Source organism: Poecilia reticulata, chromosome 10 (assembly GCF_904066995.2).
Source record: "Poecilia reticulata chromosome 10, P_reticulata-male-v2, whole genome shotgun sequence".
NCBI lineage: Eukaryota > Metazoa > Chordata > Actinopteri > Cyprinodontiformes > Poeciliidae > Poecilia > Poecilia reticulata.
In genome coordinates this window covers 11,811,152-11,955,330 of record NC_088839.1, presented here as the reverse complement: position 1 = coordinate 11,955,330, position 144,179 = coordinate 11,811,152, and the positions used below count along the sequence as shown (strand labels likewise).

The following is a 144,179-nucleotide window of genomic DNA, read 5'->3' as shown; positions in this document are numbered from 1 at the left end:
CAAATGTAATTCGCCAGAAACCACAAGATGTAATAAAAACTGGACTGCTGGTGAGGAGCCTGACATTTCTCTATAATGCAGAATGATTATGGTGGTTATTCCCTCAGGTTTCAGGGCACAGATTTACAATCGCTTGCGTTACCCTTTACAATAATAAAATAAAAAGAAGCTATTTCATGAGGACAGGACGGAGTGATATAGGAGACCATGCTTGCAGCACATGAATCTTATTTAACATCTTATCTTAGCTCCTCCTGTTCCAGCTTTATATGGTTTACAAGACGCATCAGAAATTGTGACGTTGCTGGAAAGTTAATTGATTTCTTAAAATAATTTCCTAAGGTAAAACTCTTTTATTGGATTGAGTCATTGCACAGTAGGAGATAAGCTTAACGCATTTATTTTCCGCAGTTTTAATGAACATGGCTTACTCTGATAATTTGACTATTACATGAGACAATTAAAAATAAATATCCTGTTCTGCTGCTGTCAAGCCCTGGACACTCGTGTAAATGAGATTTTTTTATCTCAGTAAGACTTATTTGTTTTTTTTAATGCATGTTAAATAAAGATTAAATTTAAAAAAAGAGGTGTTTTAACACAGAATTGCAACCCAACTGAGAAACAGAACCAGTTACTATTCAGCACATTCACTCAATAGTTGACAGGAGCTTTTTTTTTTCCTTTTTTTATGAATTACTGCATCAATATTAGGTCAGTTGTTGAGTAAAATGTCTCTCATCCTTCTCACAATAATCCATCGATTCTCAATGAGGATTAGGTCAAGTGAGTTTGCTGACCCGGCCAGCACAGTGATCCAATGTTCAATAAAACAGGTACTGATACTTTCAACGACGTCCTGCTGTTAAAAACCCCCCAAAACAAAACAGATCAGTGTCTCCATAAAGCTTGTCAGCAGACGGAAGCACAAAGTCCTCCAAAATATTTTGGTGGATGACTTTGAAGATGTTGGACCAACAGCAGCAGATCATCACTGATTGTGGGAATGTCTCACTGAACCTGACGTTTATTTCTTCCGTTTTACTTTCAGACACTTCATGTACAGACAGGGATTGAAAAACAACCTTGGAGTTTATTTCGCTGCAGTTGCCTGTGGCAACATGTAAATGTTGCTGGTGTTTCTATCACTGGCTTGGCATAAAATATTGGTTCTTGATTATTGTATAATTGAGCTTGATGTATCTGTCAGTGTGCTGCCATTGCACTGAAATGTATTTCTATTCGATTCTATATTAATGTATTACAATCTTTTTTATTTGCTTGATGTCATTTTCGGAGAACTGTAGTTTGGGTTTCTGTTTGCTTTAGAAATCTATAAACTTTGATTCTCCCCCCCCACCCCGTAATTATACAACAAAAAGATTGCCAACAAATTTGCAGTTTTAAAACTGAGTAAAGATTGAATCTGTAGTGTGTCATTTGGCAACTAGTTGAAGAGAAATACAGAAAGATTGACATATATCTGATATAAATATGTCAAAAATATAAAATGTGAGGATTTTACCAAAACCATTCCACATAACCTTTACACTCCCCTCTTATTTCTGTTCACTGTTCTTTCACCTTAAACTACTTCAGCATATCATGATGTTTTTTGAAGTGAATGTCTGAGAGCCTCATGTCAAAAATGTAATTTTCTTCTGAGAGGGTTCTGATACTACTGATGCATGTTTGAAGAACAGGAGTCAAGCTGTCGCAGTGTGAAATACAGACAGGTTGAGACGGCGAATGAATGTGAACTATTTAATGGAAAAAATGAAAATAATTTACCAAAAAATTATAATAAAAAAAAAAACATTACAGGACATTACAGGGACCCAGATCAGAGCAACAAACAGAGACCATGTACATGCAAGTAAAACAGGGTACAACAGGAGAATCGAGCAAGTGAAAGAAAAGTGGCTTCATACTGGGAGTTTGGATGCTGGAACAATGGACAGAGAGAGAAATAAATAAAAATGGCACAAAAGAGCGCGGAGGAGTAAACATAAGCAGGGTTTCTGGCGAATCACATCTAACCAAGACAAAAACCTACTAAGCACAAGAAATATGTCAAAACACATAATAGGAATGAAAAAACTAAGACTGGAGCGAACTAAGATAACACAGAAACAAGGCTGATCTAATCAAAACTCAACGACTCAAGATCCCGACATCAGTTCTGCTGCAGAGCTTTTCTGGCTCGGTTCTGCCTGCACACCTGGGCTTAATCACCCAGGAGACTAGGGAACATAAGGAGCTGCAGGATCTTCGTTCCTTGATGGATTATTAACCGTTCTTGTAGTCTCTAGCCCTCCTGCAACTTGTTCTGATGATGTAGTCTTCTCTAGTGACGTCATGAACATCTTTGACTCTCAACTAGATTTATTTTCCAGTGATCTCGGCTTCTCTCCTCCTCCAGGCCTCTTAAGATCCACTTTTGGACAAGATAACCTGCCCAGCTGTCTCCTCCTGGTCCGATTCCCTCTGCTCCTTACCTGCCTGCCCCGATCTCCACCATCAGACTCACATTCTCTTTGAATCCTCAGACTCTCCGGTGTTCCCCGAACTAAACCTCTTGAGTATCTCCTTGGTCCTTGCAACACTAGAGCCTGACTAACTCCTCCCACGCCTGCCTTCAGTCTCAAGCCACAGGAATCTGCCAATCGCCCCATTTTACCTTCTCTATGTGTGAACTCCAAATCATTTCCCTCTCTCCCCTTCAGATGAACGCGGACAAGTCTAGAACTGCTCCAGCCTTGCACATTCTCTCGTTAGCTGTACATATGTGATTCTTAATAAGGGTAAGGCAACGTCCACCCAACCGGAATGCATTTCAAAATATTCTTTGCACGTACAAAATAAAAACACGTGAGCTCGTTTTCCTGCTTCGTTCTCAGGTCAAAAGGCAACAATCTCTCTCCTCTGAATTTAAAAGCAGAAAACTAAAAGTCCGACAGATTTCTGCCTGTAAGACACAGTTGCAGTCTGATGAGGTGATTAAATTAATTGAGCTTCGCGGATAAAAATAGCTGAACATCAGCAAAACAATAAACCTCATGTATAGCTGCCTGATCGACTGGAGATGCTGAGAGGAGCACGACCAGAATGAAAATTGAAGAGAGCATACCTACAGCATCTTTTGACATGGTCAAGACTAAAAGTTTTTTTGAAAATTTAACTGCAGTGCGTTCGTGTGGGTGAGTGGACTGCACATTAACAGGTAAGTAGAAAATTTGCTTCGTATTTGAAAGGATAGTTGGCGTTTTACCCTTGGCTTCCACCTCCAATCTTACAATTTCCAGTGAAAGACCCATTTTCCTTGACCAATTACAAGAGAACACGACATCCCCCTCTATTGTTCAGCTAATTCACACTGGGTTTTTTTTAGCTGCAGGTGAGAACAGGTTTAATAAAATTAAATAACAGAGTGCACTTTGCAGAATTGCATAGCAAGGTTACGTTTGAATTGCAAACATACTTTTAACGACATGAACTAGCTTTTCCAAGACCTGAGATGTCTGAGCAGAGAAATCACGGCAAACGACGATAAGCATCTCTGCCACGGAGGAAGTTATTGGATTGCCCGAAGACACGCAATGTTTGATTTCACCCACAGCAGACAGGAACCCTTTCCAGTGCACAATCTGTCCAGGCTGTCAGGTTCACCGTCAGCAAAAGCTCAGATGCCGTAAGAAATGCGGCGCATGGCAGTGAAGGTGAACAAGGAAAGCATTCAGAAGTCAGTCCTTTTCATCAACAAGTGCAGATAGAAAAATAACCGATTTATTTAACTGCATCAGTGAGTTTATAAATTATTGAGAGCTTGGTAAGTTGGAGACTCACCTAATGCAACATTTAAATTACCCAAATGTTTTCTCTTTCGTGTGACTCAGAAAGAAAACAACTAGGATTCGTCATGTGCGCTACCCAACCCACAGTCGCCTTAGTTAGTCTGACTGTGGACTCGGTTTAGGATGTCAGTCGTAGTCGTTGCATAAACCAGGTTGTAATCTCTCCCTAAATCTGGTGTTTGTGATCAGTTTGTAATCTTGGGGAAATGATTTGTAACGCAGAGTGAGATGAAATCCGTCCTGTCTACTGTATCCCCTTCATTACTGATTTTTGTAGCAAAGGTCTTCACTAAATTTCTAATAGTCAGTGTTTTTTTTAATGACTTAAGCCATTATTTTTGAGAAGGTGATGATATCACACCAGTTCTTAAATCATTGCAATGAATTCAGATTAGTCAAATAACAGATTTTTTTAATTATGTGATAGGCCTATGGAGCATTTCACAGAGTTTAGTCGAGACACATTTCTAAGGCCTCCAGAGATTCTGGGTTCCTGGGATCTGAATTAAAGGAGAGCCAGAATTAAAATGTCATGTTCTTCAGCGCTGGGGGAAAAAAAACCTCCCTGAAAAGCTGAAATGTTCAGAAATATTTGGTTTATTTAATTTAGGACTGAATACATTTTTGCTTATGGCAACTTTTGATCAAAGGATCAGACTAATGATCTATTTGGTTGTCTTTCATTGATGCTTTTAATGTCTGCATTTTTGCATTTGTTTGTTCTATAAAATGCTTTCATGCTGTTTGTTACTTTTTGCTTTTCCTTTGAGGTCTTGTAAAGAACTGGGTCATTTTCAGTATGACTGTTCCTATATAAATACATTTATTTTGCATTTGACATTTTTCTATTAAAATGCCTTTATCAAAACCTTTTGTTTCCCAAGACACTTTCCAGAAAACACATCAGCATCACCAAGGTAGTACCATCTCCATATAGTAGACTTTACACAAAGGGCTCTTATTGTTACGTAAACTTGTTAAAAAACTTCTTGTCCACTTAAATAAAAAAATTATATTCGTTTAGGTTTTATACTTTAACATTTTTTGGAACCTAAAATATCTTGACATCCTGTGCCATTTAAACTTACTTTAAGAAATGTTTACAGTGGTCACAGTGTGGTTTAGCAAAGCCTAAAGGATTGTACACGTGGAATCCAGCATGAACTGCTCTGGACTGATGTTGCCCTAAGCAGGAATACTTTTTTTGTTTTTTTTTTTGTTTATACAGTTCTGCAAAGCCAAGCCGATGCGCCCACTGATGTGAGAAGAGGTGAGAAGAGGTTAGAGGGTCTTAGCTCCCATTTGCACAGTGGCCAGCAGCGGCGGTCAGTGTTTGCCACCCAGTTAACCTTTTGGGTGTGAGAGTGTGTATCTGTGTGAATGTCTGGAAGCGCTCCACCGGAAAGGAGCATTGATGCTACATAACGCAGCTGTCATGACATAAATAATCACCTTAAAACTGGTTAATGACTGTTTGTTTAATTGGCTTTGATTTCATAGAGGTTAAATAGGATGAGTCAGTCTTGATCATAAATGTTAAAATATGCTAATGCAGATTTTTTTTCATGGCAACAGAGTAAACATCTTTTATTATTGCTTCTTAATCCTGTTTCGTTTCAGTACTATTGTTATTTTTTGTGGTTTTCTGAGTAATTAGTTATTCAGAAATGCATTTCCTCAACCATAAAGCAGCAAAGTGATGAATCACCCCAAATTAGTCAACAGCATATAAAAGCAAGTTTTACATACTCCCTTAAAGAAGAGCATTTATAGCAGACAGGTGGTATCAAGTGTCATTCTTTTGCACCGCTACGTTAATGACGCCACTTCTTCTAGAATCTCAGAAATATGATGTGTCACTTTAAGAGTGAGAAGACAAACATAAAGCTGCTATTTGTATAAACACGCGTGCAAAATTTGGGGGCTGTTATACGCCCACAATCGATCATGTGCTGTCAGTGTTCCGTGGTTCCAGTTCCCAAACGTCTCCTTGTGCTTGCATGAATCCTCATTGCAGGCAATTGAAAGTATGACCACATCTCTTAGGAGATCAAGACAAAAAAACCACAAACATTGGCTATGCAAAATCTAATCTGTAGTGGCACATCAAGCAGCTGTCAGTTAGCATTTAGGACTTGTTTCCCCTAACATTTCCTTTTACCAGCATTTCTTTCATGGGCTAGAGTAAGCTTATGTGTTTTTTATTAACAACCTCTTCCCTTTTTTGAGATGTTTTTCTTTGAGAGCTTTGTGAAAGTCTACGAGAAGTGAAAAACTGTACTTTTCTTCCTGAAATTAAATACACGAAGTTCATGTCCTTCTCTAAAACCAAAACACTTAGCTCAGTGTTTATTCTCACGTCCGCTTATTTCTCTTTTAGCATGATTAATGTACCTCTGGGTAGTTCAGGTACAGTGAATTAATGCAATATTTCTAAAGTTCTGTGGCACCGAGTTTAAGAAAATGTTTTGAAAATGTTGCCATGTTTCTTTTTCTTGATTGAAGATAATTGCTTTTAGCCCCATCAACAGTTCTCTACCAACAACAAAAAAACAACCTCATCAACTCGCTGAAACAAGCCGTTCCAACAAAAGGAAAATAAATAATCATAGAACAACATGCTCAGCTGGAGACTGGCAAGTCGGGCTCCTGGCAGGAGGGAAGCGCCCACACCTCCAAATTGCACATGTAGATGGAAGGAAGGTTGAAGTGGTGGGATCTCCAGATTGCAGCTCATTATGCAAAATGTGCCATGCTGACAAAGAGAAGCTCAAATCCAATTGAGTGATAAAAAAAAGTCGTCTCTTTTCATCATCAAATTAGATTAAAAGGCTTCTCAAGGCAGAATAAGTTTTGGCATTGGCAGTGAATCATAGGTTTTATAATCTAATTTTACATTTGTTTCTCAGTGCGATTCATAAAAAACAGTTTCAGTTCAGAACATTGTAGTAATTAGCTGGTGATCAGTAAAAAACAAATTAGCTAATTCTTAATATTTTGTGCATGATTCTTTTTGATTGCACAGGCCAAGATGCTTTCCCCCAGGGTCAAACTAGTTCTCAAAGCTGTATGCTCATCAGTGTATTGCATATGTGCAGAAAACCTTAATAAATGTAAGTTTATTTAAACTTAAATACAATTTTTTTTTTTTTATTATTAAAGTTTTTATTAATGTTTCAGAGCATGTTCACAACCTTTCCCAACCCCCGCCCCCAACACACCCTCATGAAATAAATACACAAACAAAATAAACCAAGCAAGAGAGAAAAAAAAAAAAAAAAAAAAAAAACAGGTCAGTGCATTACAAATCAATAAAGTTTCACAAAGATTAATATCCTCGTGTTAGCAGAAACAACCACAGTAAACAGAAGTAGTCACTCGCTAGTATTTTCCAAAACAATAGGCCAGTAGTACCCTAACTTGTCCCCATGTTACAGGAGAGGAAACAGTTCCAGGATTTTTTGAAGTTCTCCATGTCATCATTTAGTTTGGCCAACATTTGTTCATATGACACTATTTCCAACATTAATTCCAACCAGTCCTTAATATTTGGAGCGGATGGAGATTTCCATAATCTGAGGATTATTCTGGCAGCCGTGACCGTCCCCACCTGCATTACAGTATTTTGGTGTTTTGACATATTAGGCATCACTGTTTGATCCCCCAACAAGCAGAGTCTTGGTGACATAGGTATCCCTAAACCTATCCACTTTCCAACGTACAGCAATACTGTTTTCCAGAATGGGAAAATTAGTTTACATTCCCAGAACGCATGTATAAAGGTTCCCGGGTCAGTTTTGCATTTCCAACATAGGTTATTGGTGAGCAGACCCATTCTATGGAGCCTGGATGGAGTGAAATAAAATCTATGTACAATCTTATAGTGTGTAAACTTCCCTCTTGATTCTCTAATATATTTCCCGTTATTTGATAATATTTTCAACCATTCTTCATCAGTAAAAGTGCATCCAAGGTCCTGCTGCCAGATAGTCCCAGACTTTACATATATCACTTTGCATACTATTAAACAATTTGTAATATGTGGATGCTTTATATTCAATTCTACTTGAGCCATATATTCTTTTATTGGATTATCTTCATATATGAATTTGTCTTTAATAATACAGTCTCTAATTTGTAGATATTTCCAGAAACTATCCTTCTTTATATTGTATTTCAGCATGACATCTGAAAAGACATAAAACCCTTCTGTATACAATCATCTACAACACGTATTCCCTTCACAGCCATTGTTCCCAATAAAATTTTTTTAAAAAGTAATGTTTGTTTCTCCCCACCAGTAAGACTGAAGCTGACCGCGGAGGTGCAGAAACCTCTCATACTTACAGCAAAAACTTTATAGTAGTCTTAAAGTTATTTTGTAAGGCACACACTTGTATCTTTATCAAAGGTGTCACTAAGTGGCGCATGATGCGTCATGCTGCTGTTTCCTGAGGCGGTGTCGCTGCCCCCTGCTGGTGGCTTGTTGCCAGGAGGATGTCGCTGGAAGTCCCCTTCCCCCAGTGTCCCAGTTCAGAGATGTTTTTAGTCTCCAGTGCCTCCAAAATGCAACAGTGATGTCTGTTGTTTTCCTTGCACATGATACTGGCCCTTCCCCAACACACAATGTGGTTTTTCCGTTCACAGGGGTTTGCTACCGCTGATTTCAAGTTTTCTTGTGATGCCAGTTTTTTTTTTTTTTGGCTGTGTTAGTAAGACGGAAGCCTTCCATCAAAACATGTCCGGCATGTCTTTATAGACCAAAATTGTGTGTCTAATAACAGAAGAATCTAAGGACTACATTGTATATGGGTGCAATGGACTTCATTGGAATAAAAAATGTCATTGATGGACAGCTTTGTGAAATCAAATACAAGTTTTTCTGTCATAGAATGGCCAAGAAAGTACTCAACATTTAGCAGCATCACATTTTCCTTCATATTAACATAAAGTTGTCCGAATTTTCTACAAGCCTAAAAAAAAGTTAAGTTGGTTTGTTCTCTGCCACAAAAAGTCTGAAACTGATAGCAGAGATGCAGAAATCTCTTTTCTTATCGTAAAATTCTGTTTATTGTGAATCCAAGTTCCGTTGTGATTTTCAGCTTTTTTTCCCCCCCCAAAGGTTTTGTGGATTCAGTTCCTTTGCCTTGGGAAAAACCTGGAGACTCAAGTGCAACTTTAACCCAGAGCTCCAGATGATTGTGCTGTGTGACGGTGGAACATGGACTACTGCTGCTGCTTTTCGTGTAGAGCTACTACAGAGTTAGTACTACAGAAAACGATTTCATGTTCACCAAATGCAAGCGCCATTAAGAATGTATTACTCATCAAGAACATCTGCTAGAAAAGAAATCAAAATATGTGAGAATATAAGCGCTTCTGATGAAAAACGGGCCAAATATACATAAATATGACAACATGTCTTCTTAACATTCATTCTAGCGTTCGCCTTAGGCTTGTGTGTGTGTGTGTGTGTGTGTGTGTGTGTGTGTGTGCGTGTATGTGTATGTGTGGGCGGCTGCATATCGGTGCTCTGATGGAGGCGACCTATTCTTAGTGTGTATTTATTTGACTGCTAGCAAAGGTTCCTGTCAGTATGGACAACAAGTGAGCGCTTTCTTTTCTTTGTTATAGTTTTGTATACACTCCGGTTCCCCACATTGTAATTACATCACACTAATCTGTGTACACTTTTGAAATTCAGCTACAGATTTTGAAGCAAAGCTTTCGACGGGCGTGTCATTTTGACTCTTTTTCAAATAAAATATCTAGCAAAAAGAAGACTTAGCACTTTTTTATATGAACGAATGAAATGCTTTAAACACGTAAATTGTTTCCTTTAACACTGCAGAAGTTTTTTTATTCAGCGAACATCTTTTTTTTTTATTCACTTGAGGTCAAAAAGCTAATATTTCCAATCTTTTTTTCCCCCCCCACCCCTCATCAGTCTAGACTGAAGCTCATTACAAAAGGAGAGGATAATTGCCGTCATTAAATTATGCTTAACGGGAGCATCAAGGAGTCTGTGCTAAATTCAAGTAGGATCATCGTTATGTAAGTTAAGAGATAATTAACCTTCTGTTGCTCGGCGCGAGCTGAGAGGCAAAGATGGGCTTGTCTGTGGGGTTCTACAATCTGTTTTTGTTCTGCCGTAGATTACTGGCGTTGCTGTAACACGGTTTGCTCACTGCCCTAGAAGAATCCACGTGTCCTATATGCAAAGTATCTGGCAATAAATCTATGGAGGCAGTGTGCCCTTTTTGTTTTCATTTATTGCCTAAGAATTCCCTCGAAATAATTTATCGTAATCTATAGATTTCTCTGTCAAGGCCTCTTTCTCACATCAGCACACACCGACACAAAAGCGTAAATAAGCAAACCCTACAGACAGAGTGGTACCTGTAAACAATGACAGAACAGAGCAGAGGCTGCAGAGTTCCCTGACTAACTTTTCCAGTAATATCATCACTGCAGCCCATTGCACTTTACCGGACTGTAATTAGATTGTGAAAACAGACAGAAAACTGCAGAGAATTTTTCCTTATTCTCCAGAGGAAGCACAGGCATGGACATTAAAGCAGATATACATCTGATTTCCTGCAGACGCCCCAATGTAGGACAAGCCTGAATTTATGTTTCGATAAAACCAATCTGTCATTTGTTGGCATATCTTTTCCTGCGCCACTTACTTAATCAGACCAACTGGACGATGTTTGTTTATATCGCGGCCCGAGCTGAAATCCAGTGGAACAGAGGTGGTCCTTGTACGGTTCGCAGTTAACAGAAAATCACATGCCTCACGTCATGTGATTTTCTTGCAATGTTAAGATAAACATCTAGATAAAAGCTCTCGGCCTCTGAAAAAGTTATGTTTTTAATGAAGAGATATTTACGGCTTAAACAGGATCACAAAAGTTAATTTGATGGAAAATTAAATTGCAGCAAACAATAACGTTCTCACAGCATTAAGTCAGTGTGTTGGAGCAAAGGTGATATGCGAGTATCACTTCACCTTTATCTCATTTTATCTAATGAAAACATATATCTATATTTATATAAGTTTATTTATTGAAGTTTATTCAGTCATTGCTTAATCCTGCCTTATATGGTAAAAAAAAAAAAAGAAAAATGAAAAATAGTCTCTAAAAACACCGGCAGCTGTGGTGTCCAGGATTTTACCATAAATTGAGGGGTTTTTTTTATAGTATAGACAGAAAACATTTCACCATTCACCTCAAGGCAGAAATTACTCAGGAAAAAGTGGAAAACATGCTAAACAATATTACATAAACATAAACCTGCAATTGTGTCTTAAATCATGAACAATGGGCAGCAGGTTCTTTTCCACTCAGTCATTGTTTGCATGAGAAAAGAACGGATCCCATGTGATCCTGAGGGTTTTAACCGTTTCTTTAAATGAGGATCCACTGAGAGGTTATTCTCAAAAACTGTTCAGGGATCCCGGGAACCTGGGCAGCACAAATAATGAATCTAGAAAACGGCGGTTGCAGCTTCTGGTTAGCCAGTCGAGGTTAATGGTCATTGCTTTTGGGTTCATTCCAGCCCAACTTTCGTTGGACGCATCAGTGCTAACGAAAAAAAAAAAAAAAAAAGATAGGAAGGAGTACACTGCGGAAGGATTAAAAGCATTAAAAATCATGAGCGTGAAGTCATAGTCAGGGTAAATGTTGGTGAACAGGCTCACATTATGCAGACTTTATTTTAGGAAGCTGGCATGGTAAATATCTGCACAGTTTGATATGACTCATTAATCCATTACCTCAAAGACCTCAGATAATGTAGTCTCCAAAGGCTGTAGCTCTTTTGTGAAAGCAGATGAAACGTGCACACGTTGCAGTACTGAGCCGACGCAACGAGTTGTAGCTCTGAACCAAGACGTTTGTTGCTTTTTGTTTCCAAAGGACTATTCTTGTTTCCTCAACACTTTCCACAACGCTGAATATTTGCCGAAAGTGAGCTGTTCTCATGTATTTATTCATTCATGAATTTGCATTCTTACTCCGCCTAAAATGTCTGGCAATAAAAAGTGCAGCCAGATGTTCGAATATATGCTGTAGGAGAACGATAAAGCAAAAAGGTCGGAGAGAGCAAAGCCTCATGTGTCAGCGCGGAGCTTCGATAACGTCCTACGGCCCGTTTCAATGGTAAGCAACACTTGCGCTCGCCTCGTCTTATCTGCAACCCATCACGTTGTAGGTGTTGTGAGAACACTCACCCTCCGGGAATTTGCTGTTCAGACTTTTCTAAGTTTGCGCCTCATTGAATATTCATGAAGGATTTCGCTGGCAACTAATAACAGATAACAATTGCGTGTACTCTGCCGCGTGCTCCAAACACGGATGCAGGAAAAACAACACCAGTTTGGCGTTGTCCTTTGTGTGTGCCTTCCTACGCATTATAATTTATGATTTATTCAGAATGAGCAGTGGGTCACATTAGACTCACTCTCAGCAGGACACTCCTTTCAATAAGAATTGTAAATAGGGCACGGCATGTCAGAAAAACCTTTCATCCAGTCACCTTCGTTACCTATTATGCATGCCGAGGGAAAATCTGATAATTTCGCTTAGAAACAAAAACAAATATGCGGGCTCGACGACAAGTATTTCGAGTCCTGCTGCAGAACTCGTCTCGGCACGTTGTCCTCGGATAGCTTCTGGAGAGCGCAAACCTTGTTGAGGATCTTTGGACGATCATATGATCTCCATCTGCAGCTCCTGCGGGGCATTGAGCAGAAATTCACAGTGAGGCCAAAACATTGTAAAAGAGCTGCACTTTTTTTTCTCTTCTAAACACTGAAAAACACGTCACCCAGAGTCAGATTTTCCAGGAACGACCAGTCATAACAGGATTATATAATCTCAGGCAAATCTTGGCATGCACACAAAACAATAAACGTGTTGTTATTGTGTTATTGATATTATTATTGTTATTATTAGGATTACAGCCCTAAAAGGTCATTTTAGTCACTTGAAGCACATCACAACAGTAACGACTACTTTCATTTTACTGGAAACTTCTTAAAAATAATTTATGTGCCGTTTGATCATCTGTTGGGCGATTAAATTGGAATGACTTTTATTTGCAAAGTGCTTTGCGGTGATATTTGCTGACCCGCTAAATGCTATTCCAAGCGAAGGCTGACCTCTGCTGCGGCGACCTTCCACTTCTGCAGTCGTGGTCACAGAGTTGGATTGTACGAAAAGAATCGGGGCTTTCTGCGCTCGCCGTAAAGAAATCCCCAACGAGCCTCCCGAGGCCGAGCAGTTTTTGACTCTTTTTATCTGTGACGCATCAGAGGATTTATGTTCTTCCATGATTTGTTTTGGGAACTTTATCAGAAGGTTTCATCAGATGGATGTTTGCTCTCCTTGACCACGAGCACCAAAGCATCACATAGTAGGCTTTCTACAGCTCTGGTGTAGGAAGAGCTATTTGAGCCCTGGTTCTATTTATCTCTCTCTCTAAACAGTGTTTTTAGATGTAATTAAGCTACTAATAGAAAATGTCTTGGATTGTGCTCATAACACCCTCGATGGTTATTGTCACCCTGCCAGAAATATGTTAAAAGCCTTTTCTTTGTTAGCTTTTTTTTGTTTTGCTGCAGCTGCATAATATAACTAGCATAATTAGCCGGTGGGGTTGTTCACCAAGGGCAACCAGTTGTTTGGTCAAGTGTAAATGTGAAGCATAGCTAGCATTAGCTAACTAAGTACGTAGCAGGTACAGGGTTAAAAAGTAAGTAATACAAACTGCAGTCTGAAGTCAAAGAAATGGGCCTAGATATTTTTTTTGTCTCTTTCCACAGTGAAGTCACCTGGAAGAACAAGTTTCGCCTTGAGCGGTGCAGAGTCTCCATAATTTCTTTTATTGTATTTTTACCAGCGCTGCCTACATGAGAGGATGTGAGTTACAGGTTATTTGCGTCCTGACTGTGTGGTCACAATTGTGTCTGATTAGTGAAACCCCATCGCTGCAACCAATAATCTACAATAAGCAGGTACATAATAGCCTGATTACTGACTGGGCAGCCTCGGTTTGTCTCCCAAGGAGTCAGAAAGGGATGTTAGTTGATGTAAAAAAAAAATCAGCTTTTTAAATACTCTGAACACAATGATAACATCATTCTGTTGGAAAAACAATATAAAAAAAACAACAACAAAAAAACAGAATAAAATCAATCACATTACAACAGGGCAAAATTCAAGGAGGTCAGGAAGCATCAAATTTCCGCTATTGCTTCTTTGCCAACTTTCTACAATATCTACTCATCAAACGGATCCACTCAAGCCATCATCCCGGACATTGAGCAACCTGATTGCAGAGACATTTTCATCAAAGACCTATCATTCATCAGTAACACAATCAGACATCACAACTGGTTTTAAAAATAAAAAAAACAGCAACCACAACAACTCTGACAGCTTGGTGGAAGATCAATAAGATAAAAAACACTTCTTTCTTTATTTTTGTTCTTTTTACCCACAACTCAAACACGAGTATGGGCCAACTCTGACTTCACTTCTAATAAAGGACCTCTCACTGGTATTATATAGAAAGACAGAAGCATCATACCTTCACCGCATCTCTGACCAGAACAGCTTAACGTTTCAACAGTTCACTGACTGATATTCGGCACTGAGAGGAAACAATCTGCCCAATATAGCCATCACAAGAAAAACAAGTAAAAGAAGAACCATTTCTTCTAGACAGCATTGATTAAATTACGCATTCAAAGAACACACACTCCTGAAACTGTATAAACTTACATCCTCTAACAACAATGCACCAGCAAATAATCAATGTTAGAAAATAAAAATTCCTACAGAAACGTCCACACACTTCACACAGCACAAGACATGAAGCATTCAGCTTCTATGCACCTCAAATGTGGAGCAAACTTCTGGAAAACTGAAAAACGACTGAAACGCCGAGTTGGTTTAAATCAAGGCTGAAACCACACCTGTTTAGAGTTGATTTTGAAACGTAACAAATGGTTTACTTAGCAAACTCAAAAGAAATCCCCGTTGTCCCGCTCTTAGCCTTGACTAAGAAAACAAAGCAGGTCACCAGGAAAAACCTGAAAAAAGATTCGACCTCCTCATCACACGGCACATATCAATGGAGTAACAGTCAGCAATGGATAAAATCAACTTGAATACTTCATTAAAAAATATGTATATATATCACAAGTGTAAATGCTGGTGAGTTAATCCCACAAGAGAAATAAATACGCCCCAGGAGGAGAAATGAAAAGTGAGAACTAAAAAAACAATATCACAAAACGTCCCTTTAGTTATGCTTTTTGATTATTCTGCTCTCACACTAAGTCTCCATTTGTGACTCCCAATTAACTAAAATAAATAATAATAATAATATAAACAAACTAATCAGGGAAAAACTGACAAATACAATTTGCTCAAACATACCATTTTGTTCTGCACTGCTCTTCGTCTTGTTGCGTTTATTTCATTGTGACTTTTTTTCCAGACCACTCTATTGTTCTTTTTGTTGTTGTTTATTTACTTGCTGACTTTGTAGAGCCATATCTCAGTCAGTTTGTTGTGCTTCTTGGTTGTCTGTCTGTAGCTTGTTTTGTAACAGCTACATTTACCAAACCTGATAAGTGCTGAACTCTTAGCCTTCGGCCTGCAGGTAAAACAAAGCCACACATCAACACCTTCAATGACTGACCTTACTTAAGGTACGAAAAGAAAGACGCGTTTCTTCCCAAACAAGTAAATCTGAAGCGGAAGACGTTTATGTGTGCGTGTCAAAAACGTCCATGTCAAGTAAGAAGACTCTTTACATTCTTCTGTAAATTCTCCGTTTTTCCCCCCTGCTGTCATTTCTTTTGTAGCTGTCTGCCTGATTCTCGGTGATTTTCCCACTAATTTTCTTCTGAGCCCATTGTTTCCCATTAACTCTCACGTCTGTGAGACGAACCACGGTGTACCTGCCTCCGCTGTACCGTGTTGCAATTTACCCATCTAATAACTCAGCGAGGAACATTCATAATTAATGAAACGAGAGGAATGATTCATCTCTAACAGCGTATGCAAATGAGAGCTCAGGGCAAAGCTTGAATCAAAACGCGCAGCATCCGAACAGCTGAACAAACATTTTCTTACATGTTAAGTCAGTGGGAGGATTTTTGGTGAACTGGACCAACCAGATGAAATTATTAGCTGAGTAAGGAAAACGCACGTCGCTTTATAATGACTTTTACTGTCTTTGATGTTCCGGTCCAGTTTAACCAGTAAGCACTGGCGTAAAAGTGGAGAATATTCACTTCTAAATGGTGTAGCTTGTTTTATAATATATAGCAGATTCATATTTTAGACACCCATCGTTTACTCAGTTATGTTCAGAAACATTTCTGTTAGATTTTGTGAAAAAGAATTTTTGCAATAATAAAACTTAACACTTCTATGATGTTAAGGAAGAACAGCAAAAATCAGATTTTTATTAAGGTTTGGTCTTTTTTATTGATTAGTTACAGATAAAGAAAAATGTAATAAAATATAATTGCACTGTAAAACATTATTAAATATTATATGAACCTTGGTTCGTTTTTGTTTTGCTTTCTCTTGAAAAAAAAGTGTAAAAAAATAGAAAAAATGTATAAAAAAAACAACAAAATCAATATAATTATAGTATTGTAATGTAATGTGCTTTCACAATAAAAAGGTTAATATAAAAAAACTATACTATACGAACCAGTTTTAAATAAGTAAAGATGTCCTGCTGCAAGTGAATGAAGCAAACATCGATCCACCGGCTATAAGAGCAGAAGTACATTTGATGCAGCTTTTAAGAGTAAACATCACAGCTGATTTCTACTTTTAAAATCTACAGCCAGAGAACATCGGAGGTCGGATGAGACATTATGACGAAAAAAAAAAAGAAAGAAAAAAACAGCTTGTCGGTGTTGCTATGCCAGCATGTTTTCAATCCAGAACAGTTTTTTTTTTGCTTTTTCTTTACTGCCTTTTAGTTAATTATGCAGCATCCAAACTCTGGCTTGAGGAGTAGAGAAAAATACACCATATTGAGAATTTCAACAGCACATTTCCACTAAAACGCAGCGACTGTAAATATCCACACAGAGATAAAGAAAATGTCATAATGCATATTTTATGTCTATTTTTATTTATTAGAAATTAATAGACAACTGATCTCATTGAGTCAAATCATTGCTATTTGGTAAACCTTTGATTAATCACAAATATTTACAAGGCCGCAAATTAATCAATTGGATCTTTTTTTTTTCACTGTTTCACCAATACAATTCATACATGTTGATAATATTACTGATGCAGTTTAACACAATATGGACTGAAATGAACTCGAACTTTATTTTCCGGACATTTACTTACTTCTGTTGTTCTGGTTGTCTGAAGAATAAACATAATTGATATGATAGATGACATTCCAGTGAAGGCGTCTGAATCTAAAACAATCAGCAACATCTGCTTCGCTGTACTAAAATAAGTTTCACCGAGTTTAATAATGGTTGTTTTTACAGAGTGCTTTCTAGGAAGAAAATGGTGGCTTTTTGCTCAAAGCATTATTCAGAATTCTGATTTGCTTTTTAAGTTTAATTAAAAAAATAAAAAATAAAAAAAGCATGACAGTAAACACAGCCCTGTTGTGATGAGTCCTCCAAATTATTACAAATTTTTTTTTTTCCTTTTCAAAAACAATGCCTCTCCAGCGAGACTTGAGCTACGCTTTGTCAACTAAATAAGCATCTGTCCGCTCGCTCTGTAATTCAACAGATTCTTATCACGTGTTTGATCTCAGACGAATTCAGAAGTGTTAACAGTGTTTCGTCTTCAGGCAGAGGGCACTTGTAGAATCATAAAATGGTTTGTTTCATGGACAAATTTTATGTTAGCATACCTTTTGTCACTCAGGCTACATAAGAGTTTATGTTCAGAAACATGAGTTAAACGGTTTCTACAGCGGCGTATTGAGGCCATTGCGGATGGGAAAGGAGAGGGAGTGAATTTCTGCCCCAAAAGGGATTTGAGATTAATCAGAGAAATGTTCAAGGGTTAGGGTAGGGTTCAAGGTTTTTTTTTTTTGTTTGTTTGTTTGTTTTTCTAGGAAATGTCTGCAACTCGTCTTAGATTTTTACATTTTTGGAAGAAAATTTACTATTTTATTTAAACTACAGTTCAACAAGAAAATGTCTGCGTAATCTGAAATTACAGCAACATTGTAATTCCAGATGACACAGTAGTGGAAGGATGATGGTTCCACTGTTTGATACCTGATAGGGATTTCTTGGATTTACCTCGATTCCGAAAATCATTCTTCTCATTACTGTAAAAAAAAAACCCCAAGTCAATCTTTGATTTATCTGACAAAAATGTTACTCCACTTTAGAGCAGTTACTTCTTACAACTTTTTGCCAGCAGTAGCTTTCTTCTTGCTACTTTTTCCATTAGAGTCTAACACTGACTTAACCTTCTCTGCAACTTTTTTCCCTGACCTTTTTGCTGTGCTCTTTGGTCTCCATGCTGTTTGTTCACTAATGTTCTCTGACAAGAACTGTACTTACACTCAGATTAAAACACACACAAATCCACTTTTACTTGCGTGATGACTTGTTTTTGCTGGATCTTATTGAGGGATATGAGAGTACTGCTGCTCTGCCAATAACGAAGTACACTTTCTTATTTCTTTCCTCAGGAAAATGCAAATACAATTTTCTTGCCGCTGCCACTGTATATCAAGAAGCACAAAATGTCAAGAGTCAGGCAGAGCACTGTGATGCTTTCAGCGGCTGCTCTCCTCTGTTGATTTTCATGCACGGAACAAAAACAATAAATTCAGAAAGAAAACAATAGGTCAAGCCGGCATTTATGCCTTGTGAAAACATATCAAATGCGGAAAAGTGTTTCGCAAAGAGGTTTTTCAAAGTGCAGACAGAGTTGAGGGAGGGAGGAATGCCTGATCTGAACTGAGTTGGATGGAGAGGCCTCGAGAGGACTGAGACTTAGACCCTACACCGCCAACAAGGTCGATCACTAGGCTAAGAGCTCCTTGTATCCACCGGCACTCATAATAAGTGAATCACAGACAGGTGTGCTGTCTGCAGCAGCAGGCCAGCCACGGCCTCCAGCAGAGATCCTGCACACTCATACAGCAGGGTCATGACAGTAAAATCATCTTCTGGCACCACCCTGTTATGAGATTTTGCGAGAAGGCATTGATGGAGAGCCTCCAGCTTTTTGTGTTCTGTTTTCAACATTCACCTATTTTGTCAAATTGCTAAAGGTATGTACAATCCATCGCTTGCCACATAAAAAGCGCACAAGCTTTTGTTGACACAATGGTTCAAACGGCAATCAGAATAAATAAAGAGCTATCTCACAGTCTCTGTGTCTGCACACATGTCCGCCGCTTCAGTAGAGTTTGCGCCGAGGTAATTGTGCCCCTCTACAGGCTGCAGACGAAAACTGACAGTTTTTCCTTACAGCTGTCAAGAACTGCTTTCATTCCAGGGAGGATGCGGCGTCTACGCCGTTTATTCCTGACGGAGAGTCTTTTGTTGAGTGCGAGCAGCCCGACGTCTTAGTTCTTCCTGGAGATGTTCAAAAAGAACCACCGTGTTGCACGTGCAGCATTGGGCCCACTGGGCTTTGTGCATTAATGATCACCATTTCCAACTCTCTGTGGGATTTGGGGCATCACACCGTGTCTGGGAGGCTTCGGCACAATCGGTATGCAGCTCACATTTCTGCAAGTCTGCAAATAAGACTGTGGCATGGCCCCCTTACACCATCCCACCCTCTCACTCCACCCCTTTGTTGAGCTATACTTTATTGCTATATTTATGAGTAATACACAGGATCCAGTGCAGTCGTTCCAATCAGTCAGGGGTTGTGCAGACTTTTTCCCTCTCGGCTGTAAAATTTAATGAATAATTTGAATAGGTGCTGATGCAGATGCCTTGTGCGGTCAAGTGTGTTTATTTGATTGGTGTGTAAATACAGCGCACCACAAAACTTCTGATAATATATCTCAACTTTCACTCTTGGACAACAACAATAAGAGAATGTTGTTGGGAACCTGCTTTTTTTTTTTTCCCCTCACCTGTGAGCTTTGAAGATCAAAGATGAACACAGCAGACTCGGCGTAATTCAAAATGACATCTCGCTTTTATAGAAGCAGAAAGTGCCTCGGTACAAAGCGGCTTCTGGCCGCCATAAATCACAGTTCTCAACCGAGTTCAGCGATTTCACCATGGAGATAGACACAAGCACAAAATCTATATAGGGAGCGAATCAATATCAGATATTTTTACACCACAGAGGATAACCATGAAGGATGTGGAACTTCATTTGCACAGGACTGAAGTGTATGTTTTCTTTTGTGTTATTTATTCTTTTGCTTGTCTGCATTGTGATTTTGAAAATTGTGTTTAGTTTTATTCTAGTATGGGAAAAATAATAACTTCGGTGAGCAATATATTTTTCTTATCTCCACCTCATGAATCATGACAGATTTGAGGAGTCGAGTCTGCAACTTGGACTAAAGTTGCACTTGAATAACAAAAACACTTTAAATACCCAGCCTCAGATTCAAAATCTGCGACTCAAGTCTCAAGGACAATATGTGTTTACTGTATTTTTCGAACTGTAAGCCGCTGAGTTGATGAAGCATCATACGAGTTGTTTTCAAACTATTATGATGTTTTCAAACTCGTATGATGCATCTTTTAAGTTGAAGGCTAGAGATCTGGCTTTACAGGAGGGAAATAGTCTCGTCACGTAAACTCGGCGTGAACAAAACCACGGTTTGGCTTTGGAGACGGAGGGCTGTGTCCTTAATAAATCCAGCAAGTTTAATGAAAAACTGAGAACATTGGAGATACCAGCGGCTCATAGCTGTACGTTTCCAATTTTTATTTATTTTTTCCCAAAAACTTTGTAGCTGCGACTTATAGTATAGTGCGCTCTATAGTCCGGAAAATACGGTAATTTGTTTTCGATTGATTTGTCAGGGATGTTTGTGGTCCTTTAGATATGAATTGTTTATACCAATCTTTTTATGTTATATTTAACTTCATAATAATGCTGAAGTTACACACAAATCTTTCTGTTTCTATGTCTTATTCCACCTATTGCAATTATGATGTATTGAATGCTTTTTTAGATGTAAAACTTAATTAAAAATAAATGATCGCAAAAAAATTATGCTGAAATTAATGTCTCTTAAAGCAAACAGTGTGCTAAAGTAAATAAATTTTTATTTTAGTTTGCAGAAAGGCATACGGGATTATTACTAATGGATTACTGAGTCTATTTTTCTCTAATGTGATTTTGCTAAATATGTGTGAAAAATGTATTCCTTTCAATTGTAGTTATATAAGGCTTTTATTATTTTACAGATAGCAACCATACGGTGGAATTGAACTCCGTAACTGGAGTTTGAGACCTAGTCTTTACCGTAGGGCATTACGAATTGGACTTGTTTTAGAAAAATATGATATGTGAACATCTCTGAATCACAATCATTGCACTCTGCTCATCTTTTCTCAAATACCCACCAGGATATACTGCAGCTCTTTTTGTCCTCCAGAAACTATATATTTTTTTTCTGATTTCATTTATAGTAAAAACGTGCAACCCCACAAAAGAATAAAACAAACTCCACAGTCCTCCAGCAGCAAAACATGCAACCTTTGCCCTTGAAACTCATCAGAGACCATAATGTAAAATTGTTGATCGTTCTTATGAAATATACATGTGTCCACCCAAAAATAACGAGCAACAGGAGAAACGTTTTAGTGCAATTTCGTCTCTTCACAGGAACATTGAATTGAAACTAGTAATAGTCAGTTCATGCAGTACAACAAGGTTGTTACTGGTGGTGTTGTCCTAAACTTATAAAGCTCCTCTTGCCGTTGGCACTGCAGTAAAAGGTCTCTGGTTCTGTCTAAGTCACTTAATATGCATGTATTTCCACCTACTGGCAGAAAGATAACACTGCAGAACATCATCCTCCAAGTCATGATAGGGAAGAAAAAAAATAAAAAATTACTGCAGCAAAATTAAGACTCGGGGAGACAATGGGGCATGCATGTAAAATGTTACAATATTTATATAATTCTGATCATTTAGTGGAACATATCAAAGAGTTTATGGAGGTTTTAACATGAGTCAGGCTTCAGGCGTGAATAGAATCGTGTTTCTGTTCTCAGGTGTTCCTGAACATACTTGGATGGAGACATTTCTCTTTTTTTCTCTCTTTCATTCACCCTGCATTTCCTCTCAGACTGGATGACGCAGCATTTGAGCCACTATAACAGTGGCTTTTTAAACCCAGGTTGTCACTTAAACCTTGTCTGATGTAAAGTGTTGGGCCATGAAACAGGTGCTGCTCACTTCCCCCCCCAACACACAATCGCTTTTTGTGCGCTGATGTAACATGACATGTTTCTGAGGTTATAAGGATCCGCTGACTGTATACCCAGTTGCACTGAACATGGAAAAAGCAGCTGAAGCCGTCTGTCAGAGTCTGTCTTTCGAGAAAGAGAGAGAGAGAAAAAATGTTCCGAACATAAAAAGCATTGATGTTTCACCTCAGCAAATTATCATGGACACTCTCCTCCGTGAGAATAATGTAGAGTTATGTTACTGGTTGTGATCGTGCAGACAAGAAAAAAAAAAAAAAAATCAATGGCGGGATGGAAGTGGTTGCCTTATTTCCTTTTGGAGTGCAGTGTATTGCTGATTGAGCGTTCAGACCCATTCAGAACCAAGATTGCCTCTCTTCTTTATAGGCAGCTCCAACTCGGATTGACTCGCAGCCTCTCGATGCTGGTAAAAATAGCTTTATTCTCAACAGGCTAGATTTAATTTAGCAGGCCCGTATCCCCACAGTGGCAGCTGATGGGATGAAGTGCATTCATACAAGACGAGCAGACAGATCGTACATTTTCGAAAGCGGCACATTCTGTATGATTTTCATTTAGCTGCCGCGAGGATCACGAGGCGGAAAACGGCACGCCGTCAAAAACCTGTGACTTTGCTTTTGTGTGTGTGTGTATGAGTGTGTCACAGTTTCTCCTACCTTTCCACGTCGTCGTGTACCAGTTTTCTTTTGACAGTGAAAACAAGTGTTCTGAGCGGCAAATGTTTCCCCATGCGTTTAGAATTTTCTTCTTTAATCTCCTCCGGGGAAGCTCTGGGGCTTGGCTGCAAAGCATGGGTGCTTGTGTGAGTTATGGTATGCCAGCTCCTCCTCAGGATGGTTTAGAATAATGGTTGAAAGAAAAGATTTCACCCCAGAACAGACTAATAGTAGAAAATTTATGACATTGCAGCGCAAGAGAAGTCCTCCCAGATACTTACCTGATTTTACGGGGCTATAATGTAAGGAGAGACAGGTTCATGTACAGATAAAGGAGTAGTCCCCAGAGATAACTGTTAAGGAAAAGCTAAAGTGTGTATTTCATATTCCAGTAGGAGTGTAGTCGTTGATATTTAGGCACACTCTATTTTTTTTAATCTAAGTTTCATGAAAGAAGAATCTTTTTTTATAGTCTTACATGCTTTAATGATAATACATGGTTGTATACGTATGGTAGGCTGAGGAAACAGTGGGTGGATGATGCCTGGAAGACGATTTATTAAAGTCAGTGGAGCCCTTTGATGCAAATGTTTGAGAGACCATTTCAAGCTTATCTATTTACAGGATCTATGCACTTGCTAAGTATTATATTTTATTTCTTTTTTTTTTTGCAAGCTACTTGGGTATCAAGAGTCTCCAGAAAACGTCAACCTTCGCTGTCAGTACCACTAACTGAACTGGCCGTCCGCCAGGGGAAGCTGTGAGGATGAAAATCATCCAAAAGTTGTTTAGCACTCTAAGAATATGACTGTCACTCGTTTCCCTAGTGACACATTCTCCATAATCACTCATGTTTGCTCTATCCAGTTTCCATTTGGTCACTGATTGACTCTGGGCCTCCCTTTGCACCATAATCACCAAATAATTTACCTCTCTGTTATTAAGGGACAGATAATCGAAAGGAAAATAAATCCCAATCTCAGCTCTGTTAAGCTTGAATGCCGCAATCAAATGTTCAAGTTGTTTTGTGAGGCAGCAAGTAAGTAAGTCAACAAGAAGATAACACTCCTCATGTGCCACTTATTTGTGTGTTTACGTCTGTGCCTTCATTGCCTGCTTCCGTATGCATGTTGTTGCAGCGGAACAATGCTCGATAACTGTAGCTGTGTTTTCTAGGGCAGGGCCATATCTACCATAAATCAACAGCTGCAATGTTCATCTAAATCTGCATAAATCATAATCGATGACTGACCATCAAAAAAATATTTGTTTATGCCAGTTAATTTTAACCTGCACCATAAATTCAGACCAGCTTAAAATGAGTTATAGCGAGATCTCATGACACAACAAGACACAGCAGGTGTGTAATGTAACAGTTACACAGTAAAATAATGCAGCACTACAGAACGTAACAGAAAGCTACAGGCATAAAATGAGCAAATTAGAGCATAACATAATGATAAATGTATCTTAACAAGAGCAGACTATACTGCAGCATAAGGATAGCTTAGCACACCATCATATAACACATATAACATGAAACAGGGACACCGTACCACTGACTACCAAAACACAACATGGCTTAATTAAAAATTGTAAACCATTAAGTGATTTAACATTACTTAATCCAGTGGTTTCCAAACTTTTTCTGGGCCCCCCCTTTCCCTGTCCCTGTAGCTGAACATAGACAACAACATTGGTAGCCTACAGGCTACTAGTTAAGCTTAAGATGCTGTATTGATATTAGTTAGCAAGTCATCTTTTAGTTAACATTGCCTGCATCCAGCAACTTTACTCAACTCAGTCAGTTAGTTTGGGGGGAAAACTGTGAAAAGTTTGCTGGTTTGCTGCCATGATTCTAACACACCTGCGTAGCTCTGCACAGAAGCAGCAGGTCTCCTTCACTGCCGTACAGGTGTAAACCCAGTGAGACTGTCATAGCGCTCATGTTGCGTTTAAAGGCGGCTCGGAAAAACAGGTTACCACATGTTAACAACGGATGAAACAGTTTTAACTGCTGATAAAAGTGACAGAGGACACAGATATGGGAAGTGTGGAAGCCCCTACTGCATCAAATTGACATAGGAATAACAGAGAGTTGACCATTCTAAGGTAAAAACCCAGCGCATACAGCATTCATGTTTTTTTGTTGTTGTTTTTATCAAGATGGCTTCCCGCGCCCCCCCTGCAATGGCACGGCGCCCCTCCTAGGGGGTGCACCCCACAGTTTGGGAACCTTTGACTTAATCTAACATAACGTGCAATAACATTTAATAATGTAACAAAAAGCAAATGATTGTTATGTGCTTATCTTGAAATATTTGTAGCATTTAGTTTGAGAAAGTATACAAAAAAACGCTGGTTATCCAGACCAATGGGACAATTTATTTCTTCTCATGTTACTGTTTTTTGTAATGACCCAAGTCCAGAAAAGGAAAAAAAAAAAAAAAGATCACACTAACCATGATCCTCATCTCAATACCTGGCTGGGTCTTCTGCAGAGCCTCACGGCCACTCGTCTCTCCATTGTCTAAACCCAAACCTGCAAACCTTTACAACACAGAGAGGAGCCATTCTTGACTTCACTCTGGATTATAAACTCATCTAGAGCCACAAATGTTACGCTGTCCTGATACATTTCTTCTAGGAAGTTGGTCATGCATAAAAAGAAAACCAAATCATTTGGATACATTTTCTTCTGGACCGTGTCGTTGAAGACGGTGCCCACACCCATATGCGGCTCTGGAGCCGCAGGTTGCTGACCCCTACAGTAGTCCTTGCAGGGTCACAGAGGCTCATGCGTATCTCCACCTGTCATTGGACGAGAGGCAGGGTGTATCCTGGACAGGTCGTCATCCATCACAGAGAGCATAATGCAAAATAAAGTAGCACATTTTTAAGTAACGCAAAATACAGCATCAAAACAGAATGAAATGTAAGCTAAAGTTAAATAACAATGTGATGTATCAGATGTTTAAATAATGCAAATAAAACGATATTTATACTGGAGCACAAAGTTGCACAGCATTACGTGATGCAACATAAGGTGGAGTTACATTTTTCAGCACAATAAAGTGAACGCAAAGTATGAAGTGTCATAGAAAATGGCATAAACTTACACAAGGTGACAAAGTGGCAGTAGGCTAAAAATGTGACAAATAACTTTCAGTAACATTACTGGTGAATCATAAAGTGATGCTACATCAACAGAATGTTACATTATCATGTGTGTTACTGTGTGCTGGGTTACACTCTATGACAATGTGATAATAACACTGTCTTTAACATAATTTACACCACCCAACTAGAATGAATAGGTTTTTCCTTCTTCTTTCATTTTTTGAAAGCATTGCTAAAGTAGATACACTTCTCAGCAGAAAGGTCTGTATTATAGTTCTGGTTCTGTGCTGCTCAGCAATTCTGTCCGGTCTTTCAAAAAATGTGCATTTCAGTTCAGTGCAGAAAGTAAGATCGTAGAAAAAAAAAAAGAATGTAAGCCTGTGGGAAATATTTCTTAAGCTCCAAAGCTTACCACTTTGATTTGTTTCATGCATTTTCTGGTTTCGGTGTGGAACTGGGACATACAATATGCAAAACTCGGAAGTGTGTGTGTCTGATTAACTGGCATAATAGTGAGTGGTTAAGCATAGACCTATAAGTTTGCACATGCTAATATCCCAATCCCTACAAAGTCCCAAATGTTTTTTTGTTTTTTACTTCAGTTTGTTTAATCATTGCTGTGCGCTCTATCAATCATGGCTTGTTTCCTGCCTAACACTGGCCATGCTAATCAAGCCACAGGATGATTAAAGCATGATGAGTGTTTAGTCAACCACACAAAATGAGCAGGTGTATTAAGCGCGATGCCTAACGCGTGTTTACCCCATCAGACACGTGTAGCTCAAATTCTAATCAACAGAAACAAACCAAATACGGGAGAAGAAAAGGCCAGATCAATCCCATTCTGCACCAACCCGACCTAATGCTAACAACAGTGCACCAAGGCACTTGTGCTAACTGAGTAATCCCATCTCTGACCCCATTACAGCGAAAGCAAACAACATTTCCAACTTGCCTGTAAAGTCAATCTCCACAGAAAGGCTCATCCAAAAGAAAAGGAGCGTAAGGAGAGGAAGGTCTGCTATCTGCTGGATTTGACTGATAGCAGTCTGATGCATAAGAGTGTGTTGCTAAAACAAGGTTTTGATTAATATGGTGGTGCATCTCACTTTAGGACGTCCATGTTAGTCTCTGTTATGGATTCGACATGACAAGTTTACACGATGCTGTAAAATCTCCAGGAATGTTCAAATTGTCTCGAAAGCAATTAGAATATGGATTCAATACAGTGTGTAATAAAATAATGTGATTTCACCGGAGAATCACATTGAGCCCAAAGGCAGAGTCCTCAATAAAGTGTAATAGTAAAAAAAAAAAAGACTTGTGTGCAAGCACTGTAGCTTTTTTCCAGCCTCTTTCCCAGTTACTTGGAGGTGACCACATCACTGAGATCTGACAACTTCTGCCACAGCTCCAGGCAAAAATATGAAATCCCTACTCTCTGAGGATATTCGGTTATTTGTTTTACTCTGTAGTTTAATACAGAAGTGACACAAAATGGTTTGTTTAAATGCTAAACATGTTGTCTTTTGACAAACATACCTGAAAATTATTTAGAGATATTCTTATGGGAAGTCTTTTTCAGAAGTGGAAAAAAAAAAAAAGAAATCACCTTGTATTTTCCATTTCCAAATCAAAAAGAAATGCAAATTGAGTACACTGCAGTTAAAGGAGAATGCTTGTTGGCTATGAGTCTGGCATGCATGGGTTACATGCTAACTGGTAAATGGCATGTGCTTGTAAAGTGCTTTATCTAGTCCCCAAAGCACTTTACACTACATTCATCAATTCAGGCAACGATGGTGGTAAGCTACATTGCAGCCATAGCATCACCAGACCCTCTGACCACCACCATCAGGCAAAGCCCAACGACGCAAAGACTGAGACAACAATTAGACAAACTCCTACCTCTCATTGGAAGTGGTATGGGAACGTGGCTGCCACCCGGGTGGTGATTGGGAAGCGGATTAGGGGTACGGGAAAGGTTCTGTTGGGGGTGAAAAACATTTTAGGGTTAGGAGGCTGGTGGGACTTGCGGAGACCTTCTGGTGCCTGCAGTCCTGGATGATCCAATGTGTCTCGCTCTGGGAATAAGTTGGGCTCTAGTTGGAATCCCTCTCTCTTGACCTCACTTTGACTAGCACCCCAGGCAGGATATTAGTGTACTCTCTCTTTCTTGATTCCTTGAAACTGTGAAACTGGCTGGTTAGGAGATCTGGAGGGATATTCCCTGCTTGGTGCTGGGTGAATCTTGCCATTAGGGGCTTCATGAGGTTGGCCTGCAATGTGAGATATGACAGTGGGGCTGAGTTTGAGGGTTTTGGACTCGGGAAAGCCCTGTGTTTCTTTGCCTGGGGAACTGTTGATCCTTTGCTGAGCTGATGACCTACATCTATGTATGGAGTATGGATGCTCTGTCTTATGCCTGTCTACGTGGGCCTGCTGAGGTCCTCAGTGTCAACCTGTCCTTTCCTGCTTCAGCACTTTGAGATTTGCAGACTTTCTATCCTTCTCACCTTTCTGACAACTTTGCACCTCCATGTAATAAATTCTCACTCAACACTCACGCGCAAACACAAACACACATACTTGCTCCCTTTCTCTCTTCACAAGAACATAGCATTGACTTCTATTCATTTTTTTATTAATTTGTATAGCCTAACCCTAACTCTTACCATTAACTTAACTATTACCAGTATATACCTAACCGTAAATCTAACCTAATGTCAATTCATAGTCCTAAATGTAACCCCTAACCTCAAAACAACACTTCTTCTTATAGAGGCCAGGCTTTAGGCCCCACAGGGTTCTCACAAGTATTTGCTACTAAAATGGTCCTTAAAGTATATCAAATACCAGGCCACACACACATACACAGATTATCCAAATGGCTGAAGGTCATTCAGGATGCAGGTTTCTATTACATCAACATAGCGTGTCTGCTTTGATGACAGATGTAGTCTTGATTTAATAAAGTCAATCACAATTAGAATACTACAATCAGCATTCTCCATGGGGTACGCCTGAAGTGCCAAGGCGGGACACACGCAAAAATAAAAAAACACTCAACAAAAGGAGAGTGCATGCAGACCTCAATGAGCTGCTGCTCCTGGCTGATTGACAGGAAACATGGCCCCAACAGGACAGCTGCAATATGAAAAAATAGAAAGGAGTATGATACAGAAGACAAATCCTTTACAGATTTATTTTTTTCCAATTGCTTTAGCACAATTTCAATAATAAGGCTGAGATTTTCATAAAGCTTCCCCCAATTAGCAACAACACCTCACATTATTTGCAAAATGAAACACTTCAGTGAAAGCTAAACAATTTCTTACAAAAACCTTATTTTCTTATCAAAACGTGCAACACATTCATCATATGATTTGATCATGATGGATTCAGTTCGACATCCCTCGTAGCATTTTCAGAGCGAAGGGGTAAAAATACATTCATCTAAACTTCATGACCTCGGTTGCGGAGACCAACGGAGCAATGTATTTCTCTTTATGTGAGTTTTTTTTTTTGTAATTATCCGAGACCAGAAAAGAAAAACGATCTCACTAAACATGATCTGCATCTCTCCGCCTGGCTGGGTCCAGCCGCAGGGCCTCGTCAACATCACAGGCTATGGCGTGGTAGAACAGTAAGTTGAAGTTGTTGAAACCAGACGAGCTTCAGCAAAATGACATTTGACAACTGTCAAATGCTTCCAGTTGTCTTTGTATAGTTTGTTAGCCTGATTGGTGTGCCCCTAGTTATTCACCTTAGTGTGTGTACTCCCGGATGCTTTGTTTATTCGGCTGTGTTGAAGGTGTGTTTGAAAGCCTAACCCTTGATATTGCAAAGAAGCATCATTATTATCAGTTTCAGTGGTAAAGGTAGAGGATTTTGTAAAAAGTGTGACCTTTGTCCCGTGTTGCAGAAAATAATCACTGGACTATTTGCAACTTTGCATACACCTCTGATTTTTTTTTAGTTTAACATTTTAAAAATGTTTTACATCAACCCAAATTCTTGAAGACGGTGCCTGGTTGCATGGAAATGATTCAGAATTATGTAGCAACTATGACGAGAACTGTTCAACCTTCTGTCTAATTTGATGTTGCCCAACCCAAAGCCTGCTAATATCCCTCAAGTTTGGTGCAAATGAAGAAGTACAAAAACTCAAAACAGGCAAATTTTAGCATTTATAGAAATCTCGTCTGTGTTTCACACATTTTTTGTGGTATTTGAAATGTGTCCAGCATCTCCAACTTGTGTTTCGCAGCTGTTTTTATCTGCATGCATGCAAATGAACAAACGTGAAAAATTAATGTGAGTGAACATTTAGAATTGAGTCATTTTCAATGTTTGCTTTTTCACGGTCATGAGGAGGCATACTGCCATTTTCAGAGGTGAGTAATCGTCAAAAAGAAGCACCGACTAAAACAAATAATAATAAATAAACTGCAATTCATGACAGCTTGCCAAATAGTCTCAGACTATGATGAAGGTGTAAAAGATCAATTGTATGATTAGAAGAGTGTATTTAATGCACAGGTGACGTTCAAAACAACATAATATCAAAGCGAGCGCAAAAGCAAATGGGTTGCGAATAATACTTAAAATATGAAATGAGAAGATAACACTTTAGCAAGAATGACATTCTCACCATTTATGTCTTCAGCTGAGATTTAAAGGTGGAAAAAGTTTCAGAGATAAGGTTCAGGAGTTTTAGACACAGAGGGCCGGGTGGCTTAAAGCTATGTCCCTCTGATGACCAGTTTGTAAACAGCAACAGGAAGATGAATGGAAAATAAAGACCTCAGTGTGCGGTTGGTAGTGTCGATGTGCAAGAGATCAGAAAGATACCGAGGAGTGATTTGATTAATGGCCTTAATAGCGAGAAGCAGAGTTTTGCAATCACTACAAAATTTAGCCGATAGGCCGTGAAGCCGTCGAATAACAGAAGTAATATGATTAATGGAGGAGCTCTGCTGATAATATGTTTGGCAGAGTTCTGAACCTACTGAAGTTTATGAATAGGTTTGTGAAGGGGACCAAAAAGAAGAGAATATCATGAAGTTTGGATGCGACATCTCCCAGGCGTAGACCAGAGCAGCGTTATTTGGGCTAAGCGATGAGCAGTGAAGATTGGACATTTTTCACCTGTTCTATGATACTTATATGATTTGAAATTACAGGGTGCTGTCAAGAAAGACAGCCGTCTTCTTAACCACAGGGGAAAGACAAACTATGGTTTGCTGTCAGTGCTAATTGATAAAAACATAAAGTGTTTAAAAGTGTTAATAAAATGTCACATATTTTGTTGCTGTTAAGTTTCAATTAAGTATTGGAGTTTAACTCTTGCTAGAAACAGATGGGAACAAGAATAGAGATATTTTCTGGTCGAAACATTTACCTGTGGAATATCTCACCAACTGGAAGAAGAAAGATGATAAAAACAATATACTGGTGCTCGTGATAGAGCCCTGAAGTACACCAGATGTGACTTGACTTTGAATGGAAGGATCTGATTTGAGTGGAGAGAGAAAAACATGATTTAAACCAGTTTAAGAGTGTTCTGGCAATGCCAGTAGTGGCTGATCAGTCCATAAGGACGTGTGAAATGTAAAGGCCTGCACTCATATTAGGAAAAATTACAATAGACAGAAGTCCACTGTCAGCTACAATGAGACTATCAATATCAATTTCAGTACTGTGGAAACCATCTACTGTATTGTCTGCACTCCCTTGTCTTTGTCGTTTGTTGGGATAGAGGAGCCTTTGTCCAGCGTAGATAAGATATCACCTAGGATATCTTTATAATCTGTCAAAGGGCAGCATATGCTAACAACCTTGATTCATCCCTGTCTCTACTTCTTACCCCCCTACATACTTTGATCAATTTACAAAGACAAATAAAGTTAAAACTCAATTTATTTTACAGAACCACCAAAACACTGGAGGAATGTAAAAACTAAATACAGAAAGACTGTAGGTCTGGATTTTAACTCGACATATTCTTACCTGCAATTGTTTCATTGTAGGCTTAAGATAGAAATGAAGGATATTTTTTGATTAACCCATTACTAACCATGGGAGACAAAATAGAGCTAGTTTATTCAAGTTTCTTGACTCACATTGTAAATAGAAATTAAATTTTAATTTGTTTTAACCCTTGTGTCTACAAATGGGGTCCAACCGACCCCACACACACGTAAAACTTGTATTATTTGCCATAGTCCTCTACGTTTGCCTCAGTCCTCGCACACACAAGGGTTAAATCTTCTACAACATACATCTGATTTATATTGTTTGGTTAGGAATTTTTAGCAAACTGTCCCAAAACTAGCTTCAGACATGTGATGCCAGTTCCCATGATCATCAACATGTGTGAGAACCAACCACACCAACCAGCCTTACACATTAAGGACAATCACATTGTAGGGGACAGAAAGGTCAAGTTCTGCTTTTAAATGTGTGCGTGTGCTAAATTTGAAGAGCTGAAGTAAAACAAATACTAACAATTTAGACAACAAAGATCTAAATTGATTCTGTTAAGTTGACGATTAAGGAAGGAAGGACTCAGAGAGGATGTTGGATTTTTCTCCAAATTAATCTACTTTCATGAACATAAATTGTCCTTTTAATGCAAGAAGATTTGATTCATTTTTCTTAAAGTTTAGAAAGTCAGGAGGAACATTACTGACATAAATGGATGACTCGGGGACTCTCGTCATTAAATGATTAACTCCCCTTCCTCCACAGACTTACAGCTGCTGAGGGTTGCGGCGTATTTTATGAAAAATGTGATGAGTCATATTGCTAGCTCATGCACACCCACGCACACTTGTATTGCTGCTGCCGCCATTAACGCTGGTTATCTTTTTAAATGGGAATTTGAAAAATATTGGCTGTATTATCAATGTGCTTTCTGAAATATAAAACGTGATATGCTACCAACACATTTAAATTGGGAATTTATGCCTCAGTGCCCTTAATAAACAGAATGAGCTGACAGACTTTTAGCAATTCAGTATACTGTTATTATACATGTACATAAAAATACACAAGAACAACACTGATTTGGAGATTCGCATCATGGCCGACTGTGCATCAATATGTCACTCATAGTATCTCACAGACAGAGACTGAAGTGTTTGCCCATTCTTCTTTTTGCAAAAGAACTCAAACTCAATCACATTGAGTCAGGACAATTTGTAGATAGCAGCTTCTACTGATTCCAAATTTCTGTGCTTTGACTGAAAATTATACCACATGAAAGAGTTTTTATCCAAACCATCCAATTTCAGTTCTGCCTGTATGTTTCAAGAAGCCGTTTTTGGCCTTCACAGGATTGCCCTCTACAAGCTGTTCATAATTTAAAATAACTTATTCTGTTGTCATAGTTTGGCCATCTGTAATAAAAAGAAGTGATATTACTTTCTTAGTTGAAAACATAAAACAAACTGATAACTAGGCAAGGCACAGTTCCACTTATTCCCAAAAAGAATAAAGATCCCCTCCTCTGTGAGTCCTGTTTCTCTTAATGAATTAAAAGTGAAATGCTAAGTACCATCAAAGAGGGTCTCTGAGCTCTCCTATTATATTATCAAATAGAATTTGTTCAGGGAAAGCCTCTGTGCTCTAACAAGATTTTTAACATATTAAACGTTCAGAGTCTGCTATACCTGAAGTTGTCACAGCCGTGAGAACAGATTGGGGCTTTGATGAGATGAAATAGGGACATCCTCCTATTGATTTATCTTTATTTCCTGGACCAAATTGTCATATAATACCCCTTGGCAATCATTAGGCGCACACCTAACGAGGTGCCATTTAATTACATTTTTCTGTAATTTGGAACAACAGAGAAATTCCTCCCTTCCCCACTGGGAATGATCAGGTAATGGCTTTTAAGTTTGTACCAACCAAACTTGTTGTCAGAACCAAATGCTGCGACTTGCAAATATGACTTTTATTCAACCACCACATCCCAGCTGCTGGAGAACGTGGTGAGCATTATTTCAACAGCTCCAATGACAACGTGGCATTTTATCCTGTTCCCCCTGTCATGATTTTGAGGTTCTTCTGTCAGTGTTTTGGAGTGTTTGGTTGGTGTAATTGCAATTGGAGTTTTTATTAAAGAAAATGTTTCTATGTTTGTGACTATTACACAGGCTCAGTTGTTTTAGTTTACCACCTCTCACTGCTGTCATTTGCCTATAATCAGTATTTTGCTGATTAAAATGGAATCAGTATATTACTTTACTTTAGTGTATGCTCCTCTGGTTTCTCTCAGTTCATTGTCAGATCTCTTTTTCACTCAATGATATTAATCTTTATGTTCTGGAACCAAGCAGTTGGTCGCTTACTTGGTGTTTTTTGAGGTTGTCTTCTTCAAAACATCTATTTGGAGAGCACATCCTCTCGAGCTCAAGGGAGCATGGCGTCATCAAGTATTTTGGTGTAATGAAGCACGTTTAAAGCCATCATACAGATTGCGATGATGGCTTTAAACCTTGTGGAAAGCTAGCTGTTTATTGGTCAAAATATTAAAACATTTAGTCGCTGTTATTTACTAGTTAGGGGGGTTTTAGTAGTATTTGTTGATCTAACCACAAGTTAAATTATTTCCTAAACTGTGGTTTAATGTTTCTTTTAAGCTTCACACAAAGAAGCCCAGCATGGTGGATTTTGCTGTTGCCTCACAGCTAGGATCTCAGCAGGGGCTTTTTTTGTGTGGAGTTTGCATGGTCTCCCTGGACATTTGTACCTACTATTAATTACCCTTTAAGTTACTCCATGTTCTTTTTGTAAACTGTGAATTTAATCATTTCTGTGTTAATATTTTAACATGTATTTGCATTAAAGATACACAAGTTGTCTGCTACACATCCAAACTATGCATTACTCGGGCCCTTCAGGACAAGGATGGTTTCTCCTGGACTAAGTGTTTAAAGATGAATTAACTCATTATTTTTTGCTTCGATTGTGATATATTGCCAATATGAAATGAAAGAGGTTACATGCAGCGTTACAATCAATTATTGGGGCCTGCCCATAGCAATGCATAGGGACTGCACTGCATGGCAGGCACCTATTAGGTGTAGAATATTTTGTTCTACACCTAATAGAATGTCTCTTTATTTATTTATTTTTCTTATGTCACCGTTAATGCCGCTCGTACCGCTGCGTGCACCCCCACAAATGTGGTATCAGAACGTGTGGTTCGATGCCATTACTGCCATTAGAGCTATTACTTCTGGTGGGATTTGGAGTTACCATGGCAACGTAAATTGCGAATAAAGACCACCCAAAACCCCATTCAAGTCAAAGGAGCGAGGCAACGGAAAATCTGAAAAAAAAAAACTATTTTTGAAGGATTTCTGTGTCGTCGTGATTTGACGTAGAAATTCCATTCAAATTTCAGTTTGTAGATACGTCCGTGATCTCTTCTAAAGTAAAGATGGTACGTCGATACGAATTACGGCTTCTCCACATTTTGTCTCAAAACGAACCAAAGTTTTCAATTTTTCGAAAAGTTAGAGTGCGAGGGCCGCTCCGCTAGAGTGTGGGAGAGAGTGGATTTCTGACCCCCAAATAATTTCTAACTCGTCCTCACACCCACAAATATCGCCAGATTGGCCTCAAAGTTGGTCAGGAGGTAGATATGCATGCCTTCTCCGGTAAAATGTTTTAAAAATTTCCCTAGTGTTTACGTTTTTCTGTCCAGGTGCTTCCGACCGATGTCATGCAACAGGACAAACTCACGCTCAGACCCATGTTTTCCCATATATTTTTGAAAAATGTCAGACCTCAGCACACATCATCTTTCACTCACCGCTGTTAACACTGTGAGCGAGGTTGAGATATGAATCGCGAGAATATCGGAGACGGCAAATAGCCCTCTCATATGCTTCAAACGGTTTTCGAATACGTGTCACGGTTCCTGAATGGGAAGGACCTGTTCGAAGTGCTTTTTTTTGTGAGAAACAGGCTGGTTTAAACAGAGAATTCTCTCACCCTCTGTGCTGCCTACAGGTGCAGGGTATTAATTACCATAGCAACAGAACACAGAGCAGAGGAGCTGCTTAGGAATACAGAGGAGCTCCTTAGGACTACAAACATGCCATCATTGTAGTTCTAACTATGCCTGAACACTCAGTTATTAACAGGGGGTTGAGCAGAATGTCAGAACTACAGCATGGCGGAACTGTCTGTCACTCACAGCTGCACTAGGGGATTAATTACCGTAGCAACATAACACAGACCAGGGCAGAGTAGTTGTTTAGGACTACAAACAAGTCATAACTGTAGTTCTATCTATGGCCAAGACTCAGTTAAAAGAGAGGCCTGCGCAGCATGTAAGAACTACAACATGGCGGAACTGTCTGTTACTAGAGAGGAGGACTTGGCTGGTATTGAGAACTGCTTGTGTTTTGAGCATTATATAACTGATTTAACCCAATTACTATTACACATGGGATTAATGTGTCCATTTCAAATTAAGCTTACTGAAAATTTCAAAATAAAAGCCTTGACAATTTTTCATCATGTAATTGCTCTTTTGGCCATTAGATAACTGGTTTAACAAAACCACTGTTACACCCGGGATTAGTGCTGCAATTTCAAATGAAGCTTAATGAAAATTTAAAAATAAAAGCCTCAATAATCCTCTCAGGTAAGTGATAATATTAGCTTTTATTATCTTTTTCCCTCGAGTTAGTTATAATATTAGATTAGAAGATAATAGAAGATAAAATATTAAAATGTTTTCTAAATTTTGCTAGGGCTTATGGTTTTTTGTCAGGGTCCTTGAGACCGACACTGGGTGTCTCACAAGTATAGAAACTCTGTCTCCAGCATACTGTCTGACAGAGAGCCAGCCCAGGTCCAGATAATTAATTACCATAGCAACGGAATCCTTTGTATGAAAGTTGAAAATTTTTGAGAAATAAACAATTACCGACTGTCTTTATTTTTTTTTATTTCGGACCGTGAGCGAGAACCACATGTGTGAAGCTTCTAGCATTGAGTTCAGTCATTGTACTGTTATAGTGAACTAGATCAGACATAGAAATATGGTGATGGATTTAGCAAGAGCTTCAGTAATTTGACATTGTTAATGAACCATGTAAGGTTTCTAAGTATTGCACATTTCTGCTCGTGAGTCATTTTCAGGTGTAAACTATAGCTAAAATGTTTGGTTTAAACTGCTGGGCATGGTTTGGCAGGCCCTGTAAAATTTCTGCAGGAATTGTCTAGTCTTAAATTAAATGTACTTTCTTAAATCAATTTTACATGGTAAGTGAAACAGACTTAGACACATTGCTGAACTGCTGGGCTTATCCACAGCATAGACATTATAGAGTTTTGCAACAACTTGATGGGGGATAAAAACTAAATAAATAAAGACATCTATCTTCAAGGTTTTGATGAAATGTGTGGTCACCTTTGTGAGAACAGGGCCAACCAAATGGATAATATTGGATCTGGAATACCGAGTGACCACATAACTGAGATTACAGGATTGCATACAAATATTTGAATGTTTTGATCGGTGCTTTATTTTTTTCTCCTGAAATCTTCCATCCTCCTTTTATTCTGCCCCAGCGACTTCATGTTTTTTTCCATCTCAGATTCTGTGAAAGCGCAGCTGGGTCATTCAAAGCATTACACTTGTTATTCTCATCTCTTCATGCTTCATGCTTAATGGCTTCATTATACTTCAGAGATTACACTTTTTTGGACAAGCTTCATTGTATTTCTCCCAGGCATCTTTTTTTTTTCTTTTTCTTTTTCTTTTTTGCCAAGCCTTTTCACTAGATAACCTTGGTATGTTAAATGGAGCAGCTACAACTCCTTCCCAGTACAGTGACAGCATCTTTTATTATCGCTTGTCTTCTGTCTTCAAAGATATCAGAGCAATATTCAAGAGCAGTTTAACCCTGGGATTAGGCTTCGCTGCTATGTACGCCACACTATTAGCATACTGCTGCAGAATGGGAATAAACTCTTAGACAGCTTTGTGTAACCTCATACAGTGTGATGTTTTCCAACAAGTTGTTCTTTCAACAGGACAAGCTATTGCAGGTTTATCACTAACAGGAATTATTGTTTAAGCTGGAGACAAAAGAGCTTCAAAGATGCAAGACATTTGATCAAATTTGGGCTACCAACAAAGGCTGTTTTCAAACTTTATAACTGTGGACTGTCAAATTGTCAGGAGCTAAGCAATCAGATCCATCCATCCATCCATCCATCCATCCATCCATCCATCCATCCATCCATCCATCCATCCATCCATCCATCCATCCATCCATCCATCCATCCATCCATCCATCCATCCATCCATCCATCCATCCATCCATCCATCCATCCATCCATCCATCCATCCATCCATCCATCCATCCATCCATCCATCCTGCAGTGAAAACAATTGAACTTTGTGCCAATAAAGATAATACAACAGCTCTCACTTCAGCGTACAATGATCAAGTAACCCCAAATGTACCCCCTACTTCTGCAACACACTCAATATACTTTGGAAGAATTTTTCATAAGTCTTATAGAGATCAACAAAACTAACCTATGACCCACTGAACAGTTCCAACATTTCCAAGAAGGTAACAATCTGGTCCAGTCCGGAAAGCACAAAAGCCATGCTCCTTCCCCAGAGGCCTATCACTTTTGTTTTTTTTATTTACTTCTGCAACATTTTAGCTCCTTATATGGCTCTGATTCCCAACTTCACCTGTCTGATTGCAGCAATTAAACTTTAAATTCTCCAAATATGACTTGGTTAAATTCTCCCAAAAGGAATTGTATAATTATCATTACTTAAGAAATGTTTAAAGATTTGCTCTGCCTCTCACACAGCCTTCGGAGCGAGAACAACGTCCGAGCCACCTGCTGTGAGACCCGCTGCGGGGTGGAGCTCATTGCTCACCAAGCTACAGTTGAATGATGGCTTTTTATTAATCCAACAGCACACAGACATTTGTGCCCTGCTGACTGCCCTCCTGGGTCCGACTGGGGATGTTTGATTGACACGAAGATGTAGTGTCACTTTTCACACTTTGACTTTCTACACAGCTTCAAAAGCACTTTGATGCTTACACACATATCATCTGAATATCATCTGAGTGTGCTCAGGTGTAGCTAATAGCCCAAATTTAAGACATGTGAAATATCATCCTCATTTATTAGCCTGCTAATGTGCTGGTCTGTGTATCTGCTTGCCAAAGAATGTCAAGGCAAGTGTGAAGTATTGCTTTTATACCTTACTGTTAACACGTTTTTTGTTTTTTTTCATTTTAATAAAATAATCTATAAACTGATTTAGTATTTTAATTAATGTCTTCATTATCAACTTAAAATAGCTTTAACTACAGTTTACATGTACATGGACAAATATTGAAAATGCTGACAATAAAATTGCTTTAAACAACCTGCCATGCTTTTTTTTTGCTACAAAACTAATGAAATGAAATGTAATGTAATAAAAACCACAACCAATATAAAATAAAAATCAATTAAAGATCCCAAATATTAAGCCTGTTCATTGTAATTTGTAACTCCACAAGTTTTTTTTTTGTTTTTTTTAAAAGGGGCATTTATATACCTTTTAAATTTGGTCATTCCAGTCACTGTGGTTCATTTCATTAACATGCATTTTTGTTGGCAAAAATATCCAAAAATCTGTGCCATTGCTCAAGGAGTTTAAAGCAGCTACAAAAAAAGTACAAGGGGACCTCTAAATACAAATATGTCTGAATATGGATTTTCCTAACACAAATTCTTAGGATGCCTCAAAACCACCACTTCCTACAGATAAAAAAAAATCAACAAGTAAGAAAAAATTAAACCCACATTTCAAGGACGTCTGTCATGTCAAACAGGAAACTCGGTTCACTGTTTTTATAATTCAGCGCTTCATCATTATATAATTTACAGTCCCTTATTATAATAACACAGACTGTGATGATATATGGTCAATGACTCTAATTTGCTGAAAATGACGTTGATTTGGATTGCTGTGCATGATGTGGTGGAGTTGGGCGGTTACACAGAAAAAAAGCACTGAAAAAAAATGAGAATAAAAACACATAGAAAAACTAAAAGCATCCTACTTGAGTGCAGTAGTTGTCCATTGCTCCACAACTTTGATACTGCACTGTAACATCTTCTGCGATGTCAGTGAAGTTGGCCGTTGTAATGCTATATCTTATGGCAAGAAATCATCCATCCATCTATTCCTGATTATCGTTGTAGGTTAGCATTTCTTGTTTCATCCTGTTTAAGAAATTTAGGCAAGTACACACAGTTTTTGACCCAATGCTTTGTTAGAACTATCCAACCTCTTGCCAAACAAGCTAAATATAACTTTTATATTTAAAAAAAAAAAAAAAAAAAACTTTTTTTTTTTCATCTGTGTGCAGAGCCTTGCACTGAAGAAAGGAAGGAAAATGTGTTACTCACTCCAGCTGAAAGTGGTAATTATGTTAAGGTTCACCGATGCATAAAGGGCAATTTACTTCAAGGTGTAATTCATCCAGGGCAACATTTTAAGCACAGAACATAGACCAGTAGTCTGCTAGACTAACCACTTACCTCAGGGTCTATACTTTATCATCAGATTATAAATCAAGAAGGATTTTTACATTTATGTCCATATTAATCAGTCTGTCCAGGATGTGAACAAGCAGAGTTCCTCTCCACATGAAATGTCATGATTTTTTATTTTATTTTTTTTTCCAGAACATACACTCAGGATCCCTTGTTATCGGCAATGTTGATGTGTCAAAATAAAAATCCATAAAGCTCTCTTTAAAGCGGACACATCCTTGTGATTGATTAGACGTGCAGCTGACAGATGCCCAGTGATTGTTTATCACGGTGGATCCTGGCGATGACCGGGTTTTTATTGCCGTCTGCACCCGGCAGTTTTTCAACATTGTGTCTCACTCCTCAGAGTCATCAGCAAGCAGATTCCCAGAGTCTGCACCCGTCAAAGTGAGCAGCTGTAGTTTGTGGCATATCATCTCCACTGTGTTTACCTGAGCCGCCTCCTCCTCCTCAGATTGTTTTCACTCGTAGGTACGTTGCAGAGACAGAGAAAGCAAAGATTTTTGTACCGGATGATTTTTTTTGGGGGGGGCGGGGTAATTATTCATTTGCATCCAGATGATCTTCCTCCTCAGTGAATTCCCTATGGGTTTGCAAGAACTCTTGCTGGAATACAAGCTGCCATTTGACATGTCGGGAACTGGCAAGCGCTGTCGAGATAGTGGCTTTGTGTGTGATTTTTGGTCATCATCAGAGTCAGTCGTTATTTTTTTTTTTAACATTGCCTCTGATATCTGGACACTGGACTGAAGATGCTCACCAGCTTTTCCTCCACTGAGATCACAGTGAGGTGTGAGGAGAAAGTGACTGACGACGGCCACGGATCGGACGACCGAACTGAACGGTTTTGCTGGTGACATCCGTCCACAAAGAGCACTCACATCGGAAAGAATCACTGTCACAGCAACCGGGCTTTGCTTTCACTCACTGCATTTCCTGCGACTTGTGAGAAATTGTACGCTTTCAGTGACCCGTGCTTTTTGCAGCGAAGCAAAAGCAAGGCACGGTCAAGCGCACAGAGAGAGCTCTGCCATTTTTTCCCTCTCCCACCCAGTTTATCACCTGGGTGAAGAACATTTCTGTTAATCAGCACAGCTAATTGGCTTTAACATTCCCCCTAAGATAAAGTAATTTCTACCGTACACGTTGTGATATTCTCACAAACCTGGCCAGGAGATAAAATAAAGTCCTTTGGTAGGAAACGGTTCTGCTTGCGTGAGCCGAGGACAAGAAAAAAGAAATACATTTCAACATGACATCAGCTGACTTATTATCAGCTGTGGTAAGTGGTAGGAAGTGTTGGCTGAATGGCACTTCTGCTGTTACATTCACCAAAGAGTGACTCAAACCATGTGAATTTATTAACACGAATGCATGAAAACATGATTTTTTTTTTTTTTTGCTCACACAGGCACATTAGCTGTGTGAATCACATGGACCCGGTGAGCTCCTGATAATGTCGTTTCTCCCCATGTCATTAATATTAAAAGGTCATTTCCACTACTTTTTATAGAGTTTTGTCTGTCGATGTGACAGATTCAATTTTCTCATTCGCCACAGGAAACCTAGGTTATTATTTTACAGGCCAAAGACGTCTTTACAACACAGAAACATGGCATTTCCACCCACTGGACTCACTCACATTTTGCAACTTCCTTTGATAATTTTATTTGATATTCCATCACAAATAGCAGAACTGGAGGGGGCAGAGAGAAAGCCTCTACGTCTTATTTCTGCAACACTAGTGTCAGTTTCTGCAAATTGATAGTTTTTTTTTTTTTTTTTGGCACAATAATGTTAAACTGCATGGCGATAGTAGAACCCATTTTTCAACCAGGTCTCCATGTTTTTGGTTATACTTGAGCTTTTTTTAAAAGATGACGCATGTAATTACATTTTCAAACTGAAACTATAAATTTGAACTAAAGAAAATCATGATTAGCAGAGCTAGTACTCTGCACTTCATAAACTATACTTTGTTGTTCTTTAAGCAATGATGTAGAATTCACTGTATCCAATGCCTTTGCCAGCGTTTTTATTTCATTTATTTTAAAACCTAACGGATGTCTTGCGCTCTATTGCTATGTTTTCCATTTCTCCATTTTTTACATAGTAGTTGCAAATAGATTTCGTTCTTGATGACGTTGTCAATGTCAGATTACATTCTTGGATTGCTATGCTCAAAACGAGCTAAAAAATGTATTTACTTTATTTTCTTTACATTCAAATATACTCATTTATATTTGTAATAAAAAAAGGTTTAAAATAAAACAAGAACATGTAAGAATCCCATGTCTTCCTATTCCCTTTACTTTCCTTGTTTTCCCATCTTTTATCTGTGTTCTAGCAACAGTTGGACCATATATGTTTATGCAAATCAAAAGCATGAAATACACTGAGGCTTTCAGATATGTTTGATTCAGGCACTTTAGAGGGTGCCTGATACTGTGACTCAGTACAGCTTTGAAATGCATTATGTTTCATTATGTGGCTGCCTCCACAGTCTTCACCTTCCCCTTTAGCTTGAATCCCACTTGGAAAGCTAGAAATTAGGGCACAGGCTCCCAAGACATTTTTGGAAGGAAGAAAAAAAAAATGCAAGGTTTCTAGAATAGTGCCATGTATTGTGGATGACAAGTGTTTCACTCTGGTTGGTGGTCTGCTGCTAATTGCATGTCAGTCAGTAAAAAAAAAAAGAAAAAAAGAAAGAAACAAAGAAAAGAAAAAAAAACACTTTTGTCTCCTTGGGGAATGAGAGAACAGACCTGGAAATGGAAGCGAAATGATAAACAGGAAGGAAAGGTCAGATAGAAAGAGTGGACACCATCTTTGTTTCCAGGAAAATTTGTGTGTTTTCTTCAGGAGGGACTTTTTTTAGTGCAACTAATCTGTGACCTCTAGACCACATTGAAACTTAATGCAACTCATATCAACTTGATAAGGAGCTCATCTTCTATAATCAAATCATACACTATTCAAGGTACATTAGTTGTCCAGGCACACTTAAAAGCCTCACTGAATTGATCTTTGTTCTGAAGCCAACAAGATGTTCTGCAAAGACAGGCTTTATCACCGGATCTGGCAGGTGGAACTCAAAGGACTTTCAGGGAGGAATAGAAACATCCTTTATCCCACAGTGAGAAAAGTCAAGGAATACAGGTTCACACAAAGTTAAAGATATAAAAATATATTTAAAAAAAAAACAAAGTTAAGAATAATATGCTATAGAGTAAGGACAAAATTATAGCATAAAATACTGTGAAGTTATCAAAACAAAGCATACTTTAATCTGAAAGGAATGCACAGCTGAGAAGGATTTTTTTTGTAAGGATGTTTTTCTTCAGTAGGAATGATTGATTAAAGCTGCCCAAATACAGGTCAAATTCATTTCCCCTTACACGTGAGTTTCCGTCAAGAAAAATAGATATTTTGCTTTGATTTTTTTTGCTTCTCCCTTTTCTGCTCGCTGTTTTTCCGTTTGCTATATTTCCGTTTGCTGTATTTATTTCTGTATTATTTGCTCATTGTATTTCTGCTGCATCGTTATGTTAATGAGGAGGGCTGCCTTCTATGCCCAACAGGAAAGAGAACGATCAGAGTGCAGATCGATTGTTAATGCCTACCTACTTGGCGCTTTCGGCCTCAGTTCAACAGTCCTCGGGAAACCTGACTGAAAAATTCACGGATACTCATTATCTTAAGGATACAATAAAATGTAAGGTTAATAACAGCATTTAAGTGTTAGATAGATGCTATTACTCATTGTCAATTCACCATTCTCTCACTCTGTATAAAATAAACGGCCTCCGATCGGAGAGTAAACCAGCTAGCAGCAGCTTTAGCCAGTTGGGGAAATATATACACTGCTGTCTGTCAGTGTTGTAACGTTAAAAGGTTCACTTTCTGTATTAACTTTAATAAAACAGTATTTACGTGTTAGCCGTTATTAATCATTGTCAATTTACCATTCTCCAACTGTATTCAAAGGAACCAGCCTCCGATCGGAGAGTAAACCAGCTAGCAGCAGCTTTAGCCACAGTTAGGAAACATACGAGTACACCGCTGCCTTTCAGTGCTGTGTTGTTAAAAGTTTTACTAAAATCACTTACATCTTCCAACATTGTTGTTTAGAAAATAATTTTAAATATTGATTTAAGCACCATCTGCCAAATAATTTACATATTCTGATGTGATTCATAATTTCTCCATTTGTTTTGTTGTCCATCTTTCTCAACTGTAGCCGACCTAACAACCCACCATATCTGGGATGGTCTTGTTCCTCTGTCCATGGCAGGTTCAGTCAATCAGCTGTGGGACATCTGCTGCCTAGTCAAACTATCATGGGCCTCTTGATTTAAAAGGAGACAAACCAGTACAGAGCCTCCCTGCTCCTGCAAGTCACACTTGGATGAACACTGACTACTGCTAGCAGCTGTTAGAAATGAAATCTTTGCATCTATTCTGTAGTAAATATCTATATGTATCTAATAAATGAATTGATGTTGTTAGAGTTCTGTAAAAAACTATTGTTAATAACTTCTCTTGAGTAATTCTACATATGTGCAACTTTTACATTTAAATTGCTTCTTTTTGTAAATTTTACATATCTGGCAACAAAGTATGTGGAGGAGAGGAAATGCTAAAATTAAAGCTGCCATTGTGGACCAAAGACATATTTCAACAGTAAGTACTCAGGGTTTACAACTTAAGAAGACATCCATGTAGGGTCCTTGGCGTGTGCCAGTCTGCAGTGAACTGGTGCCAGTCTGCAGTGAACTGGTGCCAGTCTGCAGTGAACTGGTGCCAGTCTGCAGTGAACTGGTGCCAGTCTGCAGTGAACTGGTGCCAGTCTGCAGTAAACTGGTGGATGACAGAGACAACGGTATACTGTAGTGAGCAGTTTGAAGCAGAAGTCCCACCATGTGATCCACAGAGTTTTCCCACCTGAGCACAAACCTCATGCACTTTGTTTCCACAGGCACCACAGCAGAATCAAGTGTAACCTGTTAAAAGGGATATGAAGTTATTATTCCTTTGTTATCAATTTTCTACTGCCAAGTCTACAACCGCAGGAAGACAAAGTAGAAGAAACGTAACCTTCTAATCATAACCTTTGATAAATATTCAATGGAGAAATGTGAAGTTAATGAGCTAAGATAGATAGATAGATAGATAGATAGATAGATAGATAGATAGATAGATAGATAGATAGATAGATAGATAGATAGATAGATAGATAGATCACATTTCTCCAATGAAACGTTAATATCTATATCTAAGACGGCGTCTTATCCTCATGTCTTGATCGTAGCAGGAGTTTAACTTCTCAGGACGTGGTGGAGCAGCGGGTGTTTGGCATAACTGTTAAGTTTTGGACTTGTGGCTGCAGGTAATGTCGCTACTTAGCGGGTGGTGAAACTAGCGTAAGTGAGGAGGGTTTAATACCATCATGCATTTTACATAACGTGTGGCAACCCCAGTCTATACTATAAAAATATGATTAAGATTAGAGCCTAAATACGATCTATTTCCAAAACAGAACGGCTACGTAATGTTAGCCAGCTAACAAATTACTATTGCTATCCTAGCATAACAACTAACAGCTAGAAAAAACCAAAACACGTACCTTCGTAGTCAAACTGGTATCATTCAGCGACGAATTTGTCCAGTTTAGATTATGTATAGATAGTGGATGTTAAACGGATGTTGTCTGACGTCATGTGAAAAGGGTCTATAAGGCTCTCTCCGAAGCGCAGGCATTCACAATCAATCTGAACGCGGATCGTTCTCTTTCCTGTTTATTGACCAATAGTAGAAGAGCTGGACATAAAAGGCAGCCCACCTCATTAACATAACGATGCAGCAGAAATACAGCGAGCAAATAAAACTGCAAATAATACAGAAATAAATACAGCAAACGGAAAAACAGCGAGCAGAAAAGGGAGAAGCAAAAAAAAAAAATCAAAGCAAAATATATTTTTTTCTTGACGGAAACTCATGTGTAAGGGGAAATGAAAAAGAAAATAAATATTTATTATTTTATTTATATATTTATTGTTTTATTTATTATTATGTAGAATATATATTTATTCTTTTATTTATATATTTCTACTTTTGTTTTTATATTTATTATTTTATTTATTATTATGTTGGATATATATTTATTCTTTTATTGATATGTTCATTCTTTTATTTATATATGTTGGATATATATTTATTATTTTATTTATATATTTATTCTTTTATTTATTATTATGTCAATTTTGGTCCTCCATACAAAATCTAGATTGAAATGTAATTGAGAAATCAGTGGAAAGATGTAAAAATTTGTCTTCACAGAAACTCACCATTCAATCTGAACGAGCTTGAGCCATTTAGTAAAGCAAGGCCAACATTAACATGCTTTTAGTCTATATTTGTATGAGCTTGTAGAAATGCACAACATACATAAAGTCCAAATAATATAAAAAAGTTAGTACTTACATTGTGGCAAAATGTGGAAAAATACTTTTACAAGACACTATAAACAACTTTGACAAGTCCTGCCATGCAACTTTTTTTTGTTCACTGCGATAATGTAGCTTTTCTTTCACCTCTGAAGGGAAGTCAAAGTGAATGGCCCCCATCAAAGGCTGTTATTAGCCTCACAAGGCTGTTACCTTTGGTCTCCCCCACACTGGCGCTGCTGTGGAAGGAAGAGTGATGCCAATATAACTCAGCAGACTCATATCCTGGTCGCAAGGCTGCGAGGTCCTTCTTAGGCAGGGGGAAGCCGGAGACGACATCACGCAGCTCCATGGACAGCTGTCAGGATGAGTCAGGTGAGTGTGGGCAGACTGAAAGTCGCTGTGTTCCTTATGTCAGGGAACGAAATCTTCCTGCACTGATGCAGCTTCCAATCCAGTCAATGTCAAAGTATGAGTAACCGCTTTGACAGGAAACCATAACACACAGTAGCTCCCATCTGTACAAACAATAGATGACAACGCAGTTGTGAAAGATGCTCAACTGTGGTTAATCGCGAGTATTTTTCCCTTATCAGGATGCGACAGTTCCAGGACCACCATTAGATAAGACGCCGTGCAATCGGAATAGAAATGTGAAGCGTATCTATAGCTTACAATTTTTGCTGTCATCGTAAAATGTAATTCTTGTACTTTTCAATCAAATATGCAAATCCAACGAAGCAGATTCAGAGACGACCTATGTTTCTATTTCCAATTTTCTTGTGCCACACACACTAAGATATTTGCATGTACTCAATTATATATTCAGCGTGTGACAAACATGTGCACCCCCTCATAATGAGGGGGAATTATTTATAGCATGCTGTGCTCTTATCATTTGTCGGGCCCAACAGGTACAAAAAAGATGAAGTTCAAGGACTCCCAAACTTGTCCTCCCAGCAAGCTGTTACTTGGGCAAACATTCATCATTCAAGCACACAATTACACGGCACCTAATCCGTCTTCTCTCCAGAGTATTAATTGGATAAACAAATCTTAGTTGCGCCATGTGTAAAGCAGTCTCCTCTGTTCCTTGCAGAAATAAATCCTGCACACTAAACAGTTTTGATGATGTTGCTCCATCTCCCAGTACTTAACATGCTATTTTAATGTATGACCGTTGATTTTCTTTTCATGTTTTAAGCTCTATGGACCAAGTAGTTCCTCTGCAAATTATTATTGCACAGAGAGAAAAGAAAAACATTCAGGAGTAGCTTTTGAGGAAGATAACTATAGTCTGGGCTCTTCATTAAGAGTTTTTTTTTTTACCATACAACCATAAACGTCATTATAATTTACTTGGGTTTTATGTGATGTATCTACAGGGAGTGTAACACAATTGTGAAATGAAAGGTATATAAAATACTGTTTTCAAAATGTTTAATAAAAAAATAAATAAGTACTGCATGGACATGTATTCCACCCTTTTAATCTGATACCACTAAATAAGATCCACTGCAACCAATTTCTTGTGGATAATCTCGTCTTAATATAAATGTAGTAGTTTGGTAAAGGCGACAGAAATTTACTAGGGAGTGTCAGGGAAAAACAGCATCATAAAGACCACTGCAGGCAAAGTTGTGGAGAAATTAACAATATCTCAAACCCTGAACCTACCATGAATTAGCTATCCACCTAAAATGTCAAAAAAAAAAAAAAAACCAAGAACATTAAAAAGACAAGCAACCAAGAGAGAAAAAAATCTGTTCAAAGCTCCTAAAGACTTGAGACTGGGGTGTAGATTTGCTCAGCAGCAGAACAATGGACCTAAACATACAGCTGATATTAAATAGTTCAGATCACGCAGCAGACCTACATCTATTTTTCGAGACTTGACCATTGATTTTCACATGTGCGCTCCAGTCAATCTGAGCATGACATCTTTTGCACAGAATGAACAAAAACGTAATTCTTTACAAAATATTACTTCAAAGAGGCTCAATACAAATGCATGACTATTTTTGAGAGGTTTATTTATAAAAATGATTTTTAAAAGTATGTATCTTTCCCACTAAGTGTGTCTACTCTGGGTTGGTCTATCAAATTCCAATAAAATACATCAAAGTTTGTGGTGGCAGTGTGACACAATGTGAAGGATTCAAGAGGTGTGCATATTTTTGCAAGGCACTGTGCAAACTGTCACAACTGCAAATAAGCTCTTTATCTCTGCAACTTGTACAGCATTCTAAAAGCATAGAAACTATAAATTGAATTAATAAGTCGAGCTTTCTCATTAAAAGCCATCCTGAAGTCGTCTATGTAACAGAGATGCCATCTGACCCCAACAAACTCTAGTTTGAGACAAACTTTATGTTATCTGCTATGTCTTTTTCCCCCCCACCCAGGTCCAAATATTGTGAAACTAATACATTTGTTTCAGCAGTGCACAGTGAAAGGTGCAAGACAAGCAGTGCTGTGTTACTCTCTGCTCCGTTGTAATCTTTATGTACCTTGACAACAATAATCGGCCGATGCCCAGTTGAAACCACAATGTTGGCAAAAATTGCTCTTCAGAGGCATAAGAGGTGAAAAGTCACGGCGCAGAGACAGTGCAGTTTGTCAATGGAAAGTTTGCCAAAAACAGCAAAGCAGAGGTTTATGCTTGGGTGTGTTTGAGAGAGCCGTGAGCCTGTTTAAATGGGGAAAGTGAAGTTTAAAGAGTGGCCTCCGGCCCCTCCAGATAATCTATTTATGTCAGTCACACTTCATTAGGCCCAAACCAAAAATATTTGACTCTTGAATATGTTTATAACATGCCTCAATGTTATCAGTCGGTGCCGGGACAACAAGATAAAAGTGTATCTCTTGCTTTCAGATCATGACTTCAATGGGTTTTCATGACCTTGAAGCTGTGACAACATTATTTTATTAAGCTTTTTTTGTTCCATTGGTGACATTTCTGATCACTTATGTGGGATACTAGAATGTTTCAATAATCCAATAAAATGTGACAGACTGCTGCATTTGCTTTCAACATGTTCACCCTGTGCTGTATCGGTGCAACGGGATCCGTCTCTGGAGGCTGTTGTTGTTGCTTGAAACCGCTAACCCTTGAACCGACTGACTTAAAAGCTCGCGCAAACAAACACACAAAAGGGGATGATTGAAAAATACTTCTGGTAAAATTCTAAGGCCGAGCAAGGTTAACTCAGCCGTGTCAGAGAGACGGTTTCTTGTCAAAGGAACAGTGGGGAGACGTGCGTGAAATATATTTTTAACGATTACTGTCACATATGGTTTGTATTGATTTCAAAGAGAGTTGCTTTACAAAGTGAAAATTTCTTTGTTTACAAATGTCATATTCTTTCATGATATCTAGGCTGTTACCAACATTTCTAAAAATATTATTTTGTTGTAAGTTAGGACACCCAGCCCTGTGTTGGATTGGCGACCTGACCAGGGTGTACCCCACCTCTCGCCCGTTGACCGCTGGAGATAGGCACCGGCACCTCTTGCGACCCCACTATAGGGATAAACATGTAAGATAAGAGATGGATGGGTTGGGGCCTCTATAAAGAGGACATCTCTTCAGAGTAGACTTCATAAATTCCCTGTACTTTATGCTCAAGGGGCTAATGGCAGAGACACAGCTTACAGTTACAGGAAAACTGTTTATCTGCCGCCATGCTGACGAACCTGAGCATTCACAACAGGTTCTGGTAGCTGTAGTGTGGCAGAGAGCAGGGGTGGAAGGGAAGAGAAAGGTGAGCTGCGCCACACAGAGTGTGACTGACAGCTCTTAGACCCGCCTCCTGGCTCTGAGTGGTTGTTTCTAGTTAGCACTGGAAGCACTGGGAGAAGCCAGATCAGCTCAATATGTCACAGATTACCTGTGTCGTACTGTTGACAGTGAGTTTTAACAAATATGTTAAAAAAGTATGTTTATGAAAGTTACGTAGAACAGCTTTAACAAATAGACAATATTTGTTATTGGTTACCAACTTCAATTTTTCTAGACATCTAGAGTCGATCAATTTAAGCCCAGCACCTTGATGGGTGTAAAAACAAGGATTTAAATGATACTGAATGTAGAAGGGTTGTTGGAGCTAAATGCTAGTTTGAGTATTTCAGAAAGTCCTCATCCAATAGGACTTTCATCTAGAATTATCACTTCTAAATGTCTTGTTGATTTCAGACGTCAAAAGCAATAACTGGCTGAAAAGAAACAGTGGCTCAATCAGCTAGTCTTTGAAATCAAGGTATGTGGAATACCATTTTTGGATGCACAGCACATCAAACTTTCAAGGAGAAAGGTGATGGCAGCACAAGATGTTCTCCCTTGTTACTAATGGTTTGGTCTGACAGTGATGTTATAATGGTGTAGGGAATTTTCTGTACTTCTCTTGGCATCAACTGAGCCCTAAAAGCTTTGGCATGAAATTACCAAAACTATGAAAGTATGAAACATTGAAACCTGCTCCAAGTGCTCCAAGTCCATAAATTTGCTGGTCATTGCTGGCCTTGTCAAAAATGACAAATTGAATTTGTCATTTTGTTACACATAAAATAGATAAAGGGAGATACGTTTGCACACACATAAAAAAAACACACAGTTTGCCTGTGTTCTTGGTGAATTTATGGTCTAAATTCAAGTTTCAAGACTCCCTCAGTACAGCTAGATCTTTTTTGTGTAACCATACTCCCGAGAATCAGAAATAAACACTAAGGCTGGTTTTTCCAATCAGTCAGACTTTCTTGTAACCTTTTAAAGTGGATCTTTGGCCCCATTGTTAAAAGAGCACAATTTTCTGTTAAAAATTGATTGGACCATTTACTGAGGCAATTGCCCCCCCAGTAAAAATGGTCTGGGTATGTGTATGGCTTCCCAGATTGAAGTTCTGACTTCAGAGATCACTATTGTTCCTGACTTGTCCACTTCAGTTCGTTCATACAGGGAGTTCTCAAAATTCTTTCCTCTGCACTTCTATTTTGAGAACTTTCTGATAAAACAAAGGTCAGTATGTTGTCATATTTCTAGCTGCTGGTGCGTTTAAACTGTACATGACAGATAATTAGTTTGTGACTTTGACATAAAAAAGTCCTTAATATATCTTTAGTATCTCCAGTGTTAAATGTACCATGAGTGCCATAGTCCTAGAATATTCCGTGTGGTAATAATAATAAGAGATGGAGAAAGTTATTCCAGCTCTCACGGTTCTTAATGTTTTTTTTTTCATTATGGGAATAAGGCATTTCCTAAGAAAGGATTTCACAACACAATCTGATAACATTCCATAGAACACTATGAACATTTTGAGAGCCTAAAAAAACTCACACTTTCTCATCCATTTCAATTCAATAGAAATGTCATTTAATTTGACATTTCAACTCCCTTTTACATTCCCTTGTAAGATATTAAGCTGCTCGACTTAGTCCTCGCTCGGTTTTATGTAAGCACTAATTAAACCATATATGGCTACGGACAGTGAGGACCACGCCCAGAACACCTCCATGTTCCACGGGCTTGCTGTGGCGTGTGGTCGCCCTCCCTTTCTGCCAGGAAGTTCAGGAACTCGGTCACCGCCCCGGCCTTCCCACTCGGCCCCCGTCGATTCGTCTCCTCCATTGTTGGGCAACAGTCTATCTCATCGAAACGGTCTTGACCGAAACTCCCTACGCGCTGAACGGCTTCTAAACTTTTTCAAACGTTTGTTAACATTTTGTCACATTCAGTCGAGAGGAAGAGGCTTTAACTTGTGTCGACAGGCGAGCGCAACTGACGGAAGCCTTTAAGGTGAGGAAAACTTTTGAGGCGAAGAATTCCATACTTCCCATTCCTCCATTTTGAACTTTTAAACTCCAGTTAAATGTAAGCGATTGTTATCCTAGAATTAACAGCATATCAGCTTCTCTCACTGTGAATTATTAAATTATATCTAAGTACACTCGATTCTGTCTATCAGCTTTTAACTTAAAAAGTTTTTTTCTTAGCAGCAAGGCTGAAGAAAAAAGGCTAAGCTCGGGATTTGTTGTTATTAAGCTAGCGTTAGCAGTAGCTGGGGTATGGAATGCTTGGGTGATGTTAGCAGGTAATAGCGTATGTACGTCAAGCTAAGCTGGCTAAAAATGAAGAAGTACTTCCTGAGGTTTGTTTTACTTCCCCATTGACGTGAACCTGAACAACTGTGTTATTTTCATACTGTAAATGGACCTATATTTAAACGGGGAAAAAAATAAAATGGTAATACTTTTGAGTTGCTTGGGGCAACAGGTGTTACCTGAGTAGCTTAAAGGAACAGCACCTATTACGTTAGCAGCTGAGTTTAGTCGACACACATTCATGCGTGTCGACTAAAATAAAAGTTCGGTGTATTTCGGAAACTGTTTTGTCAATCAACATTTCTGAATTTCCCAACTCATGTTTGTTGGTATGGACCCTGTTTTAGTTTCACTTTTTTCACTTGGGAAGAGTTTACCTTACGAGGTTAAATGCCCCACCCAAGTGGATTGGGTAAACACATTTGAAGTTTAGCTCCTCCTGCGTTTTGGAATCACGAGGAGGAAATAGCCCACGTTAAAAAAAATTACAATTGTAGTTTTTGGGAGGGAGACTGTGCATTAGTTTTGGGGTATACAGGCTTACATCAGTGCCTTTATTCTTTGTCTGTTGTGATGGAAATACAAAATTGGAAGTAATTTTTAACATGTGGTATAATATGTATAAGCTAAAACTGATGTTTATTCAAACTTATCAAGGTGAACAGTGTTGCACTTATAACCAGCTGAAGTGCAAATTTGGGTTAATATTTCATATCAGAGCCTAGGAAATACAATCTTATAGATTGCATTAACATAGTTTTTTTTTTTATCCCACAAAAGGATGTCCAGCAAACAAGACCTAGGTTAGTGTTTCTCAATTCTGGTTCTCGGGGACCACTGCCCTTCTGCCACACACCTGGCCTGAATAAATGGCTGATTAACAGGCTTCTGCAACACTTGATTGGATGCAAGAGCTAAAGCTGTTGCTTGAATCAGGTGTGCTGGAACAGAAATGCATCTAAAATATGCAGGGCAGTGGTCCCTGAGTACCAGGATTGGGAAACACTGGCCTAGAGCTACATCCTGTTCTGTTTGATTCTATAAAAGAACTGAGCTGATTCTTCAAAAAGCATAGAGCCATTCCTTTGAATTTCCACTAAGATCACACTCTGACTCTAGTACAAACAATCGATGCTAGGCGCCAGATCGCTGTTGGGTCTGAAGAATGTCCCCCTTTTGACCAAAAGGGGCAAAAGGAGGGCAGGCTTATTACGAACTGCATTCAATCAAAAATGTTGTGAGCACCATGCTTAAAACTTCCAGGTTTTGTTTCTAGAACTGTAAAATATATAAAAGAAAAACCCTTAACAACACTATGAGAATAAAATGTGAGCTCGGCACTAGAATAGCACCAGGTGATCGTTTCTTACCTTCCTGCAGTTTTGTTTTGAAATCATCAGTCGCAGAGTTTAAGTAGGTCAATGTGCTGCTTACAACTGTGCTCACAGCTCATGTTTTTTTTTTCTTCCTCTGAATCCATAAATATTGTTTCCGACTCAGTTCTTCAACACTGTCGGGTCTCTTAATATCACCAGGCGACGTTTTTAAATCGTACTCTAAAGCCGCACTAACGCCTGCTGGAGCTATGGCAGAAATATATCATCAGTGCTCCCCCATCCACCTACCCTAATAATCTTGCATTGCGTTTTTTGTAATATTGGATCTTTTGTTGACAATCTAGGCTATGAGCTGGTGATGACTTTGTTCTCGCATTACAGTTGACCAACTTTTTAGTTTCACTCCTAGCCTTCGGGGGTTGCTGATTACCCTTGCTTGCCCTGTGTTTGATAGTTAATCAATAGAGTTGCAGTGGGTGTCTGAAAAGAAAAATTGAAATTGGGCCACAGTGTTATTGTGTGCATCCGTTAACTGCCCTCCTCTAAGGGAAGGGTGTTGACTCTATAAAGGACCTTTTTAGTATTTTGGACATTTTCAGATAAACTCATTGAGAGTATTATGAAAAGATGTTCACAATAGGAAGCCAGTGTTTAAAAATCTTTATTTTTAACAGCTCAGCACACATCTAAATTCTGTGACAGACAGAATAGGGTTTTTTTTCCCAAGTCAGACTGGTGTTTAAATGATCAGGAAGATCCAATTATGTTTGCATTTATAATCAATCCAGAGTGTTGCTTGTATTTACTTAGCTTATGTACATTGCTTAAAAAATATTCTGGAGGGGAAAAAAAAATCAATCTAGAAAAATAAAGTGAGTTCCACTGAGACATTTAGCCAGTGTCATGTATAGACTGCATTTTTTATTATTATTATTACCTGGTACAAATTTATTTTTCCTGTTGTTTTGGCTAACAGACATAAATTTGCCAATGTTAATTTGGACTTTAGCATTAGCAATTTTGAGTACAAAGTTAATCAACATGCCACTGCTTTTACTTGTATTTATGCACTTGCATTTCACATTAAACATGAATAATAATGGAATGGCATCGATGATTATTCCCATAAACTGTCTTTTACTCTGTAGCTCTGCTAGGATCAGTGTTGATCTGATGTGTGGCCACTTTTCTCATGTAATCCTCCCATATCTGTTTGCATTCTTGCTGCGAGCCGTTGAAGATCACTTATGCAACCTCTCTGTGTTGTGCGACGTGGGAAAGGGGCGGGGGGGAATCAGCATTTCAAACTGAGATTAAATGCTTCTGTTAAAGTTGCAGCAGGAGGCTGATATAGCTTGACTGTGGAAAGGAAATCTAGCATTTCATCATCAGTGGCTTTACAATACAAGGTTGATGTTGGACAAAACAAAACTGTGCTCTATAGCAGACTTGGTCAACATCATGGGTTAAAAAAAGAGAATTGGAGACAGCATTTACCTTCTGAAAATCAAAAAGAAAATGTTTTATAAGTTTTCTTTTGTCTGGCGAAGACGAGTTTGATATATTTTAAATTATTATTTTTTTTAACTAAGTACTGCTGTCATTGTCTATTTCTCTGACCCTGCTCTTAAATCAGTTTTTTTTTTCCCTTTTTTCATAAATTTTTTTTGTCTTTGTTTTTACACCAAAACTTTTTTTTGTAATGTGTTGAATAATTTTTTTCTTTTTCGCTTATAGAACCAGTCAATATGACGAGCATCAACACACCTAACATCAACTTCAAATGGGACCCAAAGAGCCTGGAGATTCGTACTCTGGCAGTGGAGAGGCTACTGGAGCCCCTTGTTACCCAGGTAATGGAAACTCATATTAAATGTTCTTTAAGTTTATGAAACATCCTTGAAATAAATATTCAATATTAGCTTCTTTGTCAATATTTTCCTCAAATGACAAAAAAAGAATATTGAAATGATTGGATTCTGCCTCCTTTTAAATAAATGCAGCATTACCATAGGCAAGATAATGGATCATATATTCTGTCAAATAAATATGTGATATGCATTTGTTTGTGTTTCTGCAAAGGTCACCACTTTAGTCAATTCGAGCAACAAAGGCCCATCTAACAAGAAGAAGGGGCGCTCTAAGAAGGCTCATGTTCTGGCTGCGTCAGTCGAGTCTGCTACCCAGAACTTCCTGGAAAAGGGAGAAAAGATTGCAAAGGAAAGTCAATTCCTTAAGGATGAACTCACTGCTGCAGTGGAGGATGTCCGCAAGCAAGGTACATTTACAAAAAAAACACATTTAAAAGACGCACGCCACAGTATTTGGTATAAAGTGCCTCCCTAGAAAGGATAAGCGATAAATAAATCATAAGTTGTTTGGATATCGCTTTCCTAAGAGAAGACCTTAAAATAATATTTTGCTATGGTTTTTATTTTTGTCATTGGTTTGCAACTGACCCATATAGGCTTCATTAAGCACACATTGTGTCTTGTAATCTTTAGGTTGATAACATAATTGTACTTTATATTGTCTATTAATGTTGCTGATAAAAAAAAGTGAAGACTTTGGCTTTCAAAATAAATGGAAAGCACAAAATAAAACTGTAATTTACCTTATTTATTATCTCTGGGAAAAATGGCTAAAGGGATTTAGATTTAGCTTTTTTTTAATTTTTATTTTTATTTTCAAACATCCTGTACTATCCTTTTAAAAGAAACATTCACTGAAAAGGTGTTTTGTACACAAAAACTACGTTTCTGGGATGACGGCAAGAAAAAAAAAAAAAACGGCCAACAGTCTGTCTGTCTGTCACTGAATTATTGTAAAGAGTAAAAACCCTTTTAGGGAGAGCTAAATTCTGTTGTTCAACATAATGTCTGCGGTCTATAGTAGTTTAGCAAGTCATGCACAGAAAACGGACAGATTTGATCAAACTGGTAGAGCAAATTGTGGCTCTTCTAACTCGCTGAGGGTGCAGCAGACATGCAATCGCTTGCGGTACAATACCAGTTATTTGGAGTCGAGCTTAGTTAAGGACTCACAACTGACTATTAAAAAAATGATTGGTGTTACCATCAAATCTTGGGATTACTAAATGTTTCAGTATGTATCTTAACACATTTTTGCAAACACTGACAATATTTTCAAACATTACTAAGCCCCATTTTACCCATTTCACACCTAGAGTGTGGTTGGGAGCAGAAGTGTGTGTTTTAATTTTGCATGAGATAAAAGATCAGAAATAATATTTTTTTTTACCTGTCAGTTTTAACAAACGGTGACGATTGTCCTGTCAAAATTGTTTATCCTCACACTTGGAGCCGTTTGCTGTCTGGAGGTGGATTGCAGTAAAGATTTGCCTACCCATCTGCTTTAAAAGTTTCTTCTTTGTTGGATTGAGGAAGAGATCTGACGCTGTTCTGTCCACCGCTGTTTTCTGCTTTTTAATTAAAATGCCTCCCTTTTAGCTGTTGCCACAGAGATCAGAGTAGTGCGAGGCATGAAATGATAAAGGAACATGGTTTCCAGCTGCCTCTGACTGTAGATTTATTTAAATGTTTGTATCCTCCTGTGTGGGTAGGAGTCCACCCACTCGGCTTCTACTTCCAATTTAATTTCGCGTCTCCAGACAGCAGTCGACCATCAGCTCGGCAGCCAGTGAAATGAAGATTCTTCTCGTGACGCTACTTTCCGTCATCTTAGAAGCACACAAGCCAGACTCATTTGTGGTTCTGACCGAACAGCTGAGCCTTTTGAACCGGGGAGCCTCGGCTTGAGGGTGGGCTGTTATTACCATGTGACGTGACATCTGTGTCACACCGTCTTTTCCTCCCAGATCTCCTCTGCTCAGGTTCTGCTCTGTGTTGTTGGGCAGTGGACGACATGTCGCTGAAAGCATGTGCAGCACTCGGTGCCCAGGAATGTTAGTGTAGTTTGGGTGAGCTGTCACTGGGCTGGAATTCACTGCCTGTTGTTTGCTGGTGCCTAGGCCTGGCTGTCAGCTATGCCACGCTGCTCAGTGGAGCGTGTTTAGACTGATAATACGGCCATTGACTAGGGTAACACCACCTTGGATTCAGGAAGCACTTTCCTACCCAGCTGTAGCCCAGCAGCTGTTTAAATCTGGATTATGATTGATAATGGGCGATTGGATGACTATTAAATGTTTCAAAATAGGTGTTGGGGCGTGAGTGGTATTCCCTCGAGCAGTTTGATATTTTACACTATTTTCATTTTATCGTTCATGTTACATCTATGTAAAGCATGCGATGTACACATCTCTCACCGTGGAAGACTGTCTTCACTCAGCTGTTTCTCCCTACATGTGTCCTTGCTCTCTCCCTCTTGCCCTTCCCACCTGTCTCTTTGCTGTCCTTCTGCTTGAGAGGCTTATTGTGTGACTTACATTTTAATCATTTCATCATGCACAGAGTGGGCTGCAGATGAGCGTTGGATAGATGGAAGTTTATTAAAGGAGCACAGATCACTATCTCCCTTCCGAAAATGGCCTCATTGATTTTCCTCCGTGGGGGGGAATAACAGCCTAAGGGGGCCGACTCTGCTTGAGGTCTGTGTTGGCGGTCATTTACACAAACTGTTATGAGTTTGAGGTGTCGGAGTAAAGTGGATGATCTGCATGAGCTGGTAGTTGAAATCTGCTTCCTACATGTTTTAGTTTGATAGAACTCTTTGTATACAGCTTAAAACCCAAGGATGATGCAATAAGGGCTGAAACAATCATATATTGAAATAACTAATTTAGCAATTGATAAATCGTTAATTCTAGCATGCAGACTCTAAGACATGACATTCGCTGAAAGAACAACACCCTCAAAGTTTATATTCTGTGTATAATTTTGGCTTAATATTAGCACCTAGATGAAACACTTTCTTTGTCAGTAAATATTTTCAACTCGGAACTCAAGTGGTGGTTTTAGCTTCACCCAGTTCAAATTCTGTGTAAAAGGAAACAAAAATCATATTAAGCTCATATTGCTATCCAATTATTAATCGGTTAATCCAAAATCAGTTGTCAGGAAATTAGTCCTACACTGTATTAATGCTAATAATAATACAGCCGAGCTTTTCACATGTTGTTGGATGTATTTTTTAGCTGCACCCTCTGCCACAGACGTTCAAGCGTACACTTGGTATTGGTTTGAACACCTTCATTAAAAACTGATTCAGACTTGTCATCAATTTTGCAAAAATTAAGTTCAAACGTCATTTTTTTTATTTTTGTGTTTACTTCTGTTTAATCGTCTGTTGCAATTTTTTGTAGTGTAGCATTTGTCCACCTCAACAAAGTGTTTAGTTGAATGACTTTTACTGTTTTTGACTGCTCTAAAGAGTCTAAAGTGTCTTTGACTGTTACTTTTAGTTTAGGTTTTAGTTGGAGATCATTTTATCGGTAGCAACAGAACATCTATGAACACAAATCCCACATCCATAAAGCATGATGAAACGGCTGTCGGGGAAAAGAAAAGACGGAAGCAGCGGAAACTACACCTGGAAAATACAGTGTGAAGCAGTAATAAAAACACTTATATATTGGTGCAGAGGGACGGCGAAGAAGCTAAAGCAACACCGACTGGATATTAGAAAAACCCAATGATCCACAGAGATGAAATGAAAGGCCCTTTTGATTCCATGTGCACTGCATACAAATGTTGCAGCAGTTGTTTAGTTGGAAAGTTTGCAGACTGGTGGAGAGGCTGTTTGAGCTAAAGCCCCCGGCAGAGCTTTTTAGTACGGCAGGCATCTACTGTAAACGGGAATCAGCACAGCAATGGCGGCGGGCGACACAATGGAATAAAAAGCAGGGTCAACTGGATAAGATGGAAATAATGAGATCCATAGAGATTATGGGAACATATCACCACCTTAGTTGGGCTACAAGCACATATCTGTGTCCCCTGCTCAGAATGGATAATATGATGATGCTTTTAGGCTAATTATTACTTTAAAAAAAAAAAAAAAAACTTATACGGAACATGCTTGTTTAGAACCTTCTGTTGATGCTATTTGATAAAACTAATGTTTTAGGTTTTTTTAAAAACTTTTTTTAGTTTAAAAAAAGTTACGGGAACGATGTTTTGGACTCACAATATCCTCATTTACACCCAGTAATTGTACAGCATCAACCTCCTGGCTAGGAAGACAGTAATAGTGTATACTGACAACCTTTTTGCTTTAGAAAGGCTTAAGAATATTAAAATTAAATTGCATCCAATCCAAATGCTCAAATATCCACATGCTCAAATAAATCAGTGAATTTTGAACTTGATGTACTGTTTTTTTGACGTGTGAGCAAACTGTGCCCAAGTGTTGCCAGGTTGTGGTAACAATCCTCTTTGGTGTGAAATTTACTACTTGAGGAAAAGCTCTCAAAGTTTGCTTTTTTTTCCAGGGACAAGGAGGTGCTTGAGAATGAATTTAGAGGAATCACAAAGGTAGTAGACATTTGAAAAGATTTCCACTTTCTAGGACATGCTGAAACATGCAAGTGGTTTATTTATGTTGAAAGAGGCTGAGACGGATGACACAAAATTATAATGACTGAGCATGGTGTAGTTGATCATTTTTAATTTATTTTCCTCTTGAGGTTTCTACCTCAAATATCGTCTTATATGTAAATGACCATAATTGTGTCAAAATGTTTAAATACTTGCGTTACAATATGGGCCCAAGAACTTTTTTTATCCAGCTTTTAAAAGCTAATTTCTGAGGTTTTCTAGAAAAATGTCTCAAAGTAACTTCTCTGGCCTTGGCAACAGAGCTTTACAATTGACAGGCTGAGATGGAACTTCTTCAGCTTTGGTTAAGGGAATTATGAAATGAAATAAATGGTTGACAGATGTTGCAGGTTCAGACTAATCATGGGTTTACTGGTATTCAGTCTGTTTTGGCCTGCAGGTTTCTTTCTGGCTTGGCAACCTGTAAAACTTGTAGAGTAACAGAAGTACGGTAACTAATTTAAACTTTTACACATTTAATTTTCTTATAGATCACTTAATATTTTCTTTTCTCTCTAAATATAAAGAAGAAAAATGTGAACTGTTGATGAGTTTGAAAATTAGATTCTGAAGTCTTATGTAGAGATTTGCTGATCAGGTTTTTTTCCTGCTGATTCCGATTCTGATCACCCATAAGGGCCGATCACGGCCGATCAGATACTGATCACATAATTTTTATTTTTTTTATCAAAAGCACTATCGGTTACATTATGTGGAAAAAGGAACCATGAGTTCACCTTAATTTAAACAAACACTTGTTTTTAATAACTTTTTCCAAGAAAAAAACAAAACGGGCATTGTGCAAATTGTACTGCTATCAATAATACTATCTTTAACAGACTGATAACATATGAAGGCTCTGAAGAGGCTAAATAATCAAAATAAAACCTCTCAACATTGCCAAAAAATTCAAGTATAAAACTTAACATTCAAAGGCAAATACAGGTTCCATTACAATAAAGAATCCTGAGTTACTGAATGAAAACTTCCTGATAGCATGGCGGCTAGCTGATTACTGCTAGTTCTGAGTGGCTGTTTCTGACTGAGCGGAGTAATTATGCAGAACAGGGAGGAGATCGAATTTTTAATTTTTTTTTTTTAGAGTACGTCTCATGTTAGACAGCAAAAGTTTTAATACATATCTAAAATCGTATTTTTTTAAAGTTAGATGCTGCAGCTGCAGAGGTTTGGTGTGAGAGTCACTACCAGGTGGAGCAGAAGCGGCGCTCCGTCTGTGAAATATTACTACCTGTAGCGCGTAACAGCGGTTCAACAGCGAGAGCAGAACCAGCGTCTTACATCGCAGCTCGAAGACTTAAATAATTTTGCGGGTTATTTGTTTAGCTTTCTGACCGTTATGCTAATCCGGGTGAGAGTTTGTAGCTGTGCGCTGCTTTACCTGCTATCTGATCCTCCATATGTCTTTTTTACTGCAGTGAGCCTCGATGTAGCCAAACTCCGTCAAGTATGGCATTGTTTTTATGCCATATTAGATTCCTTGTGTTGATGCATTTTGACCTGCTTCAATTTTCCGCTGCAACACGCAAACTTCCCCATTCACTCAGTGCGTTATAGTTCCACATCGCTTAGGATTTGTTGCTGCGCGCTTGTGCAGTGTGAAGGAAAGAGGAGATCAGCTGTACAGGCAGGCTGAGAAATGAGAAGCATGTGATTGGTTTGTGTGATCGGCAACAAGAGACCGTGATCGGCGATCACCGATCATACACTTTTTCATGGAAATCGTCCGATTATGATTGGTGGCTGATCGATCGGCACACCTCTAGTCTTATGTGAAGGTTCCTGTAGCACAGCAGTTTTTTTTCTAGATTGTTTTAGAGGTTGTTTTTTTTTTTTAACTGAGTTTCTATTAATTGAGAGCCAGTTGCCTGTCTTTAACATGAATCGGACTGACCTCATTGCTTTCTGCTTTGCTCTCAGCTGGTCATGTAATGTCTGAAGGTTTGATTTTTCCCCCTTTGAAGCCATTACATGTTTCACAATACCCAGTGTCCTTCCTTGGTAATCAGCAACAATATAGACATCATTATTATCTGTCACTTTTATTCGCCACTTAAAAGTTTGTTGCCGTAGCTACACCTCTCCTCACATACCCCCCACCTCCTTTCCTAAAAAAAAAAAAAAAAAAAAAGCACTCATAAGGTCTATAGTCTCACCGTTATTCCACTCAATGCTTCCAGTGAAGCTGTCATCCATGTTTTTATGTCTACTGGCTGACTGCCATTCATGATGCTGATGAGTGTCACCCAGAAAAAGATGTACGAGCTGCAGGAGTCCCGATGTGTTGGTTCAAAGAGAGGTCGCATTTTTAAAAATAAGACCCGTGTGTGACTCAGGACACACTTCTAAACTAGAAAATAAATCACTCTTGCATATTAGTTTTTTTCCCCCTCTTTCCACGTGATTGGGTTGCATGCTCTGCAAAGCCGAAAAGAAGAAAAACAAAATAGTGCTGAGTTTCTTTTTGACATTATTCTAATATGCCGAATGACAACTTACTTTTGACTATCAAAAGTTCAGTCTAGGTTTAATTCAACTACGTTGAAATTATGTATTTAGTTTGTGTATAACACTGCAATATTTAAGTTAAAGGGTAGAAAGACTGTTTCTGAGCCAAAAAATCTAAATTTAAAGATGAGATTTAACTTTCATTTAAATTAAGTAAGCTGATTAAGTTAATAGTAGAACAGCCTAAATTATCATGTAGATTTTACATGTAAGTCCTAGAAAATGAATGCGGTGATATTCACTATAACCTTAAGAAGAAATGTAATATTGCTTTAATTTTCTTGTTATAACTTGAGAGTTTTCCTTCTGATTCAGTACACACATTGACCCAGAAGAATAACTTATCAAGACAATAAAAAAAGATAAGCAGAGAGGAAATGTAACAGAACTTTGTATTTGTCTGCCGTCTACAGCACACTACTCGTGCAAGAAAATTATTCATGTTTTATTTTTGCTGCTTTCTCCGGTCCATCCGAGTCTGTTTAGCATTACAGAAAGAAATAAACAAGATAAATACCTGTCTCTTTTGTCTGTGGAAACTGCCGGTGTTGTTGTAAGGCCTTTTCATAGAATAAGTTTGCCTGTCGCTTTCCCTGAAGTAAAGGACAGATTTACTGTCTTGTTCATGATTTGAGGCTACAGAGGCAATTTGTGTGCCAAGTCAACTGTGCAGTCCCATCCAATGTGAGCCAATGAACAATGCTGGAAAAACCAGACAGAGAGCCATTGTTGTGGTTTTGACCTCCATTTTTTTTTGTGTGTGTGTCTGTGAGCATGTCCATCGGGAAGTAGGAACACTGTGTGATACATGCTGACCCCAGCTGAGCAGGAAAGATGCGTCAGACCACTGCTACTCCTGCACATTCCCGTATTGCTAATAATGACTTTTGACGCAGTAAACATGTTGCGGAGAATGGGCTGTGACTGATTTCAAACATGTATCATCCGTAGGTTATCACTGCTACCAATATTGAGGACAATACAAGTTGTTACACTAATTTCTCTCTGCCTTTTTTTGTAGCAAAATGAATGCCTTTTTATATTCTATTCTGGTAGTCGTTTGAGTTTTTACTGGAATTTAAATAAACACTTCACTCTACACAAAAAAAAAGTGTGAAACTGATATTTTTGTGCTCCTTTTTGTTTCACTCAGGTGAAGCGATGCGGCAGGCCTCTGGGGAATTTGCAGAAGACCCCTGCTCTTCTGTGAAGAGGGGCAATATGGTCCGTGCTGCCCGGGCCCTTCTTTCCGCTGTCACACATCTGTTGGTTCTGGCAGACATGTCGGATGTCTACAAACTTCTGGTGCAACTCAAACTGGTAAGATCATTTTAGATATGGTTCTTTTTTTGACTCGAGTAAAATGTTTAAAACTCACCAGTTTTAGCCAGTAAAGAGTGTCAGTTTTTGAAGTTGCTGTTGATAGTTTGGCAAATGCCACTCGCTCTCCAGTGTCTGGATTGCAGCTTGGTATCTTTTCCGCTGTCGAGCTGTATTGCAGGTTTGTATTGTGTGTTTATTGTGAGCCTGGTTTAGAGGCTCATGCAGCAGGTCTCCTCCTGGTGGTGTTGAAGTGTTCTGACCCCCCAGGAGAGCAAAATGAGGATTATGGTCGCTGGCCGGGGTCCGACACGGTGGTGTAGCGCATGCTGCCACAGAAAAGGACCAAAGCGTCATCTGAATACAGAGGATGGGCATCCTGAGAAGTCTGCAGCCCACATGTACCACCACTGCAGTGTTTCTAAATCCTGATCAAAATGAACCGAGTGTGTGTATGTATGTATGTGTGTGTGTGTATATATATATATATATATATATATATATATTTATACACACACCCCTTTTCTAATAGTTATCTGAAACTGTAAAATGAAATTCTTGTAGCATTTATTTTAGGGCTCTGTAAATAAAATCCAGGCTCTGCTGTGGCAATTTCAATTGAAATTGCTGCTTTTCTTAACCAGTGACTCAACTAATGTGAAAAAAAAAATAAATATCACATCGGTTTCTGAAGAAATATGCGCTGACCTTACCTGTGGTTATGCCAATTCATAAGCGCAACTTCATATTGTAAACAAAATTGGCTTTTCTTGGGGCCAGCAGTCAGATAAAACTTTGTTTGGTTTGTGTAAATGCTGTGAAATCTGCCATTATCTCCATTTCACGCCAAGGCCCTGTCTGCAATAACATGTATATGTAAGAAAAACAAACAAAAAAAAACAATTTCTGATGCACTTCAATAAAGTGTATTCCTGAGATAAAATGATAAACAGTCAAAAAATAAATAAGCGGTTTAATTTTTATGACTTTGCACTACTTAGTATTTTGTCTTGAATTGTGACATTGTTGATGCTGATGTTGTTGGCTCCTCTTGGTGTTTTTGGTTGAACCCTCAAGAACCATGAAGATGCAGAAATCTGGAGTGTTGCTCCCCTGGTGTAAAATAAGTTGCCATAACCTAAAAAGCCAATCCAAACTTGACTTTTCTATGGGTTTTCATACTTCATTCACCACTGGTGTTCTATTGCTCTAATAATACATCATAATTAATGCTTCAACACAGAAAAGTACTACTTGGAATTGCAATAATTTTTACACATTTTGGGGACTTGAGTGTTTTCCTGGTTTAGATTGTAATCCCTGTGTTAAAACTAAAAAGTACCTCGTAGTTTCCATTTGAATATTCTCATTGAAATGCACCTTTGAACAATTGTGGTATTTTGACAGTCAGATTTACATTATTTATGTTTAAGATGTCTTCCATAGTTTCAGTACACCCTGTTGCTGTTTGCAATTTCAGTTTTTTTAAATTTTGTCTCAGGTGGAGGACAATCTGCTGAAAGTGCGGAACGCAGGAACAGAGCAGGAGCTGGGGATCCAGTATAAGGCCTTGAAACCAGAGGTGGACAAGTTGAACATGATGGCTGCCAAGAGACAGCAGGTAATGTAAAGTAGCCAAGAGTTGGAATGAACTGAAAAACCTGGATTTCATTTTATTAGCTTGGCATGTACCTTGATGGTACACCAGACTTGTAACTACACAAGGTTGGGAACTCGCCTATTAAATGCTAATTACAACATACACAAGTTGTACCTTATTAAGTGAAAAGAGGGACGTATTCAGTTTTAATCCTGTTCTTATTACCTGTTCCAGGAAAACTAGTGCAATTTAAATTCACCTCATTTGAATTAATATGATACATTGTGTTGAACATGAATTATTCATCCTAAATATTCTTCAATTCCAAATATATGCTTTTGCAAATGTACAATCCATGTATTTCTAAAGTAACTGCATATGGATCAAAGTCGCATTTTGTAAAAAAAATAGATTTTATGTGAACAATTTGTAATGGAAGGGGAGGCTACATGAAGTAATCGAGCTTAGCTGTGGTTGGTAGTTGAGGGGTGATAACCTAAAAGAGTTCATGCTGGTGGCGAGACCCTCATTTTTAATGTTCAGGCTCTTCCTTTGCTCAGTATTAATCAGGTGCCTTCTTTCCCTACGACTGTGGAATCTCACTAAAATCTGAATAGCAATGCACTAAATTGAAAAGGGACTTTATAATGGCCTGATTATGACTATTGTATTACCAGAGGGAGCAGAAATAAATCTGGGTCATTTAAAACAACTCTTGGTGTCTCCATCAGGGCATGACAGGCCCATTTTAAACTGAAAGTCCATCATCCCTGTAAGCATTCCAGCTTTTGCTTTAACCCCTGTTTCATCCCTTTTCATTTCACCCTCCTAGGAGCTAAAGGACGTTCATCACAAGGACCAAATGGCCGCAGCACGGGGGGTGCTGCAAAGGAATGTCCCTATGCTGTACACGGCATCCTGCGCCTGCCTGCAGCATCCTGACGTGGCAGCCTACAAGGCCAACCGTGACCTGATCTACAAGCAGCTGCAGCAGGCCGTTTCTGGAATCTCCAATGCTGCCCAGGCGACTTCCACAGAAGACTCAGCCCTGGCCCAGCCCGGGGGGGCCGGAGAGCTCGCTTACGCCCTCAACAATTTTGATGTAAGTGAAATGAGTGATTTACACGTCGCATCCTGTTTGCCAAGGAAGTGTGCGCGCACCTGTTCATCAAAACACATCATCCCTACCTTTCTAAATCCACATTTTAAAAATGATTAATATATATATATATAAAGATTAAAAGTTTTAGATTTAGCAATTTAAAGCAGAAACTTCACTGAATCACAAAGTGACCAAAAACCCTAAGGGGTTTGAACTTGAGGTGGAAATTAGGACAGGATGAGCAGACAATGTGGGACATGGCTGTGGGGTAAAGTGAGTCTGCTCTTGAGTCACGGCTGCTTCATTTTTTAATTTGCTTCAGTTTCAAATCAATTGGATTTATACTGCCATGAGTTTCATAAATTAAACTATACTTACAAATGACTAAATAACATAACTTGGCATATACATTAATTAATCCCTTCTCTTCCCCCTGCTTATTCAGGATAAAGTATACAATGTGTGTGGATATAAACTCGATTATGGAAACATTTTTTAAAATTCCTTTTCCAAGATATCCTACATATAAAATCACAGAAACAAATTTAATAGGTGTACAAAACACCCGACCCACTACTCATAATATTGACATGAAACAAAACATCAAGGTAACTGATGGCTTAAAAATAGAGCTAATCAACCCAACGCTGCCTAGGGAGATAAATACAAAGATGATTAGATTTTCTATGGCACTAACCTCTCAGACATGCAATGCATAATATTATTTACAGAAGGTGTGTTCAATTAAACTCCAAAGACATTCTGCAGGCCCACAGTAACGCAGCTCTGTAAAAGTGTGCGTTTTCATCATCATCTTTTGTGCCAGTTTCAATAACTGAGCCAGTACTATTCAAATATTTAGTCATTTGACAAGCAGCATTGTCTGTTGTATTCTGTTGGCATTTTGATGTAGTGCTTTCATATCTGTATGCACTTTATTTATTTGTACAATGAAAACGATTTTTTTTTTGGTGCATGAATGAAGGAAAAACTTGCTCCTCTTATTTTGTAATGCAGCAGAAGTGTAATAGATACAATATTAACACCCTTTGAAAAAAATCTATAGAGTGTTAGCAAACAGAACAAGAAAACATGTTGGTTCATCTCTACATTTCATGCTTCTGTCACAGCTTTGTGGTTGACTTGACATGCTGATGGTAATTTTTAGGCAATTTAGATTTTTCTAAAACATCTGTATTGTAAACAAAAAAAATATTGTTTTAAAATATTATGTCATTTCTCTCATCATTGATCAGTAGACAAGGAGCAGAAAAAGAGTTTATCAAACAACTGGTTGCATCTGCGCTTTCTAACTTCATTTCAAACAATTCACTGATAGTGACAACAGTCAACTTGAACTTTTTCACTCGGTAGCTGCTTCTACACTAAAGCAGGGTGTTGCTTGTGCAGCCCGGTAGCCATTTAGGTTTGCTGCGTTCACTAATCAGATTGATCATAATTTTTCATCCAACAGATTCACCAGTCAAAGCCACTAAAGCTGATGATTGTTTTGGTCACCTGCTGATTTCTCTTTGCATCTCTAATTAAATGTGGGAGGAAAGAGAACTTGGTGTGCGGAGAAGTTCTCTTACCAAATAGGTGTGATTTAATTTTGGACAGTTTTTGGAAATTGGTAGGCGGATTAACAGCAAAACTTTGTTCAAATCACAGTTTGTTCTCAAAGTTTTTCTCCTCTTACTTTTCATGTTTGTTTATTTAAGTCTGGATATTTTAACGACATTCTTTAAAATTCTTAATTGTTGTTATAGCAGGTTACTAAAAATAAATGTCAGGTTTGCTGTACCACAGCAGATGAAAACAGAAAGCCTCTCATCCCAAAAAAACTTGCATCTGCTTTTTGTCTGAAAATCACCTCTCTAAAACCTACTTTCAAGTGTTAGTCAAAATTAGTAAATGAGTCAACCTCTGACTCTCTTTCTCTCCCTCTGTTTTCTCCTCCGTGTCTCTCCTTTTGCCTGTTGCCATGGTAATATGACACGCAAGCATAGGAGGTCAGATGAGAATGAATGGAGGGAGCTGGAGGTGCCTGTGACGGAGGGCGATCTGCCTAAACAAACTACAATTATAATAACTAAGCAGTTTAAATATTTTGTAGCAACAGAGCATCTGAAAAGCAGAGTCCAGATATCGAGGCCTTTCTTTCTTTAGTGCCACTAACCTGAAAAACATTAGAACCGCAGCTAGAAGCTGTCTAATGCTTTTGAAATGCATCAACAGCAGAACTACTTGTAGCTGCTAACAGGCTTGCCCTACAAAGTCGAACCTAATTAGAGTTGTCTGGTGTTGCTGAAATAAAAGAAACAAGACAAGGTTATACCGGTGTCTCATTACGCAAATGGAAACATATCTGTGTGAATTCTATTAACTCTTGAGTGTTTTACCGATGCGTATGAACCTACCCATGGGCTGGTATGTGATTTTTAAAGGTGTTGCAACCTTGTACAGAAATGGCATAATATTAATCTGTTATGGCATTAAGAAATCTATTGCATTCTAGGTAAAATTTCACATGTCACAGTTATTTTGTATATCTTCAATATCTTTATTTAAAGCTTCTCTTCTGTTGATGTAGAAATGCTAGCAAAGATGCAGAGAGAGAGAAAACTCTGGCATCAGTGACTTTTAAACACACGCACATGCACACTCGCACAGCAGTCAGCTATTTTATGTGCTCATGACACAGACTTTTAAATCAGTTTCAGCTATTGATATGTTGAAGATCAAGGCTGAAAATTTAATTTATTCTCAAGTAGTCGGATTGAATTTAATGTCCTAGTCGGCTAAAACATCAGTGGACTGGAAGACAATTTTAAGGCCCAAGAGGCACTGATGAAGATATTTTGCTAAAGTGACATTGTCCAAGTTACCTGGGTTGTTCTCTTCAAGTTTCCAAACCACGGGGGTGTTGCTTTTTCTTTTTAAAGACGGGAATATTTTCACTCAACCAAATAGCCATCTTTTAAGCAAGGAGGAAGATCAGTGATCACAGGTGATAAAGTCATACATGGGCTGTAATGATAATGAAATACCTTTATCAGAGAAAGGACAACTAATCTCACTCAGCCTTTATTCACACACTATAGGTCCTTGAACAAAATCCTCATAAGAAATAGACATCCAACTCTAGACTTTTCCTTTTCCTATGAAAGGTTCTTCTTAAGACGCTTGTGAATCTGTAATTACATTCGAATTTCTCTCTGACATTCATTACATGAGTCCTTTTAATGCAAGTGAACATGTTGAGTGAATTTTTTAACGTTGATGACAAAATACATACTAGACAAAACCGTGACCTTTACAAGAGGCCAGGAATATTAAACTGATGTTAGCAGGGGAGAATAATACTAACCCACATACAGATTTATTCTTGTCCTTGCTTTTCATTTTTCAATACTTTTTTCCCCCCTTTAGATTATTAGCTGTGGGCAAAAGTCTGCTTTGTCCTGATTTTGAAGGTTTTTAGACAAGCATGCTCCTCGGTAATTAATAAAAAAACGATCCAGCTCTGCTCTTCGTTTAGTTTCTCTTATTTCTTTTCAACAGAAACAAATCATTTTGGATCCTGTGGGCTTCACCGAGGAACGCTTTCGTCCTTCGCTGGAGGAGCGCCTGGAGAGCATTATCAGTGGAGCTGCTCTCATGGCTGACTCTTCATGCACACGTGATGACCGCAGGGAGCGCATTGTGGCTGAATGCAATTCAGTGCGCCAGGCTCTGCAGGACCTCCTGTCTGAGTACATGGGGAATGTAAGTGTCTTCATTTTCTAAATCGTTGTGAAACTGACAGGTCTTTAGCAGCTTGTTAAACTTTGACATCCAGATACTTTCTGCACTTTAGAACCATCACAAATGCAGAAAAAATAAATCAAAGATCAAAGCAGTAAAATATTACAAAAGCATTTTTTTTTTGAGAATTTTTAAAATACTTTTACATATGGCAGATTAAATTCTCTTATCCTTTTCTTATAACCTTGGGCCTTTGTTTTTCAGTATTTCCAGTTTTTGTTCCTTTTCTTGTTATTTATACTTTGTCATAGTTCTGACAATTCCCTTTTTATACCACTGTTTCACCTGTTATCAATCCACAGCCACATCCACTTTATTTTCAGATCTAATCCAGTTAAACAAAATTAGATGTTTATTTTAAAGCAACTTTTATTTTTTGTTTACATTGAACTCCTACCCACCTCTTCATTAGTCCACTATGACTAGAGAAATGAAGAAATGAATATCATCAACACTGATGGTGAATGGACATGACAGTGATATGACTACTCATTTGGCCAGATGAAGAAAATGGATTGGAAGCATAATATGTTACTGCCTGTCATGTGCATTTAATGGCCTAATTTAGCCTCTGAGATCTATGGCATGTGACATGTGGTTAGCATAGTGAGAGGATGTGACCTGGTGCCTTATAGCAGTGATAGGCTGTTGGATGACTTGACTACGTCTGTCGAGTATTTGAAACATAAACATCGCATGGCTTTATGACCATATGTTTACGTCTTTTATGCTATTCAATTGAATTTGAGCCCTTAAGCAAAGTAAATAAGACTGACAATGGCACCTGACCTGTTAGTGGGTTGGGTATATTGGGCAGAAAGGGAACAATTTGTCCTCCTAGTCAATGGGTTAAAAGAAAAATGGGTAAATGTGATGTTGGGAAGGGTCAAATTGGCCTGAGTGTCGCTCAAAACTGCAGCTCCTGTGGGTTTTATGGGTCTGCAGTGCTCTAAACTCTGAATTTCAACATTGCGCCGCCAATAAACTTTGTTTGCAATAGCTCTTACAGACATAATTTTTAAGTGTTACTTTTAATAAACAAATGCCATTTTTAATTTGTTCAGTTTACAATTGCCGGTGCTACATGTGTAACGCTGATTTTGGGCGCACTTTTACATGTCTCTTGTGATATACATGCATCCACCTCATCTTACTACTTTTGATGTGAGGATTGGCCATATTGACACGTGAAGTCTGCTGTACAAGTCATAAGTGGGCGTAGTCAGCGATGCTCCAAGTTTCCCAGTAGGAAATCTGACTTCGGAGAGCATTCCAGTTGATTTTTCCAATTGAGAAGTGTGAACTGGAACGCAGCATTAGTGTGAAGTGTTCACTTGGCATCCAAGTGGAACATGGATGGAATTGGACTAATGGATTTGCTAACAGGTGCGAGGTGGAGCCTCACAACTTGCAGGACTTAAATGATCTGCTGCTGCTAACATCTTGTGTCAAGACACACCAGACCACCTTCAGGGGGTTAATAAGAGTCCAAACCAGTAGGTTCATGTTGTTTGGCCAAGGTGAACCATATTTTATTTGAATATCTTTAAAATATATTTGTAAAGACACGTGCTATTCACTCAAGCTTTATATTATATAATGAAGAAAAATATCGAATCGGTTGGGCAGTTCAATATTAGGAAAAGTAGTGGTACTTATTGGTTGAATAGAAGTGACAAATGATAAATTGAGGTGTACCAACAACAACAACGGATATAAAGGTTCACACATAAAGTTATTTGTGGTAAAAACATCATATAAAAAAAATTATACACTGTTCAAGACTAGATGAATGTAGTAACTAATTTGGTTGTGATGAGGTCACATGCTTTTCACATTCGGTGCACATTTTGACATTTTTACCTCACTCAGCTTTAATTGAATCAGAAAAGGCTGTAGGAGTTTGTTCCAATATACCTACCAACACTTGGCTTCAGAAGTGTATTATAGGGAAATGCATTTTCTTTTTAATTGTGCATAATCTGGCTTCTCATCGATTCTTTAAAAAAGGTAAGTTAAACAATGTTAATAATGTCTCTTTAACTTGAAATTAGAAATTTCTTTCATGGATTTAAGCTACATATTGCCAGTAGAAAAAAAGTAAATGGGCCACATATGGAAATGGTATTATTGGTGTTCCAGCTGGGTTTTTGAAGACACCACTGACTCAAAAACACAAATAGAACATTGCCTCCTTTTTTTGGCCCTTTCTGTGTATAAAAATCTAATTCTGCGAGGGTTTCAGACTTGCAAAGGGAAAAATATTAAATTTCTTCTGCTCCAAGTAGAGAAATCCTGTCTCATCTTTATTTCCTTTTAACCTTAACTTCAAGCAGCATTCATGCTGCTTTCAGTGTACCTTAGCAGAGGGAAGGAAGTTTTCTTTTTTTTTTTTTTTTTTGTTCCTGTGACTTTGCTTCATGGGTTGCATTGGACTGCAAATTACCACCAGAAGTGTGAAATAATTTCTCATTAAGCTGTTTTTTTCTGACACGCAAACAGGGGAATCTGACTTTTTTCAACACTAATGAATCAATTCTGATTACTCAGAAAGTAAATGATTAACAGAATAAAAACGACTTTATTTTCTTAAAATAGCCTATAAAATGCTGTGCATGCACGCGCGCGCACACACACGCACACACACTCCCACAATTAGCACCCATGTTTTAGTTGCTAGTGAACCAAACGGATATCAAAAGAACTGGCAAATTTTTACAACCTAAATTGTGCCAGTAAACTTTACTTTCTCTAAAAGGTTACATAGATATAACCGTTTGAGAACCTCTGCTACAGTATCACCTCGGTGTGAGTCTTGTCTCGTGAATTTGTCTGTATTATATATTTGTATTCCTTGATGTATCAAAAAAAATAATGTTTTGGCAAATATACATTTTATATATCCTGCAGAACGTAACATACTTCAGCTTGATGTACCAAGCGAAAACTTAATATCGTTGGCTGTAGAACGGTGATCTTCCATCAATCAGGATATTACTAGTTTTATCTTTTTTTTCTTTATTTCAAGTTGATGTACTGGCCAACTGATTAAATTTGACGTTGGCCCTCAGTTTGTTTCTCGCCTCTAAATATCTTTGGGCAGAAGTGTCTGCTAAATAAGTGTGATGCTTTGGTGATGTAAACCTAATTAGCCATGCACAAATTGGCTTTCTGTGGCAGCCGATGTAAACAGAAATTGGAGCTGAATTACAGCGCTAGTCTTATTCATTACTAGAGTTTGGATTGGGACGTCCCTATTGAAATTGTTTTGTTGAATTATTTGGATTAGGCAAGCATTTTTTTTTCTTATTTGTGTGGGAAAAACAATATTATGTTAATGATGATCGCTTAAAAGATTGTAGTCCATCTCCTCAGCCAGTGAAGTGGAAAGGTGGATAAGTGGTTATGTTGCTCTTGCTCTCCCACATTGTGAAACCTCAATTATTCCATATAGCCATGAAGGTTTTACATCGCACATGCAAAGTGTAACAGTTTCTGACATTTTGTATTATTCAAGCATCCCTTGTTACTAGCATGTGTCAAGGGTTGTCTCACGTTGCAAAATAATGCTTCATTGCTCTGACATACACAGTAACTGACAGTCCCTGCAAGTTCATTAGCATTTTCACCTGTTTGAAAATGACATGCAGTACCTGGCAACTGCAGTGGGATCCCACATCCCTTTCCTCTTCATTTATATTTAGCTTAAAGCAGTATTAGCACTTGGCACTCCTTAACATTTCTTGTACAGATTGAACATCTGGTTTAATCCCATTTCCTCCTTTGCAGTCTTCTTCCTGTTTGTTCCTTTCTCCTCTGATGGCTTACTCTCCCCCCAACTCTTACTTTTTGCCTTGGGCACCTTAAGTAAGTGGAAGAATTTTAGTTCAATCCAATTTTCTCTCTGCCTGCACAGATGCATCTCATTAAAAATATATATTTTGGCGGACTACTTAAGGTTTACAGTGTGTAACTATCTAGTTGCTTTTTCTGACCATTGTTGGGGCATGAACTGAATGTCTTATAACCTGAACCTGAAGGATTTCTGCTGTATACACATTGAATACTTTAAATAATTAAAACTTTGTAAAATACAATGTGCGACACTAGGAGGAGAATAGAAACACCGTGTTTGAGTGAACAATCCAGTGAGTCCACTGCTAGGACTGTCTAAAACTGGGAAAGTAATCCATCATTTTCACTTTTCAGATTTTGAGGACAAATTTGAAATTTGTCCTCGGTTTTGAGGGCAGATTTCATGTGGACTCTCCAATCATACACCGAAATATTCTACGCTGAGTACACTTTCTTCAAAATGCTGAACATTTAGGCCAAAACACAAACGAATGATGAGGAATTTTTGGTTGTCCCCCACAATGGGAATTACCTTACCATTTTGTGAACCCATTCTCCTGTTTGAAGTAGTTACACTTTCACACCGTTACCTATCTCATCTAACACTGACTCTAGCTGACTTCAGTGCTCCGAATACAAAGCAAATGATATGCATCAAATTTAATACATACATTTTATATTTCATGGAGAACTTTTTAAAGAAACTAAAACTGTCTCATAGCTGAGAAATTGATCTTTTTTTATTATCTTATCTGAATCCATAATTAAAACAAATTACACACTGCACACTGTAACACAGAAAGGATCTAGTATCCTGAAGGCTTTACTTATATTTATGGCCTCCATAAAACATTAGTCTGTCAGTCGACGCTTGTCAGGCAACATTTCTTCGATGTGTCCCTTTGATCTCAGGTTGGTGGATTCTGGGTCTTCGGATCGGCTTTACTGTCGCGTAGATGGGTTGAACCGTTTTTCTCAGCAGTGAGGAAGAATAATGCAGTGAACTCACAATAAGAAGCTCTGTGATTTGGCAACTTGACTCGTCTCTCTTTTCACAGTTGTTCAGCCTTGTTTTCATTATCTCCTGTTGTGCAGGACAGCTGAACCATTAACAGCCAAATCAATTAACAAAAAGACCATTTGGGGAGTAGAAACAAATTCCTTCAGTCGTAAAAGTAAAACTTAATGCAGCAATTGTGCATGTTCAAAAGTTTTGAACGTTTGTTTTGCATGTAGAGTCCACTTATGCTTCGAGAACCTGTTAGATGTAATCTGCTTTAAAACCAGAGCTTGTTTTCACCTCTGTGTTGCCACATTGAAGTAACATGCATATTAATCCACATCATAATGAATGCTATCTTAAATTGAGAACTGATAAACTCATGGTCCATAACTTGACCTGGAGGATATTTTTTTTTATTTACTGAAATATTTTAAATGTATTTATTGTTGTTAACCTTGTTCATTTTAAATCAATGATGCATGACAAAATATATGCTTTAACTTTTTAGACACTTTATTTTTCCCAACTTAAAAAATATGTTGAAATCTACTTGAGAGTCTCATGCTTACTGTTGAGGTTTTATTTGTGCAATTTTAATTTGACAAAAAATACCTGAATATTGTATTTTTTTTAATCCCCTTAAAGTTTAAAAAAACTGATGCGAATAAGTCTGAATACTTGTATTTTCGTCCAGGATATTCTAACTTGAACATTTTATAGCCCAAAATAAATAGTTTGAATACGTTTTAAGTGAAGGCAAAAGGCTTATAAATGGAATAAGTTCTCACTCGTATACCTGCAAGAGTCTTTACTGTTTTAGAGCACCTCTGTTTTCATCACATAACTCTTAATCTGCCTTTCTGTGAACTTTCATGTTGAGGAAGTCTTTGATATTAAATGAGTGGTCTTTGCAAAAGAGTATTTGATTTGCCCATTGAATTAAGCAGACTTAAACTCAAAAGTATGTGGATCCCTCATGCTTTTTTTTTTTTTTTTTTTTAGGATGGTGCAATAGTTACATTTGCTTTATTTTTTTGTTCAGGGGTTTATATAAAGAAACGGCACAAAAAAAAAACATTGCTCTGTGTAGACAGCTCACCTCTTTATCAGAAAGCATTTGCACACAGACACAATTTTACACCCACACTAAGACCTGCTGGCTGTAGTTGTTTCCAGTTCACCTGGGAACAACTTCATGTCTGGGAGCTCTAGTTGAGCCGCAGCTCAAACGTACTGCGAAGAATAATTGGATCACAGATGGAGAAGAACTGTATATCTTTGGGAAACAAAAGTGGGCTGCTTAATTTATAATAAGATGATTGGTGAATGTAAGATTCACCAAAACATTAGACGCATTCAAACGTGGTTACGATGGAGCATACTCTTAAAGGATTGCAAACTAATTTCTATAGGAATAAATTGACTTTTGTCCTAATTTGCACCCCAAAATTTAAATGAAGTTTAAGGATGGAAAATTAGGGTTTTGTAATAAGATAGGGCATACTTATTAAAGGGGAAAAAGTCTTTCTTGTGTAACTGAAGTTATTCAAATTAATTTGTAGCGCAAATCTTTTAGCTTTTTGCATGGAATAGACAGTTTCACCACGACATTATGAGGCTCTCCTAAACATGCACATGTCACCTTCACTGAACCCCCATAACTAGTTTGCTTCACATTGATTTGAGCTGTTGCTGGTATTTTCTACAGCTTTTGTAAGTCAATGTTTAAAATAACAGCAATATTGCACGATACAATATGAATCTACATAAATATACTCCTCAATATATGAAGACAAATTCATTTGATGTGTTTAAAATGTCCTTTGTAATATCACTGATAAATGTATGCTATTTGAGTAATTTTAAGAGGATAATTACATCCTTGTTGGCCATCAGTCAGCATCCAGTTATTTAAAAACTCTTAGCCAACATTTAACTAAAGCAGTAGTTCAAATAACTTGTGGGTACCTTCTGGCCATATATATATATATATATATATATATATATATAATTTTTTTTTCATGCAACCATGAGCTACTTCAACTTGATGAAATCAATATGATATATTGGGTATCATAAGGTTAATATGTAGATGGATGGCTGGACACAGAGACATAAAGATTGATAGATAATCACTGTAATTGGTCATTAGTGCAATATTAATATCTATATCGGCCCAACTTTTATTACTGGTGCAGCCAAAGATATAACAATGTACATTAATTCTTAAATTGTGTAATGGATTGACTTGAAAGAAAGACCAAACCAAGATGTCAGCGTACATCAGTTTGCAAACGATTTGCAAACAATTATAACCATTTTATTTAAAAAATATATGTTTTGAAGGGACAATGGTTTTTTTTTCTTTTCTTTTTTTCCAGTTTGGCACATCTTATCCACTATACAGATATGAAATTGTACATATTACAATACAAAAGGAAAATGGGAAGATAAAAGCATTCAGTTTTGCACAAAGAGTTTGGAAATGAGTAGGGATTCTTTAAGTTTTTCTTTTTTTTTTTTTTTTTTTTCCATTTCAGCGATTTTCAGCAGGGAGAGAAGATCTAGAGGATGACGAGAGGAAACAAAACGGTTTACAAAGAGCCAAAGTGCAAAGGGATGCATAATTCTACAAATTTTGTGGATTTTCAGTCACTTGATACAATTGTAGTCTTAAACAGTAAAATGTAAATGTCATGATTGCCATAACTCATAGAATTTAATTTACTTTTGTATCCATCAGAAAATGGGGTCTCGTAACGTTTACTGAATGAAACTGAGAAGTGTTTTACTGAAAGTTGGACTTTTGAGCATGCAAGGTCAGAAGGGCAGCAGTAAAAGCAGTGCGAAGCTAGAGGGTAAACTTGAAATTAGAAAGGGAATTACTTGGCTTTGGGAAAAAAATGGTTTTAACTAAAAGTGTAAAAAGTTTTTGGTTTACTTACACAATTTGTGTTTGATGGCATGAACATTTTTAGAGACGCACTTATACAAATGTGTTTTATGTAAAAACCTGAAGCCAAATTTTCATAACCTAGGAGACAAACCCACAAATAATACCTTCTGCCTCGGCCCAAATAGAGAAATCCTCTCATTCTTGTCATATGGTACATTTTTCTTAACGGTGCTGTGGAATTGGAGCAATGCCTCATTGTGGAGTGATGTGAAATCAAAAGCTGCTCTGTTGTGCGTTTAAAGCACAAGCAATTATAATAAATCCCATTTTATTATTAAGTTGTTTTAAACTTAAGTTATCTACCAATTTGTGCCCTCTTTTCATCCCGTCAATTCATCTCAATCCCACTTACTTTCACCCTGCCCCCACTCTTGAATCGAACATGAAGTGCGAAGCTGCAGCAGCAGCTTCAGACTGATGCTAATGCACATCTTCTCTCTGCTGCATACAAATGTGTCCTCACCAAAGCCTGCTGTTTGCTTATCACTGGATCTCAATTTGCCTAGAGTATTGAGCACAGTTTAGCTCAACACTTGTTAGTCCAAACAGGAGAACAGATATATTTGTTGAATGTGAATCCATTTTTCAGACTGCAAGTTACAATTTTATTGATGCTGTTGTATAAAATAAGTTTAGGGGAGTTGTTGGTGTTATCTCACAAATGATGACAAACAACTACATTTTACTGATGGAAGAGCTAGATGTTGCTGGTTCACTGGTGTGGGACACAGAATATTAAGATTCTTTTTGCCTTGCCTTAATTGGCTCAATCTTGAACCCGTCAGTCCTGATTAGAGTGTAAGCGTAAGAGGGTGGGCTTCTGGGAGAGGTTTTTATTTTCAGCATAAAATGTTCTGGCATTTACTCTGTTCATTCCCCTTTCACTTGCTACTCGCATATCACGTAAATCTAGAAATTGATCCTGTTATGGCAGATCAGCATATTGTACTTAATTAAATTAAGCCCCAAAAATATTATGGTCACAGTTTGTATGGCCTTTACAAAATGTGTAATCCATATACAAATAATTGTACATTAAAGGTTTGTAGTTTTTTTTTTTTGTTTAGTTTTTTTTTTTTGTCTGTCAAATGTGAAGTTGACATCCAAGATGGTTTTTGCTTCCTTTAAAGAAGGGTAAATTGGATATTAACCATAGTTGAACACATTGTGATGTGTCCCAAAGGTTAAGGGTATATTTCCAATAGCTGAATGTGATAGACAAAAGCCCAAATGCAGAATGCCTTCTGTTTGCTGCAAATCAGGATTTTTGAGCATATGTCTGACAAAAAAGAAAATCATCCAATTAATATAATTGAACATTTTTAATTCTTTGTGTAGAGTTGCAGCTGCAATTTATGGAAAAAAAAACAGCTTATCTGGTTTAAGGTTGTTTGTTAAATTGATATCACTGATTTGGAGAATGTAATGTTTTTTTCAGGTTTCTACTCTCAATTGAGTATTATTAGTAAGAACCTTCTTAATTTCAGTGCCTCTGATGAATTTGGGAAACAACATTTTAAATGTGTATTTTTTTTTCTTTTTTCTTTTTTTTTTTTTTTTTACCTTTTGGAAAACAAAAAAACTAAACATTACAAAATCGCATCCCTTCACTTTAGGTACTTTGTTAGCAAAGGGCTGTATCAACCTTTTAATTAAGCTGTGCTGCAAAATATAGACAACGTAGAGACAAATCTCACAGTTTACAATTTTCTTATTTAAAATGATTGCCCCTGGCTGATATGAACAACCTTTCTTTCATAGAAAAATAAAATTGACTATCTCCACATAGTTTCTTTACTGTCCAGTCTCTGTCTTTGTAGCATTCGTTATTGATCATGTTTTCAAATGTCACTTGTAGAAATTAGGCTTTTTACAGAAACCAGAAACAAATTAAAGAAGCAAACCCTGTTTGTTCTGAAGTGGTCAAATGACGAACCTTATGGTCTAGGAATAAATAGGAGTTCATACTTCACACTCTTTGTAAGGCAGTTGCTGACATTTGCACTGCCCATAGCCATTGATGATGACGAGAGCCCCTTCTTCATGGCTGGGCTCGTACTCATTATAGGGTACCTGTGTGGCTAGGTCTGCCATTGGCTGTCGCTGCTGGGTCCTCATCTGTCTGCGGTTCTGAATAGCAGAACAGTGGCGTATCCTCCGCAGGGTGGGGGGGCAGCACTTTCGTGAGATATACACAACAAAAATTATGAAAAAGAAAGAAAAGAGAAGAGCCATAGTTCCAATGATGACCCTATGAGTCATGACAGTGTTGTCCATAGCTAAGAAATCATCTGTTACAGCTGCCTCTTCCAGCAAAGCAGTAGTTGCTTCAGCAGTGCTTGGTGTTTGTGTTGTGGTTGTGGTGGTTGTGAGTGTGGTAAAGCTCCCAAAATCCTCTGCATAGTCCTGTGTGGGGGTTGGCTGCATAATTCCAAACAAGGAGCTTGTGATCTCGGCAGCCGTAGTAGTGTCTGTGGTTGTACTGATGGTCTGAATGACTGGTGCTGAAAAATTCTGGCAAAGCTGGAATCCATAGACGGCGTCAAGTATCTCCTCCCCCTGGGCGTATTCTGGACTATGGCAGACAATGGAATGTTCCCACCTTCCCTTGAAGGCGCTCAACCACGTGGCCAAAGAGCAAATCCTTTTGGTACATTCCCAAAGGTTGCTGGACAGTCCAATTGTACTCAAAGACTGCCACATATCCAAGACTTGGGGCTCCAAGCTGCTTAGTTTGTTGTTATCCAGTAGCAAAATTTTTAAATTTGGCAGCGTTTGAAACACGTCAGGTGTCAGGACACGGATTTCGTTTCCTGTGAGGTCCAGCTTCTCTAAAGTGGTCCAGGTCCACTCCATGCCACACGTGACATTGTTGATCTTATTCCACTGGAGATAGAGAAACTGGAGGGCAACGAGACGAGGGAAATGGGCCAAGTTAATCTTGGTCAGCTGATTGTGCTCCAAGTGGAGCTCTTTGAGTTTAATGAGCCCAGCAAATCCATTCCGGGCAAGGCTCCGTAGACGGTTGCTGCTCAGGCCCAGATATTCCAGGTTGCGACAGTCCCAAAACGCTCGCACAGGTGTAGTGCGAAGTAAATTTGAGCGGAGGTGAAGTATCTGGAGCTTCCTAAGTCCATGAAACAGTTCTGGCTCCAATGATGTCATCTGATTGAATGAAAGGTCCAGGATCTGAAGGTTGATGAGGTGGATGAAGGTTGTGTTGGGCAACTTGGTGATACGATTGGAGCTCAGGTTGAGGTCCTTCAGTTTATAGAGCCCTTGAAAGGCATCCTCTTGTACTGTGGTGATCTGGTTGTGGTCTAGATGTAGCCAGGTGAGCTGGCTGAAACCGTAGAACTGATCTGGGGAGAGCTCAGTGATGCTGTTGTGGCGTAGCGACAACCCCAGGGCGCCCTTGTCCACACCATCTGGTGGTGCCTTAAGCTCCTGGGTGTCGCAGTAGAACTGCAGGTCCTCACAGCGGCATTTTTGAGGGCAGGTTGTGCATGATGCAGGAGACAGCAGACACGCTAGGAGCATACTGATCACACTCACAGCCACTGGTGCAGGTCCCACCAATGGCCACCTTGAATGGAAACCTGGGTCGGTTCAAAGAAAGCAAAATAAACTTTTGGGGCAGGAAAGCTAATCTCTGCAGAGCACCTATTATTAATTCAGATGAGAAAGGGTGCCAATTTTCTCCATCTTTTCTTTCCGGACCTTTAGCAGGCAAGACATTTTACATTTGCAACTTTACTAAATGCACACGAGCATGTTGCCCTCAATCATAGCTTTAAAAAGGACATAATATGATGAGGAATATACTTATCAATTACACGTGACCTGCTGTTGGTTTTCTTGCTTCTAAAATTAGGCTACCCTGCTCTTTTTTTCTCTTCTTTTTTTTGTGCTGTAATATTAAATGCAAATTTACCATTAAGAATCAAAAAACATTTCCCCAGATTTCTACAGAAATATTTGAGAACAACAAATTTTATTTTCTAAGACGCATCTTCCTAACTTATGTCAGTGAAGAGCAGAAAATTGGAGGGTGGTGGGGTGGTATTGCAGTACATAAATGAAGCAGAAGAGCTTTTAGTTCTCAACCTCTCGCTCTTTACTTGTATTTCCTATTCATGACCAGAGCTGCCATATAAAAGACTAACTTACCCATTCTTTTGTGTACATCGGAGGCTGCATTCAACTGTCCTTTTCCAAAGACTCTTGGAGCAACGGGATGGAAGAAAAATCCAAAGGGAAAAAGCCCTTTTGAGTAAACACAAAAGGAATCGGCTTCTTTTGAAATAAAGCAATTCTGAGCCCACCCGATTGAAACAAAATGTAAAATTCCATGTCCTAAGATGTTTATTCCTTGTGTTTTTGCCAGAGTCCCCTAAAATCCAAACACAAAGAAGAAATAAATTTTTTTCTCCTTCAGCCCACAAATCCTTGATAGAAATGTATATAATATATTTATCAAGTTAATCAGTTAGATCCAGAGTGACTCCAGTCAGCAGCTCCCTCTTCTTCTTTCTCTTCTTTTTCTTTTACCTTTTTGATTTCCTTCCACTGCAGTGATGATGTCTTTGACGTTTTAATTGAAAATCAAGTGTTTTTCTTTCATGGCTCTGGTCGTCCAAGCCTAACTTGTTGATGGCAGGCAGAGATCTTGCGTCTGACGCCGGCTCGGTTTCGGCAGAGCCTCTGCAGAGCTGTGAGCGGAGCCCTCATCCGCTAGCTGAGACGCAGAAAGAGGAAAAAAAAAGCAGAGCGGGGAGTCGGGGATGTTATTCTGTGCTTTTTGTTGCAGCCACTCTCTGCTGCAGAGTGGTGGCAGCCTGGCGTCGATCATCACCGCTGTTTCTCTCTCTCCCGCGTTTTCTCTCTCCCACACACGAACAGCCTCTCACTCTGCTGCTCAGTCACTTGCTCCCTGCCTCATACACAGTTCTTGTGCACCTTAGTCTTCCTCCACCTCCCTCTTGCTTCCCCTTTCCCTCCCACTGGCTCGTCACCATCAGAATATTGATACCTTGAACGTGTTGCCGCAGCTTGCTGTTGAAATTAACCACAGCTGTAAATCTCAGCCTCTCCATGCTGTTGTTCTACTAGCAGCAAATATGTAGTAGAATAACCCATGTGTAGTCAAAGTTTTGGCTGAAAGAGCATGACTGACAATGTACTGCATTGCCTCATATATAATACATTCCCTCTTATTGTAGTCGTCATTTTCATATCTTGCCCTGTCCTTTCCTTCCACTCCTGCTATGTAATGCATGCACAGCTGCTGAGTGGAGTAACGAAAACTTGCTTTCTAAAGGTTACAGAAAAGGCTGAATGTTCTGTTGTTATGCACAGTCTGGGGCTAGGTGATGGGAAAACAAAATGTAGGACTTTTCATATAAATTTGACATTAGCAGTGTAGTCTAAATGTGAATTATGTTTGCAAGAGCCTTTTCCAGTAAAGAGGACACTTTTCTGGGACCATTATTTAAGTAGTTTTGTCTCCACTTTAGGAACCAGGGCCAAATCCGGTTAGAAATTTACCCCAGAAACCAATCTCCTTTGACTGAAAAGGGGAATGGGCTGCAACTTTTTACTGGGTAATAATTTCTAGCTTTTACCTTACATTTATCCCTTTTCATATTTTCGGTCAATGTTTGTATTATACAACAGGAAAGACTGACATTTTTCTTTGCCATTTTAAACCAAGTCACTAATGTTTGAATATTGATGTTTTACAGGGCTGGAATTGAAATGTGCTAATACAGTTATCTAATCTTGATGGAAATATTCATGAAATAAATGAACCATGGACATTTGCTTTGAGCTGAAGGAACAAAGAGTAAACACTCTTGAACAGCATTAGCCATGTCTAGGGATTTACAACAGTAATGTTGGGAATAAAGACAGTGTAAGCTGTGTTTTCTGATGCAGATTTCATATTTGACAACTTGAGTAGTTGATGTTCATTTAGTGCAAATAAAGGTTAGAATTAAAAAGCGAACATTTTATTAAAAATATTGCAAGATTTATTTTTATTCAATCGTTGTCTAATTTGCTCCATTAGTTCTCATATCTTGAAACTAAATGCCAACCAGGCAAGTGACTTTCTGGGTCACTTGCCTGCATTTCCCACTAACGTAGGGTCCCTTGCTGGGTGTAAGGTGAGTATGTGAAGAAAAGCGTAGACGTTTTGGGGTTATTCATCTTTTTTTTGACGTTTGAGATGAATTGTACAAGGGAAAATTATGTTAAAATCCCATGAGACTTGAGATGTTATTCAATAAAACTAAGGTTGTCTAGCTTGAATTATTTGACCTGTTTTCGTTGGAGAGAATGTGACTAGCTGGAGTGTTATAAAAGATGTAGAAAAGAAATTGCTATAATAAGCACCTGAAGATCTCTGGACCCTCTGGCAGAGATATGAAATATAGGCTAGGCATGGATGGAACAGGATTGAAATGGTAGGTGTAAAGCAGGCTAAACCTCTTTGCAGCACTGCATCCAGAGAACACAAAATCATGGAGGATTTGTGCTTTTGGCTCTCTCTGGTTCCCAACTATCTGCATAACCCCCCCACCCAATAGGCAGAGGGCAGCAGGGGGAGAGAGAGGAGGTCAGTCCCACCACTATCCATGGTGTTAGTTGCACTTGATTTCAGCAATATAAGGGGGATAAAATGCCTAGAGCTTCACGAGTTGGTTGCCTTTTCCTCTGCTGGCTTTTTTTATAATGTTTTTCAGAATGGGTGCAGCTCATGCTCAGCTCCTCAGTCTCCCTCCATCTCTCCATGTTTCTTGAAAGTTTTACATTTTGAGGTTATGCTTGAGCGAGTTGTAGAATGTGACTGAGCATTTCTTTGCTCTCAGTGGGGAGTTGTGGTTAGGACCGACTGCTGTGCAGCACTTTGTGGTGTGACTACTGCCTATAATGTTTAAATGTTACTGTACATAATTTACACAGCCAACCAGCTGCACTTAATTGTTACTTTTTATTGAACATACATGCCCTTTTGACAGTCTGAAGAGCTGCACATGCAAGGCAAACTGGGGATATTTTTAGAGTATTTAGTGTTTTTTTTTGTTTTGTTTTTTTCAATCAAAAGCTTTCTATGTGTGATCAAACAATAACCATTTTCATACAAGTTTAGATGCATCTAAATTCATGATTTGTCCTTGTTCTAGTTGTGATTTTCTTTTTTTGAAGTACTTTTCCCATCTCAAAAAATAAGATGTGAAAACCCAGGGCTCAGCCTGTAATGTTTCACAGGAAGAGCACATTATTTTCAAAATGTTGCCATGATTGCAATGCTGCAAAGCTTTCCAAAACACTGTTGTATTATGCCTGAGCTTAGAAATGGTGACTCTCAAGCCACATCTTTCCATGTCTTTTTAAACCACACGCAGCCTCCCTTTAATTGAATGCGAGGTCCGGTCCGAAAGGGGCCACTTTGGTGTCACTCCGTAACAATTTTCTGCAGCAATCTTAGTACCTGTGAAGCAAGTAACATTTACATACCAATTACAACAAGGAGCAAGCCTGAACCGTGGAATGTGAACATGTAATCACATTACACTGCAACACTCACAATCTGGCTGATTGCATTAATACACAAATAAATAATTACAGCAGGTGGCTGCAGGTTAAATGAAAGAAGAAATATTTCCTTGGCTGATTGCTGCTGGTGTTCTCCTTCATATTCAACATAATTCTTTTACTCAAAAGCTTGCTCTCGTTGTGAAGATCTGGCATTTTCCTAAAGGTTTATTGGCTAATGTGGTGGGATATTTCTGTGTAAATTACATAAAATAAAGAACACCAACTTTGCTCCGAGTAGGACAACCTCTTCATTCTGAACCACTTTTTTTTTTTTTTAATATGGCGGCCATCTAATTTTAGATGTTTATTGAACGACAAAGGGAAGGATTCACCAAGCCGATTTATGTGGAGTATGTTTGTTACAAGTAAAAGAATGTCACATCTTTAATCTGTCAAAAGAAAGTTGCAAAAGTCAATAAAAGCAGGGATTTCTTCTTCTAAAATGATTTATTATTTATGTAGTGTCTCCTACAAAAGAAACTCTTCGTATTCATTTTTTGTCGACCTGTGTCTTTGAGCACGATGCGCAAGATTCATCACAATGCATCAGTTTAATTAAATCCTTGAGTGTTTTAACATCTGTCTAGTACATGTCCCTTACAAAAAGGATCCACGGTTAACGCTGCCATCTAATGCTCAGCATTTCCTTCTTTTATGTTTCAGGCAGGAAGAAAAGACAAGAGCGATGCTCTGAACACAGCCATCGACAGGATGACAAAGAAGACCAGAGATCTTCGCCGACAGGTATGTTGTTGCAAGCTTTTGTCTCTTCAGCTCTCGTAAAGCCTTTTTGTTTTTGTGCTCAATGAACTGTTCAGATCAAAAGACATTGTCATCAAATATCTTAGGTTTGGTTATTTAAAATATTTTTTAAAAATGTACACATGTAATATTAAATTAAGGATTTTTCAAACTGATTTTTTTTTTCTTTCAGTCTCAAGACGTTTTTCTGTGCAACTAGGATATTAACATTCATGTAGAAATATGCAGGTGGCAATGTTTGTAACGCCTTTGTTGTGTTTTCTGTTGGTTTCCAGCTGCGTAAAGCCGTGATGGACCACGTCTCTGACTCTTTTCTGGAGACTAATGTTCCCCTTCTTGTCCTGATTGAAGCTGCCAAGAATGGCAACGAGAAGGAAGTAAAGGAATATGCTCAGGTGTTTCGTGAGCACGCCAACAAGTTGATTGAGGTAATTAAAAATATTTACCTTGATATATGTTTGGTATTATTTGACTTACGTTAACATTTTTGATTTACGGCAGAATTGAAGAATCCACTTGCAAATGTAATATTGCGTAGTGGAAACAATAGTTTCTCTTTTACTGGGTTGAGATGTCACTGTAAAGGGCACATGCTGTTCTCCCTATACTGTGCTATCAGATTACATAATAACCAAAGGTTAATCAGCTGTAATATTTGTATCTGCTGTACTCCACTTCAAGGTTAACAAAAATCAGTGATGTGAAATAATATAAAGATTTATTTCTTTATAGAAAGAAAGAAGAATGCTCACTGGTAGCACATGCAACCATAGCTTATGGATTTATCAGTTTATATCTGTCAGTAAACGCTAATTAGTGGTAATTACCTTTAATGTGAGTGCTGTTGTTGCAGCTGATGTAAAACAGATCAGAGTTGCCAGGGGATCCTGATGCTGATCATTACTCCCTTCATCAGACCGAGAATGTCTAGACATTGGATAGATATCTATTAATTTATACCTCTGCTCATGGGTCACAAGCAGCACATGCAAACTTGTAATTAACTGCGTCTGCGTAGCAAATTTAAACATGTTATTCCAGTTGAAACACAGTTTATGCATTGGCTTTCATTTACGTTGACGTCCATCTTTAGAAAGGTTGCACAGAGATGCTGCTTAGCTGCAACAACTGACATTCCCTGAAAAGTCTATATTTAATACATTTGTTCAGATCTCGTTTTGACATGTTTTCTAATGCTTCTGTTGGAGAAAGAGTTGCTAACTTTTAAGTAACTCATCCCCTTGAATGACTGGCTCTAAGTACTGGCTAAATCACTAAATTCAGTCAAGGCAAGGCAGTGTTCTCATTCGCCAGGGGAACCCACTGAAGCGTTGGAGGGAAAACGGGACCGCACTGGGGTGTAAACCCTTAAGTAGCTCCTAAAGGCCTGAGTGTCATGAGCTTGACATTGGAGAACTTTTTAATGCTTGTTCTTCTGCAGGCTCATTGAAACAGACTAACAGTCGGTGTGTAGATTTAGTACTGTGATGCTGTATAAATGAAGTTAACTTTTTATTTTTTTTATTTTGGTGAAAATAGATGCTATTCAATCCTTTTCTTCAGTTAAGTGGGGCGTTGGCATTTCTATATAGCATGCATCAAAATACTCGAGGTCTGAACAATGAATCCGAGGAGCAGGATCAAAAATGCTAACATAGAGCTGGGCTGCCTTGTAATCGTAACAGCTTTATCTGTCACATTGCGTTACAGTCTGTTGTATTAATGTTGCTTCTAAAGTTGAACATAATTGATGTTTTACATTTTCACAAGATTAATCCAAAAACAAAACACAATAATACGTATCCAGCTTTTTTAGATCTTACTACAACCTGGATTATTTGCATGATAATTAGCATGACTTGGTCTGTGAACAACATTGTTTCTGTTCAGGAATTGATGTATTAAGTTTATCCATGCATATACCCAAAAGGCTTTTTTCCAATGTTTTGAGGTTAATCTTCATGATCAGTTTCTGTTTTAATATTTTGGATATGTTTAGTAAGTTGTAATGGTTTTTAGCACAAACTAATTTGTAGCCAAACCAAACGTCATAAACTTGTTTTCATCTGACTACCTTTTGAGTACATGTGTTTTGATATCTCTTCCTTGGAGGTGAAAGGAAGAGCATTCTTCAGCTTCTGAGAATTTGTAATTCAGTTTTATTAAGTTTATTCAATTCCCTCAATAGTTTACCTGCTGCCAAAAGAAGTCACTGAATGCTGCTAAAATTTGTTTTCTTTTCTTTGATTCACAAATTGTGTCTTCCAATCTGGTTGTTTATTAAATGTCAAACTAACTGGCATTGACTAGTTGTCCTCATAGAAACCCACTAATCAAAAGCTTTTGGGTATTTGACTATTTAGAGCCAGGTGGGTAATGTTCTTATCCTTACAATGCATTAGTGAAACAAATACCCCGTGCTCAAACTATTTCAACAAAAACCTTTGAGTAACCTTTCTGAAGTTACTGAAAAATTAGTGTTACCTTGAAATACCCTGACTGGAAGTTGCAGTCAATCCTCTGGTCAGCGAGGTTTATTACAATTAACATAACCTGGAGTTTTTTTTTTAATATCTTTATAGTAGTATGTTTGGTTCTTCATCATCCAGAGAAGGAATATGCAATAAAAGCAAAACCCACTGTTTATTTCTTGGACTAACCTGAACTGGGGTCTGTTTTTTATGAATAGTGCAACTTTAGTGCTGCCCAAGGGAAAGTGGCTTGTTAGTTCACACATTGTACAGCTACATTATGAGTGACCCATATTCAGAGAATGAAGGAACAAAGAAATGGATTCATTTTAAGCTTTCTGGATCTCTTGCGAGCCATCACAACAAAACTATGTAACAAATTAAGTTACATAGAAGGTTAGTTTCAACTAAACCTTTTTGTATATATCTATTCGCTTGTATCCAATGAGCACAGGAGCAAAAAATAAAAGGTAAAAACATAGAAAGATCTAAAGTGTTGCCATGGATCAGAACTTGAATAGGATGGTATGTCTCCCAGTGGAAAATGCTTTAATCTACAAACCCGTTGATAAATTACTGAATTTCTGCTTTTTGATGGGAACATTTTCACCCAATCCTTATTTCTTGTTTGTTTGTATGTAAACATTTTGAGTCGGATACATTTCATCTAACACTGAGAAAACTGGCTCCACTTTTACCAGCTAAAAGAAGTATTCACACATTTTGGAAATACCTATATCCCCTTTAGGTTTCTACATTGAAAGCTTTTAGTAGTTCACAAGTTAGGAGGCATGCAAGCTGTATCATAAGATGCAATTGGGGCCTATTGAGCCTGTACAGTTGGGCTTAAGATACATTAATGGCAAAGCATTCTGCTTGTATTCTAGCTATGCTTTTTTAACTTCTGGTGAAATAATTTCTACTTGTACACTTGGTTAGTTAAAATACAGTTGGAAAAAAAAATCTTACAACGCTTTCAGGAACCAGAAATACTGCGTGGCTTTATAAACATGTTGCTGTAACTTGAATAAATAAAAATGATTTGCATATGATAGTGAAGGGCATCGACTCGGTAATCTCTCCTATGACATTTAAAATGGTTTGTTGCAACATCGCAGGTAGAGCTGCGATGTTGCTCTACCTGGCACAGGCCGATTTGAATCAGCCTGGGTGCTTTTGCAGCAGCTCTGTTGGTAAAAGTTTATCAAAAGAATAATTTTTTCTTTATCAAAGAATAAATGCACACCTCAGACAGAATAAAGAATAAATGCACGTCTCGTACAGTGCCATTTTTCCCCCCTTTTCTAAACAATCTTCCGCCTCTAGTTGAGGATAGAGGGTTCACCCTGTGGTCTCTGCATGTCTTTCGATGTTGCTGTAGAGTACGTTGCTATCAATGTTTCAGTACTTCACCAATGCAGCTGAATAAGCACTTCACATCAGAAAGTTTGCTCAAGACATTTAAGGTGAGGAAGCATTTTGAGGAAACAGAAGATATTTCACCATCTAATTCAGTTTACCACTTTCTGGCCACAGGCATTCTGCTCGTTTTATCTTCCACAAAATTACAGATTCTTTATGGCAATCTGATTACCAAGTAGCTGCCTGCCACAATACTGTTCATCCTTTCAGTTACACATACAGTAGTTATTTTAATGCAGCTTTAGATTTGTATCACTTCTTAAAGTTGTATCTAATCAAAAAGTTTTTGATTAAGAAGTGATTGTTTGTTTTCCTCTCACAAACCTGATTGTTTTTTTTTTGTTTTTTTTTTTGGTTCTCTATATTATGTGACCCTGATGAGAGCAAGGAAATTGACTGAAAATAATTCCAGCTTTGGTGCAGTCATGATTTGTTTTTTGTTTTTTTGCTTTTTGCATTTGAAAGTGATTATGTTTCAGCACATTTTCTGTCCATTGGATAATCCCATTTTGGCACAGCTCCTCATATCCCAGGCATTCTGTTTCAGCATTGTTGCCAGCACACCCCAACCAACAAATAGGAATCTTAAACTCCCTGACCTAAATTCAAATAAATATGCATAGATATGTAGTTCTCTTTTAGAGGATGCTAGTTTTATTAGATATAATTGAAAGGAAGCTTCATTTGTGGGTCCGAATAGGAATATTCCCTCTGAATGTGGAAATGTTAACAGGTAGAGGACGAGGTTTGTTCAGCTTTGCTCTGCAGTCCTTTTGCTGCTGCTGAGTTCTTTTCAAAGTGTGGACTGTTTGCCTCTCCAGGAGGGTGATGGCAATCTGGCTGCCTGTTTATTTAGTCACTCAGAATAACTATATCCTTGAGTAATCAGCTACTACTTTGATTTGCATTAAGTGAAATGTACTACTGTTCTTTTTGGGGGGGAAATAGCGGCCTTATCTATCCAATCAACAATGTAGCTTTTGTCGTTCTACTTTTCCAGTTACCCTCTCTGTCATCAGACTGTGTCGTTTTAGCAGCTTTATGAATTAATCTGCAACATTGAGCTCGTATTCCTCAGGGATTAGTTGCTTGGCAGAGTCATTCTACTTCTGATCAATAAGAAAGCGAGCTAAAATACAAATTTTTTAGTTTAATTATGCATCTGTGTCCCTTTCTCCCCCTCCTTTATAACGTTTCTATGCCAGTGGCTGTTTTCTGCTTAAAAATAGATTTATTTGTGCTCTCTATTTAGGTGGCCAACCTGGCGTGCTCCATTTCCAACAATGAAGAGGGAGTGAAGCTGGTCCGCATGGCAGCCTCTCAACTGGAAGCTCTGTGCCCCCAGGTAACGAGGTGTTTTGTAGTTATCATTTATCCAGTGCAGTGATTGTCCTCGTCTCTTACAGCTTACACCATTTGTCTTGGTGTACTTGCATTGCATGTTTCAAATGGATTTTTTGAGGGCAATATAAATATCAGATTTTCAATTTTTGTGTTCAGTTTGATGGAAATGATGGGTACACTGGTTTTTATCAGTGTGATGTATGAGGTTCTCGCAGTAGAATAACGTTGCTTAAAAATAAGCGTTTTTGTATAAACATTTAATAAAATTCCTTAACCTTAGATATTTTAATTAAACTGAAATAATACATGCTTACATTAACAAGTTAGAATTATGTTGCAATGTGTTTGTTTTTATAGACTTAAGCAGAAATATAGAATTACCATTTGCTCACTTCTGTGGTAGCTCAAGTGACTTTAGCACAAACTTATTGCTCATTGTAAAATACAAGGTTAACGAGCTGTCGGTTGATTAGTTGAGCTGTCTGCTGCTGGCTGTTTTACAGACATGCCATTCATAGCTTGTCAGGTTTAGCTTTAAAATGTTACCTTTTTAAGAGTGACATGTGCATTTACTTAAGTTTTCACCCCATGATTCCCTATTTGAGCAGCTGACAGTGTAGCAACATGTGAGGGAGGGGCAGCCCTTCGTTATTTTACTCTCCACACAGCTGAAGAAAGCTCATCACTCTGTTCCCTTCTCTAGCATTTCACTAAAAATAATTTATATCTATGAACAGAATAACTGGGCCACTTATGGAGTCTGAATTTGATTGTTTTTATGGCATAAGAGTCTCATTCCTTTGATTAGTTTCTGTCCTTCAAAAATACTTGAATCTGTAAATTATACATTTAACATATCATGTTAAAATTAAAAAATGCGCTATATTTAAGAACTCATAGAATGCATAAACACGGTACTGTAGACCACACAAGCTATTTTTCCAGCAACATGGCTTTTTTGTTGTTTTTTTTTCCACCTTGCCATGCTAATCACTGTTTCATTATTTATTCATAAGAGACGTTTAACCTCGGTTCAGTCTGGTGCCACTGGACTTTTTGAGCTTAAATCCACAGACGTACTGTCCCATCTTTCAAAACCTGCCGCTCATAGTTCAGCCTCCCTCTGTCCTTGAAACCCCTCATCACTCTGAGGGATGAATTTGCCTCTTGATAGAATCTGAACATTGAGGGGGGAGGGCTTTGTGCAATCAGCGTATGCTAATGTTGTGGCTGAGGGCTATAGTGTAATTGGGCTTTAATGGTTGTAATTTGGCGATTACAGGTGATTAATGCAGCACTAGCCCTCGCTGCCAAGCCCAACAGTAAGGTGGCCCAGGACAATATGGACGTGTTCAAGGATCAGTGGGAAAAGCAGGTTCGTGTCCTCACCGACGCCGTTGATGACATAACATCCATTGACGACTTCCTGTCTGTGTCTGGTAAGTGATAATTACAGTCATATTGATACAAAAGGGAAAAAAGCTGTTCTGAATGGTTAAAAAACTAATTTTTACTAGAATACATTCTACTACAATAAAATGCACACCTCAGTTTGTATCAAAATTGGACAAAATGAGGAATTCATCAGAAGGTGTGTAAATGTTTCGTTTTCTCTGGAAGATGTGAGCCAGGTCTTATTGGGCTGAACCTGAAGCGTCATTAGAACGACATCTAACATCGACATCCTGCGCCGTCAGGGCACACAAATGGTTTGTCAGGCGTGCCCTGTGAGCGTTCTCATTAAGCATTAGTAGAGTGATTTCACTCACCTCCACCCAAGGACAGGTAGCAATTTACACAGTGGACATTTACATTTTACAGGCGTCCCATTGATAAGCAGTCAAAGAATTAGTCTTTTACCCTTTTCAGTAAGCTTCGTTATGCCGTTGTAAACTCAGAATTTATCCAACCCGCAATAAAACGTTTCATTTCCATCTTCTCATCATCTCATCAATGCATATTTTTGAATCGTCTCTCTGCAAAGTAGTAACATTGGAAATAAAACATGTTCTCGTATCCGAATGTTCTCAGAGAACCACATCCTGGAGGACGTGAATAAGTGTGTCATTGCCCTTCAAGAGAAGGATGTTGATGGTTTGGATCGCACAGCTGGGGCTATCCGAGGCCGGGCTGCCAGGGTTGTCCATGTCGTCACCTCTGAAATGGACAACTACGAACCTGGAGTCTACACAGAGAAGGTTCTGGAGGCTACCAAGCTCCTCACTGACTCAGGTAAAATAAAAAAATATATATGTTGATGTCTTAAAGAAAGGTAACCAACTAGAATTATTTCTTCTTTTTTTTTCACTAATTCCTTTATTAACTTAATGAATACAAAAGCAAAAATATAAAATCTTAGTAGATCTGTAGTTTACTTTCTGCTTAAATTTTGAAGAAATTTACCTCCTGAGTTGGATAGTGAAAGTGATGGAAAAGGTAAAATATCCCTTTAAGAGGGACATACATGACAGAAAAAATGTAACTTTATTTTTTAGTTTTTATTTTAGTTGCTATCTTTCTGATGCTTTTCATCTTCGATGCAGAGCTTCATCGGACTATCTTTCACTTAATTCCAGTGTTTTGAAAGATTAAATACTATCTAGAACTGACTTTCAAACTAAAAAATTCTTATGTGGAAAGTGTATTTATTTATTTCCAGTCATCCCACTGCTCGCTCTTCCCACATTGGGTAATTCATCCTGTGACTCACCATCTGTACAGCAGTTGCTATTCAGTTGTCAGAGAGAATTGAATAACTTAGCACAAGTTGTATCATAGAAGTCATTTTGTCCAAATAATGTGGTATATCATTAGTCAGCCAGCATGTATCTGTTAGCTTCCATCACTACCAAGCTAATGTGACAGAAAGATTTTTCGGTTGTCAGATTTGGAAATGGCTCGTCCCCCTTGAGGGTGGGCCCATTAGCAGTCATAAAATGCAGACAGATTTTCTTCTGAGGACTTCAAACAAGCCAAAGCAAGGTGTTGAGCTTTTTATTCTCATTACACTCGGGCCTTGTGTTCGAGTTGCATACATTGAGGTTACTTTTCATGATTTTTAAAATGCTTTCTCAGTAGCGGGTGTTTTTCTTCCCTCTTTATAGAGATTAATTCATCCAAAAACAATTGCAGTCGAATAGATGTGAGTGTTAAATTTACATGAGAACATGATTTAATTACCATATTTCACTTCATAACTATTTTCAGTCGACAGGCAGAAAGCTTAAAGATGGATTACATCAGCGCATTACTAAAAAGAAAAAAATAGTTGCAGCAACAAAATTCATCAAGTTGGCATTTTATTTTGAGGCAATTAAATGTTGCTGGCATTGGACTTCGAAGTTAATGTAAATTAATAAGATTTTCCTTTAAAGTTAAGAACACTGAAAATCTGATTCTTCTGTTTACAGAAGCCTGCAGGCTGTAAGTGATTTGTAAGCTAAAAACAAAATCCTCTTTGTTGACGCTGCTGCGCTCCCCCCCCTTTCTACATTTGCATCCTGACATCCAAGCTTCTGCCACGAAGAAGCAGCTAAATCCTTAAAACTGAATTTGAAGCAATGCAAATGTGAGGCAAAAAAGACCCCAAGAGCAGTTTTTAAATTGTCACTGGGGCAAAATGCATGCCCGCTGGGGCAGCTTTGTGAAGTCTTCTGTTGAAGAAAAAAAAAAACTCTTACTGCAAGATTAGATCTTTTCCTTTAAGCAGTCTCATGTATTTTGAATGCAGCCTTCTAGGGCAGTAAACTGTGAAATTCAACTCTCTAAATGTAGTTATCAAATCTTCAAGTTATTCAGATTTTAAGTCAGTTGACAGTTTCATCATAATGTTAGATTTCTGATCTGAGATAAAATATAATTTAAGAAATGCTGTGAATCTCTGCCTAATGTTTTTTTTTTGTTCTGTGTACTTTATTTTATTAGATTTCTGGATTATACAGCATTTTTTTGGTAACAATTTAAGAGTTATTTTGATGGAAAACATGTTCGTTGACAGTCCATTCTTCTTTCCTCCTTCCCCTCCTTGCCCCAGTCATGCCACGCTTCACAGAACAAGTAGAGTCTGCAGTGGAGGCCCTGAGTGCAGGTTCACAACCTGTAGATGAGAATGAGTTCATTGATGCATCACGTCTGGTTTATGACGGCATCCGCGACATACGCAAGGCTGTTCTTATGATCAGAGTAAGTTGCACAGTTTTTTTTTTTTTTGCTTCTTCCTTTTTCTTCTTTCTGAAAATGTAAGGACTTGGTTACATTGTCATGCCTCTGGCTTTTATTCAAAATTGAAAGGTTCCTTATAGAATACATAGTAAGCACTTTTATTTCTGCCTTTCTTTTTCTCATTTCTTTTGTAGGTTATTACAGAAAATAATTTAATGTTCCAGCTGAAAAATAAAATGATAAATTAAAAAAAGAGGGTTCCTAAAACTTGGACCTTTATCTGATATACAGCTCAGTTTTATTATTGTCTGTGATGGCAGCTGACTAAGTTTTTGATGTCACCTTATTGCCCTGTACATATTGATTCATCAGTAAATATTACTATCATGCTGTTATCCATTTCTGACTTTTTTAATCCGGCTGTAATGTTTCTTGTAGTGCTAATGATGGTTTAGATATGAACTTACTTTGTTTAAATCCTATTTTATCAAAGCTTAGTTTTTACGCATTAGTTTAGTTTTGCTTCCTGTTTTTGAACATTGTTTTTCTCCATTACTTCCTAACTCTATTTACTTTTCCTTTTTAGTCTTTCCCTTTGGTTTTTCTATTAAATTGCATTCTTGAAAGAGGATTATATATTTCTTGTGACAGTCAATATGTCCTCCTAATCAGCCTATTTCAGTGTGTTTATAGGGCTGAAGGCACCAACTTAATTGCAGATCAATCAGGATAAATAAACCCCTGTAGCTTATTAACCTTAGAAATGCAAATTGGAGTTTCTCCTCATTTTGTTGTGGTTGAATAATTTTCCCCCCATATAATAAATGTAATTAGTCGGAAGACCTTACATTTTTTTTGTCAGGAGTTAAAATAACTTCACTAATTGCCAATATTTACTGTAAAACACAATCTTGCATATTTTGTGGAGTTTGTTTTATGCCTTATGCTATTTTTAGCACTGCAGGAGAAACTTTGTGTGCAGTTTTCAGAAGCCAGAAATGAACTTTTCTCACGAAAGAGGCGACCTAATTGACCAGGCATGCAGTCTGGTTTAGCAACAGCCTTTAGATGTGTGTGGGTTAATGGCTTTTGCCCGAGCAGAACCATAACTGAGACAGATGGTAGTGAGAAGCCATTGAAGCATTCCTTTACTGACTGACAATGAGCTGACTACAAAGCCCTATGCAGCCCTAAACAGTGAAATGGATAGTTATAGGGGAACTGGTGTAACTACTTAAGACTGCCACGTTTTTATATGTTTTACACGATGACTGTGTGTAATTCAGAACCGTATTATGTATTAAATGATGCAAGTTGTGCAGGTTGGATGCATTTCGCTGTCCTTAACCAGCAGCACTTGAATCTTTTGAATTGGCTTCATTTGTCCACGTGGCGTTTTCTTCGCTGTCATTTAAGCTCTAAAACAGTTTATTGGTTTTCATCAATTATGCTGCTCAGACATGAACAAAAGGCAAATGAAAGCTGGCCTATTATGTATTTGCATTTGCATTATAATGAGCATCTGATTTAAGATGGACATTTTAATTAGCATTCCTTTGCTGTACTGCAGCGCATGGGAACCGCACTGCGTTCCTATCGGCCCCGGCTCCTCTCTTGTCATCCAGATTAAGCTATTAACACTGGCTTTATGGGCTTGGCTAAACACTACATGGAGGATCAGCGGGTGTGTGTGTGTGTCAATGTGCATGTGTGTTAACCCTGACAGACGGATTACTGGGGAAACGCTTGCTAACTCATAATTTATCCAACTGATTCATTTTGCCATTAACTGCCAGCTTGGGACGGCGTGATGAGACAACTCGAACCTCCTCCATTATCTAAAATCTCCAGTTCCCCAGAGTGAACCAGGATTTCACCAGAACATCGGAAGGCTGAGCTTCGATGTTTCAATATTGCTTAATGCAGTATGTCTAGCACTATCTTTCCAGGGTTTTTGCACAGTGTGGGATTTAGGCATTTTTCAAGTTTGAATAAGCATTGAAAAATAAAATGAGGTTTTAGAATATTTAGTGATTTAGTTATCTCATTCTCTAAAAGCTGTCTGTGGATCCTTCTGTCCAGGATTTATCTCCATTTGTTGACAATTCTCTTAATTTTCCCTGCTGTCCCTCCTTTCTCATCATTCATTCATTATTTTACTCCACCAACCATCCAGCGTTTCCTCTGCCATTCAATCACACGTCCACCATTCATCCATTTTCTCTTTTTGTCCGTCCATCTGTTCGTCTTTCCGCTCTTCTATAATCGTACATCATTCAGACTTATTCAGACTCCATTCCCTTTTTTCATTCTTAACTCTTCCTTTATTCAGATTTAAAGCATAGCATATTTACTAACATCAGCTGTACAATTGTAGAAACAGCATAATATTGTAAATTTTACATCAGTTCTGATAAATTCTCATTTTTTTGTTGGCGGTGCTTCAAATACCTTTGACCTTTAGCATCTTGAGTGCTCACTTTTCGAATGTAAATATTGTTTACTGTAACACCAAAGAACCAACTGGTTATAAAATAATATTGGTATGAAAAAAATGCTAATTCCTCATCCTTAAAATATAATAGCCAACAAATATTCTGAACAAATATTCTGAACTGCGATAATGTTGCAGTCACTGAAATTGAAATTGATTATTGCAACATACTGTACAACACTATTTACTTATTATTTTAAAATGGCTATATATATTCAGTCATGGGCATGGTGTGTGTGGGAACTCTGATCTAAACTAGATTGTTCTTATTTGAAACACATTAGTCGCACAGCTAGACTGACATTCAGGGGCAAAGTTTACATGTAAAACAAGCCATATTTAGCTGTACAAAGATGTATGAAATGCTACAAATCAGCTTAAACTTCTCTAGAGGGTATGCCCACTCCTTTGCACAAACCCAGTCTCTTGTAAGCCCCTCACATGCTTAAATCAAAACAGACAAGCGTGTGGGTAGTGTTGTTTTTTTTTTTTGCAATAGATGTGTCTTTAACCTCTAAGTGGTTCACAGACAGTCTGGTGGACATCCCTTGAATATATGAAAGGCAGATGGAACCCACTTCCCACCTACAGTGACATCTGAGAATATGCCTTGTAGACATGAAACTGACTCGAAGTCAGCCAGCTGCTGACAGCTAGACGCAGAGGGCAGCCGTCGTCGTTACCTCGTGATTTGTGCGGCGCATCGCAGCCCAAGGTGATTTAACCGGCTATGTCCTAAAATAAAAATCCGTGCAGCTCACCGAGGCTATGAGTACGATGTCACAAGAAGAAAAACAATGTGGGATTCTGTTGAACTGAGTCATTCGTATCGACAGCGGCACAAAGAGACGCAGCACTGGCCTGATTTCTGACTTTGTCACGATACTGCCATGTGAAATCCCTTTCTTTCTTTTCTTAATGACTGTTCTTTTACACAGCATCTGGTCTTGCGTGCCTCACAGGTAATTTTTAAGATGAAAAGGAGCATTGCAGTGAAGACATAGGCTGCTATTAAATGTGATTAGGAGATTTTACAATGGAAGACTAATGTTAAATGTAAATTAACTGGAAAAATATCAGTTTCAGCGTGCTTTATTAATATAATCCAACAGCAGGTTATTGTTGTGACTCTGTAGTAAAGTACCCGCCACACGTTATCATTTCTAAGCCGCCCACATTCACAGCTTATCAGCGTTGCAGGCCACTGAGGATGGAAAGCGTGCCCAGCCGAACAGCATTGTCTGGACCCAGACATGCCTGAGAGTCGCCACTGCTTTGTATCTGAAACTATGCCCATATTCCCTCGAGAACAAGACAATCTCTACAATTTCATAAAGGGCTATAAGGTTGTTCAGAGACTCTTTGCTATTTTTAGATACGAGGGCTCCAAATCCATTACAGTAGGGAGGACTGAGACAGTCGGATAAGCACAAATAGAGGCACAAGTGCGATAATGCACCTTATCTTTCCACATCATCTCCCCTCACCCCCGCGCCACATCTCCAACAAATACTTTCCCTTGTTCGTCAATGTTATATTTTGCCTTAAGCGTAACCTATTGAGCTCAAATTCCTTTTGAATATTATTTACGAACAAAATGCCGCTTCTGGCTGGTTTTGTATTCATGGCACGGGACGAGATGAAGGATCAGGAATGAAGTAGCAGAATTCCACAAAAACTCAATTCACGCTTCACAAATCTTTTTCCTTTTCTTTTTTTCCCCCCTCTTCAGATGGCAACGACAGATGGGCCTCAAAAGTGTTTGCTCCAATATGTTTCTTGCCTTCGTCTTACCTTCATTTTGCCACTAAAATGCACAGGCAGCACACTGCACTTGATTTACAAATTCATTTGGAGTTTACAGTGTATGTAGTGGGCTATAGGGAAGGAGACATTTATCTGATGCTGCCCAGGCTGGCAGCTCCGAGGCATTTCTCACAGACAATAAACAGGTTTATTATTTAATAGTCCTCACAATGCTGGAGCGTGCCAGTGTTATTTTATGTGCGTCTCTTAATTACAAACGGCTGTTTCTTACCATGTTCTGCTTTATGTCATTAAAGACTCCAGAAGAGCTGGATGACTCTGACTTTGAAACCGAAGATTTCGATTCCCGCAGCAAGACCAGTGTACAGACGGAGGACGACCAGCTCATAAACGGCCAGAGTGCACGTGTAAGTCCAACTGTTTTCTTCTCTTATTTGTATGTAACAAACACAAAATGGTGTCTAATTTTTCATGAAAGAGGGAAAAAAATTTTATATTTTGTATATAGTATAAACGTGGCATCCCACCTGACTCTCTTTTGGTGCAGTAATAGCTTCTCGTCTTTTGGGGAATGCCTCCATCATTACTTTCTTTTAGCAAATCCTGTCAATTAGTTGTTGTGTCAGCAGATTATCCTACCTGAGCTTTAGATAACTATTTTCTTAGTTTATAATTCTGCCAAGGCCAAGGGGTATGAATACTTTTGCAAGTCATTGTTATTCTCATGAGGCATTAAAAGTGCAGCGCAGGATGTCTGCATCCTTAAAAAAGTCTTAAATTCATGCATCTAAACTCAAGGTCTTAAAAGGTCTTAAAGTGTAAGTTGACCTTAAACACATTAATCATAAATTTTGTCATGGCTGGACTATTTAATCTCATATTATCCGTTTATTTTTCTCGTGGGACTTTTCTGTAAAGCCAAACGTTTGAGTCGCGTTCAGACATCTTCTATCTGTGACTCGAGGCTGCTACTAACAACCTGCTAATGGCTAGGTAGCTGTTTTTACATCTCATGGGTAAATGTAAATTTATTGCCTGTTGGCTGGACGAATTTAGTCTTTGCCACTGGCTCACTTCTGTTGCTGACCTGTATGATGCTACATATATTTTAAAAAGCCTTGGCACTTCTACGATATAAAGTATGCTAAAATACATATAAATAAGTGTTAAATTTAATTCAAAATGAACTTCAGAAAATCTTTACAGTGGGTGAAACCCTACAGTAAGTGAAAGTATTGCTAGAGTTTCCTTATTAAAAGCTACCTTACTGATGGGTCAAGGGAACTAAACGATTAAAACAAAGACGGATTTAAATCTGATTGAATATTGACCTACAAGTTTGTCATGTTTCAGATACTAAGTTCAATAATAACCTCCAATTTGAATTAATTATGTTCATAGTCTTACAACACCAAAGGAAAAAATAAATCACGGATTTTTATAAAACCTGAAAGTTTTTTTTGTTGTTGTTTTTTTTTGTTTTGAAAAGGTTGGATGTATGATGATTTGCAACAAACTTTTTATGCCAAGTCTGTTTTAGCAATTATTGCTCCATCAGACACCCCACCCCCATACTTACTGCTAATGGGTGGTGCACAGTTGGCTTGGCACCACAGTGGCTAATGTGACCAAAAGATTTTCTAAAACTCCTCTTGTGGAGCTCTGCCAGAGATCTGGATCTCATTTGTCCTTTTGTTGCCGCTCATAAATCTGTGTTTATACTCCCCGACTTGATAGTTACAGTCTCTCAGGGAATCATAGATTTTTCTAGGGGCGTATTTTAATAGATAAAATAATTTAAGTGTCTAATCTGTAAAGTAGCGTACAAACCTACTGAAGCACTGATCTGATGTTTATGCCTGTGTCCCTTTGTGTCTAGTAATCACGCCTGTACTGCACTAGATTTACCAGCATTGCCAAGCTGAATGTGGGTGCTCTGCAGTCTACTTTAATTCACTTTAAATTCCACCTCAGCTGTACATTTGGAAGCCAATAGCATTAATAATTTAAAGAGAGCTATAACTTAATCTTAGAAATCCACTGGGGCAGAATGATCCATTGGTGTACCAATGCAAGCAATTTGTTTTGATCACCAAAGATTATCTGACTGTTTTGTTTGGAGGGAACTTTTCATTTTTGCACTGCCTAACTTGCTTTATTCAATCTTACCTGGCTCCAGAGAGACTGAGCCATTTTACCAGCAATAGAATAAAAAACTCTTGCGATGATATTCGATTTCCTCCTCTTAAGTGTCTGCCTACCTCAGCCTGACGGGATCATTGGCTGAATGTCTGATTAGCTGTTTGGGAGCTGCCTTTTTATCTGTCTACTCCAACAGGATGCATAGACGCGTCTGTGAGCTGATTTGCACTAGATGTCGAGGACTGCTAATCAAATAGAATAAGCTGTGTGTCATAGATGTGAATCAAATCCAATCTTTAGCAGGAGCCTTTACCCCCCTACACCTTTTTCTGTGCACAATACTGCATGTATTATTTGCAAAGCGATACCAGGTCGAAGTCTAACCCGGTAAACTTCTTCCGATCCCATTTCTGCAGGCCATCATGGCTCAGTTGCCTCAGGAGCAGAAGGCAAAGATTGCCGAGCAGGTGGCCAGCTTCCAGGAGGAGAAAAGCAAGCTGGATGCTGAGGTGTCCAAATGGGATGACAGCGGCAATGACATCATTGTGCTGGCTAAGCAGATGTGCATGATCATGATGGAGATGACAGACTTCACCAGGTGAGATGGAACAATAATAAATGAACTAAAAATGTCACAGCACATTTTAAAAATATTTCTGATCAGATTGTCAGGTTTTTTTTTGTTGTTTTTTTTGTCCTTTTCCATTTTCAATCCAAACATTTTTGTCATATGAAGTCACTCACATTAATACTTCTATAGTTTCTTTCCTATTCAGTCAACATGTCATCGTCTCACAGACGGATATCACAAGCTTAAGTTAAGTCTGTGTCAAATGCAGTCCCTCAGTGAGCCTACGTTTGTTCACCAACATTTGTTCATATTTGAACAGTGCTTCATATGGAGTTTAACTCTGCTGTTCGTGCCGCACAGCTCTCCATTTTACTTAAGCAGTGGGGTAGCGAGGATTTCTTCTTTATTATTTTTCCATCCTCTCTTAATCTTAATATGCAGAACCATAAGCAGAGCATCAAATCTGGCTGCTCCCCGTTACATAAATAAGCTGCAGTGAGTGTGCAGTGGGAAGAAAAACGAAATGGACAGTCTTCCTCGGAAGAGCCGCTGAAGGCCAAATTCATACTGATGTGTTGACATATATATATTTTTGTTGTTTGTTTTTTTGTTTTCTCTGCGGTACGTTGAGTGGATTGTCGCACATGGTTACTAATTAGAAATGGAAAATATGGGATGAGTACTTGGGTTTCAGTTTTAGCATTAACATGTATTTTATTTTTTTCCCCCCCAAGTATCTTTATTGGAATTTTACAGTTAAGATTAACATGTATTTTTAATCTAAAGTTTTATATCCAGCCCTTTGTAGGCATTAATTGTGTAAGTGTTGGAACCTGCAGGCATCATTAAAGATGAGTTTTCCCTCATCTCATTGCTCTACCAGTTTGTTTCTTGTCTTTGGTGACTTTAGTGCCTTTACTTTAGTCTACTTCACAACATTGTCGCCCACACTAGTTGAGAATAGGTACCTTAGCCACTGCTGAGTATTTTTCCTCTATCTGTTTTTGTGTATATACGTTTTGGGTCGCTGTCTATCTGTAGTGCAAAGAGCCCACCAGTCAGCTGTGCTGAATTTGAGCTGGCAGTGTCTCCGTGCGCTACAGGATTCACCCAGCTGCTTCTGTCACATTGTCAGCACACACTAGCTACCAGTTGTCATTGGGAGTCAAACATGCCCTTGTCACAACTTTTTTTTATTTATTTTTTATGTGATTTGCAGATATTTTGCCTCTGTTTTGCTTGTATTATTTTTGTAGAGAGACATCTTTTGTTTTGTAATAAGTGCTGCACCAGAGTTCATATTCAAACAGTTGGATATTCATTATGCAGTTGACTGGTTTTATGCATCTGTTCTAAAAGGCCTTGTTGATTTGGTTTAGCAGGGCATTACAGTGAGTCTATAACAGTGGTGACATTTCTCACATTTTGTTAGAACCACAAAAATAAGTGTATTTTATGAGGATGTTATGTGAAAGAGAAGCCGTTTTCACAACAAGAGACCAAAATGCACTACTTTGTCTTGCTAACATTTGCTATGCTCTCTACATGGCTTTAGGCAACTTTAGATAATACTTTTTTATGGTTTCTGTTAGTAGGAGCTTTCTTCTTGCAGCTTGCTTTTAAAGACTAGAATAGTTGAATGCAGGCTACTAGTTGTTATGTTGACCTGTTAGTCTCAGTAGTTCCTCCAGTGTTACCATTGGTCTCTTGACAGCTTCTCTCACTACATCCCGCTTACAGCCTATCAGTTTGTCTATTTAGTTAGCTTCGGAGTTTTTTCATGGTTTTTCTACTTTTGGATGGTTTAAACTCAGCTTCAATGGCCCAGGTTTAGGTTATCCCTTCTATATGTTTATCCTTCAATTTTATAGATGCTATTTGCTCACTATTTTTCTTTCACAGAACAGCTTGGGTTAGAATTGGAATGAAAGTGTACAGAGCTGGTCTCAATTTACTAATCAAGTGACTCCTGGAAGAAGACATTTCCATACATTTTATTTAGAGACATCAGAGTAAAGGGGCTCGAGTACAGTTTTATTGGAGAACCACATTTCATTTTCATTCAACTTCATAATGTGGAATAAACAGCGAAATGTTCAAGGAATTAACACTTTTAAAAGGCTCTGCATATTGGATGTTTGGTGGCATTTATATCTTGAATTTTTTAAAAATGCACATGTTATAGCATTACAAATGCTGACAATTGTGATGACTATATTGCTTACATAATGTTCCCTCTGCTCTCTAGAAGCTTCAGCATCTCGGCCACTAAAAGTGTAAATCAGGTTTCTCTGTCGAGGGCAGTGATAGTCTACCGGTGTAAAGGCACTTGAAGAATAGCAACCCGCTAAAAATAGCATCCAAACGCTCCTCTCCAGATGCAGTGTTACACACACGAATATCGCGATGACAATTGCATTTTGATATGTTATGCATCTTTACTAGAAACTACCGTTAGGTTCACATGAAGAATGCATGAAAGTGACTTAAATGCATTTTTTCACTGAATGTGTTTGTATAACTTTTTGCTTTTAGAAATGTGAGTGAATCACTCTGGACATTTTGTTGCAGACGTGTGAGTCACATTGGTAATGATGTAATGTCGTCTCTTTATCCTCGTCTTCTGAATGGGTCAAAGAGCCTGTCGCACTGACTAAATATGTAAAATAGTGAAACATGGCAGAGCAGTTTGAAATGTTAACAGCCAGTGACCCGAAAGGTTGCACAGAACCTGGCAGATTTTATTTGCTGCTCAATCTTTCAAAGGAGTAAGGATAAAAGTATTGCAACCTTTTACTACTAAATGGTTGGATGGATTCAGATATGAGGTTATTGATTGCCTTGACATTTTTTTATTTTTTTATACTGCATGAATGCCGCCTCTCCCACATTGTAAAGCTACTGTTCAAAGCAACCCCTAAGAATTCAAAAAAGAAAATTCAAATACACATGATTTAGGATTTATTAATTTTGCATACTGTAGAAATTTTTTTTTTTGTCTAGGATAACGGAAAGCATCTCCACTGAAAATAAATAAAAAATCTGATTTTACGATGAGTTTATTAAGTTGGACAGGCTGATCCAAAGCAGGTATTACTTTCAGCGCAAGCCTCATGTGCTGTACTCACATTATTAAACTCATCCTCCTCCGTAGTCCTGATTATTTTGACATCTAATCAGCAGTTCAGCACCGATAATAGCCTGGATAAATCACGGAGCTGTCAAAAAGTTCTCTCTTCATGGTTTTATTTACAACATTTAGCTGCAGGACTTGTTTTTTGGCAAATGAAGTGGAGAAAACTTAATTTTCAGAGCTGTGCTTGAACACTAACACGCTATCAGAATTTGTACCATATATTGCCTTTTTTTTAAACGTTGCAGCACATTTTCCAAGGACTTCATTATTTTTCCACCTTCATAGCAATTTTATTCTATGTCTTCTGACACTTTGAGCAACAATGTTTTCTGCTGGACCTCTACACACATTGCATTACGTTTGGAACCTTTTATAATGTGTTTCCACTGTGAAGGCATTTTGTTTGACACTGAGAGTGTAACTCCTGCAGATCAACCCCCCCCCAGCATGTAGAAGTGAGGTTTTAGCTTTGTAATTAAAACCAGTTTTCCTCTATTATTTTAGCAAGGAAACTACAGCAATAATTCTCTAACAGTGATAACACTTTATAAATTACTGTAGTCAAACCAAACCTAATGGAAACTTTAAGCAAATTTTGGAGATAAAGACTTCTGTGTTAACTTTTTGAGGAGAAAAGAAAATTCATTCCACTGTTCTTCCATTACACCCTGATTATTTCACAGCATTTAAAACTATTTCATCCGTGAGTTTTGGAAACTAGAATGTTGTGAGTTTTAGGTAAATATTTGATATGTAGATATACATGTGATACTATAACATATACTCTACATTTTACGTAATGGCATTTCTATATTCAAAAATGTTCAACCCATCTTTGTGTCACTCTTTAGTCACTGAATTTTCATGGAAAGGCTGTTTAAATATTCAACACGTATGTTTCTCAAAGTCCAAGCTCCCAGGCTGAATACAGTGTAATTAACCAAAAGGAAATGACGTAAACAGGAGAAACTACATGGATGAAAAGGATGCTGTCACAGCAGTGCTTGCATTGCTACATTACTACTTTACACTACCACCAATCTTCACCGTTTGTCCAAAGTAAAATCCATAAAGTACAGTGTTTCAACTCTACTGCTCTGATTCAGTCTTGATTTTATCCAAAATACAATCGATATCTTCGCAAACCTACTGCAACTGATACGCAACAGCCGCCTTTTTGTTACTTTGCAGTGAAGCTCTTACTTGAGGGTAAAACTTGCAGTTCAGTGTTTACCACACATTTCTATTGTTTCCACCCAGACCCACAAACAAAGTGTGTCTTAGGGAGCACACACACATAGCCAGCTAATCTATCCATACATTACGCCTTCGCAGGGAAGGTCAGTAGCCAGTGAATTCAGCCTGTGCCCGAATTATTGTCCTTTGAACCTTGAGATGGTGTGAAGCTCCACCAAGGTTGATGTATGTGGTAATTGACCTCTCCTGACAAATTTGCAGAGTGTGAGAGGAGTTCATGTCGACTTCAGCAATGCTTGTGGCTGCATGGCAGCGTTCATGAATAAGACATTTTGTCGTCTTGGGTACATGCAACATGTCCAGCAGCCACATTACACACATCTGGAGGAGCTCTAATAATACTTTGCTCTTGTCTACACATTCTGAAACGTACCACCTGTAAAGAGTTTGTCTTGGTTTTGCGACCTGTTTATTTTCCCTAGCTTGGTAGAAACAAATCCCTAAGAATAAGCCACTGGTTATATATAAAGATGATAAAAAAGGGGGCCACTACTGGTCAGATATAAATCAGTTGTGACTTTTCCTTTATGTTGTACTTTTTTTTTTTTGAGAACAAACTACAATAGTGTGCTATCAGCTACCTTTTTGCCTGTATGCGTTTTTTTTCTTTTCCCTTTCCCGTCACAATGCTTTCAGCTCCGTCTCCAGGGGTTGTCTCGTCCCTGGAGGACTTCCAGTATGTGCTCTGACGCATGGCCTTTCCCACTAGGACCCTGGCTTGTGCAACATCAGAGCAGCAGAGGGAGAACAAGAGAAGGAAGGTTTGGAGACGGGAGGAAAGGATAGAGGAAGTGAGAGAACAGAAAACAAAATTCCATCTGTTCTGGGTTGGACGGCTTTTTTTTTTTTTAGCCTGGAGAGAACAGCTTTGAATCCAATTTGTCTCTCTTGCCAACTGTGTCCTAAAGTCCCTTGAGGGGTGCCGAAAAAGGCAAATAGCTGACGAGCTTTTACAGTGGGTCAGGTCAGAGCTGGATTGACCTGTGTTGTGATGGACTTTGACTCTTAATAGGGGCAAGGATTGATATTGTATATTGGGTCTTTTAACAAAGAAAAATACACAAATGAACTCTTTTTTTTTTTTTTTTTTTTTTAATCCACATTTTTAAATTGTGTTTATTTACTTGTATAACCTTGAAAAAGTTTCTAGTCTAGCATTTTTGATAGTTTTCTCTGAACATTGCAATGCCAAGGATGCATCCATGTTTAATATGTGTAATCACTGTGCTCAGTTGTTATGCATTTTTATACCTCAAGCCTTTACCTGTACAATCCCCAGAGTTTACGACATGCTACTGCTTCAGAGGGAAAACAACTGTGTTAAAGAAGCAGGGGCTCCATTACAGAGATTTTACTGCTGCTTTACACTGACTCCAGTAGAGGGAAAAAAATGTTGACTGATGTTTCCTTCTTCTATCTTCAGGGGGAAGGGGCCACTGAAAAATACATCTGATGTCATCAAAGCTGCCAAGAAAATTGCAGAAGCGGGAACCAAAATGGACAAACTGGGCCGCAGCATCGCCGACCTTGTAAGTGAAAATGAACCCATAAAGGCGAGGGGTGATGTAAGCTACACCTTTGTGCAGCCCACCCCTGTAAACTCCTGCAGTAAGATGTAGTTGGTCTCAACCCTTTTATTTCTGAAAGGTATGCATGTGCTTCTGGGTATAGTCACTTTTTCATCCATTTTATTCTTTTGTCACTCATTTTGAACATGTTTTGTTCTGAAATTGTGGTTTTTGAGTCCGAGTTTGAATACTCTTTTTGAAGCTTTCTGTGCTGCCTGTGTTTGTCTTCTTCTAGATCTACATAGATAATTTTTAGTGTTTTGGATTTATCTAAAATTAAAGAACTCTACTCTTGTGATTGTAGGTGTTATAAGATACTGTTTAAATTGCTCCCAGCTGTAACAAATAACATCAATTTGTTTGTTGCCTTGATAGTTGGGCAGCAAAGATTGAAATTAACAGGACGAAGACGAGTGTTAAAGTGTTTTTGTTCATGTTAGTACTTGAGATTTATATGAGGTTTGCAAGATCTTACATTTACTGTTCTTGTAAATCCTCTGAATTTATAACATCCCTAACTTGCCTCAGAAACTGTAGTTCTTGACATGGAGCATATGTATTCAACTAATTGAATTTGCGTTAAACTGTTGGATAGTTGATACATCTTTCAACTCATGGAGAAAGTCGTATTGCATCCGGGTCTGCAGTATGCATATATTTTATCACTAAAAACATGAAAAACGTTAGTTTGCCACAAAACACAATTGCAACAGAGCTTCTCTGTCGGGAGGATGTCGTTTGCTTCTGTGGTCAAGATGGTACCAGCTGTGGGGTTTTTTGAAAACCACTTTTGTTTGAGAACGCTGTTGCCTCTGAAAGGACACAGTCTTCAGATGTCACAGATTTCGGCTCGGATAACAACAGTTGGCTCCGTCGGTCTCTCTTACTCTGGTTTGTTGACAACAGATGACATGTTGGCAAAAACCTAATAGCTTGAGGGCTGTCTACTGTGGAAAAGGTACTGCCACAGTAAAAACGGTTCTTTGAATTTTAGGATTTCTCTTATCAGGGCAAAATAGAAATCACTATGTCCTCAAAATGTTTTCATCTAGGCGTTGGAAAAACGGCCGATTCCTCACGGTTTAGGCCAAGATGGACAAAATGGAAATTCTCTGAGGAAGATGAGCCTCCTGCTGCTTCAGTAGGATTTAAGAAAGAAAAATAGAAAGGCAGTGCTGCTAATCAGATATACTTGATGTACTCATCAGCAGGTGTAGCTGCTGCTAGAAAAACGGGACTTTCTGCAATTTCTGCTTTCGTGCACGTTGTGTGTTTGCACAAATTCGGGTCGAAAATGCATTACCAACGACCTTAGAGGAGCTGTTGTCGCTACCCATCAATCGAGCAAGGGTTCTTAGTCTATTTCCAGATGTCTTGAAGTCAATCATCCTACCGTGAGAGAGATTATTCACAGCTGTAAAACATTTTAGACGGTTGTCAATCTTCCCAGGAGTGGACGTCCCAGCAAATTCACCTCAAGGTCACACCGTGCCAGTCTCAAATGATAGAACTACAAAAGCTTCATCTCATACTCGAGAGGCATCGCTTGTTAAAATCCATGACAGTAGAACGAGGAGTAAAAGAACTACTGTGAAGGGTTGAAGGATAAAGGCTTTAAAAAAAAAAGAAAAATATATTGGTGCATCCAGGATTTGCTGAGTCACATCTGAATTGATGACCTTTTGGGTGGATGAAATCCAAGCACAGCCCCAAATCTCATTCCAGCTGTCAAGCATGGTGGTGGACAGTGATGATTTGAGCTGGTTTTGAAACCACAGACTTTAAACACTTGTCAGTCACCTATAAATTAAAGATACAAGGGGTTCTGACTGGCAGCTAAAGATTTGCACAAATTGGTGATGTAGCATCAAATCGACAACACAATGGCTGAAAAAGAGAAAAGTCAATGTACTACAATGATTAGTTCAAAGTCCAGAATAGGTTCACATGATGTGATGAAGCTTTAAAGAGCTGGGCATAGATTTTCTGCAAACCACAATGTACTGAATCAACAAGCATGACGACTGAGGATTTCCTCCTAATGATGTAAAATACATCCAACAAAACCACAGACATGGAAAAAGGCGCTCTCTTTTTCTCTTGATTGTGTCTAGATTTTATATGTCAGGGTTACTTAAACAGATTTTCTTTACTTTTGTTTATGGAGAAACGTGCGAGAAGCAGTGGCGCTTATTACCATCTCTGTAGCTGCTTCATGAAAGGTTAAGTCTTTCCCTCCTGACTCGGTAATGGCTTCCCTGGTTTCTAGCTGGAGCCCAACTATTGTATTCAGTGATAACTTCACTAACTGGAAACATCTGCTTTTAAGGCTTCAGCCGAGTTCGCTTCCCTCATTGTCAGACATAATGAGCTGCTGGCCTCCTAGAACCCTGCACGTCTGATATTTTATTTAAGGTGCCCTCAGATCTTTAATATTAGAGAGTCACGTCTATCACAAAGTAGCAGGTCCTACCTATGCTGACCTAATTGCATTTGAATCATCTGAATGGGGAATAAGCCGCCCTGGAAAGTCACTTTTTTTTTTTTTTTTTTTTTTTTTTATGCCTCGCTGCAGCTTTTGAAGATGCATATTCGCTTTAATGAAAACAGTGTTATCCCCCAAAGAAAACAGATGGGCAACTGTGCAGTTGTGTATGCCGGTCCGTGCATGCCTGCATGAGAAGCTTCTGTTGACTGGCATTGGTTCTCTGTAGGCACATATGCATAGATGTATCAGATTTGGAGGAGTATTTACCCTTTTATCCTCTGCTATTTGTAGAAACTTGTTTCTGTCTTTTATGCATATCTGCAGTTGATGTGTGTGTGTGTATACAGACATCCTTTTAAAAGTTTTGGGGGTTTGAAGCACTCAATGTATAAATAAATGAGGAGCTTTGGCTGTTGAAACAGATGTTGCAGCCAAGAGTAAGGACCCCTTCAGCCTCTGAACCCATCCAGCTGTCCCTCTTAACCTTTCTATCTTGGCAAAGACCAAAAACACTAACGCACCAGGTGATTCTTAGCCCCGCCGACACGTCAACGACGACGCCTGGAGACTGTCGTCTGAGTAGAGGGAAAAAAAAGGCTTCAGACTGGAGAGGTGGAAAGAAGGGGGCAGTGCATTTCTTTTTGTGGAGAGAGAGGCACAACCCTCTGGAGAGATGAATCCATTAAGAGTGTTTCGCCTTTTAATTAGCAGCATAATTGCCAGGTGGCAGATTTTTTTTTCTTTCTGATTTTATATATTTATTTTTTGTAATGCTGGTGGTTTATATTTAGGGCCATACCTCCTAGCAAAACAGGAGATGCCACCAATCCATATGCACCAAAGCATGGCACACGTGGTGAGGGTTGGCATAGTCAAGCAGCAGCAGCAGTAGTTAAGTGAATCTCTGCTAGGATGCACACAGACTGACAGAGTCAGAGGAGCAAAGGCAATGCTGGGACTGTTCATTAACCTAGGCATATTAATCACTTGCGTTCTGTGCCTCTGGCCTGCAGGGCCTGTGAGGGTTTGCTCCTCATATAAAACACACTGGCAGATGGTCCCAGACTGATAGAACTACATCTCACCCCACCTTTCCTTTTTGTTTTTTTTTTTAACACCGCCATGTAGGGTTATGATTTTAGAATATTGTCTTCTCCATAAATGTGCAGGTGGACATGGTGTGGTTTGGACTCTTTTTTTTTTTTTTTTAATACTGTTAAATATGTGCAATGGAGCCATATTAAATTTTAAAGAAATGAGTGTAGTGTAGAAATGAGCTGCAGGATTTAGGTCATTGCTGTACAAAGGTCTGCACTGCAGTTGATTAAGAATTTATGACCCTGCTCTGCAGGGAGCCTTATGAGGATTTCATCCGAGTTGCCTGGTAAACAAATAATGCTGCGTAATTGAGATTTATAATACAAAAGTGTTGTCCTCTGTGTAGCCTATAAATTTTGGCAGATGGCCTTCTCATATAAACACTTTAATAACAAAAGACACGAGTGAGAAGGGGCTAGCATAGTCCTAGAATCAGCAAGCTTGCTCTGTTCTCGTGTGTGCCATGGGAGTTTCATTCTCATGATGTATACTGACAACACAGAGTGTACTTTTCCAATTTGCATTCAATCAGTAAAGATTTATGGTGATCCATAGTCTCTGTTGCTGGTCACAGTCTAATCCCAGGTCTGGCCCCAGACACTCTGCAGCAGACAGCTTGTAAATTACCTGCTGCTGCAAAGAGGTAAAATCGCCAAGAGAGTCCACAAATTCTCAGCTCAGCAGACCAAGGGTCAGTCGCAGGCTAACTGCAATTTATACTAATCTAGTGGAGCTCTTCTTTTCTCCGCTTGTTGATTTTTAGTACGTTCAGGAATTTCCGGAGTGTTGCTTTGTCGAAATTCAGACATTTTAATGTGTTGATGCATCGTTCTTGGTTTTAAATAATTATAGAGTAAAGTGTTTTGTTCCCCTTTGGTTTTATTTGTTTGCAGAGTAGTAATTTAGCTTTGGCTTTACTAATCCTCAATTTTTAATCACACCACTTTCCCTTTAGCCTCATTGTTGAAGTAATGTGGCCCGTTGCAAATGCAATGGAAATGGCTCAGTCCAAATATGAAGCATTTTGAAAATGGATTTGGTGAAGATGGCAACACAATAGGCTGTAAAAAAAAAAAAAAAGTGGCTATTGATATTGGCTAATGGTGGATTTTCTTTTTTTACCCTTTAATTATAGAAAAACAAGATTTACAAAACCTCTGCAATTACAAAAATATTGTCTTTAAATCCAAAGACAATATTTGGACTAATTTAGATCTACGTGTAAATATAAATTAGAATAACATGGAAAGTTAACTTCAACGATTCAGTACAAAAAGGTGAAACCTCTAACAGAATCATTACAGATTGGTATATTCATGCATTTATTTTCTTAATTTCATCAATAAAATTGACACAGGACAAATAAAAATAAGGTTTATACATCCATGCACTGTGCCATATCTGCTCCTTTTGCATGACATACTAATCAAAGCAGTGCAGCATAGAGGTCATCAGCCTGTGGGTCTGAGAACTGCTGAGCGTCCACAGGCTGCTTTCATAGCAGCTTTCAGCTTCCCTGCTTTTGTTGTCTCTGATGTTTCATCATCATCATCTCAACAATCCTCCTTAGACTTGTTTGGAGGTTGTGGGCAGAGGAGTTTGTTGGTCAGACAGAGTGATGGTTATTAAAGCAGGTAATGGGGCTCTTTCGTCTGGATAGCTGGAAAATTCAATAAAAAAAATACTTAATTGATCCCAAAGGGAAATTAAATGTTATAACTCATTAAATTCAGCACTTTGAGTTTCATAAATGAATTTTACTTTTTGAATTAATATATGTAAATAAATCAACTCTTTGTTTAATTTTTGGGTTGCACCTGCACACAGAAAATACAGTTTACCAAACATTTTGCAAACATTTATGTGCGACTTTGATTTTATTCGTGTTTTCAATAATATCGGTGCACTTTTCTCCTTATTCTGTCTTCTGTATTTTACCACCATGCTGTTTACACTGGCTCTATTTTTATGGCTTTTAAATTCCAGTCTAGTAAGCATTTCTCATGAAACTGTGTATTTATCTTGAAGTGTCTTCAGGCCACTGCTTGGGATTGATCATCTCCTGTCACTGCTTAGCCATATCTTGAATCATAGTTCTTACCTAGAGAAATAAAATGGTCTCTTCAGTGCATTGCTTCCTTTATCTCCTCAAACTTTGTCTTCGATCTCAGACTGTTATTTCCAGAGGGAATAAGGATATTGTTTATCTATGACATCTCTGCATTTCTGTAGACGCTGTAACATTTTAACACCAGCTATTAGACGCAGGCTGCTCTGCAGAGTAGTTTATGCAAGGTCTTATTTGATTAAGCTAAACTCTGAACCAATAGCTGTAATTTAAGTTTAAAGGCCCAGGTGAGCTGGTGTGCATTGAGTTATAACTCAGGGATCCATTGGGTTATGGTGAAAATTTGCCTACAAACATCTTACTTGGGGAAATTAATATCTTGCGTCTTAAAATCCAAAAGTCAGGTCCACTGTTAGAAATTAAGAATTTATTGTACAATAAAATGATATCATGTCAAACACTGGAGGAAGATCTAACTAAATATATAGAATGACTACATTTAGTGGGTGCAACATTTCTAGAATTGTTACAATTGGTTTTCTTTAATCTGTTTAAGCTAAACGGAAAAAGGGTTTAAAAACACCCAATTGGTGCTTAGCACAATTTGTACAATCTGTCCAAATTTGATTGCACTGACGTTCTTGGGATTTAAACTAAGCTAAAAAGAGTTTAATCTTTCATCCATCAGATTCTAACTTTCTTGTTCAACTGTTGTGAAATCGGCCTTTGGCTGGTTGGTTCTTGCCATTAATTTCATCCAGTTTCCACTATAAATCTCCAGTCAAAATGGGATTCAGACAGATTCGGGCCACACTGAGCTCTTTTCTTCTCTTCTTTTAATGCGCCTTCCTTCCCTCAGCACGACTGTTCACTTAATCATCCTGAAAAATATCATTGTCAAGCCTACTTTTGATTGATGGAATGAGAATGATCCAAGACGTCAATGTGCACCTGTGTACTTACAGACTCGGCCATGACCGCGTCTCATCAAGGCCTTCATGCGGCACACAATCCTACATTGATGAGTTTGGAGACGTGCTTGTTGTCTGCAGTCAGTCATCTTTGTTTAATTGTACCTAAACTAAACTAATCCGATGTCTTAGACGAGAGACGCATCCGAAGCATGTAGGACATCAGGCCCCGAGGACCAGAGTCCTCTGGTCTTGATGCTTAGATTTCTGCCTGCATGTTTCTGTTTTTACACCCATCCAATGCCGAGCTTCAAAGTACAGACAAAATGTTATAGGAGTCATCTTCTCAGAGGCGTTTCATAATGGTTTCCATTGTTTCCTCTGAAAGCTCTCATGTTATGACTGTTTTCTGTCAATCAGAATCCCACAACAGCTTTTCGAGATCCACAAGGACTCTTTATCTGCTGACTCATTTGCATATTCACACTTGTCATTATATGCTCTAGAAATTCAAATTATATTGCAATTTATATTTTTGCATCTACTTGATCTGAATTTTTTTTTAAATTGAAAAGCATTAAATGCGTTTAATTATACTCTGGCATATTTATTTATTTATTTATTTTACAAATTAAGTACATTTAGCTATAAAGTATAAGTTGCTCTTGCCAGGGGGAACAGCTGAATTAACCTTATTTTAGTGGTGTGCTTACATATTTTTGCCAAGGGTTATATATTTCTGGGCAGAACTGGACATAAACTGAAACTTGACTTGTTGGCAGAAATCTAAAAGTGCGAGTTGTTCTAATTCATTTTGAAGTGAACAGGAATGAGGCATCAGCATTTTTTTAATGCCTGTTCGCTGCAGGGACTATAATTATTTCTTTTCACTTCAAAAGAATAATAAACCAGCAGGGATGTAATATAATAAGTAATTTGTCAGACGGAGGTATTGTTGTTACTTGCACTTTTTAACCTGGTAAAACTTTAGGTGCCCCTATGATGGTAAAACCTCATGTAGTTTCAGGTCGTCATAAACTGCTTCAATTGGTATTTGAAGATCATTTCTTATCTCCTTCAATATAAGTTATCATAAAATGTTTGCTTATTGTGACTCTTTAAGAAGTTTGAATATTTCAGCTTGTTCTGTGGCCAACGAGAATCTGTAAATCGGATCTTTTCAAATCAGAATTTAAAAAAAACAACTCGTACCTAAGCACGGCCTTTCTGTAAGTAAGATGTAATTAAGACTCTTTAGATAAAAAGCAACTTAAAATTAGCTTTCTTTGATATGATTGTGGTTTTTCCGATGGCATTTTCAAATCTGAGATGAAGCTGTTTTAAAAGAAAATTTGGTAACACTAATATATATATATATATATATATATATATATATATATATATATACCAGTCTTATGCACATCCCTTCAAATAAAGTGTTACCGAAAATGTATCCCAAACATTTCAACATATATGTGTGCAAGAGAAAGCATGACTTTCAGCAAATAACAGGAAGGCTTAACAGAATACAGAAGAGCTGCTCTGTTTTACCCTCTTTGAGCATTAAACATCTATAATGGGACTTGTTGGATGTGAAAATGTTGGTAATATTTTCAAAGTCTAAGATAAGAGTTTGACTGGCTAATTGTTGATAAATATCTCCAAAAAAGTTTGAAAAATGAAGTAATCTTTACACACACACACACACACACACACATATATATATATATACATACAGAGAGAGAGAGAGACTAGAAAAATTATTCTCAACGCTGCCTCTGTCATAATATAGTTACCAAAATAAAAATGCTAACTGACAAAATTGCTATTGGCTGGCCAAACCTTTAGGATAATCGTCCATCATAGATCTGCAACAAATTTCAGATAAGTTAATCTCTTTTTTGAATGCCAACGCTTACAAGGTAGCGCTTAGTCATTTCCTCCTGCGATAGAAAGCGCTCACCTACTCGGATCTCCTTGCAGCAGCGTACATGCTCTCGCGGCATGCAGGAAGCGATAAGCAAACACGCGAAAACACTTTTTGGGTTCACTACCCACGGCGCTCCCCACCAGGTTGCTGGCAGCGACACATTAGGATGCGGCCTTGTCAGTAAATATTGGAAACTGGCATTTCCTCTGGGTGATGAGTCCTGAAAGGTCAGCGCTGGTTGGCGGCGGCTCAGGCGCCCGGCGCGTCTCGCCTCTGTGTAATGGAATCCAGTGGAACTGCATGGCATTTCCATTGATGAGACCTGACCGTCCTGTTCATCATTTATCTCAGAGGTTGTTACTTTATACACGGCACTGTCATGGGGTTTCCTACAACATCCTGCTTTCTCTCTCTCGACTTTTTTAGATTAATGACACATTTTGAGATTTTATTTTTTCATTTATTTGTTTTTTTTGGACTCTGCTTAAAGTCCTTTCTGCACGTTGGAGAGGAGGCATGATGAATTGAAAGCATCAGTTTAACTGGATCCCTTTCAAGTATGAAGCCATTGATGTATCGCAGATTAATTTAGCATAACTAAATGGCGTTCTGCTACATTTTGACCTGACTTTACCTTTAATTTATTTATTTTTTTTAGAAGCAAGCACTAAGGACAAGAACTATACAGGAATCATTGACATTTCATCCTGCACTGCTGGCTCCTTTTTTAGGTGGTGACTCACCTTTTCTATTAGTTTGCCTTGAAAAGAATTATGTGCTGAAGTCTCTCCTCCACCTCTTTCTGCTTTCCCATCTCTTTCTACAACTGGACACAAACACACTCAATATAAGACCTAAGGGACTCTTTTTGTTGGGCCTCTGATAAAAAAAAAAAGAAATTGCACTGTGCAATTGAAGTTCATGTCATTAAGTTTTTTTTTTTTTTGTTTTTTTTTACAAGTTTTACTGAAATTACAGTCGGTACCAAATTTAGCGTTTGGCACAGACTTAAGAAATAGTACACATGATCTGAGCCAGTGTGCTGACGTTATTTGGCCTGTGAGTTAAGACGTTGCATACATGTTAATTTCCTGCAGAGCAGTCTTGTTATTTAAACATGACTGAAGATAGTTTAATCTCTTTCTCGAACTACCAAAAGTGTTGCATTGCATTTTCTTCGCAAAAACAATTTCCCCAGTTTCCCTTGGCCATTTCGGTACAACCTCAGCATTCGCATGTGACAGCGGGAGCGGCGTTCCAGAGTTTCCTGAGTGCTGATGGAAGCCAGCAGCTGAAGCGAGTATGAGCACAAGTGATGCTTTCACAGTGCCCTGCTCTCTGCCGTCTGAACACTTCCCCGAGCCTTCATTAGCATGGCTGCTGCATTCAGCCTCATCGCAGGTCTTTGCATTTGCATCCGTGCCTCTGCGCGCGCACATTTTCCGCGCACTTGCTGTCTCACTCTGACTTAAATGCCCCTCCCAACTTTAGTTGAATCCTCTTGTTCTTTTTTTTTTTTTTTTTTTCTCCCCCAGTTGGATTTCTCCCTTATTTACTCCTCCACACTGTTTCCCCTCTGGCTGACTCTTCATCCTTGTCTTTTCTCCTGATTTTTCTCTGGTTCTTTCTTGCCGTTTATAACCTTCCCCACTCCCCACCACCTCTCTTTTCACCAGTCCTGCAGCCATGTTTTGGTCCTCTCCTGTACCATGACCAACCCCTCCAGCTCTATTTCCTCTCCCTCTTTTTTTTTTTTTTTGCATAATTTCCTGTCATAAAAATGGCAAGTCTCTTTTCTTAGCCTGCTCAATAATATTCAGAATATTATTCTGTGGCGAGAACTTTGCAAATATAATGATTAATAATTGAACTCTTCTGTGTTCTCTAATGCTCTGATTAGATGTGTGTGAATGAGCACTTATGCTGTCCTGGTAGTTCATAAATGAATGTATGTCGCGTGGTTTATATCTAGTAGTGAGTCCACCATATTCAGTGGAGCACTCCACACTCCCACCAGGGATACCGATGTGCTCAGCAGGATTAGATGTGTCACACAAGTTGTAGCCTGTTTGAAGTGTCCGAAAAACAAGATTCCTCCCGTTTCCCTTTCCTCCCTTTCCATTTTGGAAACATTTTATGTTGGTGCGCTTGTGTGAGGAGAGTAAATATACTGCTGTCCCGAGTACTTAAGCCTGCGAAAAATTCTCACAGCAGGTGAACCTTGTGCAAAAGTATCAAAGTTAAAGTGTTTACTTGAAATTTTAAAGCGAATGTAGAAAATGATCTGAAGCTTAAAACTAGAAAGGAGCCATTATTCGTATGTTGCAAAAACAGTTTAGTGCATTACAGTTAAAACTTTATCTATAACCATTTTTTTATACATGCCCTTAAGCAAAAATATAAACATCCACAAATGTATGTTTTCAAATGTTCATTGCATTGAATATAACTTTTTGCCCTTGATGTCTTTATAAAGTAACACAAATATGACCGGCTGAAATTAGCTAGTGAATTAGCCAGGCTATCGGCTAATTCAAAAGTGCAGTAGCCTTCTGTCTGCCAGCATCACTTCTGTTCTATGAACTATACAGCTGGTGTTCAGTGACATCTCGCTAAAATAACTTTAAACTGTAAAAATCATAAAGCGAAAACTTTTTTTTGTTTGTTTTTCCCTGTTTAAAGTAATGTTCAAAATGTTTTTGTATGTCTGCACAGTGGACTGAGGCATGCACGGTTCCTGACTGTCATTTTCTTGTTTAGCTTTTAAAAAATGCTTAATTGTTCAACACATGTATGTAGACTCGACGAGTCGATTGCGTGGCACTGATCTTCCCAGCTTCTGTTTTTCTCAACTCCAGGCAATTAAAAGATGGACTGCTGTTAAGCTCACCTTCTCGCAGCACTTTTGAGACACTTCTAAAGGATATTCCCCTCAGGGAGCCAAGTTCCTAAAAACACTGGCATTTAAGTCTGTATTTTCTTCTGGCCTTGTCACTCGCGTTGTCAGCCATGATCTTTTTTTTTTTTTTTTTTGTAGCATCTAGTGTGTTTAGTAGATGTTGCGAAAAGCTGGCAGGCTGTGATCTGTACCGAAGTCTGTCTGTTGATCATTACTGATAAAGCATTTGTGACTCAGGTCATTCTGATCTGATTTAAAGCGCCAGGGCCCCCATCAAAGTGTTTACATCCCTCACTTGATGAGCAGCTAAGAAGAGTACTGTGGCCTAATTACTGTGCTGGCAGGGGGCTTGTTTAGCTAACCAGGAAAGGGATTGGAAACGGTGGAGCCCAAGTCTAATTACGACGAGATAAAATGATTCAAAGAGATTGCCAGTGCTAAATGAGATGCATTTACGGGGTTCTTCACATGCTGCCACTTTAAAGTGGATTTTATGATAATGTATTTCTTGAAGTTGATGTGGGGAGGTTCTGGCTGTAATTTAGTGACTGTGTACACCTAGCCATCTTTTGACTATCTCTTCTCTGAAGCCGAAATTAGAGGCTTTTCAAACTTGGGGTTCATCTTACAGGGGCTCCAAGTTATTTTTGCCAGAAGTTGAAATGAAATGAAACGTTTTCATTTCATTCACAAGTCCTTGTCCCCCACCTTTGCAAAAACGCCTCACTCATAATGCCTCTGCTGATCACCAACCAAACGGTGTGAAAATCATTGTCTGGCGCAGCTTGAGCCTCCATGCTGGCCCTCTGTTACTCACAGATTTCATTTAGGTCTGGGACTTTGCTTTTTTTATGCCAATACTGCCCTCCATGTAGAATCGGCATTGTACAACAAAGGAGGTTAGGATGGTGCAATTAATCAAAGTTTTATTTTGATTTTCAATCCAAACAATTTAAGAAAAAAATTTGACAAATCAAATGACTTTGCCTTTCGTCCTTTATGACTTTCCTCAATGCAGAAAAGAGTCATTTAATGTGGAAGCTTTTATAGCTTATATAATTTTCCAATGAGATTCACAGAAAAAGAACAATTGATGGACCGACGTATCTGAGGCGCCATTTTCCTTCCCCTCCCTGTGGAAAAACTGACCAGAAAGTCAGTTTTTTTTCCAACTTTTTTGGGGGGGTTAATAAAAGTGGTTTAATATTTGCCTACAAACTGTTAAAATTGCATATAAATTATAATTAGACACTGTAGTGTGGAAAAAATGGTCTAAACTGTAAAATATAAAAAAAATACAAGAAATGAATTAATTCATAATGAAACTAATTTATTTTGGTTTCCAAACTCAAGAAATAATGGTGGTAAATAGTAATTACAGTAGACATGTTTTTGTTTTGCCCCCATAACTAAGCATTGAGGCAAAAATACCAGTCTGACAAAGCCACGTTCTTTCTCTAACACTTCACATCTTCACACAATTTAGCATTTTCCCTTCCAACAAACATGCAATCTTAAACTTTACCTGTTTGTTTTCTTTTCCCCGTCTACTGTAACAGAGACTTTAGCGGAACGCCCCCCACCAGCAGCTGATTGACAGCACTTTTCGCCCAGTCGTACAATTTGCATTGTGCGTTAAGTGATCACACTGTAACCTTGTGAAGACGAGACAGCAGGTTGTGGGCGTGTGTTTGTCATTTTGGCTCCGGGTGCGCTCATAGAGTGGGTGTCTACCTGTCACACTGCTACTATCTTATCCTGATAAAGTGTGAGATGAATGAAAAAGTACACAGATATGCACATTAGTGTGTCTGCAACAAAAGCTACAAATACTTTTCTCTCTCTCTCTCTTCCTCTCTAAAACCAGCTCAAGACGTATAATTTTTACTCGGATGTGCAAATGTGTTTTTCCACGTTATTTAACCGTGTTCTTGTCGTCTCTCCCGCAGTGTCCCGACTCTTCCTGCAAGCAGGACCTGCTCGCCTACCTGCAGCGCATCGCCTTGTACTGCCATCAGCTCAACATCTGCAGTAAAGTCAAGGCTGAAGTTCAGAACCTGGGAGGGGAGCTGGTTGTCTCTGGGGTGAGTCCAGCTTCTTCCTTTTTCTTTTTTAACCAAGCATAATTTTCTTTCACGCTGATAGACAAATTTTAATGAGTGCAGAAGAAGTCAGTGATGCCATTTCAACTTTCCATAGCAGACGAGACGGTCATTGTTTTTTCTGATGCTTCACGGTTGCTCACCTTGGAATTTGAGGCTTAAACAGATTTTTTTTTTTTTACATGCATTTATTATGATTAAATTGAACACACTGTTTACTTTCTGAAGCTTAATTTATTGCTAAAATCCATGACAAATTCTTAAAGACAAAGCCTGCCAAAACAAGGGCTGATTCTTTTTCCACAAAAATGGCATAAATGTCTCAAACACGCCCGGCTACGTTCAACAAATGTTTTCTAACCTTTCCACCTAGCAGCTTAGCAACGTTCAAAGCCTTTAAGCAATAATTAAGCACTTACCCTTCAGTTTAAAACGTCTACATTACTATACCTGAGTGAGCAAGGTGTCGTGATTTTTGCCCTTCTTCCTGAAGGAACACGGACGAGACTATTATTCCAGCATTTTTTAAGTGTCACTAGTGTCTCTGGAGCTGTTAAAGTGAGCAGATTAAATTAGGGTGACCTTTTTAAATATTCTGAAACTCGCCAGACGCCAGGGATCCTCCGCTGCATACGTCTGAGTTTTAAGTTTTTGGCCCCAAAACCAGAAGACATTAAAAGGGATGGCGAGTTACTTTTCAGTTTTCACGAATTCAAATTGTGTAAAATTAAAAAGTGCCACAGCAACCTTTCGTTTTCGCAATTGCTTGACGCTAACAGCTTCTCTTCTCGGTTTAGTTGGACAGCGCCATGTCCCTCATTCAGGCAGCCAAGAACCTGATGAACGCCGTGGTGTCCACCGTCAAGGCCTCCTACGTCGCCTCTACGAAGTACCAAAAGAACAAAAACATGGAGGCGCTCAACATGCCCGCCGTCTCCTGGAGAATGAAGGCTCCCGAGAAGAAGCCGCTGGTGAAGCGAGAGAAGCAGGACGACGGGCAGACCAACAAAGTCAAGAGATCTTCGCAGAAGAAGCACGTCAGCCCTGTGCAGGCTCTGAGCGAGTTCAAAGCCATGGATAGCATCTAGAGAACCCCCCCAGGAGGGAGAGCGTCAGTATGTAACCCAAAAGCTTAGCATAGATTGAGCCTTTTATTGAGTCGAATCAAAGAGCTGTCATTTGTTCGTGCAGCTTCTTGGTTTGGCCCGTTGTATTCCTCCACTGCCTCATTCCTAACTTTCAGATTTGCTTTAACCTGCAGCATTAATTGTCTGTTCTGTAGAAAGTGCAGTCAGCAGGGAAACCAACTGGACAGGACTTTTTTTTTTTTTCATGTATATGAGAAGAAAATGTGGATACAGAAAGTAATTCTGAGATTTTTGTTGTTGTTTTTGATCATTTTTATTTTCTTGAACACGTCTAAGTAAAACTCTTGGGCTGTAAGGTTTTTCCATTATGTTTTTGACAGACTGCAAATATCAGCTATGCAAAATTAGTTTCTCCATTTTTTTAATTTTATTTTTTTTCTCTTAAGCAGTAGCTGTTAATCTTAATAGTGAGATATTCAGTCGTTCGTCCTCCATAAAAAGCCAGCTTCATGCCATTTCTATATGTGCTTGCATTTATAAATCCTAAAATAATAATCAGAAGCCACTAAACGCCTAATAACCTTAAACTTATCAGATTTGTGTCATTGCTTTAACGTTTGAACAGTTAAATTTTGTTTCTTTATAAAACCCTCATCTCAAATCCCAATCATTGTCGGCTGTTCTTTGTTTTATTTTACGACTTCATGTATTCAAACTGACACCATTGCTGCTCACTGTAGAACTCCTTTATTCTTTTTTCTTTTTTCTTTTAAAGCTTCCCGAACCCCTGAGAGTTTTGGAAGAGCTCGGAGGGCTGCAGGATGAGCGGAGTGTGCGTCAGTACTTTGCAAAGCCAATGAGCTTCATTCACTAGTGAGACCAAACATCTCCACGTTCTGAATGGGTTCAATTTAACGGGATCAATATTTTCTACTTGCTGTGTAGAGTTTACCTTTAAACTTCTCGTCCTTGAGCTTGAACACTAAAATTTTATATCAGAATCTTTATAAAACCATAAATCCTTTTTTTTTTTTCTCCAGATAATAGAGCTTTAAAATTAATTGTCTTTTTTTTAATTTGCAATGTGTGGTTTTTTTTGTTGTTTTTCTTTTTCTAACTAAAACCAATGGGGTGGAGCTGTAAGGTGCGGAGGGGTCGTGCAGGTTTCTGCTTTCGAGCAGGTCGTTGGTCCGCAGCAGCGCTTTGAGATTCTGCTGCTCTCGTCTCGGAGACGGACCTTTGCTTTGCTGATAACATCTGAACTCCAGCCGGAGGGACATGTTGAGGTTACTGGACGAGTTTGTCTTTTTAAGGGTGGACGCCGAAACAGAAAAAAAAAAATATCAGTGGATTGTTTCCCCATCTTTTGCTCTATTGTTATTTTGAGTCTTGAGTTGAAATAATTTGCTGTGGATTTTATTATTATTGAGAGCTGACCTATTAGTGCATACATTTCTTTATATTAATGTGCCTGATTTCTATCTTAAATAAACAAAGTTGATCCATTCGTCTGGTTTGTTCTTCTGTGCTGCACTCTTATTCTCATGCTTTTGGGTCATGCAATGCGTTGCCATTTTTCCAGATTTTCTGATCTATTGTTTAATATTTTACCATTTGGAAATTAAAAGCCATCTCAAGTAACTTTTCTCCCACTAACTATGCACTGTTTCATAACAATGAATTATATATGAATATCTCCCTGTAGTCTTTGTTTCTGACTTGGGGGGCAGTCTGCAGCATGCTGTTTCAACATGTAATTGCGATGCTCTAGTGCCGCGGTTAATTTTCTCATCAAAAATGTGTTGTTTTTTTAACAACGTTAAGTGGCTCGTTTAGTGTTGCGCCGCTGACTCGTAGCGACTGCAGCGACGAGATTTGGAATAAAACGTTTCATTCTTGAAGCGTAGCGGCGACGTGATTGAGGAGGGACTCTGAGACGACGCCTTCACGACGTCTTCGTACCGTCACAGATTTCTATCAGAATCTAGCTCGGCTTCTTCATTAAGAAAATATTCTAGCTTGTTTTAAATCTTTTTTTTAGGTTTCTGTCAGGCTTTTTAGCATTTTGAGAACTTGCAGCCAGTAAGTGGTCATACGCCTGGAGAGTTCACATTACAATCAAACGTTGATGTTCATCTCGTGAAAATTAGGGTTTCGTCCAGTTTGAAAACTGAAACTTGAGTCGTTTCAATCAGCAAAACTCGATTGTGATTTTCTACTTCAAGTGTTTATGATGATTAAGAAGCTACATCTAATGGAAGCTCAGATTAAATTTTCTCAATTATTTTGCATATGGTCTGAGGCTGCATGACGCGCTGCTTAAGTTTAGAACATCAGCATCAAGTCACCAACAGGTGGGGAAAATAAAGATGTTTTATACAAATTTGTTAAAACCATCACCAATGGCTCTTTTACCATAAATTTTCCTGGGCGATAAAATTGTTTTGAAACTGTTTTGAAGTAATATGTTGATGGTTAATAATGCAAATTTGCTCTCCCGACTATTAAAATGTAATTTCGTCGAGAACACTCCACACTGGAACTGGAAGATATTTTTAAATATCCAAAATAAAACGCAACCAGCATAAACGATAAATAAAAAAGAAATAAAAACGCACAACAGAAGCCATGAATAAAACTGTCTCTATGAACAAAATTCCCCATAAAAAATAATCAGATTGGGAATTATCAAGTTAATTTTAATTTATTATGCGATTTTTCTTTCTGCATTATGCTGCGATAGGCTGGTAACAAGCACCAGCTTTTCCCCTACCCTGTAACGATTGAATAAAACAAACGAATGATAATCAAATTTATTTGTTTGTGAGGCTGAATACAAATGCAAGTCACACTTGCATATCTAGTCAACGGGGCCCACAGAGGTGGATAAAACACTCCAATAAACACCAGGGGGGCCCTGATACAAATTTGCAGAGCTCAAATGATTTTTAAAACCTTTAATATCTTGAGAAACAGTTAATACCCCCCACAGGGTATATTATGGGACATAAAAATTTGAGAAAATAGTAACATAAGCTCAAACGGGCTACAAGAGTACAGAACCACGCGGCTAAATGAGTCATTACTCATAGCATTTCTGCATGGAGGAAAGAACCACCGTGGAGAGATTTCTTAAAGCTTTTGACCTCGAAGCGGAAGAAGCGCAGTGGGACTCAGTAGCACTAACGATGGCTCTTTTTCAACGAGTTTCTCAGCAAGCCTAGTTCATTACGGAGCTCACACAAAACCTGGATTCACCTTATTTATCTTCAAAGTCTTATATTTTACTGGCAAATGGAACGTACATCATACCACTCTCCACACACACAAACACCACCCCCAAAACACTTGCCTGCAAGTTGTATACAAATAATTTTTTTTAAAAAGTCCATTCAAAGCTCAACTACACAGAACCAGAATGTGTGTGGGCTTTAACTCCGCTGTTTTCCAGTCATAACCTCAGTAGTAGTAGCACAAGGCTTAATGCCAACCTAAAATTACTTTCTAAAGAAACAATTTCTGCATATTTGTGAACCAATATGATGAAAATGTGATCTTTGTAAAGAATCCAGCTGCCTAACTGAACAGACAGAGGGCAACTTAGATTATATTCACTATGAGACTGATGAAATAAAAGTATATTTTTTCTGTGGGTTATTAATTGTTAATGTCAGAATTCAATAAGTGGTCTGATCATTATCTGCCACAGACCTGACCTTAAATGTTAAATGCTTAGATTTTATTATACACTTAACCTACTGTTTCAGGTCTGTCTAAACACATTTCATTTTTTGTGGGTTTAGTCATTAAGGACAAGATTGCCAGAGCAGATACCTTCCACATTATTATTATTACTATTGTTATTATTATGACATAATGCACCAAGTAAATTATCTCCATACAATACAACAGTGAGCTGGTTTGAACTGATCTGCTTTCACTAAAAGACCATAAATTTTACACTTGGTGCTGATGTAACGTCAGGCTGATCAAGCCGCAATGTGTGTGACGAAAATATAACAGACAAGAGCAAACAGGTGGGATCAAAGGGAACCTAATAAACCAATAAAATAAGACCTGAAGAAAGGGTTACATTGTGGTCTACTCTAACCGAGTAAAACCTAAATAGCGGGAGGAAAACTTCTTTAGCAGCGACTAAACTTTATTACATTTCCAAGTCCAACGTGCTCTGGACTGCAGCTGCTTTAAATGATATTTCCCCTCCTGGTCCACTGGGGGCTGATTTCAAACCTTGTTTAGCCCCGGGTGGAGCTGTCCAGTCTCATGTGGTGCTGATTGCTGCCCCGGCAGAGCAGCTTGAGCTTGTTTTTCTTCAGCCAGGTCCAATCAGCGGGAACATATATTAAATTGCTTAATTTATTTCCTCTTTCGTTTGCCAGCAAACTAATCAAGCCAAGGTTTTTGTAAACTACTGCGCTACAGGTTGCCTTTTTTTAAAATTGTATTTATTTATATTTTTTAAGATTATCGTTGCAATTTTTTTTTACATCTTTTGAACCCAACAATAAATAAATATATACACAAAGGGAATTAATTAAAAGTCACAGAGTCAGACCTTCTCGCTGTCTTTGCCGTGTTCGGTTAGCATCACTCCTTTTACTGGTCTTTATAAAGGCGGATATTTGTTTGCCTGTGAGTAACTGAGTAAAAAAAACAACTTATAAAATAATTCAATTTCATTGCGGTTTTTAATATAACTTGTTTCTTTTTCTCTCTCTTTTTTTATATAATTTGTTTCTATTCAAGAAATATCAAACCTCAAAACTGAGCTAGCATGGAGAGTGCTGGCACGACCGCCCCCTGGTGGCGGCTGAAGGATACAGAAACTTCACAGCAACGTTATATACACAAAATCTTGCGTGTTTTTGTAAGCCAAAAAATAAAAACCAACATACAGTTTGACGCTGGACCATTGAAGGAGGGAAGGCGATTAAAAAAGCAAAACAGCTGAATTCAATTTTGCAATTCCTGTTTGGGCTGCGTTGCTTCTCAAAGTTAAAAAAGCTCGCCGTTTCCACAAAACTCAAGGCTAGTTTTTATATTTTTTTCAGATACTGGAAGTACTGCCATCATCCGGGGGTCAGTGTTATAACTGGTTATGTTTTTTTTTTCTCATTTCAATGCTGAATAGCCAAGTTAATGTGCTATAATATATATAATATATTCAAATGAATAACTCCTACTCAATTTACCATCTAGTTGGCAACAAAATCTGGAATATTTTTCGTAACTGTGGGTCCTGCCATCCTTGTGCGTGTTATTGTGACACCTTTTCACACATTGACGCTGACCATCTACACCCTTTCATTAAAAGGCAATTCCCCGACGGCGTTGCCATCTTTCAGCGGAGCCCTGCTGCGAACCAAAAAGCATTCATGAATGGTTTGTAGAGCACAACAATGAGTTAGAGGTGTTGTCTTGCCCCCTCACATTCCCCAGATCTCAGTCCAATCTAGCATCTGCGTGATGGTGTGCTTGACAAACAAGTCAAATCCACAGAGGCCCCATCAGAGCTCCTATGACAGCAAAAAGGCAACCAGCACATTCTCAGCCAGGTGTTCATGACGTTGTGGTGCCAGAGTTTTCACACTGCACAAATGCGAACCGTTTCTCATTAAAGCCTGTACGTTTCTTTTAACGTCACTCGTCCTCTTTCCCCGTTTTCTCTCAACATGTATTTTCTGTCTGGTTATGCACGGAAAGGGCTTCGATGCGCGATGGAAACCTGGACGGCTCAGATTCAAGTCCAGCTCCTTCGCTCTTCTCTCTCCACACATGACAAAGCTCTGTTTTCAATTCTGCAACCCTGTCAAAGTGACAAATGTTGCTATTAAGACTTCTGCACGACTTCAAATATATTTATGAGACCTCAGAAGGCTTTTTTTTTGTTGTTGTTGTTAATGAAATTGTTGTGTTAAAAGTTAAAAACATTATCAGCACATTGTTTCAGGGGGTGATGAATCTGGTGCTAAAAAAAAAAAAAAAAAAAGTTAAAGTTTTTCAATTTGATGTGATTTGGTTTCACAAAAGACGGCATGTCTTTAAATCTAAGCCTTGTTTGCTGGTTCCGTCCCGCTTTGGGACAGCGTGACCCTCCTCGGCTGCCCCGCGGACCGACCACGCTGCTCTCTGTAAATAAGGATTTCCCTCAGGAGGCTCAGATAATAACAGGATGGATTCCCCTCTGATGCTCTGAATCGGGGAACCTGAATCAGCCGAGGGCCTGAAAGAGCGAAAACAACGCTCTGTTCTTTGTGTGAGGTTTCTGAATACAAATGTGACACGGAGTCGACAACGCCGAGCGGCTCCTGGTGTCACAGACCCAGCTGCCGGTCCCCTACCCACCCACCCACCCACACGCCTCCCCTCTGCTCTATTTGTGTTGCGCCGTATCACTCAAACCGCTGTCATCGTATGACATGTTTGAATGAAGTTTTATCAATCACAGTGGTTAAGTATGACAGTTTAATCAATAGCGTAAGTTCTCCTGGGTGCCAGGGATGCACATTATTAAAAAAAAAAAAAAAAAAAAAAATCAGAGGATGGAAAGAAGGAAGGAAACTCAAAGCTGAACATCCATAATCAGAAGAGTGCAGGGCCTTGTGAGGGGTTATTCCTTGAACTGAGCCGTAGAGAGCGAACGCGTTTCTGAAGCACCTGTCCGTCATTTGATGTTTTCAGATTGATCTCCGTTATGTGGAGTTTATAAGTAGCAGGTGTGACTCTCTGAAAGGAGCGGCAGAACCCACACCTCGGGTCAAATGAAGCAGTCCTGCACTAAAACGTCATCAGCTTCCCACAGGATCTAAGAGAACAGCAGGACACAGAGGACAGGCTGTCAGGTATTTGGGACTTCTGATGCTCTCCGAACACACAGAGAGGCCCTGTTGTACTTTGTAGAGGAGCCATTAGACATGAGAAGCTCTCCATTTGAGTTATCACAGGATAATTACAGAGCAAAGTCAAAACTTAGAGGTATGGAGGCATTGCGTTTAATCTAGTTTCAAGGTCTTCCAAACATTGTCCCGTATTCATTAGTTCAACCTTTGCAGAATGCCAATATTAAAAAAAAAAAGTAGACACATTAATAACAATTTTATCTGCAGGAGGCTGTTTGAACAGGGATTTGTTACAGATGTCCTCTGATGCCAAGTACACTGAAAAAAAAAAAAAAAAGAGGAAAAGTTTAGCAAAAACTAGTTACCTGAAGGGCAGCGGGAGAAACAGAAATACTTATTCCCTTTCAATAAATTGCATATCAATGGACTTTTTATTTACGGCTACTCACAAATCATACATCCCAGTGAAATATTTCAAGCATTAATCCTGCTGGTTTTGATGAACGTGGCTAATGAAAACCTATTAATTTGAAAAATGTAATTAAAAAGTGACTCACAGGGAAATAGTTGATTTGTCCAGGCGGTCACCGACACCCACGACAAACGGGGTAAGTAAGTGATTAGGTCATGTAATTTCTAAAAAGGGGCTGGCAGTTCACAGAGAGCTGCATCCACACATTAAGGGTGGAAAGTTGAGTGGAAGTAAAAAAAAGAAAGAAAAAAGTGTGGTAGGACTAAGGTGCAGCAGCAACAACGTCCAACAATCTCAACCTTAAGATGGATGTCCGTAACCAAGAGTTGTTTTGTAATTTCACAACAAATAGAGCCACCACATACCAGAGTCGCCGCTGAAGTGTCTTACTTGGGCTAAAGGGCAAAAATATGTTTTTCAGATCAAACTCAATTTTACACTTTATTTGAAAACGGATGTCACAGAGTGTGGAAGACGAGTGGAGAGGCACAATCCACGTTGCTTCAAGTCCAACGTGAAGTTTTCACAGTCAGTGATTTGTGGCGCCGTGTCCAATGCTGGTGCTGGACAAAGATCATCAGTACCTGCAGTGTGTTTAGTGCCGAGTGTCTTAAAGAGGATGAAGATGAAGGGCACTTTTAAAGCAACCTGGGCCTTTTTTTGGTCTACAATATTAACTTTTTTCCATCAACTGTAAGGCATACTCTTCAAAATTAACAGAGACAAATGCTTATGTGTAATTAGCCTATATGAAATGTGACACTTTTTTAAAAATGGAATTACTAAAATAAGTGCACATTTCACTGATATTTTAATTTACTGACATGCATCTAGGTATTTCAATGATGTCTTTCTGCATGTATGGCTCTGCTCCCAGTCAGACGTGCGTTTTTATTTTCCACTTCTGTAGAGTCAAAAGCGTTTTTGGGCTTCCACTCAAGAGTCTGAAAGCACACTTTTTGTTGTGAATATAAATCAAACAGGCCGACACTCACAAAGGCAAGCTCTATTTGTAAAGAGGAACTGTCTCAGCGGTGAAATTCTTTTGCCGTTCTCCTTATAATGATCAGCCGCATCGGTTGATGATCTCACTAAGCCTTCTTTCATACCTTAACCTTTGGATAAAATTGCTCCCTCAAATCGGATCCATAAAATGAGCTCTCCTTCGTCGTGAGCGCAGCTCGGGATATTTATTTTTCCCTTAACGCACAGCGGAGCTCGACATCATGTAATCCAGTGAAACGTTGGCAGCCTTAGAAAGAGCACAATCTTTTCATTCTTAATTCGCTTTTATAATCAGCTCCTAAGGAATGACAAAACCCAAAAGGAAAAAAAAGGGGGAAGTAAAGAGTATCAGCGGAGGGAATGACGGAGGTAATTATGTTAAAAACTCCTTTCACGACGGAAAGCTTCAGAGAGAGAAAACACTGCAAGTCGAACAGTGAAGGCTGCTGTCAGCGCGTTGGGAATAAATGGCTGTGGTGAACGGTGTGTTCTGTCTGGGATCATTTGTGTGATGTAATTAGATGCAAAATGTTTTCTGCTTGCTCTTTAATTGTCTTTTGGGTGAAATGATTTGTGGTTTCCAGGCCCTTCCTTGTGGCACGGTTTTGTCTGCAGTCGAGGCTGGCGGATTAACGTGCCTTAAAAGAGCACTCACCGCACTATTTCTTTCATTCGACATAGAAATTTAGTTCCCAGACAGAGGGAAAAGTGAGAGATGATCTTGTATTTAGCCCCTTTTACTCTGATACCCTTCAACATAATCCTGTGCAAATTCCCTCCAGCAGCATATGGGTTGATAAAGTTCAACAGGTTGTGTAGGTGTAGGTCAGTGTAAATACAGAAACGAAGTGCTCAAGCTGTATCATGAACACAGGAGACAAGTCAGATACAAAGTTGTGGAGAAGCTAAAAGCGGTGTTAGATTCTAGAGCTCTTCAATCCATCATCTGCATAAAGACAAACTCTTACACAATCGACATTATGGATGCCATGAGGAGCAGTCAAGAGGCTCATGTTAACCTGAAAGCTGCAGAGATTCACATGACAATTAAGATGTGTGCAATTCCCCAAACCTGACTTCTTTGGAAGACATGAGAAATCTCATCCCCCGTGGATCTCTGCACAATCCATGTGGGTCGTGCAGAGATATGCGTTCTGGTCAGATCCGAACATCTAACTTTTTGGTTGACATGCAAAGAACTGTTTCTGGTGGGAAACTTAACATTCTCCATCACCCTGAAAACAGAATACCTATTGTGAAGCAAGGTGGTGGCAGCGTCATGTTGAGGGGGAATTCTCCAGGAGATGAAAGCTGGTCAGAGTGGAGAGGGAGATGGCTGGATACAGGATAAATGTTGCACGACTTGAGACTGTGGTGAAATTGAACCCTTTGGTGGCGCTGAACTAGAGAACAGTTTAATCAATCAATCAATCAGGTTTATTTGTATAACACATTTCAGCAACAAGGCAGTTCAAAGTGCTTTGCATAATAAACACACAAAAATACAAAGTCATAGAGGACACAGTCAACAAACCGAAGCATTACATTTTGCCAAGTACCACCATTACACTTCAAAATGTTGGTTAGCGTTTCATTTATTGTGGTTCAAAAGCAACTCTAAACAGGAGGAGTACACGGGGAACTTGTCTAGAGTCAAAGCAACTCGGTGTTTCAGCTGTTTTTCAATTTTCTGGAAGTTTGTTCCACATTTGTGGCGCACAGAGTTTAGATCAAACCACATTCGTTGTTTTAGAACGGCCCAGTCAAAGTTGAGTAATAAACCTAAGAATCTGATTGCTGATTTCTTTTGCAGCCTGCTGTACTTGCAAACAGACAAACAAACGTAGCAGTGTCTTGAGAAGCTCTGCTTGCTCTGTCTCGCGCGGATGCTTTTTTGGAAAACACATACCGACAGCTATTTAAACAGAGCCTGATATTAAGCACACAGCCGAACACCTTTGCATAAGGTAATCCAGCTGTAACGCGCAGCAGGGATGACTACCAATCATTTCATATGAATTCCAGCTCCCCGCTTGAGACAGCACAGTATTTTAATGGATGACATCTCAGGGCTGCAATTCAAGTGTGATTTATATCTCCTCAAGTCATCAGTTACAGTCAGATCCGAGGATTGGACTTTGTGCTCGCTGGTCGAGCATTGCTAAAGAGCAAGAAAAAAGGGAGCTGTGTCACTTCCCCAATTTCCAGTGAAAAGTTGAATCAAAGGTGCCGCAGCAGGGGTGAAGAGGGCTAGAGAGAGAGAGAGAGAGAGGAAGAGTGAGAAAAAGAGGGCTGACAGGCTCTCCGCATTGGTACGCAAGCCTGCGTCTCATCCTTAAACCAATTTCCTTCCTCTATACTCTGGGGAGTGGTCTGATTTGCACCGTTTCCTTTCTCTGAGTAAGTGTTTATCCTGCTTCTGCAATTAGATGTTGCTCCCAGCTGCGGCATTAATCAAATAGCCAGACAGATTCTCTGCATTCGGAGGCTGAGGGAATGAGTCCTACATGTCTTCCTCGTGCGCTAACAGGCTATGAAGCGGCCCGGCTATTTGCACACATACAGTACGCCGATCTGAGTGGTCAGGAGGGTTTCATGGTGGGGGCTCCCACAAAGCAGCTGGAGAGAGCGTTAATTGGATCTGTGCCGTGGGGAAACATGTTTGTGACCTATCGATAACGAAGCTGCGAAAAAGTATTTTCCCTTGCAGATTTCCTTTGTTTTTGCGATTTTAAGTTTTTTTTAAACACATTTCCGTAATTCAGATGATCAAATAAATGCTAGGATGTTTAAAGTAGAATTAAACTTATGAAGGGTAAATAGCTGTCCAAACCAGTATGACCTTATGTGAAAAGGTAATTAACCCCAAAATGTGTGGTGCAGCACAGTTTCACATTTTCTCCATTTGTAGACTAAAACTCTCGATGCCGTCCACCGGAGCTCCAAAGGCGTCTATCCCTCTTTACAGTTTGACACAACTTTGTAAGCCTTTCCAGCCTGATGGAGCTTAGTGACTTTGTTTCTCATCTATTGTGATAATCGGTACATCAGACATGATGCGTTGGCCTACTTCCTGTTGTCAGGCCCCGTGGCGCGCACAGACGTTTTGGGGAGCCGGTGGACAAACACGGGCACTTTGTGCGGCACATGTAGCTGCCTTAGTAGTACGAGATTTTTTTTTTCTCTCAGAAACAACTTGAACATAACTTATTTCAAATCAGTTGTCATATGCAATGCACTTAAAAAAAAAAGAAAGAAAAAAGATTTCAGAAGGGCTCATTTTCTTTGTGCAGAGCTAAAAAGACGAGTGGTCTAGCACCTCCTAGTGTCCATCTGTGCACATTGCTGGTCAGACAGGTTCTGTTTAGGTGGTTATTGATACCATGGCTTCTTTGTGACTAGTAAAATTCAACCAAAGAAATATGCTTAATCCCAATAACTGATAATTAGTGATCATTCATAATACAACTTAATAATAACTTTTTCACCTGTTTGGTTCAAATAGTTTTTCCCTTAATAAATAATGTCATCATTTGAAGCTTATTCTATATTTACTCAGGTTATCTTTGTCTAATTATGCCATGTTGTTTGAAAATATTAGACATTAAAGTGTGACAAAAAGCAGCAGCAGCAGAATAAATCTATAAGAGGGCAAATACTTTCTTAACAGCTCTTAGTACTAATACAGTCTTTTATCTTGCTGTGTGAAAGTGCTGAAAAGCTTATAGACGTTGCTTCTGTACTGCTAAGAAGCTCATTAGTAAAATTATTGTTATTTCGAAGAGCAAAACTATTTCTTTTATTGAAGTCTTTGAGGACCTTGAAAAGCTAAGAAGATGATGGAAATAATGCCTGGAGTTATTTTGCAGAAACAAAAAAAGCTTAGCAAGATGACGGAGTAATTTAGCAGGGAAGCCATGATCCTAATAGTTCACTGCTTAAGGTTGGACAGTTTTGTCCGTGTGCACGCCTGTGTGCGTGCGTGTGTGTGTTAGTTCAGTCCTCATCATAGCAGAATGCCGATAGAAATCCATTACAATCACCTAATGCAGTCTGCTGCTCCGCTCTACGTAAGGGCTCTACCAGCAATAATCGAAGAGCTGCTCGTTTTTAATCGGCGTTATTTATAGGTAAAGTTAGTGATGATTTTCAAACGCGCTCTGTGATTTGTGGCTAATTAGTACCAGAGCTAGTTAGGCCACAAACATGTGTGTTTGCTTGGGTGTGGTGGTGGGGCGGCGTGTTGCCCTGATGGTGAAACAAAGGGCTCACAGCAGGGCTTCCCTTTCTGCCTGCTTTCCACTTTCAGACGATCTGAAACACAGCACAGCACAGATGAAAGGAGCGGGGTTGTTATTACTGGGAGGGAATGCAGCATTGTGATCTCCCTCAGAAAGAGATGATTTACCAGTCGAGCAGTTGCCTCTGTCACCATGGTTACCGGTGGAAGTTGTGACTTTCAGCCAGGAATATGCATAAAGTCCAATTTATTAGTTTAGAGGTGTTTTGATGGAGTTAGAATTAGGCATGATAGGGTGTGATATCAACATATAAGTCGCTAATCGGCCTTTTTTGAGCCGTGCATTCCTGGTGCTGCATGTTAAGTACCACGGGAAAACGTGGTGCATCATCCAAGCATGCAGCTCATTTTTCACTTATTAATCCCCCACCTAGTTCCCAGCTGCATCCGCAGTAAAAGCCTACCCCTTAATGTCTGTCAAATTGTTTATTTTGTTCTGTTTTTTTTGTTTTTTTTCCCATCCCAACCCGGAGAGCTTTCTCTCTGTTCACAAAATTTGCAACTTTTTTTGCAGTGTCGGACTAAATTATCTTTTCCCAAATGCGAGTGGTTTGTTAGCTCAGCCCTCAGGTGGGGTGCCAGTGCAAAATGTGAAAGATGGTAACACAGGAGAAGTGGGCAAGGAGAGCACATAAATTATTTGTAGAATATTGATGATGACGAATTGCAGTTTGTTTTTCTTTTTTTGCCACCGGACAGCAAAAATCTCTACGAGATGAGTTTAGGTGTTAGTAAGAGGCAATAATCAGGCAACTGCATCACAAGTCAGATTGCAGAAATGAGATCAATTTCATACTACATTAAAATATAATTTTTGATATTAAAAAAAACAAACATCCTTTTTTTTTCTCGTCTACATGATGGCATCGCATGTAAGCATGCAGGTGATGATGCAACACTATGGGATCTGATTACTGATCCAGCAGTGCAGCCCAGGCTCCAGACGAGTTTGACAGGGGGGGTGAGGGGGGGGCATCTGCTTATTTTGGGTGGGCAAAATGAATATGTAGCAATAATTATATTACTCAAGTAAAAGAGAAAGGTACAGTACTACTTTTATAAGTACCTTTTTCCAAAAAAGTTATTCAAGTGAATGTAACGAGTAGAACATAGACAACATCAGTAGCCTGTACTTAGCAAGCTTAATGTGATATATTGGTATTAGCTAGTCATCTTTTAGCTAACATTACCTGAATCCAACAGCATTACTGAACTCATGCTGTTAGTTTGGGGGGAAAACTATGAAAAGTTCTTTGCGTTTTGCTGGTTTGCTGCCATGATTCTAACACACCTGCGTAGCTCTGCAGAGCAGCAGCAGGTCTCATTCGCTGCCGCACAGGTGTAAACCCAGCTCAAGCGTCTTAGCGCTCATGTTGCGTTCAAAGGCGGCTCGGAAAAGCAAACAGGTTACCCCGTGTTAACGGATTAAACAGCTGTAAGTGTTGAAAAAAGTGTCAGAAGGCACAAATATGGGAAGTGCGGAAGCCCCTACTGTATCAAATCGATATAGGAATAACAGAGAGTTGGCCACTTTATGGTAAAAACAACCAGCTTCCAGTCCAGGGCGGGCACGGCTGACTCTGTGGGCGGGCAATGCCCCCCAGTGCCCGCCCATGTCGGCCGAGTCAGAGCAGTGTCGTTTTTTTCTGGTGTTGTTTTTGTTTTTACCCAAACAGACATGACATTTACTATAACTGAGTCAAATACTTTAATGAAAACAAAGTCAAGTGAAAGTTTGGGTCTTGTAAACAACTTAAGAAAGAAGTAAGAAGTGCAGACAGATTCTACTCAGCTACACTAGTGCAAGTTAATTATTTACTTCCCACCCCTGCACATAAAGGCCGAAGCATTATTTTTGAATGGATGGAGACATTTTTTAGAAATTATGTTTAAAAGGGAACTTTTCAGAAAGGGCAATTTCAAAAATCCCCTATCTTATCTCTGTTTTTTAAAATATGGATAGAGTCTGACAACCTTTAAGTTCATATATACGTTAAAGCTGCTGTCACACTTTTTCTTATATGCCGGTACCTTTAAAAACGTGTGGGACTAAGTGTGAGAAAATGTAGGTGATTTCATGGAACATCAAGTATTTGTCACAGACACCATATAGCATGAGCTTTAGCTGTTTGACAAGATTAGACATGCAAAGGTGCTATTGCAATTTATTTATCCACACGTCCACCCATCTATCTTGCATTTGGGTATCTGGACAGCTACGGAGTTTGACTGGAAAAATGTGTAGGCACCGTAAAACCTGAATTAGTGCATCGATAAGAATAAGCAGAGTTTTGTGGTTGCAAAAAGAAAAAGATGGTGGAAAAAAAAGACATATCTCCACGACAAAACGAGCAGAAAAGTTATGCTACATGCTGTTATTTATTTGTCAAACCCAAATTCTAACACTGAGGATAAGAGAACATACGCTGGCTACTACTTTTGCTCTGCAACTCCCTCGTTTTGCACGTTAGGTCTCAGTGTTTAGCTCTCCTTCATGTTGCATAAAGCTCCTCAGTTGTTGTGCGTTGCATCAGGCTTGTTCAACAACATCACAGAGAAGGAGGCTGGTACATTAAGAATGAATTAATTCCATGAAGGGTAGGTTTAACCTTCACAAGCGGGGGGGAAAAAAAAATATATGCATGAGCAAGACGATCTCTTTAGAGGTCATTTAGACTAATGCATCTCAAAGTCCAGAGCTCCTCTTGTTCTGCTGTCAGCTCCCATATTGCCGCTGTCATGTATGCTGTATTGTTTGTAAAGCCTGCAGTGACACTGCTGAGGGTGGGAGGGGTGCGTTGGGGGTGAGCTTGAGCGGAAACGGGCATAAATGCCACTGAACTGAAGGGAGTCTGATACACATTGAGTAAATCAAGCCGCCATTGTAACGAGCTGCTCTGTGGGCTGACTTAATTAAATGTGATGCTAAATAATTTCTCCGTGGCGACGGTGCCGCGAACTTTGCCTCAGCCTCACAGCGCGACCTGGTACTCCGCTCCACGCTTGATTTCAGCCATCACGCACACTCGAGTGGCTGTTATTTGCTGGAAAGAGACGTCGCCCGGGAAGATCGGCTCTTAACAAGAAGTTTGGATGTGAAACTGTTACCTCTTTTCAGCAGTAACCTTGGGCAGTGACTCAGAGGGATTGTCTGTATATCTGGCGATGCAGGGAGGGCACATCTCGGCTCAGAAATGAAGCAGTGTTTTGGAACAGTGCCTCGGGAGTGTCTACATTCTCACACTGATTGCTCCAGGGTTTGGAAACTTTCTGTGATGCCGATGCGTGTTGTACATGCGGAGGAGAGTGGGAGTAGAATTAGGTTTGTCCTATGCTAAACCTAACCCTGAACAACAACCAGCCTGTCAATTGTGTTTCAAAGCAAAGAAGTAATATTAAAACACAAATTACACAATTTGAGTCTTGCCCACTAAAAGAGGAAGACACGACCATATATGGAGAATAACAAAAGTCTCTCACGGTGATCAGACAGAGACAACATTTCTAACAGAAATGTGTCAAATGTATAAAAGCTGGGGCAAAATTTCTGACTGGGATTATGCAGCATTTATTTATTTATTTTTTTACACATTTAACCAGAAGTATTTTTGTCCATGCATGTTCTACAGGTTTCCACTAACAGTGCCTGTGTTCGTTGTGAAAATTTGAAAAAATGTTTCCTTTTAGCCACTGATGTGGAAAAAAACAAAAAACAAAAACCTGCTGAAAACATTTATTATTTAGAGATGTTGTAATTACCATGTCAAATAAGAGAAGTTGTCTCTGGAGAATCGTTAAAATGAACCAATATCCCCTAATATGCTGCCTAATTTCAGAATGTAATTATTGTTGGGAGTGTGTAATTTAATATTCTTTATCTTGTCATGTCCTCGGTCTGCCAGCTCTCAATCAGCCCCCAGTCTCCCATCAGCCAGCAGCGCAGCAGAGTGCTGACAACGCAGCTGCCGTCACACTGCTTTTATAATGGCATACATCATGCCTTAAACACTTTGGGGGTGGGGGGACACTCAAACATCTGTGTGTGGGTAATTTTTGTTGCCCCGTGGATTCCGCTCGGAAAAGAGCGCGGAGTAATAGGTGCGGGGCACAAATGGAGAGAGAGCGTGCTGTTTTCAAAGGCAGGCGTGATTTTATTGGTTTTATTTTGACTTTGGGTTTGTGGATGTCTGTTGGCGTGTGGCATCTGCAGAGGCCTGCTGCTCCAGCTCTCGCCCCAGGCTGTGCAACTAAGTTGAAAAACTCCAGTATGGAGCACGCTTTACAAAAGACTTTACTGTAAATACTTTATAGCACGCTGAGTGGGCCTATGAATATATAATAATAAAAATAAAAAATAAAAAAAAAACTGGCACCGATTTGACCTAAACATTTCAAGCAGCAACCATTTGCATGAGTTTATGTTTTATTGCAGTCAACCTCCAGACTGTGTGAAGATGAACAAATGGTCAAGTTAATCTTTGAACCCGTTTACTTTCATGCCATCTGGTTTCATCCGTTTCGAAATGATCTTTTAGGGAGTTGAAAGGCGCGCTCTGCAGTGGCCGCCTAAACTTCGCCGGTGCTCAGAGCGCAGGCTGTTTTGTGCAGAGTTGATGTTGTGCACGACTTAGTGTTCGTGAAAACAAATGGGGAAAAAAAAGAAAATCTGATTTTAAATCACACAAAGTTGTTCTAAAAAAGAAAGTCCCATCCAAAAATATTCACATCCCTTGAATTTTGTGACAGTTTTTTTTAAGTTGCATCCATACATTTAAGTTATTTTATTGAGATTTTCTTCGTGTATTTAACTACATCTCATCATGTCTGACAAGCTTCCCGCTGAAAAGAAAGAAATATTCACGGAGCATCATGCTGCCACCACCGTGTTTCACATTGTTTCATGGCTTCTGACGAAGTGAGACTTCTTTAGGTTTTCATCACATTTGTTGAGTGCAAAGCTAATATCATCTTGTCCACAGTATTCCCCCCTGAGCTGTGGATTTCTGCAGCTGCCCCACAATTTTCTTGATCGCTTCTCTCACTTTCAGATCAGGGATTGATCAGCGCTCCGAGAGATGTTCAAATTCTGTCATGTGATTTTATAACCTAACTGTGTTTTAAACGTCTTCTCATCTTTGTTCCTGACTTTTAGCGTTTTAATTGCAACAAATTAAGAAAACCACAGGTGGGTTTAATTTTTCTTTAACCCATGCGCTGCTCTGTGTTGGTCTCTCATAAAACCCAAATGAAATACATCGAGGTCAGAGGTTGTAAAGTGACAACGTCTGACTTTACAGACAGATTCTGTAAAGTCAGAAAAGTTCATATTCTTTTTCAAGTATATGAACTTTTTCATATTTTTCATATTTTTTTCATAAAGTTCAAGAATATGAATGCTTTGCGGGGTTCTGTAAAGACGTGTTATCCAAATCAAAGTACTTCTGTCAGAATAAAGAAGGGAAAACAAATATTGTGATGTTATTAATCTACAGCAGGTTATCATCTTATAAATGTTTGCCAGAAAAATAAAATGAATGAATTCCTTTGAGTTTGTCTGGTTGGCATGACAGCACCGGAGCTGGAAAACGGAGAACTACTACCATCTTATAAGTTGGATCAGAGCCGCTTGTTGAAATGTCTCACTATTCCAAGTATTGGTGTTCCCAGCTCATCAGAGCACTGTTTTAAAAGATTTGGCCAATTTACATTTCCCACAAGACTCATCACTTAACACTTTAATCTGTTCTTGTATGCCTCCTTTCACAGACTGTGCAACATCCAGCATAAACGACTAGGTTAGATTACAGAAGTAGCGAACGTTGCATTTTTAATTTCACACCATTGGAAACAATTTCAATAAACACCGTTAATAATTTTTGTTTTTTGTTGCTAAGGACTCTACCAAACAAACCTTTTTAAATAAAGAAGATAATATTGTTTTGAATTTACTCTGTCTATAGCTTAACCTTCACAGACATCCTGTGTTTTTACTGTTTTGTCACTCCTACATATTTCAGGTTATAAACTATATTCTAATGTCAGTCAGAGATAACTTGAGTTAACACAATAATGAGTTTTCAACTGATGATTTCATCTATTAAAAGTTATCCTATGTGAAACAGAAATTGTCTGGCTTGGTTAAAAACAATAAAATAAAATGAATGCACCACTACTTTGTCGTAGTGGTGCATCCACACTAGTAAAAACAAGAAATCTCCAAAGTGGGACCTTCATGACAACATGAAGTAGGCCAGAAGATGTCAAACACTAATAAATTCTAAAAACAGATGTGAAACTAAATCGCTGTCCTCTATCAGTAGCAAACCACAGTTAATCAAAGATGTTATTCATGAATATTCAATACATAAAACAGGGTTGAACCTTCCTGGGAAAAGCTCGCCAGCCAAAATTACTTCCAAGATGACTCATCCAGAAGGTCACAAAAGAGCCACAAAAAAACCAACAAAAAACATCTAAAACACTGCAGGCCTCACTTGAATGCTGACCTCACAGCTGAGGTCAGCATTTAACATTCGACAATAAATAACAGCAAAAGCAGCAACAGCAGCGTCCGGAGAGTTTCTTGGCAAAAACCACTGCTGATCAAAAACAACACAAAGACCCGTCTAACACAAAGAGCAGTCTCAAATTTGCCCAAGAAAACATTTTGAAGATTTTCAATACTTTTAGGAAGACATGTTGTGGATTTTTATTTATTTATTTTTTTTATGTGTGCTCCTCTGTACATTTGGGGTAAAACTAACCCAGTATCTCTAAAAACGAATACCATACTGCCAGCTGAGCATAGTGATGGAGAGGTAATGGGCCTCAGGGCCGCTGTGTTGCTTTTGGAAAAGCCTGGTCAGAGTTAGGGCAGAGGTCAGGTTGAGCTGTGTGACCTTAAGCTGCTTTTTAAATCGTCTGGTTGAAGTAAAACAATTCTGAAACAAAAAAAAGGGGAAAAAATTTCCCCCCCAGTCACGTAAAATAGT

The 144,179-nt window shown here is 38.7% G+C and overlaps 2 protein-coding genes across 2 annotated transcripts; one reads left to right on the top strand and one right to left on the bottom strand.

Moving 5' to 3' along the window:
• Positions 1–52,692: 52,692 nt before the first annotated feature.
• On the top strand, positions 52,693–126,057 carry ctnna1 (catenin (cadherin-associated protein), alpha 1). Its single transcript, XM_081611356.1, has 18 exons — positions 52,693–52,940; positions 56,320–56,435; positions 56,665–56,860; positions 64,780–64,946; positions 66,448–66,567; positions 67,379–67,648; positions 71,213–71,416; positions 87,535–87,615; positions 87,909–88,061; positions 92,779–92,871; positions 94,153–94,309; positions 94,902–95,102; positions 96,904–97,052; positions 101,589–101,699; positions 103,851–104,032; positions 109,822–109,927; positions 123,310–123,444; positions 124,260–126,057. The coding sequence occupies exons 2-18, from the start codon at positions 56,331–56,333 to the stop codon at positions 124,548–124,550; spliced, it is 2,721 nt and encodes a 906-aa protein (XP_081467482.1). The 5' UTR covers positions 52,693–52,940; positions 56,320–56,330; the 3' UTR covers positions 124,551–126,057.
• Positions 78,587–84,173, bottom strand: lrrtm2 (leucine rich repeat transmembrane neuronal 2). Its single transcript, XM_081611357.1, has 2 exons — positions 83,440–84,173; positions 78,587–82,868 (listed from the first exon to the last, which is right to left on the bottom strand). Exons 1-2 carry the CDS (start codon positions 83,441–83,443, stop codon positions 81,232–81,234), a joined length of 1,641 nt encoding a protein of 546 aa, XP_081467483.1. The 5' UTR covers positions 83,444–84,173; the 3' UTR covers positions 78,587–81,231.
• Positions 126,058–144,179: the final 18,122 nt, after the last annotated feature.

What these genes read in the sequence shown, in the direction of transcription:
- ctnna1 (XM_081611356.1), top strand. Translation starts at nt 56,331, where the DNA reads ATGACGAGCATCAACACACCTAACATCAACTTCAAATGGGACCCAAAG. An exon ending in TGGAGCCCCTTGTTACCCAG is followed by an intron (nt 56,436 to 56,664) that starts GTAATGGAAACT and finishes GTTTCTGCAAAG; the next exon opens with GTCACCACTTTAGTCAATTC. An exon ending in TGGAAGCTCTGTGCCCCCAG is followed by an intron (nt 92,872 to 94,152) that starts GTAACGAGGTGT and finishes TGGCGATTACAG; the next exon opens with GTGATTAATGCAGCACTAGC.